General features: G+C 42.8%; 2 protein-coding genes across 2 annotated transcripts; one reads left to right on the plus strand and one right to left on the minus strand.

The window, feature by feature from the left end:
- Positions 1–3,566: 3,566 nt before the first annotated feature.
- On the minus strand, positions 3,567–67,427 carry LOC308316131 (metabotropic glutamate receptor 4-like; the record flags this gene model as incomplete). The annotated part of the gene is made up of 12 exons (XM_080764536.1): positions 3,567–3,616; positions 8,514–8,760; positions 10,862–11,030; positions 11,555–11,777; positions 12,372–12,681; positions 13,779–14,012; positions 14,830–14,966; positions 27,359–27,559; positions 28,591–28,731; positions 30,799–30,953; positions 40,949–41,084; positions 67,316–67,427. 12 exons carry the CDS (start codon positions 67,425–67,427, stop codon positions 3,567–3,569), a joined length of 2,115 nt encoding a protein of 704 aa, XP_080620662.1.
- Positions 67,428–76,116: 8,689 nt separating this feature from the next.
- LOC308314982 (ubiquitin carboxyl-terminal hydrolase 48-like) lies at positions 76,117–79,278 on the plus strand (the record flags this gene model as incomplete). Its single annotated transcript, XM_080762806.1, has 2 exons — positions 76,117–78,873; positions 78,961–79,278. 2 exons carry the CDS (start codon positions 76,117–76,119, stop codon positions 79,276–79,278), a joined length of 3,075 nt encoding a protein of 1,024 aa, XP_080618932.1.
- Between the last annotated feature and the right edge of the window lie 64,901 nt (positions 79,279–144,179).

Below are 144,179 nucleotides of genomic sequence, written 5' to 3' on the forward strand. Positions count from 1 at the left end.
AAAAATTGTCTGAGGTGAACACAAAAGCCTGAGTAGACGTTAAAATGACTTTTGAAGTGAGAAAGCCCTTTAAAAACAGAACGGACAGGGGAGGAGAAAGCAGGAAATCATCAAATTTTACAAACACAAACAATCTCACAAAATACTTTATCAAAACATGGAGGAAAAACAACGTTAGCGGGCGGCAACACCTCGGAGCGCAAGATAATTATATTCATTCAATCAAAATGTTATTTTGTGTTGTTTTGTCATTTGTATTTTTGTTAAATTGTTTCCTCGTGACTCGTGGATATGGCAGCGGTCTCTCAAATTCTTCACGACATCATCAGTATGAGACTGACATCATTAGCACGCGACAGACACAACATCGTTTCCGATGATAGCAAGGTTGAAATTAAATGTAAATAAAATATAATGAAATGTGAATTGATCCACTATATTAAAATATCATAATGAAATGTGAACGGATCCACTATTAATGCATTAATGGATCCACTGGTCTCTGCAAATCAAACCCTAGAAACAGTAACGTGTGATTACGGGCCGACTCTGAATGAGTCCTTCACTCAAAATCAACGTTTGGAAGAGCAGAGTGGGAAGACAACAGCAAAATGACCTTGATGTCTCAAATAAATCCTAACTTTATTCCACAAACTTAAAATACGGAACAAAGTGTACGTGTCCCGTATCAGTTAATTACGGCACACGTCTTTTTGAGTGGTGCAACCACTCCTACAACCAGCAATGTCCGTGTACCTGTTTGTGTACCCGTTTGTTTGTGTACCTGTATGAGCACGAGTATGTGACTTATTAATAGCAGTAGGGGGCGCCAGAAACAGAGAGAGGGGTAGTGCTGTGTCTCTAATATGAGAGAGAGAGAGAGAGAGAGAGAGAGGGGGGGGGGGGGGGGGATTGCACCACTCAGTTCACACGTGTGTGATTTTTTTGTTTCCAAGTAGCAATGGTTGGTAATGTACACTCAGGTAACATGTATTCAATTATGGACGATTAATTTAACACTTATAATAAAATGTCGGTCACGTCGGCTGGCCAGGAAAATGCCACCCTGATGTATGTGTGTGCATGTGTGCGTACGTGCATGTATGTATGAACTGTTAAATACTGTATAGTGTATAGAGAGTATACACATATATATATTCCAGGTTTTGACTTTCAAAATATCATTGTAACCCTCCCCAGCAGGGGTCAGTAATGAGAACCATTATGACAAAATGTTGCATTCCAAAGACAGACGGACGTTGACATCGTAAACACAGCACACAGTTAAACACGTGATGCAATGCCCACAGCATGCTCTAGATGGCACTGTTTACACAACAAGGTTCTCTGAGAGGAAGGCTTCATAATCATCACCATCACCAACATCATCATCATCATCATCATCAAACACATTTTTTCACTTCATCTTTATGTAATTGGTCCTCACTAAAGCCAAATTCCAATACTCAATTTTCGTCTACCTCCTCGCTTCCCCCGTCATCTGTCCTCCAGCATAGCAGTGTTATGGTGAAGTCAGTGACCTGCCGAGATATGTGACCATCTTGTGGACTTCGCATCACTTACACAAAGGTCTTTAACCACAGAGTGCCTGTGAGGACTTTCTGACCCATTTTGAGATTTTGAAGTTACTTATCTTTGCCCGTGAATCTCTGAGAAGGTTCGATTAAAATTATTTGTTTTTGGTCATAATGACCGCTGCCTATTTCATCAGGTCACCAATTTCACTGCAAGAAAGAAAATTTGAGTACTGGAATTCAGCTTTAGGCTCTTTTAAGGCGGAAGCGGGCTGTAGAGAAAACAGCTAAATCAAATACCGTTTAGACGGTGCATTTTTGGGGGTTGAAAACGCAACAAAGTGAAAACCCCTTCCGGAGTGGAAATCCTTGACAACACTCAACGGGGGAATCCGCAATACAAGTGACATCAAGGCTCACGTCGACTGGCGTCAGGTATGCTTATTACATTGGTGCAGAGCCGAAGGCGATATTTTTCAATATTTAAAGTATAACATAATGTTTAAAACAGCAAAAGGGGTTCCCGTCCTGAATGGGTTAAGTCACTGTTGCGCCTCAGTCTAAACACAGAATAAAAAAGAGAGAAAACAATGGGAATTTGTTGTTTTGTCTAGAGACCGTTGTTGTCTAAACATGGCCTAATGTTCATTATGAGATGGCACCATGTCTGTCTACTCACTCTGTGTCTCATTGGAGGGCTGTGGACAGTTCAGAAACCAGTGATATCATCGATTGGGGAATTTGAGCTAATAGAGTCTGCAAGCTTTCTATTCCTGGGATAGGTAGCATGCTACAATAGAAGCCATTGTTCTCTCATTAATAAAACAAATACAAATATTGTTTACTTTGAAATGACCCAACATGACTTATGTCATCACTGGTAGGCAGGTTACTGAACTGTCCACAGCCCTCCTCTGAGACAGAGTGAGTAGACATGCAGGTTTCTGAACTGTCCACAGCTCTCCTCTTAGACACAGTGAGTAGACATGTTTCTGAACTGTCCACAGCCCACCTCTTAGACGCAGAGTGATTAGACAGGTTTCTGAACTACCAACAGCCCACCTCTTAGACACAGGGTGAGTAGTCAGGTTTCTGAACTGTCCACAGCCCTCCTCTGAGAAACAGTGAGTTTCTGAACTGTCCACATCCCTCGTCTGAGACACAGAGTGAGTAGACAGAAATGATGGCATATTACGATAAAGAGCATTATTGAGGACCAATTATGTGCAGATAGGTTGAAAATGAGTGAAGTGTCTAACTAATCAATGATGATGATGATGGGTGTTGCACAGCTCCAAGTTGTTTGACTGCATTCAACTTATTTTCTTAAATATAATAATAATTATTCTTCATAGATTTTTTTCCTGTTAACATAACAACACAAACGACTCTGAGACAAACTGAAAATGTTGTGCTATTAGAACACTTCAGAAGGACAAGATAACAGACTGTAGGGGGCGCCACGTGGCCACTTCAAACCTGCGGCAGGAAAAGTCAAGACAAAACCCTCGACACGTCGCGTCACCGCCACATCGTCGTCACGGAGAGGGTGAAGAGGGACAAAAACACCTCCCCGCCCGCCTGGCCGCTCATCCAAATCAAACACCTTTTCTGTTTCTTTTATAGTTGGCGTTCCAATTATTTGCCCAAAGATCCTCTAACGAGGGGAAAACAAAACCAAACAACATCCATTCTTTTTTTTCTTCTTTATTTGCTTGTGTTTTATGAAGTGAGAATCCCTTCTTTTTCCCCCGCTATCCCGGTATTTCCCAGTTCTGCGGAGGCAGCTGAGGAACCCGTTGGTATGTATGGTTTGGTGGTTCTCCCCCGCGGTGCGGTGGTTAGGTGTTTTCTCCCCCATGGTGCGGTGGTCAGGTGTTTCCCCCCCCATGGTGCGGTGGTCAGGTGTTTTCCCCCCCGCGGTGCGGTGGTCAGGTGGTCCCTCCTCGGCAGGCAGACAGGCAGGCAGGCGGGCAGGCGGTTCCGTTCAGCTCGGCAGTGTGTTCCGACATGTCGACGTCTCCCAGGTGTTTAGATGGCGTGGTTACTGTAGCTGATGTACGTCTGCTTAGAGGCTAGCGCTGGAGGAAGTGACAAAGTACATTAAATTGATTACTGCATTGTAAAGTTTTAGCTTTACTTATTTTTTGGGGGGGAGGGGGGGGGGGTAGTTATGGGTTTCCATTTAACCACTTATTTCAACCATATTTCAAATATAATGGAAGTAGCAGTTCTACAAGCTCTGCTAATTTCATTATTAGGCTATTGATGTGTTTTTAAGAAAGAAGGAACCATGACAATTAACCTCGTTTCCTATGGCCTGTAGGCTATTCAATTCGTCACTGTCGTGGGCAAAAAAGAAAAGAGCAGCGGGTGTGGTCGACTGCCACCAACAGCACCAACATTTATGCTGTCATTCAGAAACTGTGTGTGCATATTTAAAGGGTAAGACCACTTTTTTTGAGGTTTGGGTTGTGTAGTTACTTTGCCATGATGCAACTCCAAATGTGGACAAGAAATAAAAAAATACAGCTCCAGTGATTAGAAATTGATAATTCAAAATATGCTCCTCATTGACTTACATTGTAGCTAAAACAGCTCTCAAAGTCACTCTTTTAGTACGTAAACAAACACAAACAATGTTGATTCAGACAATATAGAGCATCACCAAAACTCATGTAGTTTTATTTTTTCATAAAAATGTTATCTTCCTGTTGATTTGTCCATTTTATTGGGAAGAAAACCCGGACTGGATCCGTGGATCCGGATCCAGATCTTCAAATAGTAAAATCAACAGGAATCTAACATTTTTAAGAAAAAATAAAACTAGATGAGTTTTGGTGATGCTCTATCTTGTCTGAATCAACATTGTTTGTGTTTGTTTACGTACTAAAATAGTGACTTTGAGAGCTGTTTTAGCTACAATGTAAGTCAATGAGGAGCATATTTTGAATTATCAATTTCTAATCACTGGAGCAGTATTTTTTTATTTCTTGTCCACAATTTGAGTTGCATCATGGCAAAGTAACTACACAACCCAAACCTCAAAAAAAGTGGTCTTACCCTTTAACTATTATTAATATTAATACTCAATTAAATTAGCTCATAGTCACTGTTCATTGATTCACTCGTATAGCAAAAATCCACTTGAAAAAAAAGCTTCACTGTTCTATGCGATTAAAATGCAATTAATGTTGATCAATTCATTACAAAGCCTCCATTTATTTTGATTGTTTTAATCAAGTCTAATTATACCTGCATTGGATCCATTGGTCTTTGGGACTTACAAGGTTTACACCCGTCCGCCCCAGATACATCCAAATTCAAACAATGTCAGACGAAAAGTGTGAAGAGAGACGAATGTAAATAAATAACGTGTAAATTGATTTATGTTGGAAAAGTTCACTCCTTGCTAATAACCATCTGTTCTAAAATCCATAGACTTGGAAATTACATTATTGCAAAACAGTGATGCAAAAGGTGAACTATCATGTGCCAATGCTTATAATAGTTCTATTTAGAGGGTGAAAATCTGACGTAACAACACTTTGCGAAAGTAGTGGGTATAGTCCATTTACAAGATTTTGGGCTGGAAAGCAGTGTACATTTACTACCACTAGTACTGTACTTAAGTCCAATTGTGAGTTATTTGTACTTATTTGTACTACTGGTAATTTCCAATTACCAGTAAGTTTACTCCACTACCTCGTGAATCCAAATATTGTACTTTTACTCCACTTTTTTTACTATTTGAAAACTTTGGTTACTAGTTACTTTGTAGTTTTTCATTATTATTACAAAATATATATATATTATTACAACACGTCAGCCTAATTTCAGCCATTTGAAAATAGCTGATCTACAAGCTTGCATGGTGAGCTTGTAGATCTGCTATTTTCAAAATATTATTTTAGCATTTGAAATATTGAAATGGGAGATTCTGCACAATGAGTATTTTTACTTTTGGTATGTTAAATACATTGATGCCAATACTTTTGTGCTTGTACTCAAGTAAATGTTGAATTCCCAACCTTTAGCCTACTTGTAACAGAGTATTTCTATATTGCAATATTGATACTGTTAGCCTACTTAAGTAAAACATGAGTATTTCTTTGCACAGAGGCAATTCACTGGGGATATACATAACAGTAATTAGAAAAAGTGTCCCTCGGGACCAGGCCAGGTCAGATTATCGTGGCCTCCTGGTGGCGCTCATAGGTCAATGTGAAAAGGTTGACATTTCTTCTCACGCTTTTGGTAATTGGAAGCATGTTGTTCCAAAAATGCGTTTAGCAAAAATCCACCTGTTGGTTGTGCTATTATTATAACAGCCAATGTGGAAAGGGTGGGATATATTCCTCTGTCTAGTAGGAAAGTGTGTGGAAAAAGTCACGTAAATTGCACACTGCGTTCATGATTTGAGGCTTTTTGTTCAAAACGGGCCAATCCTGCCAATTTTGGAAGCCAATGTTAGGCAATTAGGATGGAATATGAAATATCAGACAGATCCGGATTGAACAAATGACTATAGAGATAATGTGTAACTATTTGCGGGATTTTGGACAGAATCAATATAAAAAATGTGTTTTACAAAAGTTGGCTACCTGGTGGCGCTATAAAAGGCAGATGTGAAAAATGCAGGTCAAAGGTTTTTCCTTGGCGCTATAACAGGCCATTCTGGATTTTTTTGGGCAGAGGTTCGTCGTTGGCATCCAGGGAGTGTGTGTGTACATTTGGCATTGATGACGCATTAACGGTGCCGGAGATTAGCTGTACGCAGACGGACGGACGGACGGACGGACGGACGGACTCACACACAGACGGACAGAGTGCAAAACATACTCTCTCCCCACGCCTTCGGCCTGGTGGAGACAATAATAGGCCTTACAGGGTTTTGATTAAATATCTGCAACGTTCCTCTTCAAAGGAAAACTTCAACCGAAAAAAATAACCTTTTTCTTCTTCTAATTCCACACCTCAAATCACAACAAGCCTTGTTTCCCTCATAGCTGATTACAGAACAGGTGATTTGACGCACCGTATGGCGCCAACTACAGATGAAGTACACAGTAGTACTTTATTTATTAATTTATTAAATGAATCAATCCCATGGTTTTGTAACCCATTTACCACCCGGTGCCAATTGCCTAAAATGTAATCCTGGGCCCTACTCTCCCTCTGCCAACCTGGGAAGAGCCCCGAACTGAGCTCAGTGCATGAGGAGTGAGCAGGCCGATTCTTATCATCTTGACAGGGAGGGTTTCCCCGGATGGACGTAGTGCGTGGAAGGAACACGTTATTCCAACCCTCCATCAGGCTCCCCGGATGACCATGGGGAGGCAGTATAGATACCAGGATAATTTTTCTTTTGTTTCGTTTTTTGTGAGGGGACACGGGGCGAACATGCAAACTATACAGAAAGGCCCTTTCAGCCAACCCCACCTAGGTTATGGGCACTGATGACGCAGAGTAGAGAAAGCGCACACAGCGTCCCTGGCAGGAATCGAACACCGGACATTCTAGCTGTGAGGCTGTGACCCCCACATACCAGTTATTGTTATATATACTTTTTAGCCTGTGACCCAAAACAGAATTTAGACATTCTCCTGGGACCCAAACTAGTGAAAATATAGCAGATCTACAAGCAGATTGGCTATTTAGTACATTTAGGACATTTCTTAGATGTTTCTTTTATGAAGTTACAAAGTTTTTTTTATGTTTTGAAATAATAATTGAAAAATCAAATTTAGGAAATAATAAAGGGGTCCCATAACGATCTACAAATGGGTTCCGGCCCAGTGTTTGGGACCCAGTGCACTATAGCGTTAGAGTTAGTCAAACCGTTCAGATGCAAATTGTTCAACAAACATGCAGAGATCCAGCATGTCTCTGTGCACCAAGCAGCCATGCATGCGGTCAGCGTGATTGAACATAGTTTTCAACCGGAGGGACGTGGCGTCCTCAATGAACTGTATTGACAAATGATAAATATACACATAGTTTGTCCTCTTGCATTTCACCTTAATGTCTGCAATGGTCAGCCATATACAGTATATATACGGTCTCTCTATCTCTCTCTCTCTCTCTCTCTGTGCATGTCAGGCAGGAGTGAGCATGAGCAGAACAATAAAGGGGTGTACGTGTTTGTTTTTGTTTAAAGAGCTCTTCATTGTGACATAATTCATTGTTTAAAGAGCTCTTTATTGTGATATAATTCATTGTTTAAAGAGCTCTTTATTGTGATATAATTCATTGTTTAAGAGCTCTTTATTGTGGTAGAATTAATTGTTATTTGATGTATTTATCGTGTATCATGAAAGAGTTCTCTTTTGATCGGATGAAATTGGCACACTATAGCAAATTATAACTATCACAATATAGAGCTTTAAACAACACATCGTTTTGTTGAAACAAACAAACTTTCAGCACCTTTCAAGGGTTAAAAGTGTTCCATCATCATCCATTAAAGTGAGAAGGATGCAACAAGCTTAAAGGTTCTAGTTTTACCTTTGAGGGTCTACAGCCCTTCACTGGGCTCTGGTCCCTCTACAGAGTCTGAAAAAATACACCTTCAGTTTCACAGTGTTTCTACACGGTCTGAATGGCAGGGTAGAAAATACACCTTACAGTGTGTCCAAATTAATCTTCATTTTCAGAGTGTGTCAAAATGAACTTTCAGTTGCAGAGTATGTCAAAATAAACCTTCATTTTCAGTGTGTTTCAAAATAAACCTTCATTTTCAGTATGTTTCAAAATGGACCTTCATTTTCAGAGTATTCATTTGCATGTTTGAATGCAGCTCATCTCCCAAACGCTTGTGTAATGTGTTATGCTATGTTGATTAATTGAACACAATTAACAAAATGGTCAATTAGCGTTAATGACAATAACCTTGTGTCCCCAGACTCACTCACTCTTGACCTCTCTATTAGTAATAATAATTTGTATTAATTTGTATTCATTCGTTAATTGACCAACCTTGCGTCTCCAGGCTCTCACACAGTTCACTCTTGGCCTCTCCGTTGGGCCTCAGGCCTCCCTTGGGGTTGAACTTGTTGGACATGGTCGCCGCGGTAACGACGGCCTTCAGGCTGCGCTTGCGCTTGGGCACGTTCTGCTCGGGATGGACCAGGACCACGTAGACTTTGGGCATGTAGAGCATGCCCAGAGACACGCTGGCGCTGAGGCTGACTGAGATGGTCAGAGTGGTGGTCTGGATGTAGAGCTGTAAGGACATAGAGGGGGGAACACATGTCACTTTGAGCAGTAAAACATTGGGCATGTAGATCATGCCCAGAGAGACGCTGGCGCTGACACTGATGGTCAGGGTTTTTCAGGCAATTTTTTTCTACTCAGTCTATGTCTCATAGGAGGGCTGTGGGCAGTTCAGAAACCGTCCTCCAGTGACATCATCGATTGGGAATACAAGCTAATAGCAGTCCTGAAAAGTTGTAATGCGAAACGATGCCTAATGATGCTGTCACTAGAGGACGGTTTCTAAACTGCCCACAGCCCTCCTATGAGACAGAGTGTAGAAAAAGATCGTGCCATTTGATCATGATTATTAGTGAGGACCTATTATATGAAGATAGGTTGAAAAATGGTGAAGTGGTCCTTTATGTATAATAGACCTGATAGATAGTCTGGATGTGCAGCTGGAAATTATAGAGAGACAAAGTGAGTTATGTTTAACATCTCATCTGCACAGGCAAGGAGCGAACGAACGACAGCGCACCAATGGCGATATTGCACAGAGGAAGAAAAAGCCCTGATATGGAACGTCAGCAATTGCATTGCATTGCGACGTAGCCTGAACCAGTCAAATAACCAATACATAGTATAGCGTGTAGATCTCAACCAATATAAGTTTATGGGGCCCACGAAACCTCGCTCAAAATAAGAGACTGTGCTAGTGAATATAGGAAGGGTGGACGATGTCGCTATTCTAATGAGATTTCATCGTTCGCTCAATCGCATCCCTGGCAGTGCGGATGAGGTGTAATAGACTAGAGAGACGCTGGCGCTGTGACTGACAGAGATGGTCAGGGTGCTGGTCTGGGTGCAGCCGCTGTAAATTAAAGAGAGACATATTATGTCTCAAATTATGCGCGTGGCTGTCCTGTATACAGAAAATTCAGACAATATACAGAGATAATGTGTCTCAAAGATGCATGTGGCTTTCCTGCTACTGGGAAAGAAGTTCTGTTCAGTTTTGATAATCCAGTGCAGTTAGAAGGCTCGGACTGCACCCTGTTCCTTTGACTCACTGCAATAGAATGCATGAGGTAACAGATTGTATGCGTGCTTTTTGCAGTAAAAAAACTAAAACAAATGGTGACTCAGAGGTTAGAACAGCGGCATCTAGTGGCAAAAAGGGGAATTGCGTCATATTACGATCCTTGGCAGTCATGGGCTTAAAAAAATCACACCCGTGTGAACTGAGTGGTGCAACTCCCCCCCCCCCCCCCCCCACACCTCTCTCTCTCTCATTAGCAGGCAACAGTGCATCACTATCCCTCTCTCTGTTTCTGCACAACAGCGCCCCTACTGGTACTCATTATACTGGTGCTCATTTACCAACACATAGGTGAACACACACGGACATTGCTGTTCCTTGAAGTTGTGTCACGCATGCACACACACAAATAGAACTGGAGGTACATTCTTTCCCTCTCTGACAGTTTGACATGAACAACAACAACACTCTATTGTTATGATGCAACACAACAGCAATTGTCTCTCACACACGCGCGCACACACACACACACACACACACACACACACACACACACACACACACACACACACACACACACACACACACACACACACACACACACACATCAATGGGTCAATCATCATCATATGGACACAAGTGTAGTTTCGGTTGCCTTTTGGGTTATATTACGAGTTCACTGGCTGCAAAATGACACATTCTGGCTGCAAAATGACACATTCTGGCTGCAAAACATCGTGTTTGACCTTCTGCTTTTGTTTTCAGCAGCTGTGACCGTGTGGCTGCTGTTGTTTCTACCGTGTGAGTGTGTGTTTATGTAAGTCTGTGGACAGATATGAGAGTCTGATTGACTGGGGTTTGCGTCAAAAAATTCCTATTTATTACATGAGTAAAAGAGTTAAGGTAGAGTCAGAGGGTTTCCTGCCGGCCCGGGCCTCCCGTCAGGCTTTGCCTCAGTGCAGGGTAATGCAGAGAAAAGAATGAGAGCTTGTAGATCAGCTGTTTTCGGTGAGAGAGCCCACATTCTTTAGCTACTGAAGCCTACAAGATTTTTAAACAGGATAGTTCGGAAAAAAGCAATTCTGTAAACCTTCTCAGCAGACTGCGACGTTCCAAAGAAGATGGGGATGAAGGCGAGCCACACGATGCAGGTGGTGTACATGGTGAAGCCGATGGGTTTGGCCTCGTTGAATGTCTCCGGGACGCCTCGCGTCTTTATGGCATACACCGTACACGTCACCATCAACAGCATGCTGTACCTAGGGTTAATTATACATATACAACTATTATACAATATGCTGTATACAGTACCTTTATGCAGCAGTTAGGCATTTAGCAGACGCTCTTAATCCAGAGCCACTTACAGTAAGCAGGAACAGAACTACATGGTGATACATTGAATACATAAAAATAGTCATTATGAATCATATGTATGCTAAGAACCTAACAGTGGAATGAATAACTTTGTCTACATAAAATGCTATCTAAGTTGAGCTTTTGCGTATGCCTGTAAGGTTGTCGGGGCTAAGATGGAGACTGAAGAGGTGGGTTTTCAGACTACAGTACATATACTGTACGTATACAAATATAAATCTACTATACAGCATGCTGTACCTACGATTAATTATAGCAAAGGTTCTATAGTCACAAATCACCAGGATGACTTGATTCTAGGCTTAAAATAATTGAAAATCTGTAACGGAAAAATGAATGGACGATTTTTCAGTGGAACCAGAAAACCATACCCACTGCTATGCCCTATAGAGGCCCCTGCCGTACGTACCCCAGCAGGCAGATGAGCGACAGGTCAGATATGTCGCATTTGAGGACTCCGCGGGCGTTGTGGGGGTTGGACGTCCGCTGGTCCTCGTAGTCGATGATGGCCTGGGACGGGTCCACGCCGAACCACACGCACACGCCCAGCAGCTGCACCGAGATCAGGCTGAACGTGATGACCAGCTGGGAGGCCGGCGAGATGAAACGAGGCGCACTGACCGACAGCTTGCCTGAACACACACACACACACACACACACACATATATTCAACTCAACAGATGAAGCGAGGCGCACTGACACCGACAGCTTACCTGAGCACACACACACACACACTCACATTCAAGCGAGATGAAGGGAGGCACGCTGACTGACAGCTTACCTGAACGAGTGTACACATGCGTGCGCGCACACAAACGCACGCACGTGCACACGCACACAACTAGCTTCTGGCTAACTCTTGTCCATTTACATGGAATCAACATTGATTAAATTAATGAATTACCAGCTGCATTATTATAGTCTGCGGGGGTCTGCTATATAACTCCCTCTTTGTCCGTTTCAGCGCAGAATAGTTTAGGTATAGGAATCAAAACTCTCTAAGGCGGAACTATTGTGTTCTGAGTCGTTCGTTTCCGCCCTGACATATTTGCGGTGGGCACATACATCAGCCAGTGAGAAAACCAGCTGGGCCAGAGGACTAGAGGACTAGCTTGCACATCAATGATAGACTCAGGTTGCTATTGCATATAGCAGCTGGTAAAAAAACCCACTATCATAATCATCACTGGTTAAGAAGCAATACGCATCCTATCCTTTATCCTAACCTTGCTCGAAGATGCGGTAGATGCGGTTGGTCTTGGTGAACAGTGCGGCGTAGCTGATGCTCATGCCCAGGCCCAGGAATATGCGGCGCAGCGAGCAGATGCCCACGTCGGGCGTGCTGATCATCAGGAAGGTGGTGGCGTAGCACAGGAAGATGCCCGTCAGCAGCACATAGCTCAGCTCGCGGCCCGACGCCTTCACGATGGGCGTGTCATTGTAGCGCACGAACGTCAGCACCACGAACAGGGTGGCACCGATGCCCGCCACCGAGATCAGCACGGGGATGACGGCCCACGGAGAACTCCACTCCAGCTGGGAACGGATGATGCAAATGAATTCTTTTCAGATCTACAGTCTCACTTAAAGGTATAGGGTCAGTGATATTTTGGGGTTAAAACAAAACGTTTTTGTTAAAAGGTTAAATCACTATATTCTGACAGTAATCATTGCTAGTGTTTGTTCAGTAACAGATGCCTGCCTGTCTCTCCAGCTCTTTAATAAACATTTTTAGGTAGGTGACAACATTTCAGCCAATCAGGAGAAAGTAGCCATTAATCAGCTTAATGTTTATACTGTAGTGTTCCAGTTCCACTTTTGTCTGCTCATTTATTTGTGTCATCACCTACAATTCCACTTGTTTCATCTGTACCCTGATCCTCTATACTGATTGGATAAAATTTGTATTCCGACCTGAAAATGCATTTTCTGTTTAATAAAAAACTGGGGAGACATGGAGACACTTTTACTGAGCAAAATTTTTTTTGTACAATCACAATATAGAGCTTTTTATTACTTATTTCTTAGCCAAAGAAAAGCACTTATCCTACCTTTAACATGCTGTGGTGGAAAAAGTATCAACATTTATTTATATAGCACATTTCACAAGTGCTTCACTGGTTCACAGAGCCCTTACCTTAAAGGGACACTTCACCCTTTTTGCAAAAGAATATATGTTAATGACGTTTAGGAGCTTTAGATCACTTTCCTGGGGGTATTTATGTGTGTAATATGTGGTTTTAGATATTTTAGATTGTAGCAGTGAGCCTGTTGTCTCTGATGTCATGGACACTGGGCTCACTTCCTTCCTGGACTACATGTTGTCTCAGTAAGACAGCTCTCCCCCCTATCCACAAGGAGGAGGAGTGCGCCAAAGAATTATGGGAATTGTAGTCCAGGAAGGTAGTGAGACCAGTGTCCATGACATCAGAGACAACAGGCTCACTGCTACAATATAAAATATCTAAAACCACATATTACACACATAAAGACCCCCAGGAAAGTGATCTAAAGCTTCTAAACATCATTAACATATATTTTTTAGCAAAAAGGGTGAAGTGTCCCTTTAACGATGGGGGTGGAGTCACACATGCCTTACCTTAACGATGGGGGTGGAGTCACACATCCCTTACCTTAACGATGGGGATGGGGTCGCAGGCGGTGTGGTTGGCGTTCGGCCTCAGGTCGAAGCGACACATCTTGCAGGAGAAGGTGTCGGCCTGGTACTGGTAGCCGTCGCAGTTCTCGCAGTGCCAGCAGCACGGGATGCCCTTCACCGTCTTCTTCCTCTGGCCCGGAGTGCACGGCTGGCTGCAGATGGACGACGGGACCTCCAGGCTGCCGGACGGCCACTGCATCTGGTCGGTCTGACGGAGACAGAAACAGTACATCTCATTGGTCTGACAGGAGGAGAAACAGTACATCTCATTGGTCTGATGGGAGGAGAAACAGTACATCTCATTGGTCTGACTGGAGGAGAAACAGTACATCTAATTGGTCTGATGGGAGGAGAAACAGTACATCTAATTGGTCTGATGGGAGGAGAAACAGTACATCTCATTGGTCTGACGGGAGGAGAAACAGTACATCTAATTGGTCTGATGGGAGGAGAAACAGTATCTTGTTGGTCTAACGGATGGAGAGAAACGGCACGTCAGGTGGGTCTGGAATAACGCTCAACGTAAACCAAAGGGTATTGATCAAATTTATCTTTTGAAAATCCAAGATGGCAGTAATTTTTCAACAGTTGGCCTCCCAAAGTTTTTTTTTTTATTGAAATGTATGTAATTACCCAATTAGATTTTTTATTTTCAGAGGATCGGTGGGCGGATTGTTGTGGAGAAAAAAATCTATAGGTCTTCAATGGTTTGAAATTGCTGGCAAGGGCAGCTATAGACAAATTAACAATTTGGGTGCCGGGGATTGTTTTAGATGGCGGAGGAAATCATGCAAGTCACATTAGGGGTTCAGAGTCTTGCTCAAGGACACTTCAACACTAACTCTGGGGGAGCCCGGTATCGAACATCCGGCCGCTCTACCAGCCACTCTACCCCTGAGCCACTGCCGTTGTAGAGTCAAGCATACATTATTTAGAAATAACACACCCACCGCTGAATTCAACGATTGACCAATCAGAATCAAGCATTCAACCAAGCCACGTAAAAAACGGAGTTAACTACGTACGTCTAAGTGCAGCTGGTCGCTCCAGTGTCCGATGCTCTTGTACTCTGTGCTGTCGTTGTTCATCTGGTATTGGTAGATCTCGTAACGACCGGGAGCGTCTCCGTTCACGTTGAACACCACCGGAGTGCCTGCAATCCCTGAGAAAACAACAAGAACTCAGTATTGATTGCCAGCTGTCAGCAAGCTCTCGTTTACGAACATCTATAATCAGTTTGTGTGCCTCAGCATCTGTCTCGGCTCACGGCTTCACGTTGCGGCGTTCAGAGTATGCAGCCAATACGGCTCCACATTGCAGTGTTCAGAGTATGGGTTTTATCTGTTCAGACTATGGGTTCTATGGGTACGTCTCCCATTGGCTTAGAGGCAGCCAATGATGAGAAAGTTTCCACTAGGTCGCTACTACGGTCACTAGTAGAGGTAGGTAAACATGGGCCCTATTTTGCGTGTCTTAAGTACCAGGTTTTATGACGTAACTTAACTTAACTTAAGACATGGAGGTGTGGCCAGTGCTGTTTGGCTGTTTTGAGTGGCTAAACAGCATTGGTCAAGCCTCCAGGTCTGAAGTTAAGTCATACTTAAGTCCTACTTAAGACACGCAAAATAGGGCCCCATGTTGTCCAGCCGCTTTTGAAGCAGCTGGCAAAAAAAGGGAAAAAGAAAAGTAAATGAGACACCGTTTTTTGCTTACTGCAAACTGCAGACCTGCTGATACGGCAAAACGGCCCAAACTCTCGTGCACTTTGTTATTGTCTGCAAATTCATTCAACTTTGTGCTGAGCCAGTCCACTCTACAGTATAGTACTTGACACTGATGATGGAGCAATGTTCTGAAGTTAATAGAACAATATGTGGAAAAGTGTGTTGTCTCAAAGTCTTTCTGTAAGTCATTTCACTCTCTCTCTCTCTCTCTCTCTCTCTCTCACGTTGCGTTCACACGGGCAGACGCAACGACGCCAAGACGTGTTGTGAGTTAATTTGGAGCAGCTACATGCATCATTATTTTGCAACGTCATTTTGCTGGCTTCCATTGACAATGAACGGTAGACTGCATCTTTTTCATCTGCCTGTGTGAACAGCCCGTGTGAAAAAATAGCCGATTGATCTATAAGCTCGATATAAAAAAAAAGATTTTGATTATTACAAACCAGCCATTTGAAAATAGCTCACAATGTTCACAATGTGAGCTTGTATATCTGCTATTTTCAAAATATTTGTAGAAATGGTACATTCTGCATAATGAGTACTTTAAGTACATTTTGATGCCAATACTTTTGTACTTTTACTCAAGTACATTTTGAATTCCAGACTTTTACATGTATTTCTATACTACAGTATTGATACATTTACTTAAGTAAAACATTTGAGTACTTTTTCCACCACTGCCGTTAAGTCACAGAGGCAGAGAGAGGGTGGCTTCACGGACCAGCATGCTGTTTCTCCAAGCATTTCCTTCTAAAACAAAAGGAATAACGGAATAGAAATAGGGACACAAATTGCAGAGTTTCCGCGTAGCTTTTTAAAAGCGCTGAAAGCAGCAGAGACAGTAATTTATGGTTGGAGTGAAGCAGAGAGGCTGAACCTTCAGGACTATTATTCATTCTGTTGACTTAACCCATTCAAACCGGGAAATCAGTTTAGATTTGATCAAAATCAATTCTAAAAGTTTAATTTTAAATGTGGGCTGTCACTTTGATCCCTTTTCCACCGGTTGGTTCCCAATGGGAACCGGTTCAGTTCTTTTCCACCAGTTGGTTCCCAATGGGAACCGGTTCAGTTCTTTTCCACCAGTTGGTTCCCAATGGGAACCGGTTCAGTTCTTTTTGGTTAAGGATAAGGATAAGGGAAACTTCATTGTCCATTACATTTACATGAAATGGAAATTTGTCTTTGGCACACCGGCAGTCAGTTACAACAATAAAACATTACATAAAATACATGCACAGATGCATTAAAATACTATATAATATAGTATTTTCTTCTAGTTCTTAGTCCATGAGCCAGAGCGAAATATGAACATTTTAACGATATAATGTTTTAAAGCAAACAATTTTAACTGAAATCTTTGCTTCTGGGAGGTTCCTGGAACAACATATTTTCAGATGTGGGTCAGCGACAAAATCATACTAATTCAATCAATGTCTGAATGTCAGAAACAGTGCGTTATCTCATCATTGCCTGCACCAATCACTCCCACTTTTCACACATTGACCATATGAATATGGAGGTCTTAACGGAGCCCTTTTTTCGATTTGACACATTAATGATTAATAATGAATTTATTAGTGAATTAAAACGCACCTGGGCGCAGTACCCCCCGTGGCCACAAGTGGGGGGGGGGGGGGGGTAAATATCTCACAACGGGTAAGGGCTAGTACATATAATTCTGGGGGAGCCCCTTGAGCAGCAGTCCACTGATATAGAAACATACATTTTATAATAAAGCTGTTAACATTTTAGAATACGTTTGCACAAGCGGCCTCAGTTCTTAGTGGGTTAAAGGTTCAGTTAATTATTTGTTCTCTTTCTGGTAATACTGAGCTAGACAAAGCATCCCTTTGTCTAGGAGGTTGTATTTTACCCTATTGTGTTGGAGGTAGTATTTTACTCTCTCTCTCTCTGTGTGTGTGTGTGTGTGTGTGTGTGTGTGTGTGTGTGTGTGTGTGTGTGTGTGTGGTGTTTAGCTGTCTTTCTGCCTACTCAGGAATAAAGGGTGGGTTGTGTACGGACTCGTCAGGCCTGTAATTAAAGTTCCCAGAGCAGACGTTATGGCTCCGTATAGGAGCTAAACCAACAGTAAAACAGAATGTATGGAGCATGTTTATGCCTCCATGCAGGGATAAATAAAGCAGCCTTGTTGGCTGTAAAGTGGCCATAAGTTGTTTTACAACTAGACACCTCTTCCTCTCTTCCTGAAAGGTTGGAACTTTAGTTCTTCCACATTACTGTCCTGTGGATGTTCTAGCGACGCTAGGTTTGAAGCTTTACCTTTTTGCTCCTGATGTTGCAGTACTTTATAGGAGAACAAAGGAAATGCATGACCTAATAATGTTATATAGCTAATAAAGCTTCTGCTTCGTCGGATATTCAGCTGGAAGTTTTATTTTAAAGACCACACGACCGCGAGGCAGCGACGCTTTAACCCTTAAGGACTGAGGCTGAATAAAAAGAAAAATACTTCTAAATTCTAATTTTTGAAAAAAATCAAGCGTAGCGATAGTTCAATGAGGCACGGAAGGCAGAAGGTTATTATATGTATATATAGTTCCCCTCATTCATTCCCCCTATAGAAATTCATTCTGATTCTTTAAATCAGCTGCCTCTCCACAGTGCATTCAGGGCAGGCAGCCTACTTAAGCAGCCTCAGCTCATGCACTACTCATTCTCTATGCTGAGCATTTTTCATGTCAAGGGCCCCCAGAATTATCTGTATTTGGCCGCGGAACCCCATCTGAAAATATTATGCTGTTCCCCACAAAAGCAAAGATTTTAGTTAAAAAAACGTTCACTCTGAAATAATATATTCAAAGATTTTACAGCACATTTTCACGATTTTTCAAAATTTGCAGATCTACAAGCTCGTAACGTGGCACTCTGTGCCATATAGCTAAAGTATAACATAATGCTTAAAACACCAAAAGGGATCCCGTCCTGAATGGGTTAACTATGAGCCGTGAACAACGCACCATTTTGATCAATAAACCTACAAGCTAATCTACAAGCTCCGTCGGACCCACGGTTGTACAGAACCGCCACAAAAGGCCTCTGCCCAGGCTCTGGACAGGGCCCCTGCCCAGGCTCCATTATATAGAGCTGGCCTGTTCTGACATCACAACACTCCATATTTGGGCACGCCTGACACAACCCCATATATAGGAATAAAGGGACACAGAGAGACACATACAGAAATCTCCTTATATGGGCATAAAAGGGACACAGACATATGGGTGGAACGGGTACTCTGCATTTCCAGTTGTCCAGAACCAGCACAAAAGCCTAATTTGGCACGCCTGACAAAGGGACACATACATAATAACTGGGTGGACCTCGCCCTTCATTTGCCATTTGATCACACCTGATCACCCCCCTATACGGGCACTGTTCTAGTGACAAGAATGAACATAATCTCAGTAGATGTAAATGTGTTGCTGGTGCTCTGAAAACATATTAACATAATCTCAGTAGATATAGATGTAAGTGTGTTGCTGGTGCTCTGAAAACAAATTAACATAATCTCAGTAGATATAGATGTAAGTGTGTTGCTGGTGCTATGAAAACAAATTAACATAATCTCAGTAGATATAGATGTAAGTGTGTTGCTGGTGCTATGAAAACAAATTAACATAATCTCAGTAGATATAGATGTAAGTGTGTTGCTGATGCTCTGAAAACAAATTAACACAATCTCAGTAGATATAGATGTAAGTGTGTTGCTGGTGCTCTGAAAACAAATTAACATAATCTAGATGTAAGTTTGTTTGTTTGTTTGTCATGTTTATTTCGAATATGCCAATATACAGCAACAATTCCTTGCATTTTACCAGGAAAACTAAAAATTTGTAACAAAAAACAAAAAATAGCAAGAAAAATTAATAAAAGGAAAATAAATAATAAATAAATAAATCTAAGCATATCCGAAAAGGAGTGAGAAGAAGTAAAAACTTATAAACTCCCACCCCTCTATAACTGAAATTACTCGCTGGATTCTGTGCCATTTAAGCTGCTCTTCAAGAGCAATACTAGTATACATATATACATATAAACATATATACACCCATATTTATACTTATATACATACATCCATAATATACATATCCGAAGATTGTCTATTTTAATATATAGACAATTAAAGACCAATATAACATAACATTCTACATAAAAATAATATAATATATAATATACATAAATATAATATATTTTGAGTACTCGTTAAATCAAATTTCTTCCTCCCTGTATCTTGAAAATATCATGTTTTTGTACATTGCTTTAAATTGTTTGATGCTTTGACATTGCTTTTGTTCCTTGTTCAGGCTGTTCCAAAGTGTTACACCAGAAATGGAAATGCAGAAACTTTTCAATGTGGTATTTCGATTTAAAGTTTTAAAGTTGAGTTCACCCCTCAGATTATATCCCCCCTCCCGCTCATGAAACAGATTTTGAATATTTGCTGGTAATTTGTGGTTCTTGGCTTTGTACATTGTTATTGCTGTCTGGTACGTTACAATGTCTGTGAATTTGAGCAATTTTGACTGTAAAAAAAGTGGATTTGTGTGTTCCAGATAACCAACCTTGTGAATAGTCCTTATTGCTCTCTTTTGTAAAATGACAAGTGAATGGATTGATGTTTTATAGTTGTTACCCCAAACCTCAGCACAGTAATGGAAATATGGCAAGACTAAGGAACAGTAGAGGGTGTGAAGTGACTTAAGATTTAGAACCTGTTTTGCTTTATTTATGACTGCTATGCTTCTGGCTACTTTATATTTTACATTTGTGATGTGTGTTTTCCAGCTAAGCCCATCGTCAATTGTCACACCTAGAAATTTGTTTTCGTGCACCCGTTCAATAGCAACCCCATCTATTTGTATATGTACCTGAGTGTTAGTCCTGCATTTACCAAATAGCATGAACTTAGTCTTGCTCACATTTAAAGATAATTTATTCTGATCAAACCATAATTTTAATTTCCGTAATTCATCATTGATGTCACCCTGTAATTTGGTCAAATTATCCCCAGAGCAGAAAACATTTGTGTCGTCTGCAAAAAGTACCAATGATAGCAAATGTGATACTTTGCAAATATCATTGATATATAAAATAAAGAGTTTGGGCCCCAATACTGACCCCTGGGGGACGCCACAAGTAATGTCCAAGCAATTTGAACTGTGCAAACCCAACTTCACAAACTGTTGCCTTCTGTCCAAGTAGCTTTTAATCCAGTCTATTGCCCGTCCTCTGATACCAATTTTCTCTAATTTGTTTAATAATATAGTGTGATGGATAGTGTCAAAAGCCTTCTTAAGGTCAATGAATATTCCGACTGCATATTGATGATTGTCAATTGCGTCTGTTATTCTTTCTATGGATTCTGTTAAAGCCTGAGATGTTGATCTGTTTGTTCTAAAACCGTATTGACTCTCTGAGAGTACATTGAATTTATCTAAGAATGAATCTAATCTGCTATTAAAAAGTTTCTCCAGTATCTTGGAAAATTGAGGCAACAATGAGACAGGTCTGTAGTTTGTGAAGTGGTGTTTGCTTCCATTTTTGTACAGCGGAATTACTTTTGCTATTTTCATTTGGTTTGGGAATGAACCGGTTTGGAATGATAAATTGCATATGTGTGTAAATGGTTTGGAAATCCCCACGATGATCTGTTTGACCAATGTCATGTCAATATCATTAAAATCTGTGGATGTTTTGTTTTTACAATTTGCAACTAAATCAAAAATTTCATTTTCATCCACTTCAGTCAGGAACATTGAGTAGGGATTTCTGTCAACCAATTCCTCCATATGCTTTCCATCTGATCCTCGATTGGGAATTTTGCTACCTAGATCAGGACCCACGTTGACAAAAAACGTATTGAAGCGATCTGCTACCTCCTCCAAATTGTAGTTTTCAATATCATTTTCAATGAAATATTTAGGTAAACTGTTTTGTTTGGCACCTTCTCTTATAATACTGTTTAATATGTTCCATATCCCTTTAATATTGTTTTTATTCTTATCTAATTTATTCGTATAATATTCTTTCTTACTTACCCTTATTATGCTAACTAGCTTATTTTTATATTTTTTGTATTTATCTTCTGCCTTTTTAGTTCTCTGTCTAATAAAATCCCTGTATAATGCATTCTTCTTTTTACATGCATTCTGCAGGCCTTTAGTTAACCATGGACACTTGTTGTATTTACATTTTTTGCTGAATTCCTTGATTGGACAATGCTTGTTGTATAATGACGTAAATATTGAAATGAATGTGTTGTAAGCACTGTCCACATCTGTTTCATTGTATATATTATCCCAGTTGTGTGTCATTAATTCATTTTTTAACTGTCTAATTGATTCATCATTCCTTACTCGTCTGTATAGTTTTTGTTTATCGATCTTGTTCTTATAATTGCAATCAAATACTGTAAATACAGGCAGGTGGTCTGTAATGTCGCTAATTATTAACCCACTTGTTTTATTGTCAATTACATTGGTAAATATATTGTCAATGAGAGTGGCACTTTGAGCTGTAATTCTAGTGGGTCTTGTGATTGAAGGAAGTAGACTCATGCTGTGGATTGCATTAATGAAATCCTCAGTACTTTTGTGGTTGTTATATTGTAATAGATTAATGTTGGTATCACCACAGATAAATATATTCCTATTTCCTATTCCTGAAAACATATCTTCCATCCACTCCCTAAAATTATCAATACTAGAGTCCGGCATTCTGTATACACAACTAATCAATATATTTCTCTTATTTTCCATGAAGATCTCAATTGTTATGCATTCCAGAAGGTTACTAACCACCTGCGACATAGCTTCTACGATCTTAAAATTTAAGTTTGAGTCCACATATATTGCCACCCCTCCTCCATTCTTACCCCGTCTATTAATATAAGTAAGTTCATAGCCATCCATCTCAAAGTCTATTCCCCTTTCTTCATTGAACCAAGTTTCAGATACTGCTATGATATTGAAGGGTTGTGAGAATGATTGTAAAAAATCCTTAATGCATTTGAAGTTTGCATATAGGCTTCTACTGTTTATGTGAATAATTGATAGCTTTCCATCGGGTTTGATGCTGTGATTATATTGTTCCATAGTGTAATATTTGCACGTGTGATCAATGTTGTTAAAGAAGTTAATGTCCGGGTCAATATTTAGCTCCATGTCAATTATGCTGTGATTGACATGGAGTGTGTTGCTGGTTCTATGAAAACAAATTAACATAATCTCAGTAGATATAGATGTAAGTGTGTTGCTGGTGCTCTGAAAACAAATTAACATAATCTCAGTAGATATAGATGTAAGTGTGTTGCTGATGCTCTGGAAACAAATTAACATAATCTCAGTAGATATAGATGTAAGTGTGTTGCTGGTGCTCTGAAAACAAATTAACATAATCTCAGTAGATATAGATGTAAGTGTGTTGCTGATGCTCTGGAAACAAATTAACATAATCTCAGTAGATATAGATGTAAGTGTGTTGCTGGTGCTCTGAAAACAAATTAACATAATCTCAGTAGATAGAGATGTAAGTGTGTTGCTGATGCTCTGGAAACAAATTAACATAATCTCAGTAGATATAGATGTAAGTGTGTTGCTGGTGCTCTGAAAACAAATTAACATAATCTCAGTAGATATAGATGTAAGTGTGTTGCTGATGCTCTGGAAACAAATTAACATAATCTCAGTAGATATAGATGTAAGTGTGTTGCTGGTGCTATGAAAACAAATTAACATAATCTCAGTAGATAGATGTAAGTGTGTTGCTGGTGCTCTGAAAACAAATTAACATAATCTCAGTAGATATAGATGTAAGTGTGTTGCTGATGCTCTGACAACTCATTAACAGGTAGGATATAATTATTGCTTTAGCATCTGGCTCTGCTGCTTCATCTCCTCGTTAATTTGACTCAATCGTGAACACAGTCTGACGAGCGAACACCATAAAGCTCAGCAATGAGTCATACATATAGCTCTGTGTGGGAGTGGAGGGCGGGCGATAAAGCATTGCACTTGTTTACAACAGGGTCCACCATTTTCAATTCATCAGAACATCTAGAGACAAATATACACTTCTACTGTAGGCTATATAAAAAAACAGGAAATCATGTAAGGAGGTAGTAAAAAGGGAAAATAATACATATATACAGTATAGGGGGTGGGGGGGAGCCAACTTCGAATTGCGTCCCTTTGAGAGCAGTTTTAAAGGAGTCAAGGGATTTGCATGTCTTAATGGCTGGCTTTCCACATTTTGGTGGCATAGGAGCGTAATGAATTTAGTCCCTTGTTTGTGCCAAATGTGGGTTGCACATGGTTTGTTGAACTCCCTCTGGTGTTGTGGGTGTGAACTCCGTCGACATTAAGGGAGTATAGAGTTTAGACAGGTACATGGGTATCTTGGTGGTGTAGCGAATCTTGTGGACCAGACCCATTGCAAGATGCTGTACTCTGTCGTCAACCCTACGCCATTCCAGCCTGTCAAAGTGGGCAGTCTGACACACATGCCCCTCCCCCCTTGAGTAAACAATGCATAATAGCATAATACTTCTGTAACTTAAAGCATAAATAAAGTAACACAATCAATCAATCAAAATGTATTTATGTATACGATAAATAGACCGTGAGTGTGATCCAGTGCCCTCTACCATTTAAACCTGTTATACTTGGTTGACCAGGACCCTCTCCTTTTTTTAGACCCTCCAATGCATGGCTTTCTGAAATAACGTCATGTGCCAGCCAAGTCTATATGTACATTTTTTGATTTTTGTCTCTAGACCAAATCACTTTGTACAACTGGGGTCAGATCAACTAATCAAATGATTCCCGAGCATGGCACGGCTGCACTTTGACTTTGATCTACAAGTTACAACACAGAGGAAAACCAGCATGTCTTCCCGTCTATCATCGTCATTTGCTGAAATGCATGAAAAGAGCAACATCAAAATTACACAGCTCTCTCTTTCTCTTTCTCCCTCCCCCTGGGTTAGGTGTGTGTGTGTGTGTGTGTGTGTGTGTGTGTGTGTGTGTGCGTGTGTGTGCGTGTGCGTGCGTGCGTCTCTCTATCTCTCTCAGTCGAATGCATCAGTCATCTTCCCAGCATGTGCCTTGTTAATGTGCAAGTGAAAAAGACCATCTCTCTCTCTCTCTCTCTCTGGGGTCTGTAAATAATTAAATCCACCGTCTCGGGGCTCCGTAAAGGCCCTCCAGGGGGCGCCAGAGACATTGCGCTCCACATACTCTGTCCCTGCACTGCACTACAGGAGCATGCAGGCATCACGGTGTTAAGTACAGTTACAGTAAGCAGTAAAGTACATTAAAGTACCTACATCAATACTATGATCTCATTATCAACAGATTATTATCTGTAGTGGTTGGCGGCTCTCTTCTTTCATGTAGTCAGCATGTATGTATGACATACATGTACAGTAAGGCTGCCTGCTTGCATACGACACACTTCCAGGATATATGTGTATTTTTATGTACGTTTCCCGTTTTTCCTTACAGAAAAAAAGAAGAAGAAAAAACCCTTTTAAAAAGCGTCTCCATTGCACTGTCCACAGACTGCAGACTCCAGACAGACAGTAATGGCTTTGTAGAGCATTGATTTTAACTGCCTAAAGACACATAATATAACCACATGATGTGTAGTGTTGGGAGAAGAGTTCCCAATTAAGGTAAAGTAGGCCTATATAATGTCACAATGTAGAAATGCTGTGCTAAATATTGTACTCGACTTTAATGTTTTGTAAAAATAAATAATCAAATTGCAACAATATTTTCTTCATTTTGTTGAGGAAATTAATGCAGAGCCAGATCACTCATATCATCTCTGAGGATAGAATTCTGGATGAGCAGGACATGTGCAGCATTTTGTACAAAACGGGCTACTCCTGAAAACTTTGGAGGCAATCTTAGCTAATCAGTGTAGAATCTGATAAATCCAACAGGCTCGTCTTGATCACATGACTACAGAGATCATGTGTACCGATTTGCATGATATTTGGATGAAATCTGTGCGACTAACATAAACAATGTGTTTTGCAGAAATCGGCCTCATGGTGGCGCCACCGTGAGGCTGATTTGGGAAAGAAATAGTGGCATGTCGTCCTCGGCCTAGTGGAAATGTGCGTGTATAATTTCAAAAAGGCTATAGCGCTATTTCCATGCTCAGACGGACAGGCCCAGAGACAGACCCAGCCAGGGACACATATATGTTTAATGTTTGTCTCGCATTGACAATGAATGTGTCTCTCTGCTTCCACCTGTTTCTTTGCTTCCAGCTGTCTGTCTCTCTGCTTCCACCTGTCTGTCTGTCTCCTTCCACCTGTCTCACTCTACTGCCTGCCTGTCTGTCTGCATTGTGTTTATCTAAGTACGGAAAACAACACATGGCCAGAGATCAATAAAGTCACATGATAAATAATGCTTATACGATCCATACTCCTACGTCGGCTGTCAGCATCATCAGAAAATACAGTCATAACTGCATGTGAGTTTCCATGGTTTTATAGGAAACTGGGCTAATCCTTTATTGAAAGGTTCAATACTGTCTTTGTGGAATAATTACAGAGCAATTATCAAAACAAAGTTACCAGAGTGCTGAAGTGTGAAATAAAAAGTATGCCATCTCGACGTCTAAATTATGGAAGGGCCCTTCTACAAAAGAAACGTCTCAGAGCACTTTAGCAAATGTGAAACAATTAAGTGCACTCTGAAATAAAACTTTACGAGTATAAAATGATTAAACTAAATCTCCCTCTGATACAAGCGTAAAGGACAACTTCACTGCGACACTTTATGTGCACTTGTAGATCTCCTATTTTTAAATGGCCGAAATGAAGTGGGTAATGCAGGCTATGTATAATAATCAAAATCTACAAAGTACTGTAATTAGTAACTCAAGTTTTCAAATACATGTAATTGAGTAAAAGTGCAATTACTGGATCCAATATGTAGGCTAGTGGAGTAGAAGTAGAAGCATTGGAAATCGGAAATACTCCAGCAAAGTAAAAGTACCTCAACATCTTACTGTTAAGTTACTGTTACTTGAGTAAACGTACTTTACGCCACCATTACCAGTGAAGTTGACTTGACAGATGAATTCATGTCGGATGTATTTACCAGAATAGCTCATCAGTGAGGTTGACTTGTTGGGTCTACTCATGTCGGATGCATTCATGTTGGATGGATGTATTTAAAGGAACTACAACATGCATTGTTTTATTTTATTTTAATATCATATTGTTTATGTTCCTGAAACATATTTCGAATGGTTTGAGCTCTTTCAGGCTTCTGAAGCAGTTTTAGCTGCAGTACCACAGTGTCCTGAGGTGGTGGGGGCACTGATATGCATTTTTTGTTTTTATCTTTGAGTCATTATAATACTCATGATAGATAAACCCAGGCTTGTTTCCATTCCATGCCAGCTTGGGGGGAAAAATGCTGGACATCGTAAACAAAGTGGAAATGCAAATTTGGAACTAAAGACTGAAGGAGGGGCAGGAATTATACAAAGTAGGCCGGGCGTACAGAAGACATCTGTTGTTCTCCATGCGCTCCATGTCAACTGATTTGGTCATGTAGACCAAATCAGTTGAGCTGTTCCTGAGATACATTTCCATAAAAGCCCCTATATGAGAAAGCCTGATTGTTCAAAAGCGGAGCGTCTGATGACACCGCCTAAAACTGGGGAGCAGGAAAGATGCACAACGGAGACAGCGTTTGTTTCACCTGACAAATATGACAATGTAATATTTCTTGTTTTAAGTATAATTTCATGTTCTAGGACCTTTAACAGATAAACTCACCGGTGAAGTTGACCTGTCGGATGTACTTGAGCAGCAGGCTGCCGTTGATGGCATCCATCTTGGGGCAGAGACCCACCTTCCCGGGGCAGAGGTCACGGTGCATGGCATGTAGGGCGTGGGCCATGGAGTACACGGCGTCGATCACAAACTGGACCTTCCCTTCCTGCTCGTACTGGGAGTCCTTCCCGATGCGCTCCATGTCTGGAAGGAAACAAACAGAATAACTCGTATTGAGAGTCCTTATCTCCATGTCTGGAAACAAACACACAGAATAACTCGTATTGAGAGTCCTTATCTCCATGTCTGGAAACAAACACACAGAATAACTCGTATTGAGAGTCCTTATCTCCATGTCTGGAAGGAAGAAAACAGAATAACTCGTATTGAGAGTCCTCATCTCCATGTCTGGAAGGAAGAAAACAGAATAACTCGTATTGAGAGTCCTTATCTCCATGTCTGGAAGGAAACAAACAGAATAACTCGTATTGAGAGTCCTTATCTCCATGTCTGGAAGGAAGAAAACAGAATAACTCGTATTGAGAGTCCTTATCTCCATGTCTGGAAGGAAACAAACAGAATAACTCGCACTGAAAGTCCTTAATTATCTCTATGTCTGGAAGGAAGAAAACAGCCCAAGTGTTAAACGACCACTTTTCAACTTATCTTCATATAATTGGTCCTCACTAAAATACCAAAAACTAATTCTACTCAGTCTGTGTCTCATAGGAGGGCTGCGGGCAGTTAAGAAACCTCTTCCTGGCTTCCTTCTCTGCATTACTTTTTAACAAGTTAAATTAAAAGTCACAGATCGCCAAGATCGTCATTGGATGACTTATTAGGTTATTATTAATCCAGAATTGCGGTTTTAACTTTCCCTTCACGGACCTGGGGTAATTACATGACGCCTTTTGACGCCTCCCCCTGGTGGCCAAGATTGCCAATGGTGCCTTTGGACGCCTTTTTGAAAGATTTCATTTTTTTACATTCAGATTTTGAAAATTCCTCTAATCTGGTGTTCAGGTGATGATATGCACATTACATGCACAATAGAATTACAAATTCTTTCTTTTATTTATAATGTGCTTCGGTGGCAACGAGGACCAAAACTGGTGTCCACCAGGTGACACTGGATGAGTTTATGTGGCAATCGGTGCCCTCCGGAGCCTGAAGATCCCGGAGCTTAGCCCCTGAAGACCCCCATGTAATAATATTGACTGAACAGTGTTACTCACTGGTGCATTTCTTGACCCCAGAGCCTTTCTTCAGAGCGTGGCGACTCAGCTTGCACTGGAAGTTGTTCTCCCAGAACTCAGCAAACCAGATGTTCCGTCTGTTGTTCTCCAGAGTTCTGCTGATGAAGTAGCGATCAAACCCTACGGGAACATAAAGTACACTTTAACATTCTGCTGATGAAGTAGCGATGAAACTCTAAGAGAACGTGAAGAAAACATTTACCCTTAATTTATTATTGTCTGTCTGTCCCCATCTTTCCGGGTTTGTGTGAACACAAACATTGGTTTGTGACTGATCACCCTACTAGCGATGATTTGATTGGCTGAGAAAAGTACATATTGAAGAAAAAAGTGAGGGCAGAAAAATTAAGACGCCAAAAGTGATTGGCCGGAATTACTTTTGTGATTAATTAATTGGCTGAGCACAGACTGTGATGTATGATGATAAGACTAAGAGTGCCACTCACTTCACATGAGTGTGATTTTTATTTATTTATATAAATAATAGTTTGTAGATCGCCTATTTGTGCCACTTTTGTGTGACACTGGAGTATAAGGAAGTAGGGCGTTACTTTACGGGAAAAAAATACAACTCATAGGAATCTCAATCTGTTACAGCAATGTTTTGGCAAAGAGGTTTGGTGTAGTAGAGGAAAACAAAAGAGCAAGTACAGAGCCAAAAGCCTTTTTACTTAGTATAGAGAGTTTGCACATGCATCACTTTTCCATCATCTAGATCAGTGTTTTTTCAACCAGTGGTCCTTGAGGGGGCTCCAGGTGGTCCACAGAAAAATGATGGGAGAGTTGGTGAGTGTAAAATGAAACCAGAATGGACCCGTAAGGGTCCATGAGGTTTGACACTCTCAAGCGTTAAATTATTGTTAAAAATATTACTTAATTTACAAGAAGTCTACACAGTTAGAATAATGTAGAAGAATTAAGAATAACGTTTGCGTGTTACCGTTACTATCGTATGGTACCACATCAATACAGCATGGAATTAACTCAATGTCTGCCAAGGACTGAATTGACTGATTTTTTAGCAACTCCAGCAGCGCCAACGACGCCTTTATCGTGTTTTTCAGACGGGTATAACATTAGGCAAAAAAAAAATAAAAAATTAAGAGGTTAAATCTCATCAAATGGGTGGGTGAAAAAATAATGGTCCTTGATATGAAAGAGTAACATGTCTACGGTGGATTTTTATTAAACTAAAAATCACACCCATGTGAAGTGAGGGGCGCTCTTATCTTATGCATCATCCAATCACAATTTGTGTCCTCACCTTTGTTTTTAATTGTTTGTACACAAACACAATGTGTACATACACAATGTTTGTGTTTACACAACGACTCAAAGCTGGACATAGGAGGGGAGCCGCCCCTCAAAAAAATGCAGATAGAAAGAGGATAACTCAAGCTTTCAGTTGCAATGTACTGAGTTTAACGTCATTTAATAGAATCCGACTTTTCTGTTTGGATATAATAATAATAATAATATTAATAATAATACATTTTATTTATAATGCATTTTACATGCCACAGAATCTCAAAGTGCTACAGTAGGCAGAGCATACAATAAAACACGGTTAAAACATCAACACAATTGCAACTGGGCCGTGGCTCAGCGGTCCAGGCACCTTGGCCGGTAGCCCGAGTCTGGCAGTGTGCCGCAGGCTCGACTCCCGATCACGACGGGCGACGGCCCCTACTGCATGTCACTTCCCCATCTCTCTCCCCCATTTCCTGTCAGCCTACTGTCTGTCCCTCTATAAAAAATATAAAATAAAGGCGAAAGCCGCAAAAAAAAACCCATCAAGGGAGACAAAACGATTTGGAACTTGGGGGCATAGGTCAAGAGCATCAATGGATTCAGGGGAAAGCCTTGTGAAAGAGGTAAGTCTTTAGCCCTCTCTCTTTTAAGTCGCTTGACTTACTGAATTACTGTTCCACAGTTTGGGGCCAACTGCGCAGAAGGCTCGGTCACCCATGGTGCGTACTGTAGGTTGACCTTGACAGGGTTGAGGCAGTATGTATTTGAGGAGCAGAGCGTGCGCTTATATGGGATGTCAATGTCAGACATTATATGGGATGTCAAGGTCAGACATTAGTTGTGTTGCCACTCAGTCAGTTCCCACATACCTTCTACGATGATGTTTTGGGCAGGATGAGGACAGCCCCCTCAGCCATCTATTATTATTATTATTACCTCGTATGGACTGTCTTGTGGGCAGGATGGTCACCGCCCCCTCTGCCATCTCTTCCTGGTTAAGGATGGGTGTGATCTTTGACCCCCAGCTGTCCGAGCCCACCCAGATGAAATGGCCTGTCTGATTGGCCCTCTTGGCTGCTTCCAGGAGACGCCTGATTGGTCGACACAGTAGAGAGAGAGAGAGAGAGAGAGAGAGAGAGAGAGAGAGATTACATACAAAGTCAATGCAAATACGAGAAGTTTTGCGAACGGGCGCAGCGCGACCTGACGCGGCACAAACGGGGTGAACTGAGCAAATATTCATGTCTGAACACAGCTTTAGGGTCAATTTGGTTCTATTTGTATACTCAGCGCAGAGTTACAGACCTGTAAGGGTCCATTTGGTTCCATTTGTAGATTGTGTACACTTTTAGAGTTACAAACCTGTAGGGCCCATTTGGTTCCATTTGTTACACTCAGAGTTACAGACATGTAAGGGTCCATTTGTGCACAGTGAGTTGTCAATCGAGTTGTCAATCGACTAAAAGACTAATACAACGCTAGAGCTATTTTAGAGCTGTGATATATTTGTACAAACCTATTAACCTTTACATAGCTCAAAAATATTCCTTTCCTACTATGGTTGAGGTTGTAATGATCAACATGGACATACGTTTGATTGATTCCTTCCGTAGGAAAAAAAAGACACAACTTTACATGTAAGCCCATGCAATGTGTGTCCTCCATGTGTGTTTTTGCTGCCCAGGCCAGGATCCAAACAGACCGGCACCAGTAGTCTGAACACACAACTTCCTGTTGGCTCCTCCAGAATAAAGCATCTGTTCAACCATTCATGCTATTTCAAAATAAAACTGTATTTGAAACCTTTTCAAAACCTAGCTACAAGCTCACAATGCGTCATTGTTGTGGATCTGGTATGTTTTGAGCAGTGGTGGAAGGTGGCGTATTTGAGGGTCCGCAAGTGACGCAGTGCGGGGGGGTGGGGGGTGGGGGGGCAGCAGGGTTGCCGAACTCGCCCAAAGCTCTTTTTCTTTCTTTCCTTTCTTTTTTTTTTCTTGACAAAATGGTATTATTTTGGTATTAAGAAAATATAAACCTTGAAATGTGGTATACAAAAAATAAAGATCTGAACGAGCTCCTGTTCTGTGACACAGACGTGGCTACTTCTCTCAAGCTGTTTTTACCTGTCACCGTGGTAAGTGCAGAGAGATCTTTTTCAAAACTGAAAATCATCAAGACATATCTGAGAAGCACTAATATCCCAGGAAAAACTGTCTGGATTGGCACTAGAATGGAGAAGGGAAGCACGCTTTGGATGTATATTGGTTAAAGTCCTATAGTACAGGAATACCTTGTACAAAGAACATAAACACTGCCAGTGCAGTTTGACAGTGGGGGAGCAGCCAGTTACAACGTGCATGGGCGGCAAAGCATCGTTACATACAGTACAGCTGACATGTCGGACACAGGGCAGCAGACATAAATCATGGATAAAGGAAACAACGCCTCCTCCAAATTGAGCGGCTTCCTATAATGGCTGAAACTGAGCAATACCTCGCTAACTGCTTGGCTCTCCTTTTGGAAAGGCCGGCCATTTGTAAGGCCCTCACAACCAACTTATGCACATGCCCTAGGCTGCCAAAGATAAAAACTTAAAGTTTACATCTGTGAGAGATTAAGTTTAGAAGGTAGGACCTGTAATCTCGCTTTCAAAGTAAAAACAACAATGCACTCATCAATGGCAACATTTTTTAACACAGAGTGAGAGACAGAATGGTCTGCAGCAGGAAGACTGTCTTTGCTTGTAATCTCAACTCAGTCCAATGTTGTCGCTGTCTTTGTTGTTGTGCCCATAGGAGAGCAGCCAGTGGCATTAGTCAGTGGAAGTTGATGCTCCGTTCCACACACACAGTCGCTCTGACAGAGATACTGGGGTCAGATATAACATTCTCTGAGTTAGACCCTACCCACTCCAGGGTAACGTCATCCCAGCAGCACATGTCATTTAGGTCTGGCCAGTCTGACCACACACCAAAGCCAGGAGAGCGACTGTCCAGCTTTCCATTGGGTTTCCTCTTGAAGCCTATAGGAAGCTAGAGTCCGAACCACTCGCCAGGGGGACCTTGCGTCTTTTTAGGTCCAAGAAAAGAGAAGAACGAGCAAGCCTTCTCACATACTGGTCATCACTGTTCAGCATATTCAACAGATGGGAGAGACACGAAGCAATATAAACCCATTCAAAATTGGGGACCCCCAGACCACCCTCACCTTTACTGTGGAATACAATGTCACGTGTTGTGTGTGTGTTTAGGCCAGTCCATTGTCTCACTAACTGTACAGTTTTGTCAGTCAAATCACGTAGTGACTTTCGTGGAACATGTACATTGGAGAATAACTGTTGAACTTTGGCTAATGCCATTACTCTGACTGCCTCCAGCTTCATGATGAGTGGTAGGGGCGATGCATGGATTTAATCAAGTCTGCTGGAGTACTCAGAAATGATCTCCTCGACCTTATCTTTCCACTCACATTAAACTTGTGACCCAGGTATGTGTATGTCTTGTGACGTGAATAGACTGTTAGGGGTTTATTGCCAATTGTGAATGCAGGTATTGTATCCATTTTGGAGTGATACCAGCGGTTTCCCTCGCTCCGCCTTTCATAGAGAACTGCACATTTTGAGTCTTTGACCTCTAATCCTGACCACTCCAAAAAGGAGTCGGTTCTGGAGAGCATGCTGTTTATTCAGCCCCATGATAGGAGGCAACCTGAACATCGTCTCCCTGCACAGGGTTAGGGGAAATGGTACAATGGTTACAATTTAGGCATTTAGCAGACGCTCTTAATCCAGAGAGACTTACATTAAGTAAGAACAAAAAAGCATGGGAATATATCACATAAAAAGCATTTATCATGAAACATGCGTAAGCTAAGAAAGTAACAGTGGAATATCTATATAATGAAACTATACATATAAACTATACATATATACTACTATGCTATACATATGTATGTACTATGACGTGCTATGACTACATACAATGCAATTATAGTGCTGTCTACATAACATGCTATAAGTCTGTATCAAATGCTATCTAAGTCTACAGAAATGCTATCTAAGGGGGTAGGGTAAGTGCTATGGGCCATGATGGAGTCTGAAAAGGTGGGTTTAACTTTTCAGACTACGGCGGAAGATTGGGAGTGATGCTGCAGTTCTGACTGCAATGGGAAGTGCATTCCACAGTTTTGGAGCCAGAAGGGAGAAGAGTTTGGGACGTGTGACACATACAGAGCCACTTCAACCACTGGTTTAGTGCTAGCACAAAATAATATAAACCTTTGGTAGATGGATTTCCTCAAGAGCAGCTATCGTCACGTTATCTGCTAGGGTTCCAAATGCATCACGGAAGTCCAGAAATACTGCAAGGAATTTACTAGACCCATGCTTAAAATCATCAATAACACATGTGCATTCATGCCTTGCCGATCGATGTAAGCCTTTTGCTTGGGATATAGTATGTTCTCATCCACAAGCCACGGGAGAATTCGGGCAAGAATGCATTTCATAAACACCTTGTAGATGGTGGGTAAGAGGGAAATGTATCTCCAGGTTGATGGATTGTCCGGTATATTGCCTTTTTTGGGGATCCTAGATTAAAGCACCCTTCCATGATTCAGGGACACTCCTGTTCACCAAGCAAATATTAAAGATAGACGTTAAAATATCTGGCTGCGTAGCCCTGAGATGCTCGTATGAGACACCGTCCACACACACACACACACACACACACACACACACACACACACACACACACACACACACACACACACACACACACGCGGCACATATAATTATGAGTGAATGGTGATACTGCACTCTCTATAATGTATGACGCTTTATATTGGCCGCCTCAATTATAATAATACACAGCCTCTCTTTATTTTATTTTTCTCTCACTGCAGAACTTCCTATCCTTTCGTTGTCAATAGGTGCTGAAGTTTCAAGGGACATTTATTTGTGTAAAATGGCTGCAAGTTTCAACGTCCTAACTGGACTGTGTTATATTGGCAACAGGGCAATTGTGACCGTTTCTGACCAAGGCTAAGTCATTGATTTATTTTTTCATGTCATATGAAAGCTTCAAATTGGTTGTTCAGTTAGACACACCAGTTTTGGAGATATGGCTTATAGAGTAATTTCTTGCAGAAAACAGTGAGTTGAGAAAACAGGCTGGAAAGGTTCACTTCTGTGGTCTCTAACATTACACACATGTTTAAGCATTCATTTCATATTTACAAGCTCTGACATTTATTTCAGACATGCTCTATAGTTAGTATATGTGAAGAGTCTGACTGCTATTACCCATTTTGGATATACTGTAGATATTTAGACTAACGATGTGTGTTATGGTGGACGCTACTACAGTATATACTTTCACTCAGAGAAGACATAGTTTTACAGCGATCGTCAGGTCTTTTGGCTGATGTGGGCCATTGAATAAATTAGATTTTGACCAGGGGCGCAACCTGGTAAAGGATTCCGAGATCTGGTAAACGATGTTTACAACAATGTGTGGAGCAATCCTCCTTACGGTACACAATCTGTTTACTTCATTGCCTAGCAACCCCAATGCTAATGTATGTAGCATTATGACGTTGTCGAGTGGTGTCGTGCGGTCCAGCTCAATGCCGTCACGTTGCTATTAGCCTCAAATGTCCTTTAGATTCACACTTTGTCTTGGATCAAAGGTGACCTTTCTCCGTCTCTCTCTGTGTGTAAACAGCTCTGTTCCCCCCCAGGTTAAATATCACCCACATTTACCAGAACAAAAAGCTTTTAATCACTGCATTAATTAATTACTGATCCTTTCCACACCAGAGGGGACATGACCGCACGAAAAGAAATGCCACACATTACACAGATTAAAGGTGTAAACACAATCCTACCCCCTCTAAAGTCCTACAAATTGACTGGAGGTTTAAACAATAAACATGTGTTTAAAAAGGCATTATGATGCGGGTTTCCAGCTCTTTAATGAACAAACACAATAATATGTTTGGGAAACTCACAACTCCCTGCCAATAAAAACATTGCGCTAAATACTGTTATCCATGACAGCAGCAGCCTGCTGCAGCCTCCTGCTACGGAACCACAACAAACAAACACACAACGTGGCAACAGGATTGCCACATTTGGTGGCAACCCTGTGAACAGTTCTACAAGCTCACAATATTAAATATAAGGTATTAATAGGCTAGTTGTATTGTTAATATCCATAATTAGGGCTCCTGGTCTATTGGGCCACCTGGCCTGATAAACCCGTTCTCAATGACTTATTTCTGGTCATTATTATCCCTTGGCAGATCTACAATATGCCCAGGATTCATCTTAACCAGACTAGACCAAAGGGATATCAATATGGACCAGGGGAGATATTAGACTTTTGAGGCCATCAGGCAGAGGCTCTGAGCCACTCTCCCCCCTTTTGACCTCCTCCAACGGGGAAACCTGATCCGGGTAACAGCACCATTGTAACGCCTGGGATTCGAACTCGGCTAGGAGCCACACCGCTACACAAGCTCACTCTGCGTTGCAAGCAGAATCGGTGTGAGCTTAATTGGCAAATGTTTTGGTGCGCGACGACACATAAAGTGGGGTACAGAACAGTGAGGGTTTTTTTCCTCCTGGTCAGATTGGGGCCTCTAGGTTTGGCCTCTGGGTAACTCTTCTCAGCCACACCCCTAGTCCAACCCCCAGATTATTAGACACACCCCTAGATTTATTTAATGTGCAGTGTGGCCATTAAACCACAGGGAGGTGTTTTCAAACTAGTGAGCGTATTATTCGCGTATTATATGCGTATTCGTGTATTATTCGCATATTATTCGTGTATTAAGGCTAAACCCCACCCATCAGAGGTGTGGCTCCCAAAGGTAGCTTTCAGCAAAGATACCTATCAAAACCTCAGTGGAGTAGACGGAGTGGTAGGGACTGTACATGACATTTGAAAGTGATGGCGCACACAAAATAACACAAAGCCACTCAACAGCTCGCTCGATAAAACCGCCCCCGGCTCGATAAGCCTGCTCGATAAGGTGCTCCTTATCAATGAAAATTAACAAGCTCCATCCCCAGTCAGGATACCAATTTCATGCAATCAGGAGAGAGAGAGAACACACAGGATAATCGGAGGTATGAAACAAAGGCTTGACCTGTGACCTCCGTCAGCTCAGGTTGGAGCACATGATACAGTGAGAGGATCATCAGGGGTCACAGAGGTCACAAAGGTTCAAGGATAGAGCTGATCTCCCTCCCTCCGTTCACTTAATTCAACCTTTGATCCACACCCATTTTAATCAATGAGTCATTTGGGACGAGAGACACAGAGAGAGAGAGAGAGAGAGAGAGAGAGAGAGAGAGAGAGAGAGAGAGAGAGAAAGAGAGAGAGAGCTACATTGTATACTTCTACCGTAAACCAAGAATGTGTCATCAGTATAACTGTAGAATATCAATAATCAGTACAATGAAATTATAAACAGTATAGGATGCCAAGTAAAAAAAAACTATAGCATCTGTCTGCATAACATGCTATGTAATTTCCATTTTAGTCTTTGTATAAGCCTAGTTCGAGGCCGGGCTCCCCCTGAGTTAGTGTCAAAGTGTCCTTGAGCAAGACACTGAGCCCCAAATTGCTCCCGATATGCTAGTTGGTGCCTTGCATGGTTTCCTCTGCCATCGGTGTGTGAACATGTGTGTGTGAATGGGTGAATGTAATGCACAATCTATGTAAAGCGCTTTTGATAAAGGCGCTATCTAAATGCCCCATTTACCATTCATTTCCTAAGGTCGTAGCAAGTGCTATGGGTTAAGGTGGGGTCTGAAAAATATATAATCCCCCGATCTGGTCCTTGGTCTGCCACGTGGTCTCTTTCCAGTGGGACGACCAGTGAGGAACTCCCTAGGGAGACGCTCAGGAGGCATCCGTATTCCATACTAGATGCCCGAACCACTGGCTGGCTCCTTTGCAAGTCAATGAGCATTTCAGCCGCATGTATCCGCAATCCTATTCTTTGGGTCATGACCCACACTTCATGACCATAGGTGAGAGTAGGAACGAATATTGCTCAGTAGACAGAGAGCTTTTCCTTCTGGCTCAGCTATCTTGTCACGTGGTACAGCGATTGCAATACCGCTCCTCGTGCTCCGTCCTCCCATGGAGTTTCTAGACAATATATTGTAGCAAAAAGAACTGCAGCAACTGAGATAAATTGAAGCCTTTTTATATTCCAAGTGTAAAAGTCCAACAGACTTTGATGTGAACAGTACATCTTGTTCAGGTCGTGACCCGTTTAACCCCATAATGACCCGACCAACATGTCCTCTTCACATAAAGAGAAAATGTCATGTCTTGTACTTCTGCACTTGATTCATCCGATTCATCCGAGTTGCTCAAAGTGCCTTCTTGGTTCTCTGTCAGGCTCAAACCTCGTAGCTCCATGATTCAACTAAACTGTGGAATGAAGTCCCCATTGCAGTTAGAGCTGCAACTGCACACTCACTTCCGATCTTCCGCCGTAATCTGAAGACTCACCTCTGCCCGTAGCAGTTGTGTGCAAACGTCAACATCATTTACATTACATGTTATGTAGACATCCTATATAGTGTTTATAGTTTCAATGTACAAATTATAGATTTTCTTTGGATCTTCAACTACTGTTAGACTGATGACAGGTTCTTGCTTTACTTATTACCTTGTGTTTTCACCTACTTTTAGTGTTGCACAAGAGTAGTGAAAATAGCCGATCTACAAATTGACACGCAGTGTTGTAGATTGGATATTTTCACTATTGTATATATATTTTTGAGTGGTGCAACCACTCCAAGGAACAGCAATGTCCGTGTTCACCTATGAGTTGTTCACCTATTTGTTTGTTAATGAGCACCAGTATGAGTACCAGTAGGTGCGCTGTTGTGCCAGAAACAGAAACAGAGAGAGAGAGATAGTATTAGTGCTGCACTGTTGCCTGCTAATGAGAGAGGAGAGGAGGGGGGTGGGGAGGGGGGGGGGGGGGGCAGAGGGAGAGAGGGGAGTTGCACCACTCAGTTCACACAGGTGTGATTTAAAAAATAATAATGAACGGTATTGGACATACAAGGTCAAGTGTTGAAGTGAAACTGAAGTTCAAATTGAGTGTCAGTCTACAGTCCTTTAGTAAGACGAACGCTGAATGTTTTACCTTCGCAAACATATTCACCTTTCGTCTTTCTGCTGAATAATACGCTTCTCAGTAAGGAATAAATCAATTTCTTGGATTTATATAGAGACAAGATCGTGACCTCTTCCTCCAATTAGAGGAGCTCTGCATTTCAACAGGGGTAATTCAGATTCAGTATTTCAGTGAAAGCCGGAATATGACATTGTAGAGGAGGTTAGGGTGCGGTCACACCGAACTTTGGTTTGTTGCCATTTGTGGATTTCTGCTAAATGAAAAGAAAACAAAATGCTCATGCTCCGTAACACAGGTGCAATTTCAGAACCACTTACCGGTAAGCCTCAACTGAGCTTTAATTCCGAGATAAACTCTGCTAAAGATCGCGGCCATTATGGGACTCTATGAAGACCGTTTTTCAACAGTTTTTTGTTTTCTCTCGTCCGTTTCAAGATGGATGCCGTTTCAGGCAATACACGCTATGCCGTAAGAGGCCTGCCGTAAACGGACGTCGTAAAACGTGATTGGCAGACCAGTGATAAGGTTTGTAAAACGATTATGGCGCGAAACGGGCCCAAAAAATATTTAACTGGGACCCTAACTGGGTCGGCCCGAAGCTCGGCCCGACCCTAAAAATTACCATAATGTTAGGCCTGAAGTCCGATAAAGCCAGACAAAAAAAAAGAAGAACGCCACTTTAATGGCCAGCGCAGCGGCGCGTGCCGTGGTTCAGTGTGTGTCTGTGTGAGAGTGAGAACGGAGTTCAATGGAGTTCAATGGTCGAAATAAAGGATTTATGTAGCTCACGTTAGACTGTTAATGTTCCATTTCCATATCATTCTAATGGATTTCCAGGGGTTGGTGAGTAGCTCACCTTTAGTTTCCTCTGAACTGAAGCAGCTATGTCCAAGACTCCAAGTATCGTCCCCGTTCGGTGTCCAAAAGAACAAACATAGCCTAGCCTACAAAGTTTACAAACCATCCACGCACCGCTCATGGCGTGTCTCGACAGCTTAGAGATCTGTTATTTTAAATTGGGCACACATAACGAGGTGCGCCGCCGCACCGAGGGATGGCGGTTATAATACTAATCATTTTGGAAATCAAATGTACCCTGCAGTGGACTGTAACAATGCTTGGTCATCACATAATTATATAATTTATATCGATCGGTTGGTGACTATATGACGTTGATTAGGCCTAATGATTAGGTTATTCATCCCAGCCAGCTGGGTTTAACGAGATAGCTCAGTGCAACTGCATGCAACATGACGGAAACCTGACACTTCAGCTATGATGAGCGATCGTGTGATAATCCGATTGATTTTATAAAACATTTAGCATATGAACTGAAGCTCATTTGGTGCACCGCAAACCAGAGGCCAGCCAGTGGTATAAACAACCACCCCACCGTTCACTTCGCTCTGCTCATGCCTATGCGTAGTCAGTATATGCGTGCTGGCCCTCCGAGTCTGAAATGCCAGCACGCTGCGCCAAGCCCCCCGCCTCCACTCCTACGTCGATAGCGCAGCTCTCTTCATAATATACATACTTGTAGGCTATAGCCTACACATTACACAAATAACAGAATTGCTATTTTTATTATAATAACATTCTTAGAAAAAAGGAGAAAAAGAGAAAGAACAAATCACGGAAAATCACTGAGCCCGAGGCTCGGCCCGGCCCGACTAATTTGCATAATATCTTGGGCCCGGCCTGAAAATGTCGGGTCGGGTAGAGTTTGAGAACTTTAGTCCCCATAGACAGTTTTCTTTTCTTCAACATACTGCTACCGGAGTGTTACTGTATGAGTGCATACAGGACACAATTGATTATCGTAATTGAACTCAATTTTCCAAGGGCCTTTGGAAAACAGATGTCAAAAGGAGATTTCGGCGATAAATGAGTTCAACATGGAATGGACTGGGTGCCTCACCTGATGTCGTCCTCGTTAGCAAAGATGATGACCACCCTGGCGTTGGGATTCTCACTCAGACGTCGGACGATCTTATCGAACTCTCCGGACCGAGGTTCACGAGGGATCTTCACCGACTGGGAGATGCACAGACCTCCTGTTAAAGAGACAGTACACATCACGTTTTAGATAGATCTGACAGAATTCCTGTTAACAATATGAAAGCCCAGCGTCAGTTGGAACCAGTAAATCGGTGTGCCCAGCTATTTGAAGATCCAGAGGCCATTGTAGATCCAGATCACATGGACTCCATCTTGATTGTGGTGATAGCATAGCATCTAAACCTATACACCCGAGGCATGATTTCTTCTAACGCGACCATCGACGGCAACGCGATGGGCTGTCATAAACACAATCTTTGGTTAGAATTGGAATCATTGATTTAGATTCACTAATATCGTCAGAATGTTTTAGGGTGGAAATAATCACGGCACTTCATCTTTAAGTTAAAGTACAGAATCAAAATGTCAGCATCAAAATGTCCTTAAAGTACCAAGAGTATAGTCATTGTGCAGAATGTCCAGTTTCAAAATGTCAAATGTATAATATGCAAATAGCAGATCTATACAAGCTCACAATATACATTATGAGCTTGTAGATCGGCTACTTTCAAATGGCCAAACCGTATATAGGGCTGAAGTGATTCATGTGTGTTGGTATGTTTTGTAATAATAATCAAAATCTACAAAGTAACAACAAACATTTTCATGAAATTGTAGTGGAGTAAAAGTACAATATCGATTTGAGATGTAGTGGAGTAGAAGTAAAAGTATTGGAATTTGGAAATACTGAAGTAAAGTATACCTCAAAAGTGTACTCAAGTACAGTACTTGAGTATACATGAATTGTTACTTCCCACGACTAATTGGAACACAGTTACACATGGTTATTTTTATTTCCATGTCCTGGAAAGCTTTTTTTCCCCTACCGTGCAAGGTCTCCACCTGTCAGTGCAGATATTCTCATTAATGCAAAGATTAAATAATGTCTATTTAGGTATCTCTAAGGTGGCAAAGTCAAGAAAAAACAAAAATTAAAAACAATAGGATATTGTATTTCTTTGAAGCCACCGAAAACTGAAGAAGAAGCTATAGGGGAAAAGGAAAATCTAATTTAATCTTGTGCAGTTTTTATGACGTCTGGAAACAAGATGAAATGTTTGAAGGTTCCATATTTCACAGTGGGAGGGTATGAAATGCTCCACTAGGGTCCACTTTGCACCCACACAGAGCCATCAATCAGCTTTATGCTTCTGCCAATGACAGCGTGCCGGGGAGAACCGTTCCGTTTTGGGAATTTTATTTCCTAATTGAAAAAAAAAAGAAAAAAAGTATGAAACTGATTCTATTCGGTCCAACTGTTGCTCATTTTCCTCACGTTCAGCTCAATATATTATTTTATGTATTCTTCACGGTCACCGCACTAAGATAATGATGTACGTCATCTTCTGCAATGTACTTATGTTGTCGAAATCATCTCTTCATGACACAAACGTATATATAGATGTGTACAACCAGGTAGATGCATACATGTTTTATACATGCATGTGTAACACTTGGGAATATATAGAGGTCTCCCGCATGAAAGCCACCATCTTAACCACTAAGCCAAAAGGGATATGTACTCAGGGGAGATATTAGACCTTTATGCCATCAGGCTGAGGTTGTGAGCCACTCTGCTACACACACACACGCATGTACGCATGCACTCGCACGTAACACACACACACACACACACACACACACACACACACACACACACACACACACACACACACACACACACACACACACACACACACACACACACCTTTGAGGAGCTTTGAATTGAGCGGTCCTGTACTCTGTAGGTTTGTTTGTGTTTAGACAGAAGGTCCATCGATGTCGAGTCTGATTGCTTTTCAGAGCCTGATGTGAGTGGAAGTTAAACTTAATCAATAGCGTGTTATTTAACCGCGTGCTCCAATAACATTGATCCAACCCGTCTCATGTGGGATGCTGAGCATCACTGCACACATTAAACATTTCCCTGTGGAGGCGTTGACAAAGGTTGGAGTGATCCTGGTCTAAAAGGTTGTTTTAAGGTCTAAAGGACTCCTTTAGCTGGGGGCGCATACGTTGGTCCGACGTACTAACAGTCTGACATGTGTGGCCATGCGTGGTTAAGACTCACCCGTGGCTTCCACGTGCAGTTAGGGTTAGGTTATGGTTTGGGGCAGCGTGTCGGACCAAAGATATACAGTAGAGGGTAGGTACCCTCACAAAAAACATGCAGTAATCCTGGTCTCTAAACTGCCTCCCCCTGGCTACCCGGGGCGCCTGATGGAGGGGAAAGGAACTGGTTGGAATAACGTGTTCCTTCCACGCGCTGCGTCCAACCAGGGAAACTCCCCCCTGTCAGGTGTGAAGGAGAAACTTGGACACTCAGGCATGAAGGAAGCATGAGTTCAAGTCCGTTGCTCTCCCCATGTCCCCCATATATGGGGACTAGGTTGGCAGAGGGTGTGTAGAGCCCAGGATCACATTAGATAATTGACACAGGGGTGAAAAATGGGTTACAAAAGATATACAAAGATATACAGTATATACGCCTTTAGCTGAGAGAGAGATGAAGAAGGGTTTAGGCCCGGTTAATAGGGCAACGGACTCTAGAGAAAACGACAAAATAAAATGTCAGATGTGCCGTCCAAAATAAACTATCAGATTATTATTATCAGTTTATCGGGGGTTGAAAACATTAACAAAGTGAAAACAACGCTCCGCCAGGTGTCTCCATGAAACTGGGCGGATTCACACAGTTGAATCCGCAAAATGCGCGGCGCCATCGTGGCTCACGGCGCCGCACATATGCCGTCACATCGTCCTAAACAAAGAGTAGTGACAGGAACTAGAACAGAAGAGGTCACTGATCATGACAACGCGTCACGCCGCAGTGCATCACCACCACCTTGCCACACGGCATGCAAACTATGGCGTTTTCAATCACTTCAGTGTCAGCGTGTGAACGCAGAGTAAAACGTCAGAACGCCACAGAACAGATGGTTGCCATTTAAATGTGGCATTTAATTAGGATATGGGGTTAGAGTTAGGGTTAAAAAGGTCAAAGCACAACGCTGAGAAAAATGGATGAGGAAAAATAGCAATGCTGAAATCTCAAGTATATAGGAATATTGTACCGTGTGTGTGTGTGTGTGTGTGTGTGTGTGTGTGTGTGTGTGTGTGTGTGTGTGTGTGTGTGTGTGAGTGTGTGTGTGTGTGTGTGTATGTGTGTGTTACGGTGTGTGTGTGTTCTGTGTGTGTTCTGCAGACGCAGACACACACACACACACACACACACACACACACACACACACACACACACACACACACACACACACACACACACAAACACTGTGGTTAATGGATTAATACTATAGGTTTACTTGGTTGAGCTCCTTTATGTCTGCTTTTATCCCCCTCACACGCGCGCGCGCACACACACACACACACGCGAAAACCATGTATCTCCACATTTCAACTTTGTCGGAACATTTACACACAAAAGTATCAAACAAACGATAACAAAAGCTAAATGGAAACCCCGAATGGCTACGATGCATAATAACAGCTTTACAAGTGAGTGTGCAGATGCATCCTCACAACTCACATATACACGGTATAAGCAACACAGCATTTTTAGTCCATGCATGAGCCGGACAAGTTTTCATTACGTGATGAGTGGGCAAAACAATACCTATATTAAATTGTTTGTAGGGTCAATATAAGTAAATTTATATATGATAACCCTTCCACATCAGCAGCTTTTTCATATTCATCACACATTTTCTTATCTTCACCTATATACATGACGGTATGATGATGTATAATGTAAGATATAGTGCTCACCATGAAACTTCCCTAGTGGATTAATTTCATGAAGACAATGATTTATTTTATTACAAATTTTCTGAAATTGTATATTTAAATATGCAAATTAGGCATTATATAGGAAAATATGACCAATAAAGCCAGAGTCAACATTGTTATTTTATTTTGTAAACATTTTAAAGTCAAAGGTTTTAAACGAGGGGATATTCAATGTCCATACAGGATCCAGATGTATCATTGCATAAATAAGAAAATGCTGTGAGCAGCCATAAAATAAACACTTTTTTGTGGCCAAATGCTATTATTATTATTTATTTTTTCTATGTATACACCTCAAGTCAAAATGAATTGATGGTTTGCTTCATATATGACACAAAGAGTTTGAAGGACCAAATGATCCGTTTATCAAGTAAGATGAGTTACGTAGTTATGTGGAAAGGCAGACGGAGCCTGTTTTATTGGTGAACATTTCATTTTTACTTTCCAAAAACATATAGAGACAAATACAAAAGAGGAATGGATGACATGGCCAAGGAGGGGTGTGCTGGCAGGGAGAGGCTTCAGGGGGTTCTGGGACATAACAGGGGTAATGCATAGCAAATGCAGTCCTCTATTTCCGAGTCAGTCAGGTCTGCCTCTGATAATCAGGTCCTCTTCTTGGGGCTGGTTATTGCATGTTTGTAATTTGCACATTTGCGCAATGGTTATCATACAAAAATGTGAAGTAGAGATGTACAGCTAGTTAAAAATTCAAACAAGAATTTGCCCACCCATTTCGTAATTAACGTGCACGCACATCAGGGGGGTCTGGCTCATGGACTATTTGGCTTCAGTATAGGGCTGCTGCCAGTGTCCTACCTGCACGTCCCCAGGCCCTATAGGATAGGTACACTCACAACAACAAAAAAATAAATGCAGTAATGCTGGTCTCTAAACTGCCTCCCCCTGGTCAGCCTGATGGAGAGGAAAGGAACTGGTTGGAATAACGTGTTCCTTCCAGGCACTACGTCCTATACCGGGAAAACAAAAATCGTGGGATATATATATTTTTTTAAATAAAACTGCCTCAGCCATACCATCGAAGCCGAAGTGGGTATATACTCGCTTAAAGCAAACTTTTAGTTTAAGCTCCTATAATTAGAACAATAATTTGTCAAAATGTAATTTCCTATATGCAAACATGTTTCCTACTACTATTTATACACCTGCAAACTGTGTTTATTTAATGTATGTGTGGGTCTTATAATTATGCAACCAATGAAAAGCATGGATTCATTGGAACAAATAATATTTTTCCTCGTTTCCTGAAAAGTAACAATTTTGGACATACTAGGTTTCTATAGCCAACAGAGACAAAACATTACACCCCTTGGGCTCTAGTCAAGCATGACTCACTCTCACTATCCCCCCTCCCCTCTCTCTCTCTCTTTCTCTGTGTCCTGTGGATTGCAGCCTCCCTCATAATCATCCTCTCTTCATTCCATTTCTTTTTCACTCCTCACCTCCCCCCCACCCCACACCCCCCATGCATCAATCTGACACCCCCCCAACCCCCACCCCCCCCCCCCCCCCCCCCCCCACGGAGACCCGAGTGTCTGAACAAGGATTTCAATTTGCGACGGAAACGCAGCTCCCAGGGGAGGTGTGGATGGAAGTGCGTGAGAAAGACATGTCACCACCGCCATGCATTTGGAATATGAGTCAGACAAACCACATGCTCCAATAATAATAATCATAATAATAATAATAATAATAGCTCGAGTTTACATAGCACCCACAGCACTTTAGAAAAACAACAACACACTTTATTCAAGAAAAAAATAAGCAAAACGAATAAAATATCACTGCTAGGTTAAAACATAAAAGGCAGACCTCAGTTGGGGAAAGCTATTTTGAAGAGGTGGGTTTTGAGCGAGGTTTTGAAGGAGAGGAGGGAGGGGGCAACTCTGAGATGATTGGGGAGAGCATTCCAGAGGTTGGGGGGGCAGAAACATTATGACCTCCTCTACCTATATACCTTTTAGTTAAATAGATCTATTTCAATAAAAGGATATCACACAAATATGGAATAAGCAAATGTTTATTGGAAATATTATTTCTGCAGCAATTTAGCAAGCAAAATGGCAAATGATTATAGAGGAAGATTATTTTGGTGATTAGACTCCAATTGCATTTATTGAATAAGATTAGCTTTTAACACCACGAACACCAGGGGGTATTTAGGACCATTAAGTCAGAGCACCCACCCAGCGATTTACAGCAACAGAGCACATTTAGCGACGCACTAGGCGCCATCTGCGATGTAGCTGCTGAAGTAGCTTGATGTAGCCGAAACACTCCCGAGGCGACAACAACATGATTAATTCAGTAAAACAGATTAAAACAGTATGATTCATTCTAACGCTACTAGCGACGGGACCGCGATGGGCCGTCTAAAACATAATCTTTGCTTGGAATTGGACGGAATGATTTAGATCAAGAGTTATTTTAATATTTTGATTAATATCCGTCCTGAGTGCTGAGCGTTACTATTTGATAGGATGGAGAACTCCGTTTGTGCCGCTCTGGGTGTTAATAGGGAGAACCCCCCATTGGAGCATTGGAGTCTAGACGCTGGTGGTGGCAGAGAAGATGGGTTGCTTGTTGCAAACTGGAAAGAGAATGGCAAGTGTCAGAGGCAGCCTTCAACAGCTTCTGACAGACATACTAGGGATTGGAACATGCAACCACCAAGCCAAACCCAATAGTGACTTTGAGTGGCACTACACAAAGCCACAAACGGACCCCACACCAACCTTAATTTGGTTGTTTTCCCACTATTACCAAACCCAAACACCAAACCTAAACATAACTGCAAGCACGTCGCAACACATGTCGGACCAAAGCAAACTTCACTTCATGCACAAAAATAAAGTTGTTTTCAGACACAAAAATGATATGAGCAGGATTCGAATCCACTCAACACATGATGGATTGAAAGTCTATTGCCTAACGAGGCATGCTACGAGCTCGCTGCTGGAATGCTTTTCTAGAGTCTACTTCATTATAACACGCCCAAGTCACGTAAAAGAAAAGGAAAACCCCCGCCCAGTAAGGAAAAACCCCACCCAGTAGGGGAGGGGAAGCCTCACCCCTATGGGGCAAGGCTTCCCTCCCCAAGCCGTTGAGGGTTGATTTCACCCAACACCCAGAGGCAACGGATATTTAAAGGTGGAGTCAAATCACCTGATTGGCTGCTGCAAAGTGCTCGTGCTTGGATATGGTTAAGATCTTCCTTATTGAACCTTCGCTAAAAGCTACATATAGATCCTGCTGGCAGGAGTCAACAAGCTGCCGTCGCTTGCCGTCGATATTGCCGTGCCGACAGGACCCCGAAACCCTCGATGGAGAGCTGAGCCGACCATGAGTCATTGCCAACGTCTTCGGTAGCCGTCGATATCCGTGTGGCAGTTAGAGTTGCTCCGATCGATCCGCCGCCAATTTAAATCGTCCGATTTTCCCTCCAATTGGCATTTTACCCAATCTGGAGAAACGGATCTTTCATACCATTCTATAGTGGTATAAAAGTAAATCAGGTAAATATCGCTTTTCATCTTTGTGACGGTCCTAACATTATTCTCCCCTTCCTCCCGACACACACAGGAACAGTTTTGACATATAATAATTTTGGAAATATTCAAATGTTTCCCTTGCGCACAAGATTGGTATCAGCCATGATACGGGGGAAAAAAATATCTGTAATCGGGATCGGTCCCAAAAAACCTGATCGGAGCACCCCTAGTGGTAGTGATGAGGGGGCTAGAGTGGACTTCTAAGTGTAGAAGAAGAAGAAGCAGGCCGAAATAAGCCAGAGACATTTGAACTGAGCAGAGAGTGAATCATATTACATTCATAAAACATAATTAACAGTATATAAGAGCAGAGAGTGAGTCATATGTATAGATATATAAAACATAATATTAACAGTATAGAGCCTATGAGCAGCAGAGAGTGAATCCATCTTCTCTCCCAGCAGTGATTCACACTCCCTCGAAACCCAGACTGTATATTTCAACATCCTCTTGTGTTCAAATACCCAGACTCCATCAATCACTGTGTTCTGTGCATGCACACACGCACACACACACACACATGCACGCGCACACACAGCCTCACTGGTCCCACGTTCCCACGACAGATGCTGCCTTCCCTCACATCTGAGACTAACAGCCAGCCACACGGCTCACTGTGCGCGCACGCACACACACTCTCTCTCACACACACACTCTCTCTCTCTCTCTCTCACACACCAGCCACACGGCTCACTGTGCGCGCACACACACACACACACACACACACACACACACACATTCCCTTCCTCTGGGAACTGTGCCAGTCGATCAGCAGAACAGAACTTCTGGGCTCCGAGACTCACTAAACTGAAACTGGACACCGGTGGAAGAGGCTGCTGCTGCATCTTTCTACCCCCAGGAGGTGCTGCTGAGACACAATTATGTGAGACTGGACCACCAGCTGCTGCACCTCCCCCCCCCCCCCCCCCCCAGAGAAGACAACAGCCTTCATGTGGGTGTGTCCTCTGCATGCTGAGATCAGCTAGAGCAGCGGTACTCGCCCAGTGGCCCTTGAGGGCGTTCCAGGTGGTCCTCAGGTAAATGACGGAGAGTTAAACTCTCCATGTATTGTTTAACGAGATTTAAATTGTTGTTAAAGGAGAATTCCATACTAGAAGGCTTTCTTACCTTTATTTGTAGTCACACATCCCCACCAAAGAAGGTCCAGGTGTAAGTTTGTGCAAAAGTGCATTATATTTCCCCTACCATAAGTGTTTGTGCTAATTCGCTTATTTCCATCAAAATAAGTAGTAAAGTGCACCGCTTGGGATACTATTTACATTATGAAGAGAGGATATACCAAAATAAAAGATTTTTGAGCGATGTAAATAAGCAAATTAGCACCCATATAGCCCCATTCAATTCAATGCAATTCATTGAGAGCTTATGGTAGGTGAAATAGCCAATAATGCGCTTTTGCACAAAATAACACCTGGACCTCTTTGGTGGGGACGTAACAACTACAAATAAAGGTAAGAAAGCCTTCTAGTATGGAATTCTCCTTTAAACATCAGCATTACCTCATTTACAATAAGTCTATACGATTAGAGAATGTAGAATAATTGTTATTTTGATCAACGTTTGCCTGTTATCTCTTCTAATTGTGCCAACATCAATGCATAGTGTTGTGGACAAAATATTATCTAACAACAACAAAATATTATTCTTTAGTTTTGGGTCTGAGAGGCTAAATCTCATCAAACGGTGGTCCTTGGCTCGAATGCAGAAAAAAATATGGACCTTGATATGAAAAGGGTTGAAAACGACGTAGCTAGACAGCTTGCGAAGCAGATGTCGTAAACCAATCATCATCAAGCCGTGGTCAACCAATCACCACCAGGCAGACATGTACTTTGTTATCATCATCACACAACCTTTTTTTCGCTCTGTGTTAAGGATCTAATGTAATCCTGGGAGCTATACACTCCCCCTGCCAACCTGGGGAGAGCAACAGACCTACATCATGCTTCCTTCAATGCATGAGGAGTCCAAGCCACTTCTTATCACCTGACGGCAGGAGTTTCCCTGGTTGCTTGTGGGTCCTTTTTTTTTTTTTATAAAGTATATTTATTGGGGTTTTTTTTTTTTTGCTTGTGGGTCCTTTAATAACAGAAATGAACTATGCAATCTTGAAAACGTGACAGAATCTCAACTGAGCTAATCAGGTTATTTATGAAACATAGTTCTTCTTATACAACGCTATTCTAAGATTTCTCTATGGGACGTTCACTAGAAAAAATACCTCAGTGACTCAGGAGTATAATGAAGTGACATCAGGACTTCTATACTTTGTACATTTAATATCCTCACGTGTAAATTAATATCTTAACAGCCTAACGTGTTTTTAATATCCTCATATGTAAATTAATATCTTAACAGCCAATAACGTGTATTTAATATCCTCATATGTAAATGTATTAATATCTCAATATGTAAATCGATATCCAATTTGGATATCTATGGATATCTTAATATGCGTGGCAGCCTCGCAATGAAAACCACTTAACAACTGCATCTCCCCCAGGGAAACCACGCATAGCTAATTAACTGTTGATTAATTATGTGGTTACGTATCTATATCAATCTCACCTTGTGATGATGTCAACAGCTTAACAAGCTTAACGAGCCGGGGGCTCAATGACACAACACACACACACACACACACACACACACACACACACACACACAGACGCAGAGAGAACAGAGAGCATCCTGGGAAAAAAATATGTGAACATGAAACGTATGTTGGCTGGCGACACGTTGCAAGCGTGTATTGTATTCTATTCTTTATAATTCATCCAGAGTACAGAGACCTATAATAGGTTATGAATGCTTCGGGTCAGGGAGGAGGCCGTCATAAATCATGCATCATAATTCATAATTGATCATAAACGGTGACCTCGTCGTGGAACTGTAGCCGTCGTCGATGGTTGAGCTGTCACACCTCAGCAGGGCATCCATATGTTTATAGCCTCAGGCTTCAAGCTTTTATATTCTCCTTTCATCTTAAAACTGATGCAGTCCATGTCCTTCATTCTACTTTCATCTGAACTCTGTACCTGCCAAGGACGACTTGGGGCGAGATTTTAGGTTCTTATATAGCCTCGGTAGCAGGCTTTTATTTTTGTTCGTATTCGGCTCAAAAATGAAAGCCTTGCGGAACGAGACACATTTCCTGGTCTAGGAGTGGGAGTGAACTACTGTATATACAGTGTAGAGGGGCGTCGCTCGAAATGTAGTGACGTCAGTTTTCTCCACTGTTTTCTACCAGGGAGGGGGGCAGATCGGTGAACCAATATTATCCAGCGCATTGCTCCATGCAACATTGTATATTCCAAGATTGCGTTTTCGATCAAGACAAGCTTCATCCACGGCTCATATCACAGAAGGATTCAACCTAAAGAAGTGCTCAGGTTTTATCACTTTAGTAAAAGTGGCAAATACTGACAATATAAAATGTTCTGTTAGAAGTAAAAGACCGTCATTAACATTTTACTGGAGGAAAGTATAGGGCAAATAAGCCTTGGAAAGGTCTAGCGCCGACAGCTTGCAATAACATACTGTATCTTCTTTGTCTTCGTCATGCAGGCCGAAAGGCATGATGGGCGAGACTATGTTTAGCACCCTGTGTACATTATCACATGTACATATACATTTCGGCCATTTGAAAATATATAGCAGATCTACAAGCTCAATATTTAAAACCTGAAATTAATCTCATTCTGCAGAGTTAGGCCTACTTTCTACTTTTGGTACAGTAAGTGCACTTTTATACCAATTATTTTGTACTGTAAAAGTACAATATATATTCCTACATTGCAATATTGTTGCCCAGCACTGCTGTTCAAGGGAGACATTTCGTTTCATAATACACAGCAGTCTTATTAATAATTTAGCCTGAGAAAGAAAATGTCATCCAGTCATTTTTAAATCGTGTAATCAAATAATTCATGATTTTTCCAGCTCCCTATTGTCATGTAGCTGTTATTTATTCAAAGCCCTATAACTGTAGAGACTGTACACTCAGGAGAGAATGCATGGGGATTTATTAATAAAATACATTATATAAGATTACTATTATTGAAACTCATTGACCGCCAATTTATTTCGCCCCCTGTTCTCCCCTTGACAGGCTTTTTCTTTATCTTACCTTTTCAAGACATGCTTTTAATCAGCTTGCAGAGCTGCTCAATTATCAGACTTTCTAGCACGTGGTCAAGTAGTCATGTGGTCTAGTAAATGGTAAATGGTGCATTTATAGCGCCTTTATCCAAGGCGCTTTACATAGTGCATTACATTCCCCCATTCACATGCACGCACATTCATACTGCGATTGCGGCGGAAGCCATGCAAGGTACCAACCAGCACATCGGGAGCAATTTGGGGTTCAGTGTCTTGCCCAAGGACACCTCGACATGTAGACAGGAGGAGCCGGGATTCGAACCGCCGACCAATGGATCATTGGTCTACCTCCTGAGCCACAGTCGCCCCACTTCTGGTCCATTACAACAATGTACTGCAGGCCGGCCCATAGAAGTGCATTGAAATTCAACTGTAGTTAGCCTACTTTTAAAAGAATATGAAATTAACTGAAGACTATATTGATTTGAATAAAAATATGTTTCCAAATGTATGAAGTGTCTTTGTCAACATATATTGTTGTTTTCTCAATAGAGGATGTATTTCACATTTAATTTACCACTTGAATGAGTTACCCATAATGTTAACAGCAGAGGGGAAACGACAGACAGAGAACCTGTCACTTTTAAGGGACGTCACTGCCTTTACGAGGCTACGAGCGCTGACATTGAAGAGTGGAATTCTCAATATTACATCTCGATCCCGACTGTCTATATTTTGAACATGTATGTCATGGACTTGTATGCTCTACCCACCGCGGAGCTCCGACGGGGTGTTTTACCGTTGTCAACTTGTTGTATAATTAACTTGGCTGAATAGTTGAGAGAAAAACCCAGCTAATTGGAGGAGTGACATATATCCTGACATTTTCAACTACCTAGTGAAAAGTATTAATAATTATTCTTACAAGATGCTGTTTAGATAATTTTCCACAAATAACTACACATGTACATTTGTACGCTCTCAAATTAACATTGATTTTACAATATCAATTGGGGTCTCAGAGATAGAAATGCCCTTAAATGGGGGTCCGTAGACGAATGCATGTCAAACTGGGGGTTCTGGAAATTAAACGAGTTGAGAATCTCTGCTAGAGCCGTACAAATCTTCTCTTATGGGGGTCCCTGACATGTAATTTCAAATGGGGGTCCATGGGGCTAATTAGTGTCAATTTGGGGGTCCTTGACATGAAAAAGTTTGGGAACCACTGCACTATGGTACAACATATTCCACACTGGCCTGGGAACGCCTCGGGGTCCCCCCAGGAGGGGAAAAGGTTGATATTTACTGTCTATGAACACATTTTCAGAACAGTCACTATATATTTATTAAAGTGTCTTAATGATCAACGCTGAGGGCAAGCAGTGGCCACGCATGTCATGTGTCATTAGAGTGACTTCACAGACATGCATCCACTCTGCCAGAAACATGTTGTGTGTGATGCGTCTCAAATGAATGGAAACATACATTTAATGTCGCTGCTGCTCAGCCTCAGTCCAGGAGAACACATTCGTTCACACATCACTGATCTGGAACAATTGTTGTGAAATAGTGACATCATACTGGGATCCTGTGCTGGACAGTATGTACATTATGCTTAACTATCTATACTTAAAAGGGGAATAGAGGGTATGCACGTGACATCATCAAACCCGCATTGCATTAAACAACAATAAATAATGTTAAACTTACTTTGCCTCTCACTTTGCCACTCAATTTGCTATTCACTGTAGGCCTATGCATGCGCATACCCACTATACCACTCATTTTCAACATTGACATCATGTAATTACTATGTCGGCTCTAAAGATCATTTAATAACAGTGTGGACAGTAGATCTTACAGATCAGATTTGAGAAACAAATAACACATTTGCCTGCCAACTCTGAATGTGTTAAATAAATAACTTACTTGGTCTCACTCTCTTTAAGAACACACTGTGTGCCACAGGGATAAAACAATAAACAAATAAATAACATTTCATCTCAGTGAATTGATCCTCAGGGACTTCCATACTGGCTTTGAGCTGGAACCATAGACTAATAATAATTATCCCAGACTGGCTTTGAGCTGGAATGGAACCACAGACTAATAATAATGATTCCAGACTGGCTCCGAGATGGAAGCACAGACTAATAGCCGTATTGCTGACAGATGTGGAACTCTGTTATGTGAACCGGTTCTCATTCAGCGTTAGAAAAAACAGACAATGTGCCAGCAACGCTCTACAGTTGATCAATCAACATTACGGAAGTGTAACTGCACGTACAGTGCTGCTGCCTGAGCACACACATGTTCAGACTATTGTTTGTGAGCTTGTAGATCTCTCATTTTCAGCTTGCAACTAAGCATGAAATTACTTGTCTTTTAATATTTTAGTAGGCCTTGATGGCATTGTAATGGCTGATTTTAGACTTGGTTGCATGCTGACAATAGTGTTCTTCCATCCCCAGATCACAGCTATCCTCTGCACATCACCAGTGTTCACATTGATGTTAAACGTTTTACTTCAGAGACGTGGTCACATGCAGGCAGCTTATTGTTCTAATTCAGAGAGACGTGATTAGCCTGACACTCATTCTCATGAATTTTCATTTAATTTCACTTAATTATTCAGGCTGAGCAGTTTCTGGGATGGGCGTTGCCAAAGCGGCAGTCTTTGGTCGATTGGTTCACACCAACTAATCAAAATAGTAGTAAAGCAGATGACGTCATTGTCGATGTGGCTAACCCGGTTGTTGCTAACCAAACAAACGGGACCAACGAGCGCTACTAGCATGCAAACAAACACGGTAAAATATGTCGGATGATGATGTTTCTAAAACCTGTTGTTTCTGTAAAGAAAAAAATCACACCTGTGTGAAGTAATATATTTAAGTCAAACTCATGTTGATTAGTGTGTCAAACATTAAACGCCATTAACAATAAAGAGACAATATGATGTAATGAGGCACATGATGACGTAAATTCTCCCTGCCATTGTCTCACATGTTCTCAGCAGTGCAGCATGCAATTATCCCGACAACAACACCACAGTGCAATAAGCTGCCTGTGTGTTATCACATCTTAGCCTGGCTCCAGACCCTGACAAAAATAATCACACGGGAGGGGCGCTCTTATCATTATACATCATCATACATCATCTCATGAACAACTGAATTTATGTGATTGGTTTGTTAAATTGATGTCATATTTGGCGGACATTTGACCTAATTTCTCCTTTCATTGTCAATGGCAAATATTGAGACGTGTGGGGAGGGCAAAATCACACCTGTGTGAAGTGAGGGGTGCTCTTATCATTATACATCATCATACATCATCTCATGAACAACTGAATTTATGTGATTGGTTCAGGATTGGTTGGATAAATTTACGTCATATTTGGTGGACATTTGACCTAATTTCTCCTTTCATTGTCAATGGTAAATATTGAGACGTGTGGGGCCAAAAGCTGTATATAAATCCCAGTGGCTGGTAACCGCAAGGTTGCCAGGTCGAATCTGGAGTTATTGTCGAAGTGTCCTTGAGCAAGACACTGAACCCCTAATTGCTCCTGATGTGCTGGTTTGGACAAAATGCCATTGTCAATGGAATTTACAAAACAAACATTGAACTAAAGACAAACATTAAAACTGTATATAGAGGGGGCTGGCGCCCCTCAAAGATTATCATAAGGCGATTTAACAGCCAGAACGATACAGTCGCAAGTTACCACAATGGGGGCAGCCATGTTTGTTGTTTGACGTCATCGAGTTGAAATGCTGCTGATTGGCCGTAGCCGCGGTATCAGATTTTCAACCAAGGCTGCCATAGAGTCACCAGTCCTGAATCGCCAGGACTTATTGAGGGGCTCCTATATATGTCCAGCTTTGAGGGTTGAACACAAACATTGAAGTCAATGGTGAGGACGCAAATTCTGATTGGCTGGAATGAGATGATGTATGATGATGTAAATGATAAATGGTGCATTTATATAGCGCCTTTATCCGAGGCGCTTTACTTAGATTGTGCATTACATTCACCCACCGATGGCGGAGGAAACCAGCACATCAGGAGCAATTAGGGGTTCAGTGTCTTGCTCAAGGACACTTCGACAATAACTCCAGATTCGACCTGGCAACCTTGCGGTCCCCCTAAGAGCGGCCCTCACTTCACATGGCTGTGATTTATATACAGCTTTTGGCCCCACACGTCTCAATATTTACCATTGACAATGAAAGGAGAAATTAGGTCAAATGTCCACCAAATATGACATCAATTTAACAAACCAATGAAATAAATTCAGTTGTTCATGAGATGATGTATGATGATGTATAATGATAAGAGCGCCCCTCCCGTGTGATTATTTTTGTCAGGGTCTGGAGCCAGGCTAAGATGTGATAACACACAGGCAGCTTATTGCACTGTGGTGTTGTTGTCGGGATAATTGCATGCTGCACTGCTGAGAACATGTTTGTCCATCAGTGTGTTCAAGGCCGGGTCAACATGCGTGGGGGCCTGCATGTGCATCGCTTTCTGCTCCCCCGGTTATTGTGTGGGTGAAATAGCTTTCTGTCTGTCCGTCCGACTCTCTCTCTCTGTATCCATCTCTCTCTCTCTCTCTCTCTCTCTGTCTGTCTGTCAGAAGAAACCTCCTATAAAAACCTCCAATAAAAAAAACGACAAAACATTGTACCACTCTATACTGTTTACCAAACTGTTAATACCAGTAAGACGCCTAAGGGCAAGAAGTGACCTTGCCATAAAGGGCGAGGTTGCGTGCACGCATCCGCCTCGTTGGCGGCAGACTGCTGGGCGAGCACTGGTGCTTTGGCATGGGGGGTCAGATCAACATGGAATGAATTATGTACTGGCCATATAAGGAGCATGTCTTGAGTGTACACAGGGTGGGGAAGGTCCGTCTAGCGTTTCAATGGACAGGTATCAGTCAAAAGGGAGACATCGAAGAGGAAGGATGGATGGGGAAGGATCAACATATGGAACAGGTTCTGACATATATCCATATATGGAGATCTAAGAGTTTCACGTTTGAGGTCAGATGTAGAGTTGCTGGCCAATATTGATGACAACTACAGGGCAGCGCTCTGTGGATTCTCCAGCTCAGCAAACCGGCCGGCAGGAAACCCTCTGTGCCAATTAAGCTATAGCTCCGTTGGCGGCTTGCCAACCGTCATCATTAAATATTATTGGCTATTCATGAAACAAAAAATAATGCTACCATTCTCCACCAATCAAGAGGATGTCCCACATTAACATAATGTGGATGTACTCAAGTAAGATGCAGGAGCACAACGTACCAACAAGCTGGCCAGGTGTATGGAGAACCGGGATGACTGGAAACAACGATGGAGGGCTCGTATGAGGACGACCTAGAGAGAGATTTTACAAGTAGCAGTTGCGCTCGTGAGACTTTCAAAGTGACTCTGCAGTTATGGATTGGATTTAACACAAATTGGATTTACTTTTCGGGCAAGTGGGCATGACCTTTGAGCACGTAGATCTCGATCTGTACTTCCAGACAGACCTCAGCGTCAGCCCCAGGTTTGATTAGTGCAGATTAGTCTGGCCTCGCTCGGTTGTGATCGGATCAGATGCAAATATGGGCCGGGTTTATCACGAGCAATGTTCCCCCTAACGTGCGCCCGTGCGAAAAAAGACCATGGATATAATTAAACACATGGTTCCCCTGTGCACAGCAGGGATAACGCACTTACTCCTCCAGGTACGAACAAAAAAATTGACTGAAGCTGAACTTTCACAATTCACATTGTTGTGTTGACATATAGCCTTAAAACCTATATTTATGTCATTCAATATATTAGTGCAATATATAGGCTTTTCTAAACCAAGCCCTGCTATAGTCTACACTCTACAGTTTCTCAGCCATTTTAATTTCAAGGTCCCCAAAATTAAATTGATATAAATTAGCCTAGGCCATTTCATTATGATTTTAATCTCTGGACTGGGACCCTGGTGAACCCTATTGTAAACAAGTGTAATGCTTAATGGTGTCATCCACAGAACACCACGAACGCCCGGGGGTATTTAGGCTCAACAGATGCTCCCAGCCTGTGGAGCGATGCGATCGGTTTTGATATTAAAAAAATAAATTATTCCTCCTTTTATTAATCTCCGTCCTAAGCGCTGGGCGTTACTATTGGATAGGACGGAGAACTCCGTTTACGCGGCTCTGGGTGTTTACTTGAAATGTTCGAATCCATTGCGGTATAACCAACTTTGTCGAGTGTCTATGTGAATTGTGAACAATTCGACGGGGGAAAGGAAGCTGGGCGGGGCTGGGGAGGAGGGTGATTGGTCACTGCACATACTCCTACAGGCTGGTGGGAGGAGCCTCTCAACAGGGAGTGCCGGGCGGGGAGAGTAGGACGATGAAGGCTCTGCGTTCTCCCGGTGGGGCCTCCTCACTGGCAGGTGAGTCAGTAGGATACAACAGTATGTTCTATAGACAGATGGCATTTTTTTTTGTATTTGCTCTTTGCTTTATGATGGCCATGTGCCTGCTGTTTGCATTAGATTGCATTTTAGTTTTTTGTTTACTTTGTTAATTAATTGTAATATAATTGTATTGTATTTTTCCTCGTGATGTTTTCTTTGGTCTAAGTGGACACTAGTGTCTTATTGGGTGTCTTGTGGTTCACTGAGAACTACAACTCCCATGAGCTATCATTCTAATTGAAATGTTTGACACAGGTGTGAACATTCATTCAATCAAGTGATGAACATATATTCTGTCCTATGTCACTTTTTTGATGCCTGAAGAAGGTCATGTAGACCGAAAGCTTGCAAAATAAATGTGCGGAGATTCCCTTAATTTTTTTCAAACATGACACAGAAAGACCAGAACACCGAGCTCACGCGGTTTGACCTTTCAATTAAAAAAAAATTCCGGCGCATCGTCGTTTGTTGATAATAGTTTCGGGTGTAATTGTAAAAGTCTCACAGCCTGAGGCGGTGTCTGGTAATTGGTTGTTGGGATTGGGAAGGAAAAGGAACAAAGTGGATATGCTGCATCAGCACTTTGAGTCTCTCGTGTCTGTGTCAGTCTCGACGTTGCGTAACACGGACTATATTATTAAGCTGCGGCAGTCGGGCAGAAAGCTCATGTCACCATATTTCAACTCGTTATGTTTTTTCACCACTGGAAGAAACTGCAGTCACTCAATGTTAATAGTATTTGTAGTGGATAACAGCACAGTTTGAAATTCGCACCATATGGCCATGAAGAATTAAGAATGAAGTCTGTGTGTCTCACTAGGGTTTGACTGGATTGCTGAATTCCTACAATTCCCACAATGCTTTAGTGCACTTCCCCTCCTTGTTGAGAGGGGGAGGCTGCATGGAGGTGTGACTTTGTAGCCCAGGAAGGAAGTGAGACCACATTTTCATGACTTCATTACTAAAAAAAACATATTACACATGAACATAAACAATCCCAGTAAAGTATGTATTGTGTCCTAAACATCATTAAAATAAGCTCTGGTTGCAAAAGGGGTGAAGTGGCCCTTTAAGGCCCGACTTCATCATGTAAGAGTGTCACACAAGATTCGTGAATATAGACGATCTACAAGCTCGTGAGCTTGTAGATCGTAGATCGTCTATTTTCACGGTGTGAGGCATGGTGATAATAATAATCATAATCCCATCCCTAGTGGAGATGCGAGGTTTTCGACAGACAGGATGTAAGCAGACTGGGTGCAGAGCATAGACTGGAAAAAATAAATGGACAAAGTGACGCCATTGGTTTCTAGAGAATAAATAAATTAAGCCTATATTTTTGCAGCAGTGGTGGGCCAATGGGTGAGCCTGCAGTATGGGCGGCAGTGGATCAGGGGTAGAGTGGCCGTACGGTTCCCGGTTCAATCCCGGGCTCCCCCAGTGGTAGTGTGTCCTTGACCAAAGCTTATCACACGTTAAAGCTTTAAAGGGGCATTTCACAGCTGGACGAAACTGCAATGTTAATAGTATTTGTAGTAGATGACAGTAGCACAATTAGACATTTGCACCCTATGGCTAGAAAAAAAGTCTGTGCGACACAATAGTGAGCTTGTAGATCAGTCTATTTTCAAATGGCCAAAATGTATCCGAGATGTAGTGGAGGTGAAGTAAAGTACTGGAAACCATGGAAATCCTCAAGTAAAGTACAGATACCTCAAAATTGTACCTAATTACAGTACTTAAGTAAATGCACTTTTACTTTCCACCACTGGCTGTTTGCAGACATCCAGCGTTTAGGACTCAGACCAATATTACGTTTCAGAGAAGCTCTGAGTTTCTTTTTTTACTGCAACGAGATAAACTTAATGGAGTTGAATTTATGAACCTCAAGGCATATATACTTGTCACGTTCACACACTCATTATCTGCTCTTCTATGGGAACAGGTTGAAAGAGCAGATACATTTATGCTAATTCGATCAGCCGCACACATCGGCATTAGCTCCGGAAGTCTTGCGGAAATGAGCAGTAAATTAATTTGCTCTCTGTCATGATTATGACGGATGGTTTTGGGTATTTACACTTTATGGTCTTCCAATACAGTTAATGCCCTATGGTGCAGTTATTTGTAATACTGTATCTTGTAGAACAGTTATTCATTGTATAAGATGCGGAAGGGATTGTCTACGCTTCAGCTGAGCTGCAAAAAGAGCAACATTTTGACAACAGGTGTTTTCATCAGATTAGAGTGGTTTTCAACCCTTTTCACATCAAGGTCCATTATTTATTTAGCATTTGAGCCACGGACCATCACTTGATGACATTTAGCCTCTCTGACTCAAAACGTAGAATATACGGCATCACCTCCAACTGCCGATAGTAGCCGCGGCAGTGTTTCTGCAATAGTCTGACACCCTATACCCCAAACCCTATAACCTCAAAGGGAAGCCACAAGTGACAACGCATGTTGGGAGCCACAAGTGAGTTTTAACCAGCCACACGTGTCTTACCGGCAACGCATGTCGGGAGCCACAAGTGAGATTTAACCAGCCACACGTGTCTTACCGGCAACGCATGTCGGGAGCCACAAGTGAGTTTTAACCAGCCACACGTGTCTTACCGACAACGCATAACGGGAGCCACAAGTGAGTTTTAACCAGCCATGCATGTTGTTACGAAGGATATGAGATGTCACTCTGACATTACAACAATGACATCAGAGGCGACATCTTCAGTCTATAAATACAAGGCCTAGGCTGGACAGGAATTATGCATTCCCTTCCCATAGACATTTCTAAAGGTATTTATTTAAAAACTGTTACGCTGCGGACAAAGCCAACTCGAGTCGTGACAACTCATGACAACAAATATATTTTGGACCAAACAAATAATTACAAAGAAGAAAAACAACAAAATAAGTGTTGTAACCTGCCGTTTTTTTCTTCTGTTCGGCCCAATAAATTGTGTTTGTTGTCATGATTTGTCACGAGTTGGCTTTGTCCACGGCGTAAACGTCTTTAAATACATACTTTTTGAAATGTCTATGAGGGAAATGAACGGAGAATCATTTCCTGGGCCCTGGTAGGGGGCGGGACTGTGACGCTCTATTGGCATTACGAACCAATGGGACACAAGAGATTGTCGTCCTTGAGAGCCGAGTCATATAGCAGACATATAACACAATGAAAACTCCTCCAAAGGGACACATTTTGGAGGAGTAACTATTGATTTCAGGACTAGATGGTTTTTACCCTGATAATGGTCCCCGTGGGACTCGCCTGTCTGCCTGTCTGCCTGCCTGCCTGTCTGCCTGCATGCCTGCCTGCCTGTCATTGGAAGTTGCTAGTTTGGCGTCACGCCAAACTTCTATAAGAGGTGGAGAGAGGACAAGAACATTTTAGATAACTTTAAAGGCCATCTGTGTCTCCAGAACTAAACGATGTTCTGTTCCTGTCATCCTACTGCAGACTGAGCTAACATTTGAAGCGCCAGGGTTAGGTTTAACGCCAATGCCAGAAGATTATGGGGGACAAAAAATGTTTTGTTAAAGGCGCTTTTGTTGTGGCATATTTCATTTGTCAAGCTTGGAAGAGAAAACAGAACACTGTATACCTCTGGGCTGTAATCGTATGTGAATATAATGTAAACATGCTGTGCAGGTCACAAACAAAATGAGAAAATCAATCAAATCACAACAGCTAACATTTAAAGGCCAATATTTCAGTGTTTGACTACACCAATGTTTGTTTAACTGCTGTAAACAAACATTAAAAGTCCATAGACTTTAAGAAAAAGCTAAACGGCAATAACCAAACAGGCCTTCAGAAGACAAACGGAGCAGAGGGAAACCCAAAAACACCTGGAGAAGGAGCACAGACAGAGCTAGATGTTAAACAAAGAATCACACCCGTGGGAAGTAAATGGTGCAACTCCATGTGGGGTCCCCGGAAGTTCCAGACCCACAGGAACGCACCCAGGGTGCCGGCCCGGTTCTGGCGAGCCGGCACACGTCCGAAACGGTCGATAAATGACAGAGTTACCGTGTGGGGGTCCCCAGGGGGTCCCTGAACTGTACTGTCACACCCAAAATCATCATATATACAGTTAATGTGTGTGCGTGCGTGCGTGCTAGAGTACTGCAGAGCTAGATGTTAAACAGAAGGGACTGACGTGGAAACAGCTGGAGAGGGTGGCTCAAGACATGATTCATCAATGTCCCAAAATGAATATAAAGACCGCCTATGTAAGTAAGACTTGGCTGCCACATGACATCACGTTTAGTGCTCTAAACAAACATGTCTGCCACACTGTTTGTTAAACGTGCTAAAAAGTGCTTAAAAGAGGAAAATGCCGTTCCAGTGGTGGTGTGTTCTGGTTGACGTCTCATTGTTTTTGGTGCTCAACGCAAATCAATTAGTTTAGTCTCGCTACAAGATAGAATAAAAGATGAACATACCAAACTATAATTATAACGAAAGAAACAAAACAACAATGATTACACCAAACTAAACGAAGCGAGCACGAGAGCGAGACAAGAGCGAGACAAGAGCGAGACAAGAGCGAGACAAGAGCGAGACAAGAGCGAGACAAGAGCGAGACAAGAGCGAGACAAGAGCGAGACGGACGGACGGACGGACGGACGGACAGACAGACAGACAGACAGACAGACAGACAGACAGACAGACAGACAGACAGACAGACAGACAGACAGACAGACAGACAGACAGACAGACAGACAGACAGACAGACAGACAGACAGACATACTCATATTCATATTCTCTTCACGTCCTCACAGACAGTAGGTACTCATTATCCTCCACCTGTGCCAGGGGTCATAGGTCAGATACAGCGCAGGTGGGCAGAATTCCCAGCATGCCTTGTGCAAGGCTCCAGGGCTGTTTCTGATTCTCTCTCACATACTCATAAAACCTGGAGAGAAGACTCGAGGGAACAGATTCTGAGAGTGTAAACTAGGAGTGAACTATAATGGCTCAAGCCTGTGTGCGTGCGTGCGTGCATGCGTGCGTGTTTGTGTGCGCGCGTCTACTAGAAGTGAACTGCTCAGCATTGCCTCCACCTACACAAAAACACACACACACACACACACACACACACACACACACACACACACACGCACACACCTCGGTTCAGCAGAATGATACACATTTCACCACTAATCACAAAAAAGAGTATGTCCTTATTATTGTCACGTTAACCTTGTATCGTGTACAATTTGTAATTTACAATGAAGGCATTAATCAGTATAAGCAAGGACAACACAAGGTAACATCAAATGGGTTGTCGAGGCTAATGCAAGTGCTACGCGCAGAGGTGGAGTCTGAAGAGGTAAGTTGTCAGACTATGGCGGAAGATTGGGAGTGAGTCTGCAGTTCAACTTCTGACTGGAATGGGAAGTTAATTCCATAGTTTGGAATTAAGAGAGTCTAGGACGCGTTGTCCAGGGTGTTTTAGGGAAGGAGGAAGAGTCTAGGACGTGTGGAGCGCTGTCCAGTGTGTTTTAGGGAAGGGAAATTGGACGTGTGGAGCATTGTACAGGGTGCTTTAGGGAAGGGAGAACTGTCTGGGACGACAGTGGGACGTGTGCAGCGTTGTCCAGGGTGTTTATAGGGAAGGGAGAAGAGTCTGGGACGAGGGTGTTTTAGTGAGGTTTCTGCCAGCTTCCCTGATGTAGAGCAGTGGTTCCCAAACTGGGCCAAATTATTTTCAGATGATTAGCTTAATGTGCTTGTTTGTACGTCTATTTTCACGATATGTATCTGTGGAAACGAGTCAAACTAATCCCAGAGAGATACAGAACTGTAGTAGTGGGAACTGACTAAGTATACAGCCTGTCTTTTTTTGACAATCTTTATTTGAGGGGAGCTCCAACGTCTGGCTTTCAGACATGACATCACATGGCAGCCAAGTCTATGGAACTTTAATGTTTGCTTTAAGCAGTGACGTCATGTGGCAGCTACAGTGGGCGCCCCTCACTTCACACGACACGAGTGTGATTTTGTTGTCCTTTGTGTAATTTCATTACATAAAATGTACACATATTACACATAAAATCGGTATCTTCTTATTCAGCAAACGCATCCATCATTATATTTCGAGTAAGTCGAGTAAAAATCTGAGATGAATGAATGGCCTCGAGATCTATACGCCAACAAGTAAGACGAACCAGAATCCATCATTTCTCGCTCTGCCTCTGTATCCCAGAATATCTCATGATATCCCAGAGGGACACAGAGCTGCAGAAACCAAGTACATGTACTCATTTGCTTGTTCTATATCCCACAGGGAGAATGAGCTGGGCTCCATCTTGCGGCAGGGACCCTTTTGATTTATTATTGTGTGAGAGGTGTGGCCCTGTAAAATTTGTTATCTTGTGCCTAAAGTCCCTAAAACACCTCCATTACCCCTTACATTATAGGCATAGGTGTGGTTTGAGCGTTACAATGATTAAACCAATCACCGTCTCAGAGTCAGGAGTGCATTCCATTATCCTAAACCTGTGTGCATATAGGGAAAGCGCATCAACACGCCTACAGACACCCGCAAATATAGGGTGGGTTGAATAGTGGGTTGTGTGGCCGCAAGATAACGTTTACGCATAGTGGAAGCTCCTATAAATGCGTAATTCACGGAAAATGTTTATTTCTTGAGGATAAAGCATGGCATAAGATGGAGCCCTGAATCTCAACACACAGAAAGATAAAGGTGCCAGAAGAACTGTTATCTGGTTCCAGAAAGAACCTTCCATGCAGTTCTTTGAAGCACAGGTTATCCAAACACATGGGTCGGGAGTCGGGACTCAGAACCCATTTGTGGGTCACGGACCCATTTTTTATGGGTCACGACTCGAGCAATAATTACACTCACTCCAGAGGGCCACTATATTTCCACACTCACTCCAGAGGGCCACTATATTTCCACACCAGAAGGCTATAATCATGTACTAATACCACAATATAGAAATACTTTGTTACAGCAAACACATTTTACTTGAGTAAAAAAAGGGGAAGTACTCATTATGCAGAAAGTCCCATTTCAGGGTTAAAATGTATAAAAATCTTTTTGATAATAGCAGATCTAGGCTTCTATTTTTGCATCGCTCTGCAACACGTTGTCAGATTGTAGATTTGCTATTTTCAAATAGCTGAAGTAGGCTACACAATAGAGCTTAGTTGGTTAATCTATGTTTTGTGATAATAATCCAAATCTGCAAAGTAACTAAAGCTGTCAAATACTTTACAGTGGAGTAAAGTAAAAAGTGTAATATTTACCTTTGAGGTGTAGAAGTAAAATTATTGGAAATACTCAATATACCCCAAAACTGTACTTAAGTGCAGAACTTGAGTAAATGTACTTAGGTACCACTGCAACGCCACGCACAGCCCCCCACACACACACACGCACGTGCGCACACACATACTAGGAGAGAGAGAGAGAGAGAGAGAGAGAGAGAAACGCAGTGACATAAATCTGTGTCTCTCTGCCTCACGGGAGGCGAGACACAAACACTAGCTTTAGATCCCATCCATCCCATGGCCCGAGGGGACAGGACTCTCAGCTGAAACCGTGATTGGCTGGAGCCACTACGTGCCTCCGTTTCACAGCAGCAAACATCACTGCAGCAGCTGGTCTTTAAAGGAGTAGTTTAATTGATAACAAATTACTCATTTGTTATCAATTACACACACCCCATAGGCTTGCACCGCCAGCATAGCGGTACGGGAGCCTGACGGTGCATCGTGGGTTTGAGTCCACAATACCTGTCAACCAACTATCCTATCAATAAAGGCATAAAGAGGCCCAAAAATAAATCTTTAAATGAACAAATTATTACCCCATGAAGCCTTGAATTAATTTTTTTATATATAAATTTGTTGACCACGTCAGTAGGAGACTCAATGAGTCTCAGGCTCCGCTGGTCATCAAATGATTGGCTCAGGAATAAATCAAAACAATCTCCATGAATTGAAGGCTGCATGGGGTGTGTAATGATAAGAAAAACAAAATATATATATATTTATATCAGCCAGATGACGTCTTACGTTGTCATTTACTGCCCTAAACAAACATTAAAGTCCATATACTCATGGCTGCCACTTGACATCATTTCCGAAAGCCACGCTCAGAAAAGGCAAGTTTTGGGTGAACATCCCCTTTAAGGCTGTGTGATTCATAAAGACCCCTGGGAGACGTATAGTCTATGTAGAGACGACGTGACGCTGTCGTGTGGGACTCACCGTCCTCCCGGCTCTTCTGGATGAAGGCGTCCACTCCGCTCTCGCCGTAGTTCCCCTCGGACGCCACGGTGGACACGTAGTTCCAGCGCATGGCCTTCACGATGTCCACCATGGCCTGGGCCTGGTAGGTGTCCGGAGGCACCACGCGAGAGAAGTAGTCGTAGCGACTGTTGTCGCTCAGTTCCGGAGCTGTGGAGGCGTAGCTCACCTGAGGAATCTGTGGGGAAAAGAGAGAGAGAGAGAGCGAGAAGGTAAGACCACAGATATAAAAAACGAGATACCTCATTGGCCGCTGCGATTCACTGGAGCGGCCCAATCCCCGGCCGGGTCATACCAAAGACTCTAAACAATGGGACCCAGTGCTTCCCTGCTTGACACTCAGCATCAAGGGTTGGATTGGGGGTAAGTCCCTGCGACATACTAGCATCATGTCCAGGGGGTGTACTTGTACATCAAGCTGCCTCACTCAGAAACAGGGCCTCATGGCTCGGCAAGGCTACTTACATGGTCACTGAACTAAATATTGGTATCGATATTGCAATGTAGAAAAATTGAGTAAAAGTACAGAAGTATTGGTAACAACGTCTAGAAAGTTTAGTCATATTATGCAGAAATGTCCCTGAAAATAAATAGTATTGTGCATTCAGTTGAATTCAGTTCACACTCAATGACTGCAGGCATTTAGCTAAAGCAGGGATCACAGCCCGAGGCTATGGAACACTTACAACCCGATGCTTATTCAGTGTATTGTATTGTCCCACTGCACAATGACAGAGGCCATGAGTCACACTAGACTGTTTCATAATGTGAATCATTCCTTTTATCAAGTGAAAAAAGAATATAGTTTAGTCTCTCTCCAAACCGTGTCTTCCCACACACACCACTATAGTGGAAGAGAAAACTCTTATCTCCACATTCTAACTTTTTGTGTTAACTTTCCTACATTAACGTCCTACTTGATCACACTACACTGCAGCATCGTACAAATAGCACTTTTGAATTTGAATCCTGAGAAGTTAACAGTTGTGGATGTATGAAGTTTGCACCTGACAAGAGGCGATGGTGTGGTGGCGCGCGTGCACACACACACACACACACACACACACACACACACACACACACACACACACACACACACACACACAGTATTGCAGAATAGCATCACGAGTACAGCAAGTCAATAACAATGTCTTGTGTTTTTCCACAGATTGACCAGCTCATTATATCAGATCTATAAAAGCCATTCCAGTGCAGACAGAACAGACAGAAGCTGTTTTGCTCGAAAAAGCTCCACTTTAACTTCAAACTATACAAACAAAGAGAATATCATTGTGAAAACCTTTGTACGTCCAAAACCATCAGACAATGCATCTATCAGGAAATGATGTACTGTATAGTGTATAATGCGATATAATAGATCACACTGATTGGGAGGGATTTGTTAACGGATGATCTTGGGAAGTTGGGTTGAACTTGGGAACAAAATTAATGTTATTAGCTAAGATAGATAGATAGATAAGTTATTGTTTTTGACGAAAATGAATTAAATTATGATTGTTAAAATGTTTGGTGTTTGTATGCACAGAAAACTGTGACCCATACATTAACCTGTGTCCCTCCCAACATGCATTTCACTGGTGACACGTGATCTGCGGAGAAGATGAGTTGTTTTTGACGAAAATGAATTAAATTAAGATGATTGTTAAAATGTTTGGTGTTTGTAAGCAGGGCACATTGAGCCCGGAGGACAGGGCTGTGCAGCGCTAGGTTCCTTGAGGCTGTCCGTGTGTCGTGGCGTTTTGAGATGGCCACCTAAGTGAGCAGCAGTCTTGCTCTGTGCTAAGGAAGCGTACAGAGTAGACAGACAGCTTTTCTTAAATTTAGAATAGATGTTAGACATTGAGGGAGATTAAGGTTCTCAGATTTATATATATATTTTTTAATGTTGTTTTTTTGTGGCTTTCGCCTTAATTTTATATGTTTTATGGAGGGACAGACAGTAGGCTGTCAGGAAATGGGGAGAGAGATGGGGGGAAGACATGCAGTTAAGGCCGTCGAGTCAAACCCGCGGCACACTGCCAGACTGGATTACCAGCCAAGATGATTATCAATTCATTATTAATCCTACCTTTTTTAATGGGATGAATCTAGGGTTGCAATACCCTCCACTGACAGCCCATTGATCCAAATCTAATTTCCGATCTGCTTGTAACAACGTTAAATTCGCCAACATTGCAGCTGTAGGGCAAACTTGAATTATCCTCTTTTGTTGCGTTTGTTTCATACAAATCCACCGTAGACATGTTATGAGCTACTTTGTGCTAAGACATTCTGTGTCGTGATAGTCTTTTTTAAGTGTTGGAGTTTGGGAGCACTTGTTTTTATTAACAAGCAGTTATGCTGCTGCCTCCTGCATTATGTGCAAATTCAAAACAGGTGATATATGCAGGGCTGTTCAGTGACTTTGACGTGCACTTCCAAACTCCAACACAGAAAGTGAGTTTAACATTATTTATACAAGCAGATCGGAAATTCGATTTGGATCAATGGGCTGTCAATGGAGGGTATTGCAACTCTAGATTCATCCCAGTATAAAAAGACAAACTATATTGTTGCAAATTGCAGCTAAATTAATCCATAATTCACATCGCTACTTTCCGTACACCTGCAATGTTGTTTAATACAATCAGATAGGACTTTTCTGTTCAAACTCAAACACTTCCTAATCCTAACTCTACATACACATCAAATTCAATCTTATTAAAAATATAATCTAGGGTTGCTAGCAAAGAGATGTGGTGTAGAGGGGGGGGGGGGTGGCAAGTGTCAAACATACGGACCCCATGGGGTACTCAGCTGTTTTCAGTGAATAAACTTTGGTGTGGAGGGAAAAAAGGAATAACCGATGACTGAGCGCTGGTATTTCATTGAGCTCCACAGAATGTCCATTGAGAAGAACACTAAGTGACTTCCGGTCAAAGTGAAAGTGTCCAATTAAATTTCAACAACTAGGTTGGTCACACGTTTAGATCATAATCCATGGTCATAGTGAGGCTGTTATTAACATGCTGCCTGCCTGTCTAGGTACCTATTAGCTACAGGCTATACAAACATTTGCCTGCTCTGCAGGTGACAGTGAGACAGGTGACAGTGAGACAGGAAGAGGAAACAAAAGAAGATATGAAACACAATGACATCACTACAATAAGACATAATGTCCTTATTGTTAACGTGAAGTTAGAGATGAAAAAGTGGAACACAGTTTTAGCGCATCTGATGATTAGAGGACGATGTGTCGACCCTGGAGGAGGGGCACACACCACCTGAGGGCCGGCCTGTCAGCGATCCGATTGGCCCGCTGTTACAGCCAGCTGTTTGACTGACAGCATGCGATGACCCATTAAAGTCCCCGGAGCTGAAGAGGGGAGGAGTGGGGGTGCGGTGGGGCATTGAGCACAAGCCACAAGATATACTGTCATGGCCTGTGTGCGTGCATGCGTGTACGTGCGTGCGCGCATGTTCATGTGTACAGTTACATTACACCCCGCTCCATGTCAGATGTAGTGAAGCATAAATGCAGGATTCTCATGTAATCATGTGAAGATCTGATAAGACGGAGAGAGAAAGACTGATCTAACATTCTGAAGAGCAGTGTTGCACAGCCAAAACCTCTGCTCTACAAGACCACAACATTCTGAAGGGCACAGTGTTGCACAGCCAAAACCTCTGCTCTACAAGACCACAGCATTCTGAAGAGCATGGTGTTGCACAGCCAAAACCTCTGCTCTACAAGACCACAGCATTCTGAAGAGCATGGTGTTGCACAGCCAAAACCTCTGCTCTACAAGACCACAACATTCTGAAGGGCACAGTGTTGCACAGCCAAAACCTCTGCTCTACAAGACCACAGCATTCTGAAGAGCATGGTGTTGCACAGCCAAAACCTCTGCTCTACAAGACCACAACATTCTGAAGGGCACAGTGTTGCACAGCCAAAACCTCTGCTCTACAAGACCACAACATTCTGAAGGGCACAGTGTTGCACAGCCAAAACCTCTGCTCTACAAGACCACAACATTCTGAAGGGCAGAGCTCGTGTGCCAGTGTTGCATTTCATACATATTTAATTAGAATCCAAGAAATCTCACGAATTAGAAAACGTAATGTTTAAAGAGGTAGTGAAAATCGCCGATCTACAAGCTCACAATGCGCGTTGTGAGCTTGTAGATCGTCTATTTTCACGAGTTTGGGTCCCAGGCGAATTTCTCTTTCGGGACACGGTCTAAAAGGTTTGGGAACCACTGTATTAAGGAGCTGAAGAGACGGGGAGACCAAACGCATGCACACACACACACACACACACACACACACACACACACACACACACGCGCGCGCGCGTTGGAAGAATGCCCTTGTTGCTGGAAGGTTGCCAGTTCCATTACGATAAAACTACCCAATTTTTATGAATTGTTTGAAGGTGAAATATCCATTTAACAGTAGACTACATCCTCCTTACAGCAAATTCTTTACACTGAAAAAAGCCGTCCTACAAGCTCGAACAAAATTGCAGCTTGTAGAGCGGCAAATTTTCAATCGAGGATATTATGAATCATGCAAGCATGATTGACTTTGCACACATCATATGGCTGGTTGTCAAATAGAGTCCAATGTTCTTTTAGCAGCTCTGGGATTTTTAACACGGAATCGAACAAACATAAATTGACTCTCCACTCGACATGTATGCAGCATGGGTAGTTAGTACAGATTAAAATCAGCCCTTCTGTGATGTATGTCTTACATGTAGACATGGCGCGCTTCCTAATGGGCCGTTGAGCAGTTGTCAGAAAACAGCCTGATCTACAAGCCCACAACGTGTCACAGGGCGACACTTTGTGGGCTTGCAGATCGACTAGCGCAGTGTGCGACCGAGTATGAAGTGGACGGAATGAAACGTACTCTGCACACATCGTGGCCAGTCGCCACACATGCAGGATGGAGTCTTGTGCATGGGATTCATTTCATGACGGAAATGAACAAAGAGAAGTGACATGAGTACAACATGTTTCGCAGCATGGCTAGTTGTTACACATTAACACGTTAAGTACGGGAAAGCATTATTTTATTTATTTTTACTAAAATATTCGCTTCTGGGGGGGTCCCTGGAACAACATATTTTGTTGTTCAAAATATTTTGTTGTTCAACACACACACACACACACACACACACACACACACACACACACACACACACACACACACACACACACACACACACACACATTTAACATCTTTATTTGCATTGACATTTTACAAGGAATTTCTTGAACACAAACAATAGCAAGCTTGAAATAAACTCTACAACAAGTGCTTCAGGATACAGATCACGGGTACAGAAAGCATCGCCTTCTCCATATATGGCGACTGCCAATTATTGCAGACACTGAACTGAATTTTGCCGATGGCTTAGCTCTCGGCTTGGGCATGCCTGCAATCCCCTCACGACTGATTTATGGACATTACTTCCAAATATGAACACAAGTAGTTTACATTTGTAGCCAAGCTGTATAATAGCATCCTTAAGACGCTGGTACTTAAGCACCTTGGTAACACACACACACACACACACACACACACACACACACACACACACACACACACACACGCACACACACACATACACACACACACACACACACACACACACACAAAGACGGGGGTCTTAACACATGAAAGCACCACTGATAAAAACATAAGTTTTTCTGAAAACTGTTTGTTGATTTGTAGGATAGGACATCTGTAGAATCGGCCTCAGGTCTTAACGTGTTAAAATCAGCCCTTCTGCAATTCTCTATATCTTCACAGCACAGCAGACATGGCTGCTTTCTGAAGCTAATTATCTCTATCTTTACGGCAGACATGGCGATGTGTGCTTTCTGAATTTAATTATCTCTATCTTTACGGCAGACATGGCGATGTGTGCTTTCTGAAGTAGTTATCTTGAATATTGAAAAGAGACGCGCCAGGCATACATACATCGCTGTAATGACACATGGCAGGGTTACAGTTATAGCCAAGATTAAATCTTTCATCGCATCAAGTTTTCTTGCACTCGTCGGGTGAAATACAGTATGACACCCCTCCCCCCATGCGCGCACACACACACACACACACACACACACACACACACACAGGGTTTGTGTGCCTGGTTTAATCAGAGGATCTCGTCCCGGTGCCAGGAGGGATGAGATGCCTAAAGATTGCATGAGGCAACAGCCCGTCTGGGCATATAGAAGGGATGTGCACGCGTGCGTGTGTGCATGCGTGCGTGAACGTGTGTGCGTGTGATCTGATGGATAAAACTCGCTGCAGCAGAGAAACATCAAAGGCCGAAACAGTGAAAGACTGGAGGCTGGATATACATAATATAGCTGCACTCTTTCATGTCACCCGGGATTTGAACCCAAGCCCCCCAGAAACCGAGAACTGAAGCGCACTGGACGTGGTGGCCGATCTGCGGTACTGCAGCAGATTACAGCTGCATGGGTCCAGACACATGAACGAGCGAAAAAACGGTTTCGATGCGCGGCGCGTGGAGTCGGGGTGGGAAGCGAGCGCCGCTTCAGTTGGATTTTTCCACCCGGGGCGGAGACGCCAGGCGGTCATTGGATTTGCTCACGCCGCGCCTGTTTGCGTCGCACCCGTTTGCAACTTCTCGTCTTTCCATTGACTTTGTATGTAATCACGCCGCTCTAGAATCAAAGAAATCCCATAAATAATTTATGGGATTCTAATTATTAGAAAACAAATGCCTAGTGAAAATAGCCGATCTACAAGCTCACAATGTGGTGGTGCGAAGTGACGCGCTGTGAGCTTGCAGATCTGCTATTTTCACTAGTTTGGGTACCAGGCGGAATTCTCTCTTGGGTTCAAGGCTAAAGGTTTGGAGTTTACAGCTTACTGTTTACAGCTGTTTACTGTTTTAAAGGGTAAATGGTGCATTTATATAGTGCTTTGATCCAAAGCGCTTTACATAGATTGTGCATTACATTCACACACACACACACACACACAGGGGAAGAAACCATGCAAGGCACCAACCTGGGGGCCACTGTACCCCTGAGCCACTGCCGCACCGACCCGTTTTAAAGGTTCAAATTGTTTCTGCTACAATGCCTAAAGTTCACCTCATGGATCAATAAAGGTGTTATATCAGATCTTATTTTATCTACCTTGAAGCCACAGTGCTTTTTTCTGTTTTCTTGCCTGTTGATGCCACAAGCAGTGATCTGATTACTTTATTGTTATACGTTGGACCACAAGTTCATGGGTTCGATCCCGGGCACCGTCAACCGTGCTACGGCTTGGTGCAGCAAGTCGCACGGGAAGTACTGGGAGCTGATGGTAGGTGTGGCGCTCCACCTCAGCCTCTCCCAGAGGTCTAGCACATTGTAATGGGGACCTCCTGCGTCTATACCAGCTGCTCTCCACCTCTCTTCCACCCTGCCTGCCCTCTCCTCCTCGCCTCTCTTCCACCCTGCCTGTCCTCTCCTCCTCACCTCTCTTCCACCCTGCCTGCCCTCTCCTCCTCGCCTCTCTTCCACCCTGCCTGTCCTCTCCTCCTCACCTCTCTTCCACCCTGCCTGCCCTCTCCTCCTCGCCTCTCTTCCACCCTGCCTGCCCTCTCCTCCTCACCTCTCTTCCACCCTGCCTGTCCTCTCCTCCTCGCCTCTCTTCCACCCTGCCTGTCCTCTCCTCCTCGCCTCTCTTCCACCCTGCCTGCCCTCTCCTCCTCGCCTCTCTTCCACCATGCCTGCCCTCTCCTCCTCGCCTCTCTTCCACCCTGCCTGTCCTCTCCTCCTCACCTCTCTTCCACCCTGCCTGTCCTCTGGGGTTGGGGGGGTGGAGGGGGAGGGGCATTAAACACGGACAAGACACCACACAGACACAAGACAGGTGTCTGATATGTGACCAGGTCTAGAAAAATGGTCCTCATCTCGCCTATAATGAAAAGGAATATGTGTGAGTGCAGGCTCACAAATCGTTCCACACTCCTCTGTCTGTCTGTCGTTGTCTCTCAAACACAGCTCCACTGTCCTCTGTCTGTCTCTCGTTGACACACATTGTGTCGTTCCGGTATAACGGACATCCAACCATATTTGGGGGGAAAAGAACAAAACTGACCTGACATCAGAGCAACCCAGGTTCAGAATACCACCGCTTATAAAACCAGACTTGTGATATGATGCCGACTTAATTGATTATTTGAGGTTTACGTCTATACGATGCATACATTCTGAATTGACCACATAATAACATCCCTAATAACATCCAGTTGGTTGGGCCGCAGTGCGTCTGCGTTAAACATTGACGTCACAGTGACATCATAGTGCAAAGGGAGCAGTGGAGAAACTTATCTTTAAAGCCAGGCCTGTGAAACGTTATTGATCACTTAAGGCTTATAGGCCTACACTGGAAAGACAGAGGACGCGTAGTGGATACATCCATCCATAGATTGTACATCGGTACATGCCCGGTTTCACCTCGTTGAAGCAGTCGGTAATCGCATGCATTTGATTACAATTACTATAGCAATCCAGGCATTTTAGCAGACGCTTGATTTACAAGTGCAAGCTCGGACATAAAGGCAGATCGGGACTGCGGTACGTTCTTGATAATTTTGTTTGTTTGTTTGTTCATCGCTAGCCTGTTGGCAAAGGGTGAAAGCAATACGTCAGAAAAAAACAACCGTAACCGTTAACGACCACACCATATTTAGGGTTGTTTCGCCTCAAGGGGAATCCATGGCGCCGAAGGTACAACTGCAGGACAGAGCGGCGTGGAGCTGGGCCGAGAACGTCTGCCCGGAGGATGTCGGAGAGGAAGAATTGGCGCTGGCATACCGCGTCCACACGCCGGCCTGCCGCAGGGGAGTCTGCCGAAGAAACTGCTGGGGGAACCCCAACTGCCTGGTGGGCATCGGTGAGAAGCTGTGGCTGGGAGACATCAACGACGTCGCCGACGACCCGGACTGGGAGCGGCGCGAGAAGGACGCCTTTGTGGGCCTGACCAACCTGGGTGCCACGTGCTACGTCAACGCCTTCCTGCAGGTGTGGTTCAACAACATGGAGCTGCGCCGGAGCCTCTACCTCTGCCACATCGCACCGCAAGATGGCGATGGCGACGTGGCGGCTTACGAGCCCCGATCCATCTGGGAACACCTCCAGTATCTGTTCGCCCTGCTGCAGAACAGCAAGCGGCGCTATGTCGACCCGTCAGGCCTGGTCAAGGCGCTGGGGCTGGATACGCGGCTGCAGCAGGACGCCCAGGAGTTCTCCAAGCTCTTCCTGACGCTGCTGGAGGACTCGCTGGCCAAGCAGACGGACCCCGGCCTGCAGAAGGTCATCCAGAGGCAGTTCTGCGGAGAGTTCTCCTACGTGACCGTGTGCGACCGCTGCAGCCGCGTGTCGCCGCTGCCGTCCACCTTCTACGAGCTAGAGCTGCACATCCAGGGCCTGCGGAGCCTCGGCGAGTGCCTCGTCGAGTTCCTCCGCGAGGAGAAGCTGGACGACGACAACCGCTACTTCTGCGAGAGCTGCCAGGGCAAGCAGAAGGCGGCGCGGCGCATCCGGCTGCACAGCCTGCCGCCCGTGCTCAACCTGCAGCTCATGCGCTTCGTCTTCGACCGGCAGACGGGTCACAAGAAGAAGCTCAACTCGTACATCAACTTCCCGGAGCTGCTAGACATGGGGCCGTTCCTGGAGGGCCGAGAAGGGGAAGAAGACCGGGGGTGTCTGTACGAGCTGAGCACCGTGCTCGTACACATCGGCGTAACTGCATACTCCGGACACTACATCGCCCACGTGAAGGACGCGCGCACCGGCGACTGGTACATGTTCAACGACGAGGATATCGAGCAGAGCAGATCACTCCACCTGGGCGCGGAGGAGGACCTGACAGCGTCACAGTACTCCCAGCAGCCACGGAAGCCGCGGTACACCAAAGGCCAACACAGCTCCAGGAACGCCTACATGCTAGTCTACAAGAAGGTCCTGGAGGAGCGTGATGCCGCCATCTCCGAGGCCAAGGTGCCGGCGTTCCTGCAGCAGCTGGTGGACCGGGACAACCACGCCTTCGAGGAGCAGTGCGCCAAGATGGCCGTCAAGAGGAATAAGAACATGGAACAGTGGAAGGAGGTCAAAGATATCTACGAGATGATGCCTGCCGGTTCCGAAGACCAGCCCTATGAGTTCCTGCCACTGGAGTGGCTGAAGGCGTGGCTCGATGAGTCCGCCAAGAAACCAGAGATCGACAACTCACCATTCCTGTGCCATCACAAGAAGCTGCACCCCGACAGGGTGTGTGACACCAAGAGGGTCTCACTGCCGGCAGCCCAGTCCCTCTACAAACTCTACGGCGGAGGGCCGCGGCTGAACGCAGCCTCTGCCCTGTGCCGGGACTGCGTGGCGGAGCGCTGCCGCGTGCACCGGCTGAAGAGCCAGCTGCAGGGCGACTTCAAGATAGTGTCCACCCTGGTCAAGTCCCCCGCCGGCCAAGAAGGCTTCTGGGTAGGCAAAGCATCGCTGAAGGTCTGGTACAGGCTGGCTCTGAAGCAGATGGAAAAGGACGAGCAGGAGACGAAGCATAACGGCAATGGAGCCAAAGGGTATGGCCCGCACCTCCCGGAAGTCTACAACAACAACAACGAGGAAGAGATGAGGTCGTTCAACGAAGACATCCAGTGCCACCACGGGACCCTGAGCACCCTAGCCAACGAGCGGAAGCAGGTGTCGGCCGAGGCCTGGGGCATGCTGAGGGCCTACTTCCCCAGGGCTCCGGAGTTCGGCCAGGGGCAGCAGCCCTGCCTGGAGTGTCGGCGGGTGGATCAGGAGGATAAGGCGAAGGCCAACATGCAGAAAAACCAACTGTTCAACCTGTTCAAGGAGAAGGATCGTCCCCGGCTCGTTCCATGGCCGCGCAACATGGACGTGCTCTACATTGTCCCGCTGCAATTTGTGGACGAGTGGCGCAAATCCGTCCAGAAGCCCACCAAGTCCCCGCTGGTGTCGGCCCTGGACAACAGCCTCCTGCTGTGTCCCCACGGAGGCTTCATGTTCACCTACGAGTCCCTGGTGGGCGGCGAGGCACAGCACATCGCCCTGCTGTGGCCCGATGAGTGGGACGTGGTCAAGCGGCTGTTCACGATCGACCAGACCGTCTCCATCCACCGCTCGCGGCCCGCCGACAATTACAGCACGGCGCAGTATAGTACGCAGCCCGAGCTGTGCCGGGAGTGTCGCGCCGGCTTCCTGGTGCAGCGGCAGAGGGACCTGAGGGAGTACGTCTCCGCCACCATCATCATCCGCAAGGAAAAGATGATCCGGCAGGAGGAGGAGCTCAGCGTCGCCGAGCTCAATGGCAGCAGCTCCGACGTGGAAGAGGACATGGAGGAGTTGCCCAAGAGGGACACAGAGTCCCCGATGCAGGTCAATGGTGAAGCCCAAGACTTCAGCCAATCGGTGGACATGAAACAGCTAAAACTTAACGGCGTTACCGGCATCGTGCCGACCGGTCCCACCCCCCACGTTGCAGTCAAGAACAACAACAATAACAAAAACAACAACAAAAACAACAACAATGCCGTCAAGACGACGAGAAGGAACACGAGGAACAGGAAACGCCCCGAGGAGAAATCGCTCACCGTCTCGGCCGGTCAGACACTGCGAGAGCTCAAGATCCAGATCTTGAGGGAGTTCACGGTGGCGCCGATGGACCAGAACCTGACGGTGGGCGGACGGCCCCTGTCGGACGACCAGGCCACGCTGGGCAGCCTGGGGGTGACGCCCAACAGCGTCGTCGTCCTGAAGGCCGACGAGCCCGTCGCAGACTTCGCAGCCATGTATGATGTCTATCAGGTGGGGATGCCCGAGGCAGGCTTTAAAGGGACTGGCCTTCTGGGATATTGAGGAAAAAACACAACTGGCCTTCTTGGATATTGAAGAAAAAACAAACATTTACCTCTGATTGGCCTACTGAACGTCACCTTCTGTGACGCACATGGAAGCTTGGTGAGCCTTCCGCTCATGCTTCCACTATGCTTCACAAGGAATCTCAGGAAAGTTTGCCTCCATGTTGCCTGCAACAGAGATAGCTGAGCTGAAAGAGGCGTCTGTCTACCTTTTTATGAGGAAAAACAACTGACCTTCTGGAATATTGTATACAACTCTTTAAGACACACACACACACACACACACACACCATTGGATTTGCATTACAGAATGTACATGTTGCTTGCATTTCATGGGTTTCTATGGGTTACGCATGGTGAAGAGTTGTAGTGCAGGTGATTGCAACAACCTCAGTCCGATCTTGTGTAAAATGAATACGGCACCGCAAAATATTCTAAACTTTCCGCGATCCTTCCAATAATGAGTTTCTTTGAGCCACACGTCCAGGTTATTGCGGGGTCAAACAAATAATCGTGCACGTGACAATGACCCCTTTCCCCTGTTGGCTCATTCATTCATAGGACATGACGCATGTGTATGGCAGAACAGATGTTACCATGTGACGATTTCACTTCAGTGGAAAGTTAAACTCTTGTCATGGAGAGAGAGAGGGACTTTTGCCAGGTGTGAAATGGCAAATTCTTACCCCTTATCCCAGGATATAGCCCTTAAAGAGTTGAACAAGGCATGAAATTGAAGGGGGAAAATGCCTGGCTTTGTGTGTTTTGAGCAGCGCTAGCTTGCGCCACTCGAAACACACAACGCAAGGCATTGGAGGAGGGGCTAGCGCAGCTCAGAAACACACAAAAGCAGGCGCTGAAGGAGGGGCTAGCGCAGCTCAGAAACACACAGTCAAGCGTTGGCGGGTGCCAGTCAGAATACAGGTGTTTTTCTGAGCGCCGGTAGCCCCTTCAAAGTTTATGGACATTTTATGGAATAATTTATTCTGTGAAAAACTTTCAGGCCAAGTCGATGGAAATGACATACTGTAAGTGGCGATCCTCATGATCCCCTCACTTCACACAAATGTTTTTTTTTTGGTTGTTTTTTTCCTTTTTTGTTCTTTTTTTGTCAAGGATTCACTGAAATCACTGACGTTGTAGACACGAAGGGTAGTTTCTGCTGTAGTAGGAAGGGCTGCGACGGCAAGCAGGTTTATCTACTGTATGGAGCACTGATCCATTTCCGGTTACCAGAGCGGACTGCCGTAGCCGTCGTTGCTTAAAGTCCCTATTGTATTTGGCCGAGGACTCCCATCTGGAAATGTTTTGTTCCAGGGACCACCACGAGAGAAGATTTATGTTAAATGAAAATGCATAAATTGCACAAAACATTGTTGCAGACGGGTATCATTGTACAGAGTGACGCGATGTGAGCTTGTACGTCTGCTATTTGAATACAAAGGTTTTTCAGAAATCTTACATTAGGACGTTAGAAGACATTTTTTAACGCAAAATCACTTTTTCCACGCTATAATTTAATGTAATAATGTGTTCGCCCTGTGATGGCTCAATACAATTAAGGAGAAGGTTTTACTAACTCTAAAGGAATGACAACGAATAATTCAAAAAGTAGGATATACATAGATAAGATAAGATAAGATCTATCCATCTTCAACTGCTTATCCATAGTTGGGTCGCGGGGGCAACAGCTCCACCAGAGTGCTCCAGACTTCCCTCTCCAGAGCAACATTAGTGACTTCCTCCTAGGGGATTCCGAGACGTTCCAAGGCCTGCAGTGAGTCGATGTGTTTCCTCCAAGATAACATAAGATAAGATAAGATAAGGACCATTTGACGTAAGTCCATGTCATTGGCGCTTAAGCTGGCTTACACTTGACACTTGTACATGCCGATGTACAGTATTTGTATGCACATTGTGTATTTGTATTTTGTGTCATGTATACTTGTGTGTATTAGGACCCCCTCTAAAACGAGATGCTGCATCTCAAGGGGCCATACTCTCAATACAATTCTGACAAATTCTGGAACTACAACATAGAGCCTGCATGGAACTACAATGTAGAGTTTGGAAATACAGCCTCAGAGTGCTACAGCACGGGTCTGGAAGACTTCCTTTTCTCCCTGAAAGTTTCCCACCACCTGGCAACACACATTATAAAGCTATGTGGTCTTCATGAAAGATGGACGAGCTCTGCTTTATAGTGACCTCCCTACTTAACTCCATGACCTCCACATCAGTCTTCTTTTATTACTGAGGAATAAATCAACACCAGACCGCATAGGACAGCAGCACGATGTCTGATAAATATTACTGGAGATCAACATGGGTCAAATGGACTCATAAAATACCACCACAGCGATCGATGATCAGTAGCTTAACTCATTTACTGCCATAGTAAATATATTTACATTTTAGAGTTTAGGCATTTAGCAGACGCTCTTAATAAAGAGTGACTTGCCATATGCAAGAACAACACATGGTAATGCATCAAGTATATAAATAGTCATCAAGGATCATACTGTAAGAAAACCAATATCCCATCAAGTCTAAAAGTAGAATAATCTGTACATTGTACAACACTATAGAATGCTATATACTGTAGGATAAATAATGACCTGGCATCCGTCTACAATTACCATGCTATCTAAATTACATTGTTGTATAAAGCCTTAATTATATGAGCCTGCAAGGGCGTCAAGGCTAGGGCAAGTACTACAGCAAGTGCTACGGGCTGAGGTGGAGTCTGAAGAGGTGAGTCATCAGACTATACGGCATGAGATTGAATGAGATTGCTAATGCTATTAAATAAGCATTCCTATTCCGGGGGGGAACATTCACCAAAAATAGCTGATTTACAAGCTCACAATGCGTCCCAACATGGCACATTGTGAGCTTGCAGATCTGGTGAAGAGACATGGTGTACTGTAGGTTGAAAAAATAATATACAGTGTGATATTGATGAAGTGATAGTGATATTGATGAATTCTAAATATAATATTCTGAGGCACCCTGGACATCCATTAAGGATGGGGAGCCTGTGACGCAGACATTGTTGCCTGGATCAACGACAGGTTTGCTCACGAGGGGCGTGACTCCCGTTGAGTAAAAAAAATAAAACAGAAAAAAGCTCAACACAATCCAGGTCTAGTCAGTTACGAGCATGTGCATGGAACGAGCAATGTCTATACAGACGAGCAACGGCTATATAGAGGGTCTATAAATAGATAAAAATGTGATCTGTCTATAAGCTAAGCCTAGCCCGTTATAGTAGTTATAACCCATTTTTAGACCCACGTGTAATCGCTCACTGTCTGGGAGGTTAAAACTAACCCGTTGCTCCCGACAACATGCATGGCAGGTTGAAACTAACATGTGGCAAGTTAAAACTATAACCCGTGGCTCGATCCATGTGTGGCAGGTTGAAACTAACATGTGGAAAGTTAAAACTATAACCCGTGGCTCGATCCATGTGTGGCAGGTTGAAACTAACATGTGGAAAGTTAAAACAAACCCGTGACTTCCTGTGAGGTTAGATTTAGGGTTTGGGTTTTGGGTATAGGGTCGGAATGATACCTGTAGGACAATTAGTACGTCGGACACATGCACCCGAATCAAACAACAAATTATAAAATGTTCTGTAATTCATTGCAATAAGAATGTTTTCCTGTTTTCCTGTCAGACAGTGCAGAAGTGATAATGCCTTTCTCTGTATTAATTAATTAATTAATTCATTCATTAATCACCAAAACTGTCATTTAGTTCAAATCTCAAAACATCCTCCAAGCCTTTTATTGGAGATAATTTGCATCTTCTCAACATAAGTAATAATTCAACCGTTAATGAGATAATTAATCACAGCTGGCAGTGGCAACAAATTAACGATTGTCAACGGCTTTAACAAATGGTGTCTGGCGGGCAGAAACATAGGAGGCTATCTCCATGTTTAAGCTTTTTTATGTGTTTGCATCCCGTACTGCTTTACTTTGTTGGGGCAACAGTGGCTCAGGGGTATAGTGGCCTCTTTGTGTGTGTGTGTGTGTGTGTGTGTGTGTGTGTGTGTGTGTGTGTGTGTGTGTGTGTCTGTGTGTGTGTGTGTGTGTGTGTGAGAGAGAGACTGGGTGAATGTAATGCACAATCTCTGTAAAGCGCCTTGGATAAAGGTCCTATATGATATGAATGGCAATGCACTATTTACCATTGACTGTACCCTGTGCATATTCATTCACACACACACACACACACACACACACACACACACACACACACACACACACACACACACACTAAACAAAACTGAAGGCTAGTTCCCACACTATTCGACAGTCCCTTGGCCTACTGGCAGCAAATGTCAAATCAACAGCCAAAAACCTGGGTGTACTTTTTGACAGTAGGATGACACTTGAGTCCCATGTCAAAAAAGTTACCCAGGCATGCTTTTATCACTTACGCAACATTTCTAAAATAAAATCTATTCTCACTCCCACTGACCTAGAAAGAATTATGCACGCATTTGTTTCATCCCGCCACGGACTCTATAGTACCACTCTAAGCAGCTCCTCATTATCCAAACTTAAACTTGTACAGAACACAGCAGCCAGAATTCTCACCAACACCAACCGTTGAGCACATAATATCACCCCGGTGTTAGCCACACTCTATTGGCATCAAGGCTAGAATAGATTTTAAAATCCTTGTAACTACTTTTAAAGCCCTACATGGACTGGTCCCACCTTACATTTGTGATCTTCTGCCCCCCAAGGTCAATGTGAGATCCCTGTGATCCTCTGACAAAGGCCTCCTAATGGTTCCTGGGACTAAGCGAAAGACAAAGGGTGACCGTGATTTTGCAGTAGTTGCACCTTATGGAACGCCCTGCCTTGCACTTTAAAAAACGCTGAGTCCGTCAATATTTTTAAGAGTTTGTTTTTTATTTCGGAAACATTTTCCCTATGTTATTTGACCTTGACAATGTTGTTCTTATTTGCTTGTTGTACTCTATTTTTCCTTGTATCATTACACTGTCCTGTTTTAATTGAGTTTATTGTGTTCATTGTACAGCACTTTGTAACCTTGTTAAGAAAGGTGCTTTATAAATACAATTTACTTATTTACTTACTAAGCATTATGCACCGTCCATTTACCAGTTGCAAGAGTCACTATTGTCACTATTAGTGAAAATAAATGCAAGCTAAACGGGTATAGTTTTCAATATCACATGGTATTGACTAGTAGAGCATATCCAAGCACACTATGACAATCTCTCTGGCATTGGCACCTTTAAGACGCGACCCCCCACAATAATCATATTTGAACTGGAGACCCCCCACAATAATCATATTTGAACTGGGGACCCCTCAAACTAATCATATTTGAACTGGGGACCCCTCAAACTAATCATAGTTGAACTGGGGACCCCCCCCCCATTTAACTACATTGGTGACCCCCCCCCCCCCCCCTTTTTATCATATTTGAATGGGAGCCCCCCCACCCCATCCACACATTGTGAAAATAGCAGATCTACAAGCTTAAAAACTGCAGATTGGCTATTTTCATATATGTTTTGTTTTGTGTCTATCTTATATTATTTGTCAATTTGGCAATATTTGACCAGTTTGACCAGTTTTTACAGTATAGTCTGTTGATTACTTTTGATGCAGTAATGCTATTTTTCTTTCCTCTCTTTTCTTTTTCTTCTTAGGTATTAAAAATGTCACTTTACTGTCATCTGGGGATCCCCCAAAAATATGTTGGGACCACAGGTTTAGAACCATTGGCAGCCATAGGGGATATCCAAGCACATTATGCAAATCTAGGGAATCCTAAAACAAATGATCACGCAAATCTGTAAAAACTGTATATGTGCTATGAGTTCATCACCATCCCCACCAGCTTCTTGTAGAGACGCTGCTGTACTTGCCCCAATATACGTAGTAGCCCACATTACAAACATATCCATCAGTCAGTGTCACCTCCCACAAGAATTCAAGCTGGCGAGAGTAATAACAAGTTCGTACCTGGCAACTATACACCGCCCTGTTTCCATCATTTGTTCTCAGAGGTTATAGAGAGAGATTAATACACACACACAGATCAATAGAGCACAAATTGCTGTTTGAATTCCAATCAGGCTTCAGAACATGCCGCTCCACTGAAATATTGTATTACCCCTGGAAATAATATTTTTTGACCAATCACAACACTTGTTTCATTCACGGAGAATGTAAACAGATTTGGAAAGCGTCAACGTAATGTCCTTGGGCGGTTACTTCCGCCAAATTCCTGTACTTCCGTTTCCACACTCAACCGGCGAGGTGTTGCCTAGTGTGCATCAAACGGTATAGGCTCGGATAAATAGTAAATACTGTGGCACAGTCATGCTGGAGCTTCACAATGGCTTGACACCATCAACCATTCAAGTAAGCTGAAGGCGATCAGTTTTGATAACACATCTGTGTAGCCTGCAGCCATGGACTTCGGTGTGGAAGATTTATTTCCAAGTTACAAACAGATTCAAAGGTCACAGCAAAAAAAGTCTCACTTGAATAGCGGGCTCTGATTGGTCACCCACAGCTCTGGGGTGAGCTACATCCTACCCAATAGGGATCCTATATACTAGGGCCGTTACCAATCTCACAAAGCTTGTTGATCGGCTTTGTTTGCCGTCTATGAACGAAAGGTTTCCACCCGACAGCGACCAAATAGAACAAGAAGCAGCAGGAAGCCAGAAACAATGAGTGCTTTCCACAATAGAACATAAACAGTGAGAGCCAACGCCTCTCACATACTTCATTCATCTGCACGTTTGTTTCTCTGTCGGAGTAAAGCATGAAAAATGAGCCAGCTGTTTGTGACACAGAACGGGAAATGAGATGGAATGAAAACGGAGAAGATATGGCCCACCCAGACGGAACGGTCCACCCAACCAGGAACGCAGGGGGAAATCCATCCTGATCTGGGATTGGCTGTCAGCTTCATCGCCAAGAAAACACTGATTTATGTAAAGCTGAAACGTGTGTGCGGACACACATACACATGCATGTGTGCGCGCGTGTGTGTGTGTGTGTGTGTGTGTGTGTGCGCGCGTGCATGCGTGCGTGTGTGTGCGACTGTGCGTGTCTGTGTCCGTGTGTGCGCGCCAACAAGGCAATAAGCAGTGTGATTGCCTTGGCTAATCTACAAATCACCCTCCACTTTAACGTCTAATTGGTCAGTCAGTATTGGTCTTATAAGTGAAAAAAATAAATCAGGCGTGATTTATAACGATCTGTGCAGATTTACAAGCTCATAAGGTGTCGCACGCACGCACACACACACACACACACACACACAAACACACACTTCAACTCAAGGAAGCGTGTGTGTGAAGCAGTTTTGGAGCAGACAATGTATCTAGTTTAGTCATTATATTATATCTGCAGTCATTTAATTATCAGACGCTCTTAGCTCTTATGATTAGATTCGTATCAGTCTTATCAGATCCTAGATAATGACATGAACTCTGTCAACAAACAACCGTTGCATAAATAGAACGCAGAGAAAACAATGTAGTGCTCCTGTAACTAGGATACACACTGTGAATGTATTGAATACAGGCCCTTTACTAGTACGTACTGAAGCGGAGGTTTTCCATTTTCATTATTTATTCTGCATTTGAGTCACAGACCACCATGAGGTTTAGCCTCTCAGACACAAGGATTTGAGAACTCTCGTTTAATTTGTGTGGTTCATCCATTTGATGACAGCTCTGTGTCTCTCTCTGCTATGATGTTATTAGCACCCCACATTCTGCAGAGATGATAACATATTTGTTCTTTATGTTATTAACATCCCATTGCCTGTAGAGATGATTGATATCATATTGTTATTTATGTAAACATGGCATTGTGTTTACAGATTCATCTGTCCTCCGACAGCACTGTCGCTGCGGGAACCACGGTTACTGATGCGAGCGCTGATAAACGTCGAAAGAAAACAACACAAACAGATATTTAATGAAGACGTTGTCACGCCGTTGGGTGGAAACCTTGTATGTCCTAAACGTTGACTGACACACAGACCGAGATCCCTAGAATCATATGAAAGGAAAGTAAGGGATATTTCAGAGTGGGAAATCTACTTTTGAATCACAACTCATAAGAAAATTATGGCTACAAACACAGTTCAGTTCAGACATTAACATTATGCCTGCATATTATCTCCTTTGGAAATTATTTGCTATTATATAAATAAAACTATACTCCATCTGCCAACCTGGGGAGAGCAACGGACAGACCTAACGCTTCCTTCAATGCATGAGGAGTCCAAGCCACTTCTTATCACATGACAGGTGGGAGTTTCCCCGGTTGGATGTAGCACGTGTAAGGAACAGGTTATTCCAACCAGTTCCTTTCCCCTCCATCAGGCGCCCCGGCTGTCCAGGGGGAGGCAGTATAGATACCAGGGTATACCTACCCTGGGGGACACCGGGAGAAAATGCAAACTCCACACATGAAGAAAGGCCCTTTTGCCAAACCCACCTAGGGTATGGGTGCTGATGCTGCGGAGGAGAGAGCGCGCCACCAGCGCCCACAGTGTCCCCAGCGGGAATCGAACCCAGGAACTTCTAGCTGTGAGGTGGCAGCACTAGACTGTGCCGCCGTGCCCCTTTATGTCCACAACTATTGACTGACACACTATTCCTATAGAATTACAGTTAAGGACAGTATAAGGGATATTTGAGCGTGGAAATTTCTACTTCTGAATTATACTTTAAATTATGGCTACAGACACTGTTCAGTTCAGAGTTCAGACATTAGCAGAATGCCTGCATATAATATCGTCTGGTCAAAGGGAATTATTTAGTATTGGACACTTTTGAAATGTAATTGTATGTAATTAGACTTGCATCAAGGTCATGATTATTATTGACTTTAATGACTTGATTTGCATCCACCCTCTGACATGGTGCTTGAAATAAATGGACTACATGAAGAGATTAAAATGTGAATGAGTGTGAATGCTGGCTGACATCTGGAGAGAGGTGTGTGTGACCTGTTGTTTTATGTAATTACACACAGTCGACATACTGTATAGGCATATAAACCAGTACAGTCATTTTCATGAATACCAGAACGCCCGCCTCAAAACACAGTCACCTTGGCCTTATCCTCAGTAAACTATGCCTGGGCGGCGGTGGCTCAGGAGTAGAGTGGCTGGATGGTAACCGCAAGGTTGCCAGTTTGTGCTATATAAATGCACCATTTACCATTTAAACGGTTAAACCTAACCTTATTCCTAACCTCAACCTCAGTAAAAACGTGTCACCACAATCATTTTACCACATTATCTATATTGGTATCTTCTATTGTGGCTGTACATCTGCTATTTGTGATTGTTTTAATAGCATATATGTTTGGAAACCTTTGAATAATTTAGCTTGTTCTTCCACAAAGCCTGTGTCTATAACAACAAGCTGAACCAGGAGGGGAAGGGTTAAGTGGTTGACTGGCCTCGTCACATGTCTCATGGTCATAACTACCCTTTGACACACATGCGCGCGCACACACACACACACACACACACACACACACACACACACACACACACACTGACCTTCAGCTCAGAAGATGCATCGTTAAATTGAATAAATTATCAAACTAATTTGTATCTGCGGTGGGATACGTACTCACATGTCTTTTTACTTCGGTAAAAGTATCAATACCACAATGTAGAAATACTCTGTTACAAGTTAAAGTCATGTGTTCAATATTAGTAGTACAAGTATGACATTGTTTTAGTTTTAGTCAGTCTTTTGAATGAAATGCAATTAAGCTTTAGTCCTTTTCAGTATTAGTTCTAGTAGCCTAAATATTATAAGATTATAGTCGACTAGATATACGGTTTATTTTGGTGACAAAAATGTGTTTGGGCGGTGCCTTGATGGTGTTGCAATGCGACACATTGTGAGCTTGTAGATCTGTTTTATTATTAAATGCCCAAAATAATGTGGTTAATGCATGTTCTGTAATAATACTCAAAATCTAAAACATAAACTAGTAACTACATTTTTCAAATAAATGTAGAGGAGAAAAAGTACATCATTTTGATCAGAGACGTGTTCCTAAACGTATTTGTCACTTGAGTACTGCAGCACTTGAGCAGATGCACTTATAGTTATTTACACCACTGAACATGACAAACAACACATCAAAACTAACTAACTACAGCAGGTATTATCAATGCTGTGGTGTCTACGGGGATGTTTAGCCAATGTTATCCGTCTAGATATATCCTTGATAAATAAGCAACAACATCAGACATCAAAGAGCTTGAGTGTTGTTTCAATATTTATCAAGGAAGTATACCGTTGCTGTATAGGGCAGAAACCTCTTATCTCCCAATTCTAACTCCTTGTGGGGGGGAGCCCTTGAGGGGGTCAAGTGTCCTTGAACAAGATGCTGAACCCTTAATTACTCCCGATGTGCAGGTTGGTGCCTTGCATGGTTTCCCCCGTCATGTGTGTGTGAATGGTTGAATGTGATTCACTATCTATGTATTGTGCCTATATAAATGCACCATTTATTTTATGTCTTTATTTAAATTAACGTCCTACACTTCACGCTACAGCAGTGCTCGAGAATCAACAGAGAAATGCCTCCCCGGGACCCAAACTAGCTCACAAAACATCGCACGATGTGAAGTCGTTTCCCTCAGATTTCCCTCTAATTAATGCATTTATTGTTTATTCACCTGGATTTCTTTTGAAAAATGTCTGCTTTTGTTTTAAACTTGTGAAAAATGAGTTTTGATGGATATTTTGGAAAATCTTTTGAAATAATAATAATTACAAACAAAATGTAGGAAACAAAAAAGTAAAGGGGTATTTTCTCACGAAACATAAGAATTGGCCCATGATGACCCACATGGGTCCCGGGTTGGGAAACCGTGTACAGCAGTGTCACTAAAAGCATCAAAAGTAGCAGATCTACACGCTCAAAACGTGCTTGCAGATCTGCTATGTAACTGTAACTGATGCTTTTGAATTAGAATAGTAACCGTTTTGGACGTATGAGGTTTCCACCCGATATATTTTCTGCTTTTGTTTATGATTAAAAAACAAAAACACAATTAACATCCAAAGACAGAATAATACAACATCTAATCAAAGCTCTCACCTATTGAAATCTGAGGTTAAACTTTAATTATCATGGAGGGTTTTTAGGATAATTAAACTAAATAACAGCAACCTAATTACTGTCAAATCTCAAGAGAGAGAGAATAAATAGACAACCCCCTGAGCTGTCATTTAGGAACATACCTTCTAATGGCTCACATGAGACTGTTATGTACTTATGTAATTGTGTCAAAAATATAATCTTTTCAGGAAAAATAATAAGAATTTTAGTACAACACAATACTGCCTCATGCTACGACTCCGGTTTTTCCAGATTCTGTGAGTGAAACAAGCGGCCAAGTCTATGAGAACAAGCCCAAAAGAAGGGACCGGTTTCACCACTTGCGCCCTATAGCTATTTTCAGAAAACAGAATCTTGACAGCAAGCCCAAATAAGCAACTACATTTCAGAAATAAGCCCAAACAAAAGCAACCCAGAAGTAAATATGAATAACAAGCGACTTTACAGGAAAACAAGCCCAATATGTGGCTTAGAATAAGCAGACGTGGCGCAGAGGCCACTTTCGCCTCCTGGTGTGGTGTGGAGGTGACACGACAATAGGATCTGTTCGTGACAATAAAAGGGCATTTCTGCGGTGTGTCTGAAGGCTGACATGCAGGTGCATCCTGAATACAAAGCAGAGAGTGTGGTTATATCCTTCAGGTCAGACACTCATCTGCACTCTCTCAGAGGGATGTAAGTACCTCTGTAGCTCTCTCTGATCAACCACCTTTATCCACATTTACACCTTTGAACCTCTTAAACCCCAGGGGGGTAAAGGGGGTAAATCCGCAACATCGGAGTTGGAACCGGAGACCAACTGGGTCTCCATTGACCCGCTGAGCGCTGTTCTTCTTTTAAAGGGATAGTTCATTTTCAAATAAAATAAATCTTAAAAATAAATGAAAAGGGAAGGGATGTTTGATATATAATCGGCCGATAATAGCATAAAAATGTCAGAAAAATATCGGTATCAGTTTTTGAGGGGGATACGTATATTCAACTATTAGTGTAGATTTTTGTCAAACAGTAAATTCCCATTGACAATGAATGGATAATTTACGTCATAATGTGAACGAGCAAATGATGTACGATGATATGAGCACCCCTCACCGCGTTGCCCAACTATTTCCACTATTTTAGAACAGGGGCTTACGTGACAACCCATTCCCTGCCACCCCCCATTTCCTTCTGAAATGACGCCTCTGCCTGTAGGCAACGAGAGCAGTCTGAAAGGAGGTGATTGCAATGAAAAGGAGGGTGATTTATTTGGAGGTGATGTTTCGGTGTGAAAGGAAAATGAAGGCGATGAGAATCTAATCTTGGCAGAAAGAGGAGGGGGGGGGGGGGGGGGGTGTCCCTCAGGGTCTCCTGAAGGGACCACTTATCTGAAGTCCCAATCCGTTTTGAAGATGTGGAGGGCTGAGTGTTCGGACCCATCCCCCAGATAAAGAGCATCCCTGGTGGTCTTTTCTTCTCCCAGGTGATCTTTCTGCAGTATGTTAATTATAAGACACGTGCTTTGGTGGAAGATATTGACTTGTGAAAGTCGACCGCTTTCTCCTTGACCTTATTATCGGTCTCTATACAGTAGGCCCATATCCTGCTACCCTAATAGACAGGGGGTACATAAGCACATGGCCGTTTATCCAAAATCTTTCTCCGACCGAACCACACTTTTACCACACATCTCTATATGCAAAATAAATTCGGCACGCTCCCAGAATACATATAGGCTACATTTAATTGAAAGAAATGTCTTAATTACTGTATAAATATTGTTTCACATCACCACACGATCCCATGGAACAACTTTCTGTGACGTCAAAATCGTCATGTTTGCCAAACTCTCCACCAGCACAGAGCCTCCTCCCCCTTTCACTGCTCCTGTGTGCTGTGTGTGACCTACTCTCTGACTGCGCTGTACTACTAAACGGACTAGCCCACTCTACAAACAACAAAGTGAACAACAAAGTGAACAAACAAGACTCATGCTTGCCACCGCCAACAAACGTCATGCCACGAAGAAAACGCACCGCACTTTCTCAATACACGCGTGCCTCCAAACATTTGCGAGCCAGTCGCGCCGGTGTGTGTGTGTGTGTGTGTGTGCATGTCAGCTTCTCCAAACATTTGCCTGTGCGTGCTTAATCGTTTGCACGCCCGTGCATCGTTGGTGTGTGTGTGTGCGTGTGTGTGTGTGTGTGTGTCGCGTCGCCCTCCAGCTGCAATTGCGAGTGTGCGCTGTGTGCAGGGCACACTACTGAGTTTAAAAACACAGCTGAAACATGAAGTGGAGTCTGTCAACTCCCGCAATTTCCTTCTTCCCATATTGCGCTGCAACGTAACTAGGATGTCGCCGCCCGAAGGGCGGCGATGTTCTAGTGTATATATATGTATAGGCCTAGACCTTAATATTTGTGTTATGGCATGCAATATAGTAGTGGTCTTCTTCTTTTTTCTTTCTTTTTTTCCTTCAGGCCTAGGACCCATTAGCTGAAAGACAGATTAAGCAGAGACCCCTTAGCTGAGAGAGATGAAGCAGGGACCCATTAGCTGAAAGACAGATTAAGCAGAGACCCCTTAGCTGAGAGAGATGAAGCAGGGACCCCTTAGCTGAGAGAGAGATGAAGCAGGGACCCCTTAGCTGAGAGACAGATGAAGCAGGGACCCCTTAGCTGAGAGACAGATGAAGCAGGGACCCCTTAGCTGAGAGACAGATGAAGCAGGGACCCCTTAGCTGAGAGCGATGAAGCAGGTACCCCTTAGCTGAGAGAGATGAAGCAGGGACCACTTAGCTGAGAGACAGATGAAGCAGGGACCACTTAGCTGAGAGACAGATGAAGCAGGGACCACTTAGCTGAGAGACAGATGAAGCAGGGACCCCTTAGCTGAGAGACAGATGAAGCAGGGACCCCTTAGCTGAGAGAGATGAAGCAGGGACCCCTTAGCTGAGAGACAGATGAAGCAGGGACCCCTTAGCTGAGAGAGATGAAGCAGGGACCCCTTAGCTGAGACAGATGAAGCAGGGACCCCTTAGCTGAGAGACAGATGAAGCAGGGACCCCTTAGCTGAGAGACAGATGAAGCAGGAACGCATATTACGGTAAACCCTTTTCATATATTTCATAGATAGCTTCAGACTTGTTAGCAACTATCGTCAGTGTTGGACTCATGTTGACATGTGTAAGTTAAGCATTAAACCCTCAATACTGGAAAAACCCTGTACTTGGTCTGCTCTTTTTCACCCTCTACACCAAACCTCCTAGCCAAAAATAGTCAATCTACAAGCGCACAATGTTCCGCGCTCCAAATATTCTACAACTACAATAATAGATAAACATTTGGCAAAGGTGCACATATAGGTGCATGACCAACACGGACATTGCTGGTTGTAGGAGTGGTTGCACCACTCAAAAATATAGATGCCTCACTGGCCGCTGCAGTTCATTGGAGCGACGTGTCTCCATTGAAGGCAGGAAGTCAAGTGGAAGTGTCATAGGGAAGTGCTGAAGGCACGCTGCGTTGCTGCCCAAGTGATGTCACTCACGCGACTACCCTATGTCTCTCGCTGTCACTCAAATGACTACTGGCCAATCACAGTGCGTCTTTTCCGGGACTTTCATTGCTTCCGCTCATGCTTCCGCTATGCTTCGCAAGGACTCTCAGGAAAATTGTGCCTTCAATTTTGACACGCACCTCAGCGCCGGAAGAGGCATCTAAGTTGCTGTCTTCTACCCTGAGCTATCCGTAATTAAATGAGCATCGGTTAAGTGGATTCTATGGAAGTCCAATAGCCTTGTTTTTTAAGGCCTTTGTGATGCTATAGGTACCATGAGGCGATGTCTTTACACAGTGGTATAAAGAACCACAGCAGCTGTATTTATTTATGCAGAGGTATAAAGAACAAATATTTCATCATAATGAGTCAGACAGAAAGGCCGATATAAGACACTATTATAAAGCAGACGACTCAGCAGAAGTGTCTCGCTGTCAACGCATCTCATCTGGACACTTCAACGACAGCAGGTACGTCCTCATCCAGACTCTATCTGACACGGTCTAACGTCTAGCAGAGTGACATGGATGGAGTCATTCAATCAGTCACCATCAGGGCTAAAGTGCCTCACAGATAAACAGACGCACTCCATCAAACCATACATAACGTGCTTAGCATCCGTCTCCTGAGAAACAACACAGCAGCTAACCTAGCATCTACCGTCCTAAATCAAGTCTGTGTCTGCATGGTGCTTTAAGGTATAGTGATAGTCAGAGTTTAAAACATTATGCGGCACACAACATCAGAATCCTAAACATTCCTAAGTGGTTGCTTTCATCAAGGGCTGACACAAACAGTGTGAATATTCAAAGCTTCACACGATGGCACACTATTTTTATTTTCAATTATTTAAAAAACCTGACAAGATCTACAAGCCCACAACGCATCACAGCATGACATGTTGAGAGCTTGTAGATCTGCTACCCTTCAAAGCCATGTGCTTGAGCTCCACGATTCGTGAATCAGATTCACTGACTCATTATTTAGTGACACTAGTATTTAACTAAAAATCACAAGAAGTTGGACTGTGGAGATAAGAGGTGTCTGCCTAACAGTGTTGATATTTTCTTGTTATTTCTTTGGGTGAATAAATTCCCATTTAGATACAAAGCTCTGTGTGTTTAGGAAGCAGCAGAACTCCACTCCCACACAGAACATCTTTGTTTATTTCATTACTCTGCTACAGCGAGGAGGTTATCCGAGGAGACGGTAGCATATTCTACCTCCCTCTGTCTCCTATAGATCCGCCTCAATGACTGAAGGCATTATCAGCTTACTGTGTGTGTGTGTGTGTGTGTGTGTGTGTGTGTGTGTGTGTGTGTGTGTGTGTGTGTGTGTGTGTGTGACAATTTGTATAGCTTTATACTCGTATCTGAGTTTGAATCAAAGCTAATATATATTTCAAAGTTTGTTTGTTTCCAGTGGGACCTATGTCTGGAATCAGGCCCGTCAGGACTCTGATTTTATATTAATAAAATATTTCCTTTGAACCATTGAGTATCCTGGACAACGTGAACTGTTACTCAGGAAACTGTAGAAATAAATAAATTAGTATTTAACACCATTGCCGGAGATCTTCGGCAATTAATAAATACTACGCTTATATGTGCCATTGCCGGAGATCTTCGGCAATTGGTCTTTTATAGTGCTTTTGATTTATCAAGTTTGTTTGTTTACAGTGTGTTTGGACAGGTCTCTATCCGGAATGTATAAATATATAAAAAAATTGTAATCGATATTTCCTCTGATATCCTCCTGGACAACGTGAACTGTTGCCCTTTAAGATAACATAAGTCAGGACAGTGAGGACACTGTAGAAATAAATAAACTAGTAGGTCTTAAATAAAATGTCAGTGTTTAATAGAGATGGAATATTATTCTATGGTCGCTATAGCGTGAATCATGGCCAGGTTAATAATAACGTTTCTGACTCCAAAAACGATGGGAAATCACATCTGGGCTGAAAATATAAATGCATATTAGCGATACAATCCTCATCTCGATATGCAGGGGACGATGCAATACATGGACAATATTTGTTTGCGATCTCCAAAAACATATTTGATACATTTGCAAATGCCAAAAGGCAGGAGAAGTTTTTATGCCTTCTTTATTCAACTTACACAACAGCGCAGTAACTTCATAACAGGGTCTGCTTCTTAACACGCATTTATATAACATTGGCAGAGGTAGGAACTAACATTATTAAGCAGGGAGACCTGAAATATAGCCTGATTGTCACTAGTATAAGAAATACCAAGAGAGTTTATTTAAAATGATGTTACTGTACCTGAACCCATGCTCTAGAGCTAATGGTAATAATGTTCCTGAATGTAATTAGCGCACAAATAGATCGTTGTCTTTCATGTAAATTCTAGGTTTCTGCCCTGTGTTCACGTCCTGCAGTAGTTCTCAACCAGTGGTCCGGGGACCACCAGTGGTCCTTGAGGGGGTTCTAGCTAAATGAGTGGATTGAAGATCTAGAGTTGGTAACCTAATGGAACCTTATTAGATCTTTAACTTGACAGTGTCAAATTAAACCAAATGGATGGTATCATTTTACGCTCTCAAGATTAAAATTATTGTTGAACATATGAGCTGTCATAGACAGGCGCAGAGCATGTTCAGCCAGGAAACTCAATGCCAGCCCTTTAATTGGGCCGCCTCAGCATCACGTTCATTAACTTCATCCAATCTTCACTCACTTCACTCATCCCATTTTCATACTGGCTATTTAAACTGGAAGTTTGCACCGCTCAATCTGCTTGCTTACTTGCTGCCGCACACTGATACTGCAGCGCTGCTGCCTGCTTAAACTTTTGCTGCTTATCCTCCTCCACCCCAGCTACCACCTGTCGTTTTGGATCTGCTGTTAGGTACGGGGGATTCAGAGTCCCTATGGTTGGGAGTCGGGACTGATGCGCTTGATCTCAGTACCTAAAAGCAGATCCAATTCATTGCCAAACCATAATAAATACATTGCTCATTTGTATTCAATAAATATATTTCCATTCATTCTTGAGTTGTCCTGGTGGTCCGTGGCTCAAATGCTCAAAAAATAATGGACCTTGACATGAAAAACCACTGATGTACTGTGTTCCTCACTTGTAGATGATGTATCTCCATGCAAGCGCTCACACACACACACACACACACACACACACACACACACACGGCGACGTTTCCATTTGAGGTGAAAACAGCAGGTCAGCACAAAGCAGCTGAGATACTGTATGTCTGTAAATAAGAGGGTGTGTGTGTGTGTGTGTGTGTGTGTGTGTGTGTGTGTGTGCGCGCCAGGATGAAAGGCTGAGGTCATGGAGGTCAACACGGAATGAAGGTGTAGCGATAAGCGCTGACACAGCGAGCTGCACACACGCACACACACCAGATGATGATACCGTATCTATCTACAAACTGCTTTATCGCCATGACAACAGCAAACAGCACCTCTCATCCTCCATCCTAAAGGAGGAGATGCGCGCACACACACACACACACACACACACACACACACGCCATAGGCGGCGGGTGCGTTTTACCTTTGGGTAGGCTATAGAATTGCGTTGGGGGGGGACTCTCGCGGCCGAGCGGAGCGAGGCCGCCGCCGCGGATTTATTTATTTATTTATTTCCCAGATGGTCTAAAAATGAGTTATTTAGCATACTTTTACCAATGAATTAGCCTATACACAGACAACGACTTTTGGACGTCTTTTTTTCAAGTCTCGAGTCAGTCAGTGTAGATTACCCGGCGGTGTTGCTGCCCCTCCGGGAGTCGCGGCTCATGGCTCTTAGACGGCACAGAGACAGCAGTCACTCCGCTGAACGTGTCAGTGTTGCTGCAGTGGTGTGAACTGTGAACCGTGCAGGCACTGAGTTCTGACAGCCGACTCACAGCTTCTTCTTCTGAATTAGGCTACTTTATCTTTGCCTTGAAAAAGACATTTTGCGTTTTGCTGTTTCCCAAAACAAACCAGCGCGCGCTACTCTTTGCTGCCTACAAAGCGACTGGAAGGACGAGGTTTACAGACATACCAATAGTAGGCTAGTCAATCATATGCTGATTAGGCCAGTTGCTGTATAGTGTATAGCCTATATCCGATCAGCGATCACCAGGGGGCAGCGACAACACACACACACAAACACAATAGCCTTCTATAATGCTGCGCACATATATTATATATATTTAAAAAAATACCCAGCATAATTTTTGGGAAGGCTAAGCCTTCCCTAGCCTTATGCACCCGCCGCCTATGACACACGCACACACACACAAATGACCAGAGGGGGGTATCAAAAGCAGATGCAACACAACAATATGCATTAAAGGCATTTGAAACAATTAATGCTATGACTTCACTGTTCAGCCTATAGGAATTAGGTACAGGCTATATGTTTTACTGGCAGCAGAGCATTTCAGAATGCAACACGTCGTGTTAAAACGGCCCGCTGTCCGGCTTCCATTTTCTTCTGAATTAATTATGACAAGAAGTCAATGGTTAGGTCTGCGTGGAAACATTAATAATAATAATAATAAAATAAAAACATTACACGAGAGACAGAATCTGAGAGAGACAGGTCAACATTTAGCTAAGCTATTGGCTATAGGACAGTGGCTCTCAACACCATTTATTATTATTATACTGGAGATACATATTCTGTGACTACTTGAAAGGAAAAATGAAACATTGCTGGCAATTATTTATGTATTTACTCTGGCAGTGATGGGTTAAGTTTGAATAAAACAAAACAAAAAACACTTGCCATCGAACTTGTCCTACAGTCTCTACAGTCGTATGCTAATGCTAAAATTATGTAATTTAGATGATGTAGACATAGCATTCTAGTGTATACGTACACGTACAGTTTCATTGTATTGTATTCTACGTGTTAGATGGATGTTAGGTTCTTTTCTTAGCTTGCTTATAATCCTTGATGACCATTTCTATGCATTTTCACTGCAAATCACTCTGGATTAAGAGTGTCTTCTAAATGCCTAAATTATAAATCGTAACACAGGTTTCCATTTCACACAAGCATCAAATAATGTTTTATAGTTTTATTTTGGTTGGAATTAGCATGGGCTGTAATGTAGAGCTGTAAAGTATGGTATGCCATACTCTTCACAGCTCGACATAAGCATAAGAGACAGATACTTTTTTGAGGAGCTAGTGTCAGAGTAGTTGTCAGAGGAATTCAATTAATGAGCTCACTGGAGGCTGGGAGAGCTGTGTGTGGGGGAAGCTTTTAAATAGAGCACCGAGGTGTGTGTGGGGGAAGCTTTTAAATAGAGCACCGGTATGTGTGTGGGGGAAGCTTTAAAATGGAGCACCGGTGTGTGTGTGTGGGGGAAGCTTTTAAATAGAGCACCGGTATGTGTGGGTGAGGCAAGCCCTCAGAACGGCTGGGCAACGTTGAAGGTAGTGGTCAAAACTGGTACTGCAGGTGGGCAACATACAAGCAAGAGAGTGTGCAGCTGGGCCCAGGTTAAATTCACGAATGGATGTTGTGACGTAGGACGTGACGTAGAGGTACCACAAGAACAGTGCGAGGGGCTGTCGCTCCTCATCCGCTCTCTAGCTATATTATAACTCTATGCTTCTAAATTGAGCACTGGGATGAAGTGGTTAATGTGATGAAAGCTTTTAAATAGAGCACTCAGATAAAGAGGTTAATGTGAGGAAAGCTTCTACAGTGAGCTTGTAGACTCGGTTGGTTTGACAATTGATGGCGTCTGACTATGTGGCACGTCTGCAGCAGGTCATATATAGCAGCTGTTCTAGTAAGTGCTGGAGACCCATTTTGAGCCGAAAGTGGTCGTCCTCATATAATTATCAGGGAACCACTGTCTGTCTGTCTGAACACGGTTTTCTTCCTCAGTGGCTTCAGCCATTGATCTTGAAAACGTTATTGTGCATTACAATTACATAAAATGGAAATTTGTCTTTGGTACCAAGCCGTATACCCTCTCCACCATGATGAGATCCTGTCCATGAAAATCGCAAACAGGATAGGTGACAATGAGCAGCCCTGGCGGAGGCCAACCCCCACCGGAAAAACAAATCCGACTTACTCCAGAGCACACGGACACAGCTCTCGCTTTGGGTGTACAGACTCAGAGATTGGATGGCCCTCAACAAGGTCCTCATCACTCCATACTCCCGCAGCACATCCCACAGAACCACCCGGGGGACCCGGTCAAATGCCTTCTCCAAATCCATAAAACACATGTAGACCGTATATGCATACTCCCAGGCCTCCCAGGATCCCTGCAAGAGTATAAATCTTGTCAGTTGTTCCACGGTCACATTGCTCTTCCTGAATCTAAGGTTCGACTATCGGCCGGAGCCTCCTTTCCAGTACCTTAAACTTTCCAAGGGAGGCTGAGTAATGTGATACCTCTGAAATTGGCACACACTTTTTAAACAGTGGGACCACCACCCCGGTCTGCCACTCCCTCGGCACTGCCCCAGACTGCCACACAATATTGAAAAGGCTTATCAACCAAGACAGCCCCTCAACACCCATGCAGGGCCTTCAGCATTTCTCGAATCTCATCAACCCCTGGAGCTTTGCCGCTGCTTTAATTGCATCAAATGAATGCATATTAGAGAGAGAGATAGAGAGAGCGCTTGCATCTAATATCTCTCTCCCCTAGAGTCTGGGTCTGCTCAACATTTGTTCCAGTTATTGTTCATCAAAGTCTTGAGTCTTGCTCAAGGACTCTGTATAGTTCGGAATCGAACTGGGAACCTAACCCAAACAGCCACTGAGTCCCATTCCTCCAACCCTTGATGCTGAGTGCCAAGCAGGGAGGCACTGGGTCCCATTCCTCCATGTTTCAGTCTTTGGTATGACCCTGCCGGCCGCCGGGGATCTAACCCCAACCTCCCAGTCTCAAGGCGGACACTCTTAACCACAACGCCACTGAGCTGGATCCTAACTCAGTCAAAATGTTACTATACACCACTGCTCTGCTCTATGTACATGTAAAGTGTATTCTTGAGAGACAACTTGTTGTGACACTTTGATAAAATGGAATTGTATAATGGAACAATGTGTTTTAGCTACAGCTGTATTCTACAGAAACCCCCTGGGTGACAATACAACTGTGTTCTCTCTTGTATTGAAGTGCGTCTGAGAGGAGAGTGGGACACAAATGTCTGCCTCCTCCTTGTCAAATCAATGTTCTACCCCCCCAAAAAACATCAATAGCCTATGTCTGTTTTCTCCCGTGGTGGAAAGAGTAAAAATATTGATAATGCAATAATATAGCAGCAATATAGTTACAAGTAAAAGTCTGGAATTCAACATTCACTTGAGAAAAAGTACAAAAGTATTGGCTTAAAAAAAGTGCTATTTGTCCAAAATGTTAATTTAATGTAGTGAAGTATGTCTGTCTGTCTGTCTGTCTGGCCACACACATAGTCTGACACCATCTGCCCGTCTGTCTGTCTGCATTCTGACAAATCAATACACTTGTAGAACTCAGGAGAGCCTGCAGAATCCAGACAGACAAGCAAGCTGGCACTATGTTGTTGGTGAAACAGAAAGTGTCTGTTTTTAAGCACGTCTCTCTCCACAGCCAGGAAGCAACAACAAACAGGAACCAAAGTGTTCCCCAAAGTCAACTTATCACGCCAGGTCATTGTTAAACTGTCGCGTCAACAGTGGCCCGCCGGAGCTAAAGAGCTTGTTTTTTGTTTTATAACAGAGCTCTCAGTGGCAGAAGGCACAGTCGTTAACGTTGTTTGCTAATCACCCAGAAAACGCCACAAATGCCCAGCCATGTGGAGACTGCAGTGGAAAGCTGTCAACTTAAAAAAGAACTAGTGGCACAATAACTACAACTCCAGGAAAGTGAGAAGAAAATAACTCTAAATTGTACAGTACTCTACAGTACTTAGTTCATAATTTACCTCTAGTGCTAGAGAAAAAGCCCAGCCTGAAGCCATGGAAGATCTGAAGATCCCTTGTTGTATCCCGAGGAGCCCCCACAGGGAGGATGCACTGTTGTATACCTTATACTGGCTCACATACTGAGGACCCCTCACCTGAAGCCTCTTCATCCTCCCCCCCCCCCCCTCCTTTGGTTTCATTGGACGCTCTCAAGTTAAAGTATTGTTAAACAATTAGGCAATGTAGATTAATTGCTATTTTTATCAACAACTTCCTGCTATCTCTCTTATGTTACCAACATCAATAACAGCATATAAGTGTGGACAAAATTAGCCAAAGACAACAAAATATCCTTTAGTTTTGGGTCTATCAAATGGTGGTCCGTGGTAACCTGCCTCCGCCAGATGGAAGACACACTTTCTTCTCAATCCTATTTTGTTTCACAGCATACTTCCATCTGGGATTGCATCACTAAAGAAAGCCGTCCTATTTTTCAAGTTACTTGGCAGGTGATTGGATGCGACCATCTGTCAATCATCTCGACGTGTGTATGACGTAAGAGGTTAAACAACCCACGTGAACGACAAAAAGTGTTAACGAACGCCTAATGATAGCATCACGTTAAACACTTTTTAGAAACACCTATATGGTGTCGGATGTGTAGGTCATGTCTTTGCTTGCATTCAAGAATAGAAGATGTTTCTTTTTCAATTTTAAGATATGAAATGCAATTGCAATAGGCGCTGGTTGGACGCGTGGAAGGAACACATTATTCCAACCAGTTCCTTTCTCCTCCATCAGGCTGGTCAGGGGGAGGCAGTTTAGAGACCAGGATTACTGCATATTTTTTTGTTTCCTCGAACAGTTTTGCACATATGGGGCTATATCTCGCTGAAACCCTTAACCTTTATCCCTAAACTTATTTGCCATGTTTTACTATTTAAAAAAAAAACATTTAAAATAGTTCAAATAGCTGATCTACAAGCTACCTTACCTGTGCGTGTGTGTGTGTGTGTGTGTGTGTGTGTGTGTGTGTGTGTGTGACGTGATCCTATTATCCGAGCCTCTGCACCTCTCCCTGGTTGTTGCAGAATAATAACTCTCTCTTTTTCACGGCCCGATATTTATCTGAGCTGCACAACATGTTGTGGAAAATATTCTATTAATATTTGAGTGCATGCGGTTGGAGATAAACCTCACACACACACACACACACACACACACACACAGCTGTACAGTACACGCGTTGGTTTTTACACTTTGATGCGATATTCAAAGACTTCACTCGCAGCACAAGCATACAGTGGTGGAAAAAAGTACTCCCATGTTTTACTTAAAGGGACAATTCACCCTTTTTGCAAAAAAAGAAATATGTAAATGACATTTAGAAGATTTAGAACACTTTCCTGGGGTCTTTATGTGTTTAATATGTGGTTTTAGATATTTGAGATTTTAGCAGTGTTCATGATGTCACAGTCTCACTTCCTTCCTGGACTACATGTTTGTAGTCTCAATAAGCCCACCCCTTATCCACAAGGAGGAGCAGTGCACCAAAGAATTATGGGAATTGTAGTCCAGGAAGGAACTCAAAGAAGTTAAATATCTAAAAACACATATTGCACATAAAGACCCCAGGAAAGTTTTCTAAATCTTCTAAGCGTCTTCTAACATTTTTTTTTGCAAAAAGGGTGAAGTGTCCCTTTTACTTAAGAAAAAGTATCAATACTGCAACTTAGTAATACTCTGTTGCAAGTGATAATTCGATATTTAAAATGTACTTGAGCTAAAGTACAAAAGTATTGGTATCAAAATGTACTGTAGCCTACTGTGTGCTTTCAAATACATAAAACAATATTTTGACAATAGCAGATCTGCAAGCTCACCATGTGTCACATTGCAACAGCTTGTAGATCTGCTATTTTTAAATAGCCAGAGTATTTGCCTATGAGATGTATCGGACTAAGTAAAAGTAGGTATATTGGAAATTGGAAACACCCAAGTAAAGTACAAATACCTCAAAATTGTACTTAAGTGCAGTACTTGAGTCAGAGTTACTCTCCCTCACTGCTAAACCATGAACACAGGCCCAATGTGTACCTTACTACCTTGTTGGTTCTCATTAGATGGTGTAGGGTTGGATATTACATAGCCCTGTGTGCTCTGTTTGGAATAGATAAGGATTGGCATGAAGCTCTTAAAATATAACAGACATGGTTCCTTTTCTTAAACAGTAAAGCCAATGTCCCTCAGAGGCACTGCCTCGCCTTGGGGTCTATCAGGATTCTAATAAAAATAATGGTGTCATTGCTTTTTTGTGTGATCCAGAAAGCCTGCCTGGTTATTACTACGGAGCAAAAAGAAGAAAAAGTAATTTAATGCATTTTACTGTCGCACGGCCCTCTCTGGATGAGTAGCCTAGATTTGATTATTATTTAGAGGAAACTAAATGGTATGCAATGTGCTGTTAGGAGGAAAACAAGGAAAGCACTAATAAAGACCGTATTTAAAAAGGGGGCACGTAACAGTCGCGCAGTCGGTAGTGCTGTCGCTTCACAGCTCTAGGTCCCGGGTTTGATTACTGTCAGGGACGCTGTGGGTGTGGTCTCTCCTCCGCGTCATCAGCTCCCATACCCTATAGTGGGGTTGGCGAAAGGGCCTTTAAAAAAAAGAAGCCATAATCCTGGTCTCTAAACTGGCCAGCCGGGGCGCCTGATGGAACTGGTTGGAGTAACCAGTTCCCCTGTCAGGCAATAGGAAGTGGCCTGTTCACTCCTCATGCATTGAAGGAAGCATGAGTTCAGTTTGGGGCTCTCCCCAGGTTGGCAGAGGGAAAGTATAGTGCCCAGCATTACAGCTTAGGCAATTGGCACCAGGTGAAAAATTACAAAAATAAATAAATGTTTAATGTTGGCAAAGGCGGTTACAAGCATGAATCCCGAGGTAAATTAAGCCTATAATCCTACATTAATATTTCTATGTATTACCTTTCCAGGGGGTCATCAACATGTGACCATACATGGTCAGATGTGTCCGTGTCAAAAAAATTATTTTCTATTTTACACTTACCTTATACATTTCTTATTTTGATCATAATACCCAATTACTGAATGTAAAGTCTTCAGGATTTCTTCAGAATATGTATGACACTTATGTACTATACGACACTATGGCACGTTATGAGTCCACCACTAGTACTAGTGGTGCTCAAATGTTTCATTTTCAAGGACCCTTTAACTCTGAGAGCGGGTACCATTTGTTACCATTTGGTTCCATTTGTACACTCACACAGTTGCAGACCTGTAAAGGTCATTTAGGGCTATCTCTTTATGTTTCTGTCTACACCTTTTTTATGTAAAAAAAATGTGGACAAAAATGTCCACGACAAGCCAGCACGGCGATGACCTGCGAGTACCTGGTGTTGTCTTTGCTTACTGTAAAGAGTGTCCACTAAATGTCTGAATTGTAAATTATAATTGTAATTTGTCGACAGCAGAAGCTTTCTCTAGCCTACAGTATAGGCAACTATAGTCTAGTAGTGTGTGAACCCACCCATAAGATTTTTCATTCTTTTACTTTCATTACTTCTCTCCTTATAGTTTTCTTTAAAAGCTTTTTTTAATGTGGTATTGTAAAGCACTTTGATGCGGCTGGCATTTCCAGGGAGCAGAATCACATAGACAGTTCACCATTAATGTTGCAGGAAGAGGATTAAGGAGCACACGGAAAGCTGCTGCTGGGAATTATCATCCTTTCTGTTTCGAATTAAACACATTCATGATCGATGATGAAGCATGTGGCATGTATCTGTGTTCGGAGCCCCTCGAAAACGAGATGGTACATCTCAAGGGGTATTTTTCCTAAATACTATTTTCAATGTTTTTTTATTTTTATTTTTTTGGGAGGGTGTTATTATTAAGAAGTAGTGAAAATAGCCACAAGCTCACAACGTGGCACTTTGTGCCACGTTGTGAGCTTGTAGATTGTCACTATTTGAGTCTAATTTCTCTTTTGGGTCTTAAGCAAGATTAGGGAACCACTGTGCTACAGCATTTACCAAGCTAGTCGAATGGTCGAATCGTGGTCATTGCCCTTGGATTGCAGCAAGGTTTTCATACGTTTTCCATATGAAGATATGGTGGTCATTGTACTTGGATTGCTGCAAGGTTCAAGGTTTTCATATGTTTTCCATATAGCAAACTGTCCAGTATCGGTCAGGGGATTTAAGATACCGCACATTACAATCCTTAGAGCCTTTTTACAAGCCTTTGATCGTTATATGCAACAGACCTTCACATGAACCTAACGAGCCGCCCAACATCATAGAACCGACACTCCTGCCATGAGCTATTCTCCCCTCGTACCATTGGCTGCTGTGCCAAACACTACATTACATTACAGTGGGTGTCAGGCGGCCATACAGGGAATGTCTCTTAACAAGATGAGGTTAACTATGGCTGTAGGCTGTATGAAACACGGATGGCCGTGGGCTGTATTTTACAGAGCAATATGATATGAAATATATTATATATTATAATATAATATAAAAAAGTGCCTCGATCTATAAGCTCTAAAAAGCTTTACAGTTGAGGGCCTCTCTCCAATGCATGTCTTTCCAGAATTACTTCATAGGCCAGCCAAGTCTATGGACATTGAATGCCTATGTTTAGAGCCTAATTATAGAATTCCCATCTCAGTAAAAGTGTATGGACTTTAAAGTTTGTTTAGGATAACTTATGATGTAATTTGTAATATGTAATTTATGATGTCATGTGGGGTGGGGTGGTATAGTCTGGGGTCAGACTGATGCGTACTCGCCGGGTGCAGAACAATGCAATGTGAAGGCGTATGCAAAAGAAGGAAAAGGACTGCTGATAATCATATAGCCTATCATTTATATATTTTTATAATTCTCTCGCTCTCTTCTCCCCCCCCCCCCCCCCCCCCCCCCCCCCCCCCCAAAGAGGTGAGGCGTAAATAGAACGAGCTTAACTGAATAACAATCATTGTTTTGGGATTTATTAGCGATTATGAAGAGGCCGCGGTTATAATAATAATAAAAATAATACTACTTGTGATTACATGCGGGAAAGAAACTGATTGAATTACTTCAAACAAATTGTGTTTTGAGACAAAACTCAATATTGATCCCTGTGGGGAAATTCACTCTGGATGGATGAGATTATAATGTGTTCACACAACTGTGACGAGAAAATTACTTTTACTGTTTAAAACCCATTAACTGCCAAGTTTGTTTTTAGCTTCTGCCACGTTCTTTTATATTGTTGTTGTTTGTCTTACCTATTCAGTATCAGACCTAACCTTAATTGTTAACCCATTTTGACAGGGGAACGCATCTGTGTCACCTTAGCTTTTAACCACTTTAACCATTGTTTCATCTTGGAGTATATATTATTTCACAGTGAACATTTTTAACTCAAATATTTGCTTCTGGGGTGTCCCTGGAACAACATATTTCCAGATGGGTGCAGGCTTTAGTTCCGACATACTATTGATCCGAAACCTCAATCCTAACCTAACCCTAAACGCAAGCACGGGAGCAGCGCATGTCGGACCATCGCTTTTTCGCATCACATCGCATGTCCCCCCGCTTCGGATCTTCGGTGTGTCGGAAAAGTGTGCGCACCCCTTTCCGGGTGGGGGTCGGCGGCCAAATACATACAGCTCCATCTCAATGAATTAGAATATTTTGTAAAAGTAAATTTTCTTTTGTAATATAATTCAAAAAGTGAAACTGTCATATATTCTCAATTCAAATATTTAAATGCAGTCAATACTTGGTCTGGGGGCCCAGGCGGTGGCGTAACCGTCTGGGCACCCGACTGGTAATCCAGTCGCAGTGTGCCGCGGGCTCGACACAGCCTTTACTGCATGTCTTCCCCCATCTCTCTCCCGTTTCCTGTCAGCCTACTGTCTGTCCCTTCAAAAAACCAATAAAAGAAAAATGGAAAAATATCTTAAAAAAGAATAATATATATACTTGGTCTGGGCTACTTTTGAACAAATTATCTCATCAATGGGGCGTGGCATGGAGGTGATCAGCCTGTGGCACTATTGATAATGGAAGCCCAGGTTTGTTAGCCGTAAATTAATTTGAATTGTTCAATCTTTATGGCTCACACCTTCCTCTTGACAATACAACCTAGATTATCTGTGGGGTTCAGGGCAGGCCAGTTGGCTGGTCAGTTAAGCACAGTAATACCATGGTCAGTGCACCAATTCCTAGTAGTTATGGCACTGTGGGCAGGTACCAAATCGAGCTGGAAAGGAAAATTAGCATCCCCATGAAGCTTGTCATCATACTGAAGCACAATGTACTCTGAAAAGATGGCTGTGTTGAAACCATTGTTAAGTTTTCACTGTCAGTGGACCAACACCATGCAGATAACATTGCCTAAATCATGGGGGCAGGTGCCAAGTGTTGCTGGAAGAGGAAAATCAGCATCAACATAAAGCTTGTCAATGTACGGAGGCACACAGTGTTGTAAAATATGATAATAGACTGTTGTGTTGAGCCTCTGGACATGACAAAACACAGTGATGATTTAGGCGATGTTATGGCGTTATCAATCCACTGACAGTGAAAACTTAATCATTTCAACACAGCCATCTTTTTGTGCTTCAGTATGTTGACAAGCTTCATGGAGATGCAAATTTTCCTTTCCAGCTCGATTTGGCACCTGCCCACAGTGCCAAAAATATATATATATATATATCTTCATAACATGCTATAAGTCTGTGTCAAATGCTATCTAAGTCTACAGAAATGCTATCTAAGGGGGTGGGGTAAGTGCTATGGGCCATGATGGAGTCTGAAAAGGTGGGTTTTCAGACTACGGCGGAAAATTGGGAGTAATGCTGCAGTTCTGACTGCAATGGGAAGTGCATTCCACATTTTTGGAGCCAGAAGGGAGAAGAGTTTGGGACGTGTGGAGCGTTGTCCCGACGTTTTTAGAGAAGGTACTTCCAACCTCCCTGCGTTGGCTGATCTGAGTGCGCGAGAGGGTTTGTAGGGTTCGATCATACTTGCAAGATATGGAGGAGCCATACCTTTGGTTGCTTTGAATGCCAGCATCAGAGTTTTGTATTCTGTGCGGGCAGCGACCGGGAGCCAGTGGAGGGAGCGGAGCAGGGGGGAGACATGTGAGAATTTTGGCTGGTTGAAGCCCAAGCGAGCTACGGTATTACTGTGCTTAACTGACCAGCCAACTGGCCTGAACTGAACCCCACAGATAATCTAGGTTGCATTGTCAAGAGGAAGGTGTGAGAAATGAGACTGAACAATACAGTTGTTATAAAAGCAAACCTGGGCTTCCATAACACCTCAACAGTGCCACAGGCTTATCACCTCCATGCCACGCCCCATTGATGAAATTATTTGTTCAAAAGTAGCCCAGACCAAGTATTAACTGCATACATTAATATACTTTTCAGATGGTCGACATTTCTCGTTTAAAGAGGGAGTGCCACAATGTTTGTATTTTTCCAGTTTTGCATGTGTCTATAGTATTCAGACACCCTGGAGTTGTTTTTATGTGCAATGGTGTATTAACTTTGTATTTAGGGTTTCTTCCTGGATGCTGAACCCTTGACAGTCAAACGGGCCAATGAAATAAACAGTAATATAATGACATCACACTATCAACCCCTCTCCTAACCCCTCCCCCTTCAACATACAACTATGGGCTGTGGGTGCGGCTTCAGTTCAGGTGGATCACCACCCATCACCACCCACCAGCCAAACCAGGCATACTTAATGAACTGGTGGGCGTGCCCACATAAAAAAAACATTTTAACAAATACTGTACACTTTTTTGAAAATATTATACCTCCTTATATAACAATAAGACCTGATGATCATGTTTTAGGGTGGAAAAGAAATCACAGCAAAAAACCTTTTTATTTGTGGTCTCGTAAAATATTCTAATTCATTGAGATAGGATTTTCATGAGCTGTACGCCATAATCATCAAGATTAAAACAAAAAAAAGGTTTTAAATACTTCACTTTATGCACAAAGATTTTTTACAAAATATTCTAATTCATTGAGATTTTGGAGTCCTTGACATGAAACAGTTTGAGAACCACTGATTTAGAAGCCATTTGTAGAATCTGGTCTTAGGTCTTTGGGTTTAAAAAAAAAAAAGGAACAGAGCTCATGAATAAACATGGAGTTAGATGAAACATGTTATTGCAGCAGACACAGCCGTACATACAGGCTAATCTGCATGCCATAGTCCCTGAGCAGGTGTTTAAAAGCATAAAAGCAGCATGCGTTACACACAGACAAATTAGTTAAACAACGGTGCACACATTAATGAGATGCACAGATTAACAAGGCGCATTAAGGAGGAGCAGCATGAACGCCGTACCACAGGCATACGGCCATTAGGCCATTTGGAGTGTAAAACTACTGGAACGGAGCTGTATAGCATTACCTGACGTGGTGTGGCTTAGTGGCGATATCGTCGCGGCAGACCTCTGACTCAAATGTTTTACTTAAGTAAAAGCATCAATACTATATATACTGCAACGTAGAAAGTAAAAGTCTGGGTAATAAAATTTTAATACACTAAATACGCAAAAACATATTGTATGTGAAATTACATATTTCTTTTGGCTGTGTACGATAGGTTTCTTTCAAATACGATAATTGTAAGCCACCGGCATGATGATGTAACATTTCCCATCTTGTAACACTGGACAGATGGATGTATTTCTGTTTCCAAATTCGCAACCTAACACCTTATTTCAAGGTACCTTATACGGCTGTCAACCATTACTACTAGTAGAAGTAGGTCGGTAGTGGCTTATTGTTTGTATCAGCCAGTAACACACGTGAGTCTGTCCCCGTCACAATGCGCTAGACCCCTGGGACATGGATTGCTGAGGTGGAGCGCCACACCTACCACCAGCTCCCAGTAGTAGGCACAACTTGCTGCACACAAGCTGTGCTACTAATACAGTATACGCTGAGTTGGCGCTGCCCGGGATCGAACCCATGACCTTGTGGTCCAAAGGCGATAGCTCTACCGACTGAGCTACCTGGACACAGAGTAGTAGACCTAGTAGACTTAGGAGACCCAAAAGAAACCACTGAGAAGCTCTAGAACACACACCATATCACATCATACAAAAAAACTGCTGCCATACTTCTGAGAGCATTTGTCACCTTCCTATGAGCCAAACATATGCTGGCAAAGTGTTGGTTATTAAAATATATTAGGAAACATAAATGTTATGTTAGCCTCAACATGATTCCACCTCATTAGCGTGCAATTTGTCCAGATGGAACCAACGGACCCATACGGATCATATTCAACAACAAGAAGCCATTTGTAAACGTGTAAACGTCATGTTTTTTTATGCTCCACATAATCTGGAACAGATTGTCAGAAAGTGTACAAAGCTCTGGTGCTTTAGTCTTACAGTGTTTGTTCTGTCAAATCAAAGTCAACAACTCTTTTTCTTTTTGCAGTTTGCTTCCTTTGTTTTGTAATCTTCCCCACAATCCCTCCAGAAGAGTGTTCAATGGACAGACAGTAGATACCGTAACCAGCTATAAATATCTAGTCAAAATAATTGATGACAAGTTGAAATTTGACCATGACAACAACGCCTATAATGTTTAAGGAAACTGGTTCAATGTCGACAAGATGAAACAGTTTTACAGTGCCTACATCAAGTCTGTCATTTCCTTTTGTTATTTGTTAGTATTGTGGGATCTCAGTAGGAAACCACCGACAAAGTGAGTGCGTTGCCATGGTGACCAGCGACGCTGTCTGCCACAAAGCACACATGAACTTGAGACACGCCCTCTGGAAAGTGATAGGCCAAGTTTACATCCCGAACTTCAAAAAGGGCTAACAGAGGCACGACTCACAGAGACACAACTCACAGAGGCACGACTCACAGAGACACGTTGGGTGCTAAGGATATTCCTTTCCCAGGATAAAACGCAATCATAGTTACATGTTGAAATGTTTGGATCCTCATTGCTGCTCTCTCTACTAGTGTCGGATCTGGACACGGAGGGGCTAGGTGGAGGAGAGGCGGAGGAAACCACGCATCTCCACACACCCTGCAGCCTTGTGTGAGAGAGAGAGAGAGAGAGAGAGAGAGGGCGCAGGGAAACCCTGTATCTCCCGAGAGCCACATCCGCATCTAAGGTCGTAAGAGAAAACCTCTATTATTAATGAGCACCTTACAAGTTCAGAAGACACCCTGGAGGTAGGACCCAGGCTGGAGGCGCTGTCCGCAGTACTTTGACGCTGCCGCCACGTGAGAGTGGTCCCGGGTTATACTCACAGACTGTTTTGTGTGTTTGACCAAAGACTAACAGACCTCTCTCACCTGCAGAACCCATCCTGGGGGATCAAGAAAACACTGCACATCATTTTCAAGTTCTCCATTTTAATGCATTAATTTGGCCTGCCTTTCACAAGAAAATAAAAGAGACAGCGCGTCTCAATCTGCGCGTCTCAACCTGCTTGATTGTTTCAGACATTCACAGTACATATGGTAATCTTTGTATCAGATACAAGAACTCCCTTGGGAGAATTGTAAAAGTGGCCTCTAAGGTAATTGGCTCACAGATGAACAGCCTAGAACATATCTTTAAGAGGCAGGTGCTCGACAAAGCTCTGTGTATTTGCTCTGATGCTACTCACCCACTAAGTACAAACTAACTCCCCCTATCTGACATTCGCTTGCGGGCCCCCTGTGCCACAAAAAAACAGGCACAAATATTCCTTTGTCCCTATCTCTATTTGCACATTGAATGCTGCTGTGAGTAGGTCAAGGATATAACCTTATGAGCACTTTATTGGTCTCGTGCCTATATGTACACGCACTTTCTATGGCCAACGTGCACTTATAGCACTTTAATGGTCAACGTGCCCTTTACTGCACTTTTGGTATCTGCTATGTGTACTGTTTATGTTTTTATTTGTATTGTTTCATTTGTTTGATGTACTGATGTCTATGCTGCAACCTAATTTGCCCTTCGGGGACACTAAATAAACTTGATCCTTGAACCTTGATTACAAATAACAGTTTTATGGGGAAAAAGTTTCTATAATGAAGTGGTGCTCAAACTTTTTTCAATAAGGACCCCCAAAATAATATGTATTTGGCCTCCGACCCTCATCTCAAAATATGTTGTTCCAGGGACCTACAGAGTACAGAAGCAATGATTTCAGTTAAAAATACACTATTTTTGCACTAGTTTTCAAGATTTGTTTAACATTGTGACACACATGAAGCTTGTGAAATGGCATGGTGAAATACAGTAACACTCGTCGCATTCACACCTCTAATTCGGTAGACTTGATGACTTGATTCGTGCATATTTAATTTGCTGCGTTTGCCTTCATCCACAATTGGGAACGCAGCAGGGAACTTTATCAATGACATGTGTTCAATTAATAAACTACACAGTGAAATCTATGGTGTTATAGAATTATACTTTGAGTAATAGGAGTCAGGACGTAAAATTTGAGTAACGTGTGACAAGACGTCTCTGTCTCTCTCTCGCTCTCACACAGTGACAGCAGTGTGGGGACACTGAAGACTCAATGTTTACGCACAGACGGACTGAATATTCTGTTCACTACAATATTTTTTATGTGTTTCCTTAAGCAATTGATTAATGTACTTGTCCTCATATTTCGATGAGGGCGTCAGTCTCCTAATTTGCCCACGGTAACAGGGCATCTTAGCGCTGCGTAAAATAAATACCGGTATCCCTTCTTCGTCTCCAACTTTGTTTACTCCTCATTCATCCGCCATGCACATAGTTAGCTTAATTTCCTTTATTTGCCCTGGATAGTATTCACACCTGCAGTGAATCGAAGTCAGGTGCGCTTGGAAGTGAAGTGAAACCCCCCTTTTTGGCGAAGTAGAATGTGGTTCTTTGTTGCGGATCAGGATTCAAATGAGCCTTCACACCTGCCTCCACAATTTTGTAACCCTTTTCTTTTTACTTGCAGAGCACCATTGTCTAACAGTTGGACAGGCACAGACATGCATCCACTCCAAAATGTATAGGCCTATCTAACGCACTAATACATAAATAAATACCGGTACATAAATCACACCCGTATGAAGTGAGGGGCGCTCTTATCATTGTAAAGCATGCATCATCTCAAACTGGCCAATCAGAATGCCTGTTGCCACAACTTTACATCATATTTGGCGGACATTTTACCTAATTTCTCCTTTTATTTCATTGTTAATGGCATTGAGACTTGTGGGGTCAAAAACTGTATATAGGAGGGGCTAGTGCCCCTCAAAAATCCCTGTGAAAATATGACGTTTTATAAAGGCAAGCATGGACATGCACGCCTATTTTATATTTCCAAGTGACAATGACAACAAGCAGATATGTGTTCAGCCCTACGAGCCTGTTGAGTCTAGAATGTAAAAGTCCCAACAACTTTGACCATCCCCTCCTATACATGTTTAATGTTTGTTTTCCCTTAAACGCAATATTAAATGCCATTGACAATAAATATCATTTATCGTTTGTTTTGTCCATTGTTTGTTTATATGGTTTAGATGGCCACCCCATCTGCTTTGATTGTCACTATGGGCTGATCTAGGAGCGTGGCAACAATCATGGACATTCGTAAGGAAAGGTGTATATTTCAGGAATGTCCCCGTGAGGACTGCAAGGACAAGATTGTTGACTTTAAGAATGGAAATTACCACTGTGAGGAATGTAGAAGAGAATTTATTGAGTTCGAATATAGACTCAATATAGCAGACTTTCGTGGCGAGAAATTGGTGTCATGCTCCCAGGAAATAGTTGAAGTCCTCCTGGCACAACAGTACTTGCAGGCTCTGCTTGCGCATTATAGGCCATTTATGGCCTACTTGCGCAAGTAGGCACTCGACAGAGTACAGTTCTAGTTATGTCTGTCTCATGGAGTTCTTTGTCAGGCATGCCCAAATATGGAGTCTATGCAGATGTCAGAACACATTATGACGCAGATGTCAGAACAACGTTGTGATGTCAGAACAGGCCAGCTCCATATATGGAGATGTAGGGGTGATCATAGGTGTGAACAATTGGCTAATTTGGGCCCTGTCCAGAGCCTGGGCAGAGGCGCTGTCCACAACCGTGGGTCCGACCGACTCAAGGCCAGGCACTGCACCCCCTGTGGTGGTGTAGAACGCGTGTGAAGTAAGTGGTTGATTGATCAATCAATCAATCAACCAGATGTAATACAACATTGTTGATTGTTGCCAACATGTAGGACGCTATAGGGTCATTTAATGGCGTCCAGGCATCCAGTTATTAAAACCATGGGTTGGGGTTCCATTCATCGGTCCCACTCATTTCATCAGCGGTGGTTTTTCGCCTCAGTGTGAGTCCACCAATAAAAAACAACCTGATTTATGACTGTCTGAGGAAATCTACCGGATTACTTCTGGGCGCACAAATGGTGCATGCACACACACGCACACACACACGCACACACGCACACACACACACACGCACACACGCACACACACACACACACACACACACACACACACACACACACACACACACACACACACACACACACCTTGACCCCGTTCCATCTCAGGAGGGGGGGGGGGGGGAGAGAGAGAGAGAGAGAGAGAGTGAGAGCTAGCTCTCGGTCTCCGGGCAGCCACAAAGAGTGATGACATGTGTGATTATATTTCTGTGTGATTGAGTTTATTTCTCCCCGAGTCTCGCCCGGAGCAAAATGAGATTTCCTCCCAAAAATATGAGTGCACCCCATCGGCCGTATAGCGAGCCATGTGGGAGCCTTACAGCCAAACACATCTATACACCTTTATACAAGCCATATGGCTGTCTGATCACCCCACACACATCACTAGCTGCACCACAATCTCACTGCAGACATTGATATAAAAAAACCCATCCGTGTGAAGCGAGGGGCGCTCTTATCACCGTACGTCTAATAAACACTGTCTATTTGCTCAGACACTATATGACGTAAAATTGTCCATTCATTGTCAATGGGCATTTAATGTTTGTGTAGGACAAGTGTGTGCACACACACACCAAAAGCTAGCGCTATAGCGCCCCTCAAAAATAGATGCCTCATTGGCCGCTGCAGTTGGCTGGAGCCATGCGTGTCCAGCGTAAGGACGTCAAGAGGGAGTGCATGCGGAAGGCATGCTGCGTCACTGTCACTCAAGTGACCACTGGCCAATCACAGCTGGACTTATTAATTTAATCCAAATGAGCTTGATTGGCATGAGAAAACAAACGTTTACATTGCCTCTGATAAAGGCCTATACCAAACACGTCCCCTTCGGAGAAGCTTGGCAAGCTTCCGCTACTCTTCCGCAAAAGCTTGCCTCCATGTTGCCCATGTTGCCCAGAGCGACTACATTTGTATGTCTATGACTGCAGACATAGCCAACAGAAAGCCGATCTCACTGATCTCACTGCAGACATAGGTCACATTCTCACCTAATACTTCGGTAGACTCATGCGTATGGGCGGAGATTTTGGGATTCTTGCATATTTAATTTGCTGCAGTTTGCCTTCACACTGTCATCCGTAGCAATTGGAAACGCAGCAGGGGGGACCTTTATCAATGTGTTCCATTCATAAACCTAGCCTACAACACAGCCTACAACACAGTGAACTCTATGGTGATAAAATTATACTCATAACGTGCATGTGTCGTGCCGTCTGGGACTGGACCCCCCCCCCCCCCCCCCGAGCACACCGATATAACAGACAGCAGCGCAAAATGTTTACAAGTTTACAAGTCGAGATGAAAGTCCCTGCTCCCCAGTCCCCACACAGTGACAGCTCCATGTTTACGGCACAGACAGACAGACAGAATATTCTGTAGGCTATAATACACTGCAGTGTTTTTATGTGTTTTCTTAAGCAATTGATTAATGTACTCCGACCACGTCTATCCAAGGTAACGGGACATCTTTGCGCTGCGTAAAATATGCCTTCTCCGTCTCCAACTGTGTTCAGCTCCTCACCCGCCACATTGTTTGCTTAATTTCCTTTATTTACTGTGGATTGCATTCACACCTGCACCAAATCGTAATCAAGTGCGATTGGAAGCGAAGCGAAACCCCTGTTTTTGCTCGGAGTAAAATGCGGTTCTTTGATACGCATTAGGATTCGAATGAGCCTTCACACCTGTCAAACGAAGTGCACTTTCTGAAAATGCGCAGCAGGATTCGTTTTAATCGCAGTAAAGCTCACTGGTGAGATTGTGACCATAACCAACATAATGCCCATCTCACTTTCTTACTTTATTTTCTCTCTCGCTTTGTATGTCCGTGTGAAAAAAATCTTTAGAAATGTCCACCACAAGCCAGCGTGGTGATGACCTCTAATTCTGCCCCATTCTGGAGCTCATAAGACACAGAGGATTCACTGCATTTCTATTTCTGGAAGCAGTGATGAAATAAGTATTACAATTAGCTAATGGGTGGGCCGGTCGGTGGGTCGGTCTGCGTGAAAAGAGGAGTTGACGGGCAATTATGGGCACTAGATTTGCCCGTAAACCTCAAGTTTAACAGGCATTTACAGTAATATACGGTAATATGCAGGTGTGATGGTACAATTAGGGAGTGTACTGGAGTCTGTCAGACATAAACCAGCACTGCGATCCGGGGCTCCCCGTCAGAATGCACATATGTGGAGACTTTCAACATGAAACATGATAAGATCATAACATACGTACTGTAACTGTATGCAAATGTCTATTATTGGAAGGAAGGCAGGATGAAGCTTTCAGATGTTTGTGAGGAGGACAACATCTGTCGTAAACACTGATGCAATGCCTGGAAATACCGCGCGCACGCACACGCACACGCACACACACACACTTCAATAGAACACAGATGGACATCAGAAGAGATGACATCATATCATCTGTCTGGCAGAAACCTGCCATCTCCATATTAGAACGCTTTGTGTCGTTTCAGCAATAAATGGCGTTCGTCCTAAAGAAGCAACATTTGTGAAACTTTTGACGATCCTATAAATATGTAGGGTTGTCAATTATTATTGGTTCAATTATAATACTATGGACCCAATGGTGTAACTAACATCAGCAGCACTTGTCCAGGGAACAGCGGGTCCAAATCCAGGGTAGAAGTGGAAAGTTACATAGCGAAGCTTTAAGTCCGATTTTGACTGCAGCATGTTTACATAGCCTACTTAAAGCCATTTTAGTGTCACGCTAAGCCCCGGTAAGGCCACTTCATCTGGGGTCAGTCAACTCGTCAAGCTATAACATCATCTGACATCCATGACCAATAAGTTACTGTACATCTACTTTAATCCCTACTTCTGATGAGTTCACGCATTCACAGCTTTGACGACTGCAACAAAAATGTCGTGGTGCACAGTAACAAAATAATTTCCTTAGTTTTGTGTGCATGTGTACTTTCCTAGTATTTTTCGATACTTTTTGTGACAAACATTACACTAGACTATGTCTAGGCATAGACAAAAACTACATTATAAATTAAAACTGTTCATTTATAATAATATAAAATCTTTGTATTTTTGGGGGGGAAATGTCTACATGTCATGCGACCATGCAATGCATCAATATGAATAATAAACTGTACTTTGAAAAAACAAGTACTCCAGTATTTAAACAAAATCTTTACTCAAACTTACTTGTAGTTGAGTATTATTTAACCGGGAGTGCACTGTTGGACTTGAGTAACCTACTTTTAAGTACTTTCTGCAAAACAAGCAATGTACCACAAAAAAGAAAAAGAAAAACAAGACCTATTTGTGTGCCAGCAGACGAGAAGAAATAGCAGAAACAAAGAAAAACGTATGGATTTGTAACCATCAACGTTACCGCTATGATCCGTACAATTCGTCTTATCGGGCGGCTCGTCGTGTCCTGCCGGGGGAAGTGGAAACGTTGAAATGTCACAGAGAGTCTGGGTAAACAAATGACCGTAATTAACACATCCATCACTGCACGCACGCACGCACGCACGCACGCACGCACGCACGCACGCACGCAGAATACCAGCGCTGTCAGACGTGAAATGGAAGCCATTCGTTTACTTTACACTGATCACACATACTGTATAGTCTGAATTATCAGGCACGCACACACGCACGCACATGCCGCACACGTGTACGTGTTGCGCCGCATTGTCAGCTTGTAGATCTGCTATTTTAATCAAAGACAATGGAAAAATGTGGAACGTTTTGGATTTTTTTTTTATATGGGCAAAAACATATTGTCAACCCGTGACTACCACTATTTACAGACAACTCAACTAGACAACAGTGTGTGAGTAAACACTAACTACACGGGGTCCATTGGAACATAGATATTTACTTTCTTCCATTTCCTGTGGAAGGTTTGGACAAATGATGCATCCTGCATCTTTATGCAGCAGAGCATATATATCGCTTATTTAACCACATGCCGACTGGACAAAGATACAGAGCGTTGCCATGGAAAAAGGTCCGTTTTAGTTTTGTTCCCTCAGCCATTAGCCTCTGAAATACAGACGTTTTTATTTCCAGGGAGAAGAAAAAAAAGTCTGGGGCCGAGTCCACTTCAATTCGGCATACAGTAGCGCAAACGTCGCTCACTCTCTGCTGATTTCTGATCGTCTGCACCTTTGTTAAATTGATGCACACACACACACACACACTCCTCTCTCTCTCTCTCTCTCTCTCTCTCTGTCGCTCTAATGAATTAGTCTCATGTCCAGCAGCTGCACCAAGTTTCTCCCGGCGGATCCTGCTGGGAGCTGCCTATGCCATAAAAAGCATAGGTGAGTTCCAGTCTATTGCGGCATTAAACAAACTGCCCCGCCGATAGGATGGTTCTGTATACTGAGGGGACCTCGTTTTTGTATTGTCTTGGTGTTATGTGCTCTGTTGCTTTTGATGTGGGTGTTTGAACAGACTGTGAAGACAAATATCCTTCGGGACAATAAAGATTATTATAACGTTTTCCAGCTTGCTGTAAAGATGCAGTGAGGAAGCTTCAGGCTTCGGAAGGATTCTTAATCTGACGGAAGAACCATGGCCCTGTGTTGTTCCACCTGTATCCCAGTCTGTGACTAATAGAAATTACACTGGACTGGAGCCAGAACAATGTACCTGCAGTGTCTTTACTTGATTCTGATCTGCTCTGCTCTGCTCTGCTCCACATATGATGACTCCACAGCTCTCACTTCACAGGGCTCGAAATAGCGACCATTTTGGTCGCAAATGCGACTGAATTTGAACCTAAAAATATATTTGGGAGCACGAGTGCCACTACAAATAATTACTGTGGTGCGCCTGGCTACAACGATCGATTGTACAAAAACGGGCGCTCTGAGCCGCTCTCTGACATCCACTGCACTGCTCCTGTCTGCTAGCTGCACTAGCACTTGATGCTAACAAACCAACGTGTGTAGTTAACTACTCTTTGACACAACAGTACGGGACAACGTTGAGCGCTGCATCGCTCACATTCCAGAGCGCCTCGGCTCGCAACTTCACTATGTGTCAGAAAGTACATTATTTCAAGGCAGCGATTCAGAAAAGACCGGAGCCTCTAGCCAGCTAGTGGCGGACCGGCATGTGTGTGTGTGTGTGTGTGTGTGTGTGTGTGTGTGTGTGTGTGTGTGTGTGTGTGTGCGCTAGCGCGCTTGCAAGAGAGAGAGAGGGAATGAGAGAGAGGGAGGGAATGAGAGAGAGGGAGGGAGAGAGAATAGCAGACCTGTAAGTGTTTCTACCTGGTTTCTACATAGCAGCAGTATTGCTACTTTTACTTAAGTATAACATTAGAGTAATTTTCCAGCACTGAAGTGGTAGGCATAGTGAGTAGGCATAGCTATAAATACCATGTTTTACATAGAAATTATTTTATATTAGAAATTCTAATTATATGATCTAAATAGGCTATGAAGGTGAAAAACACAAAACAAAGAAAAAGAAAACGGGTGATGTGACTGGCCGGAATCAGTGTAGACTAGAGGGTCCTCAACTGGATATGTTTGATGCCTTGGCCTCTTTGAAGAGATGGATGGATGAGGGACAGAAAGTCTGGACACTACATTTTAAATTCTGGCATGTATTTTTATACTTTAGTCATTTTATGTTATTTGTAAACCACACGTTATATTATTGTTTTTATGAATGTAAAAAATCGATTACATATTGGTGCTCCTTAGATTTTGGTGGGTGCTCCTAATTTTTTTCTGGTGCTCCTTCATTTTGAAATTGGGAGCACCAGTGCTACCAAGTAAAAAAGTTAATTTCGAGCCCTGCTTCAGTTCCGTTAGTTAAGTTAACGCATTCAGCATGGGAACCCCTTTTGGTGTTTTAAGCATTATGCAATACTTTTGCTATTGAAAAATCGTGAAAATGTGGCACAAAACTTTGAGTATATATTCTTTCACAGCGGATGTTTTTAACTCAAATCCTTGCTTCTGGGGGGGCACCTCCCACACCTTGATGAGACTGAGAGAGCAACTGCAGTTGCTGGACATAGACTATAGACAAAAGACAACAGCCAGAATGGTCATTGCAGCGAGAGGCAAGCACGCAGCGCTGTTTGGGAAAAATAAATACACAAATAGACCAATCATCCCCCAAAAGTGCGGGAACATTCAGACCCTTCCTAATGAAAGAAGAGTAGCCTAACACACATAACGGCAACACTTTGAGCCACTACCTCTGGGTCCGTTAGGCTAAATGAAAGAGCAGCATCACGGTTTAACGGCAACACTTTGGGCCACTACACCTCTGGGTCCGTTAGGCTAAATGAAAGAGAAGAGCGTCACATTTTATCTGCAACACTTTGAGCCAGAACCTTTTATTTGGGTCCATTACGCTAAATGAAAGAAGGGCATCACATATTAACGGCAACACTTTGAGCCTGTACCTCTGGGTCCATTAGGCTAAATGAAAGACAAGTGGAGCATCATGATGACACCTTTGACCTACGTCCTACAGTATATCCAAATCAGTTTCTAGACCATGCAGGGTTTTCCTAACCCTATAGGGTGCCATGATGCAGGTCCAGGGGCTGTCAGACAATACTTTGATAATATATGGAACTCATCAGTATCACTTCAGTTTAACCCTGACTTAGGACAACACACCTGTGTTGCACTGTACTTTTCTTTTTCCATCCAAACCAAATGAAATCTGCTAAATAAAATAGCAGATCTACAAGCTCAGATTGTAGATCGGCTATGTTCCCCCCAGAATAGGGATGCTGGGGTACAAGTGGTTATCAATGAAGGAAATGGAATACACCCGCACACTGTGTATTTGCTTGTTACATGAGTATTTTCTTTTTAATAATTGCAACGCGTGCGTGCGTGCGCGATGTACATATGCATTATTTATTGTTTTTTTTTACTTGTGAAGCAGTTTGTGACGAAGGTGCTCTATAAATACATACACTGGTGTGAAGCATAAACACATTTAAATGTGTTTCTATTGCAACGTTCTACACATCACAATGTGTGGAACAGATTTTGGAGGGTCCTGTAGACTAGACACCCAGAAGGGTAGAGACACCTCACAATGTGTGGAACAGATTTAGCAGGGTCCCGTAGCTCCCCCAGAAAAGGGGACACACATCACAATGTGTGGAACAGATTTAGCAGGGTCCCGTAACTCCCCCAGAAGAGTAGACACACATCACAATGTGTGGAACAGATTTAGCAGGGTCCCGTGCCCACCCCTGTTTGTTGCACAGCAGAGCACACACGTGCTGTGCCCACCTTCTATATACAGAGCCTCTCGAGAGTCGTAGGATGGCACAGCGTTAAGGTTGGCACAGCTTAGACACATGCAGCGTTGGTTGGCAGCAGTGGTGGAAAAGGTACTCACATTTTGTACTTAAGAAAAAGTATCAATACAGCAATATAGAAGTACTCTGTTACAAGTTTTAAAAAAAAGTCCAGAATTGTAATTTAATTGAGAACAAAAATTACTCGTTGTGCAGAATGTCCCATTTCAAGTTTTCAAATGTATAGAAATCATTTTGAAAATAGCAGAACTACAAGCTCACATTGCTTTGCGACGCATTATGGTTACCTGGACTACAAGTTGTCTCAGTAAGACAGCCCTCTCCCTCTCCACAAGGTGGGGTGAGTGCAGCAAAGCATTATGGCCATTGTCCAACAGTGAGACCTGCAGTGTCCATGACATCACTGGCACTTTGAGATAGGGCTACAAAAATATCTAAAAACACAAATTACCAACATTAAAAACCCAGGAAAGTGTTTCTTGTCTCCCAAGCATCATTAAAATAAGATCTGGTTGCAAAAGGGCCCTTTAAGTACAGTACTTAGTAAGTGTATACTTAGTTACTTTCCACCACTGGTTGGCACATGCAGCATTGGCACAGCGTTGGCACATGCTGTGTTGGCACGGTGTGTTCAGTGTTTATGTGTTTTATCAGTGATCCACAGATCCTCTCGTTGCTGCGTGGGCGTCAGGGGAGGATTAGAGAGAGAGAGAGAGAGAGAGAGAGGAAGCTGCTGCCATTGATAGCACTGCTTTAGAAAAGGAGACATGAGTATTGTCTATGGCAGGAAGAAACCTCTTATGTCTTAAACATTATACTTGTCGTGAAATGGACAAAAAACTGAAGCTGTGTTCCAGTGAATCCAGTGGTAAAGCAGTGGTTTTCAACCCTTTTCAAATCAATGTTCCATTATTCACCAGTTGAGCCGCATGGGACCACCATCTGATGAGATATCCTCTCTAGACCCCACACCCCACTTTTAAGAATATTTTTTAGTGGTGCAACCACTCCAAGGAACAGCAATGTCCGTGTTCACCTGTTGGTTCACCTATGTGTCCGCCTACCTATGTGTCCGCCTATGTGACTTTAATGAGCACCAGTATGACTATTAGTACCAGTAGGGGCGCTGTTGTGCCAGAAACCGAGAGAGAGATAGTGCTGCACATGCTGCACTGTTGCCTGCTAATATATGAGAGAGAGAGAGATAGAGAGAGAGATACATAGAGAGAGATACATAGAGAGAGAGAGAGAGAGAGGAGGGGGGAGTGGGGGGGAGAGGAGAGTTGCACCACTCAGTTCACACGGGTGTGATTTGTTGTCATTGGATAAGATTGTGTCCACAATTACATGCTGTATTCATTGTGATACCATATAGGAGACATAAAAGGAAAATGTTGAACAAAATAGCATTTCCTCTACAATTGTGTAGACGTCTTATAAACCTGTAATGCAGCTGTTTAACAACTTTAACTTTAACTCGTAAACATGTGTGTGTGCGTGTGTGTGCGTGCATGCGTGTGTGCGTTCGTGCGTCAGAGTACGAGGCCTTGTTGTGCTGTATTTCACTGCTGGAATATGTGCCCCTTGGCAAGGCACCGACATGCACATAAACCACCTTCAGCAGAAAGGCCTGGCAAGCCGTCAGGGCTGTGGGAGCGATGGTGCAATAACAACACCCAGCCAAGCAAGGCACGATTTATAGACAGTAAAGATCTCTAGTGGTAATTAGACTCAGCCAGCTTAGCCAACGGAACCAAATGGACCCCATAAGGGTCCGTTTGGTAAGCTTTCTGAGTTTACGTTGACACCAAGTATTTTATTTAGCGACGTTATTCCGTGTGGGGATAGTGGCTTTACAGTTACAGTAAGCATTATCTTTCATACAAAGCTGCGTTTGGGGCGTATACAGTGAATACAGTAATAGGATTTGAGCAGAATCATATGGGAGGACATACAGCATGTTTATGATGTGGGATGGTGCTTTTTGTCATGTGCTGTACAATAATGACCACATGGTCACAGAGTCATGGAGGCAGGAGCCATTGTTCAGTAACGCTGGAAAAATTCGGGTGTTTGACAAATCTAACGCGGTTAAAATGGAGTTTGAAAAAGTTACAATGGGTTTGTATAGTGAAGTATATGAGCTAACAAAGATAAGAGACTGTTTTCTCAACTCTATACATCCCATAAACAGAAATAAAGACTTGACTTAAATACTTAGGCAAAAATACGGAGAATGAAGTCGGAGAATAAACTCGGAGGCAGACGGGCAAATGAAAGTTGTTCCGGAGTTCCATTTAGTTCAGAATACAGCATCACAGCCATAGGGCCTGAGCCCCATGGATCCTTCAGCCTCACGGCGTCCGGAGACTAACACAGTTACAAACATTTTCAGTAGGCTTTATTCAATTCAAGACAAAGACATCAAAGGAAATGAAAGGTTGTCTCAACCCCCCTGTACCAAATTGTCAAACATGTCCATATAAGGTATTGGTCACCAGGAAGCACAGAGGAGACCTGGCTATTTTCTCACTATCAGCAGGCCAGATCTATTTAGCATAGAGCATATATGTCAAACTCAAGGCCCGGGGGCCAAATCAGGCCCGTGAATGAATTATCTTTGGCCCGAGGGATGATATTTAATTAGTATTAGAACTGGCCCTCTGGTATATTGCACCGACCACCATAATACTACAAGTCCTGCTTTGTGAGGATCATAGAACAGGAAACTGAGCTTAATAATAATGCATTTTCAGTTTTAAATGCATTTACTTTTTTGCTATTTGTGTGTTGAAACACAGTCCGGCCCTTGACTTCTACCAATTTCTTTATTTTGGCCCGTGTATTTGAGTTTGACATCCCTGGCATAGAGGGACACCATAGGGCCTGCAGCTGTGGGTCTGTCCGAACTGGATCTTTGTCTCACCCAGGGGTGACAAAGATCCAGGTTTACACTTTAGTTTATGTTATATTAATGTGAAATGTGGTTCCATCAGATTCCACAATAGGAAGGGGGCGTGTCTGATAAAAATGAATATCAAATATCTAGATACTGAATCGAGCAGCGACATGCAGAGAATGCTTGAGAGGCAGGGGCTGAAATTCTCTGACAGGGCAAAAACACAAACAAAAAACTATGGGATCTACAAGCGGATTGTACAAGCTCAACGCGTCGCGCTACAACGTGTTGAGAGCTTGTAGATCAGCTATTTTCAGGGTGTGATCCTGCACTCTTTAGCTACTGAAGACAAGGATTTTTTTGCCAAATTATTTCAAGATAAAATGCTGTGTTCATGGGCTCAAGCCCCCTTTGATGTCTACAGTATGTGTGCACATGCCTTGAAGGGTTTCTGTGAAACCTGAAAGTTTGGATTTCTTCTGATGTTGTACTCTGCTCGAGGGAGAACATTTTCTGTAAAAATGTTTTACCGATGCTGGTATGTTGACATGCTGTCGTCCTGTGTTTGTTCTCAACACAGAGTCCACGCCACCTCCATCACAGCAACATTATACATTTAGTTGTATACAAACCTCTACAGCAACATTATATATTTAGTTGTATCCAACCTCTACAGCAACATTACACATTTAGTTCTATCCAACCTCTACAGAAACAATACATATTTAGTTGTATTCAAACTTGTTTCAACCTCTACAGAAATAATACATATTTAGTTGTGTTCAACCTCTACAGAAGAAGCAATACATATTGAGTTGTATTCAAGCAGCGTCCTAGTTCAGTGTCCATGCTTTGATTTGAATATTGTTTTGTTTCTAACCTCCATTCTCCATACCCTTTTCCCCAGTAGTGTAAAGTAACCAAGTATATTTGCTCAAATGCTGTACTTAAGTAGGCCTACATTTTTTAGGTACTTTTACTTTACATTCAGAGGCAAATGTTGTCCTTTTTACTCCACGAGAATCATTTGACCACAGTTACTTTTTAGATTTTAATTATTACAAAACATATACTGCTACATTAACCACTTCAGCCCTGTATACATTTCCAGCCATTGGAAAATAGCAGATCTGCAAGCTTACAATGTGTCGGAATGTAAGCTGTAGATCTGCTATTTGAAAAAAAAAAAGGATGTGTAGACATTTTACACAAATTTGAGAAATTCATTCTGCATAATGTATAAATCTAGAATTCTGGACTTTTACTTGTAACAGTACTTATAACATTGCAGTATTGCTATTTTTACTATAGGTAAAAAAAATCACACCCGTGTGAAGTGAAGGGCGCTCTTATCATTATACATGATTTATCATACATCATCGCATGAACAACTGAATTTATGTGATTGGTTAGCCGATTTGCTCGTCTACATATGACGTAAATTGTCCCTTCATTGTCAATGGCATTTCATGTTTGTCGCAAATTTACGTATTCATTACGTATATCATATTTTAGGCACATGACCTGATTTCTCCTTTCATTGTCAATTGCAAATGACGTGTGGGGACAAAAGTTATAGGAGGGGCTAGCACCCCTCAAATACATTTACTATACTCCCCCCCCCCCCCCCCCCCTATTATTAATGTGTGACCACGTCCCAGAATAACTCTAGAAGTCTGCAGCAGCACGAGGTGCACATTGGAATTCACATCAGGAGAATTATTATGAACGTTGACAGAGTCTTCACGACACGCTTGGAGAGGAAAGCTTCATTTGTCTTCAAATGACTTGGATTCAATGAATACAGAACGTGTGACGGTATTATTTATGTTACGTCTGCCGTTCTCTCTTAATATTATTATTATTATTATTATGCTTTACTGTTTTCATGCTTGGGCACATTATACATTACACGTACATATACATTTTAACTATAGGGGATTAGGGCGATAATGTTGTTTGGGTTTAGTAATTAGATGTGATGTTTATGGGTGAAGGGCACGGTGGCACAGTCGGTAGTGCTGTCGCCTCACAGGAAGGTCCTGCATGGGTTCGATTCCCGCTGGTGTGGGCACTGGGGGCGAGTTCTCTCCACCGCATCATCAGTGCCCATACCCGAGGTGGGGTTGGCGAAAGGGCCTTTCTGCGTGGAGCTAGTTTTCATGTTCTCCCCATTCTCCCCATGTCCCCTAGGGTAAGTACCCTCACAAAAAACATGCAGTAATCCTGGTCTCTAAACTACCTCCACCTGGCCAACCGGGGTAACTCTCCCCTGTCAGGTGAAAAGAAGCAGCTTGGACTCCTCATGCATAGAAGGGATCATGAGGTCAGTCCGCTGACTGACCTCATGATAAAAGGGGTGAGGGTGATAGCATTTTCCCAGCCATGTCTCACACCGAAAATAGCTGATCAACAAGCTTGTACATCTGCAATATGTTCAGCTGTTTCCAACGGTGCCTAAAACATTGATGTCCTCACAAGTACAGTAATACAAACTTGTGCATGCACGCGCACAGGCACACGCAGACACGCACACAAACCTTTAGCCTTAGACACAAACATGCTGAGTCTAAACAGTATGAGTAGCAGTGTGTGTGGTTATCTGTATTCTGTAGTGAGAGTGATAATATTTATATCCCTGTGAGCGTGACTCAGTGAGAGGCTCAGAGCGTATAGCTTCTCATATCATTCAACTGCTTTGCTTTGGTCCGCTTCTGTCTCTCTCTGCACCAGTCTCTCTGTCCGTCCGTCCGTGTTTCCGTCTCACTGTGAACAACTAGAATCTCCGGCACCGCTGGACCGATCGGCCTGACACTTCTGAGGTGAAGCGCTGGATTAGACGATGACGGTTGTGATAAATGCTCCCCAGGGCAAGAAGAAATGAATGCTCATGAGGGGCGGGATGTGTAGCGTTGGGAAATAAAAGCTCACCACAATACAGGTCTAGTCGCGCGCGGGCGTGTGCACGAAACTAGCAGGCGCGCAACAATTTGAGGGGACCACGCCCGTGAAAATACGCTTCCGTAAATCGCCTTCTCCGCGCGGCCAAAATAAAAGCACGCCTCTCCTTGCAAATGAAATCAGTCGCTGCCTGTGTGAAAAGGCCTTAACATGGCGCTGACATTTCTATCTGAAGGAGAGAGAGAGAGACAGTCAGTATTAATCCGTCAGCTCGGGGCGTGCATGACTGCACATTCATTTTCAGCCATAACTCGCCATGCCGGCTGCTTTACATTGTATTAAACATCGGCTCTTCATCTCTAATGCTAAAGGAAACATTAGCTTATGCAAATGAGCTGCTCATCAGTCAGGATCGTTGAACCGCTTCACCTCAGAGGAGGAAAAGATCCCCATCCATTAGCTGCTGCCACGAGTGAGGCGGTGTTCAGAATGCTTTGGAATGCATTGTCTTCGGCCTGTTGTGTTCAGAATGCATTGTCTGTGGTCTGTTGTGTTCAGAATGCATTGTATGTGGTCTGTTGTGTTCAGAATGCATTGTCTGTGGTCTGTTGTGTTCAGAATGCATTGTATGTGGTCTGTTGTGTTCAGAATGCTTTGTCTGTGGTCTGTTGTGTTCAGAATGCTTTGTCTGTGGTCTGTTGTGTTCAGAATGCATTGTATGTGGTCTGTTGTGTTCAGAATGCTTTGTCTGTGGTCTGTTGTGTTCAGAATGCATTGTCTGTGGTCTGTTGTGTTCAGAATGCATTGTATGTGGTCTGTTGTGTTCAGAATGCATTGTCTGTGGTCTGTGGTGTTCAGAATGCATTGTCTGTGGTCTGTTGTGTTCAGAATGCATTGTCTGTGGTCTGTTGTGTTCAGAATGCTTTGTCTGTGGTCTGTTGTGTTCAGAATGCATTGTCTGTGGTCTGTTGTGTTCAGAATGCATTGTATGTGGTCTGTTGTGTTCAGAATGCTTTGTCTGTGGTCTGTTGTGTTCAGAATGCATTGTCTGTGGTCTGTTGTGTTCAGAATGCTTTGTATGTGGTCTGTTGTGTTCAGAATGCATTGTATGTGGTCTGTTGTGTTCAGAATGCATTGTATGTGGTCTGTTGTGTTCAGAATGCATTGTATGTGGTCTGTTGTGTTCAGAATGCATTGTATGTGGTCTGTTGTGTTCAGAATGCATTGTCTGTGGTCTGTTGTGTTCAGAATGCATTGTCTGTGGTCTGTTGTGTTCAGAATGCATTGTCTGTGGTCTGTTGTGTTCAGAATGCATTGTCTGTGGTCTGTTGTGTTCAGAATGCTTTGTCTGTGGTCTGTTGTGTTCAGAATGCATTGTCTGTGGTCTGTTGTGTTCAGAATGCATTGTATGTGGTCTGTTGTGTTCAGAATGCATTGTCTGTGGTCTGTTGTGTTCAGAATGCATTGTCTGTGGTCTGTTGTGTTCAGAATGCATTGTCTGTGGTCTGTTGTGTTCAGAATGCTTTGTCTGTGGTCTGTTGTGTTCAGAATGCATTGTCTGTGGTCTGTTGTGTTCAGAATGCATTGTCTGTGGTCTGTTGTGTTCAGAATGCATTGTCTGTGGTCTGTTGTGTTCAGAATGCTTTGTCTGTGGTCTGTTGTGTTCAGAATGCATTGTCTGTGGTCTGTTGTGTTCAGAATGCATTGTCTGTGGTCTGTTGTGTTCAGAATGCTTTGTCTGTGGTCTGTTGTGTTCAGAATGCATTGTCTGTGGTCTGTTGTGTTCAGAATGCATTGTCTGTGGTCTGTTGTGTTCAGAATGCATTGTCTGTGGTCTGTTGTGTTCAGAATGCATTGTCTGTGGTCTGTTGTGTTCAGAATGCATTGTCTGTGGTCTGTTGTGTTCAGAATGCATTGTATGTGGTCTGTTGTGTTCAGAATGCTTTGTCTGTGGTCTGTTGTGTTCAGAATGCATTGTATGTGGTCTGTTGTGTTCAGAATGCATTGTATGTGGTCTGTTGTGTTCAGAATGCATTGTCTGTGGTCTGTTGTGTTCAGAATGCATTGTCTGTGGTCTGTTGTGTTCAGAATGCATTGTCTGTGGTCTGTTGTGTTCAGAATGCATTGTCTGTGGTCTGTTGTGTTCAGAATGCTTTGTCTGTGGTCTGTTGTGTTCAGAATGCATTGTCTGTGGTCTGTTGTGTTCAGAATGCTTTGTCTGTGGTCTGTTGTGTTCAGAATGCATTGTATGTGGTCTGTTGTGTTCAGAATGCTTTGTCTGTGGTCTGTTGTGTTCAGAATGCATTGTATGTGGTCTGTTGTGTTCAGAATGCTTTGTCTGTGGTCTGTTGTGTTCAGAATGCATTGTATGTGGTCTGTTGTGTTCAGAATGCATTGTATGTGGTCTGTTGTGTTCAGAATGCATTGTCTGTGGTCTGTTGTGTTCAGAATGCATTGTATGTGGTCTGTTGTGTTCAGAATGCTTTGTCTGTGGTCTGTTGTGTTCAGAATGCATTGTATGTGGTCTGTTGTGTTCAGAATGCATTGTATGTGGTCTGTTGTGTTCAGAATGCATTGTCTGTGGTCTGTTGTGTTCAGAATGCATTGTATGTGGTCTGTTGTGTTCAGAATGCTTTGTCTGTGGTCTGTTGTGTTCAGAATGCATTGTATGTGGTCTGTTGTGTTCAGAATGCATTGTATGTGGTCTGTTGTGTTCAGAATGCATTGTATGTGGTCTGTTGTGTTCAGAATGCATTGTCTGTGGTCTGTTGTGTTCAGAATGCTTTGTCTGTGGTCTGTTGTGTTCAGAATGCATTGTATGTGGTCTGTTGTGTTCAGAATGCTTTGTCTGTGGTCTGTTGTGTTCAGAATGCTTTGTCTGTGGTCTGTTGTGTTCAGAATGCATTGTCTGTGGTCTGTTGTGTTCAGAATGCTTTGTCTGTGGTCTGTTGTGTTCAGAATGCTTTGTCTGTGGTCTGTGGTGTTCAGAATGCTTTGTCTGTGGTCTGTTGTGTTCAGAATGCTTTGTCTGTGGTCTGTTGTGTTCAGAATGCTTTGTCTGTGGTCTGTTGTGTTCAGAATGCTTTGTCTGTGGTCTGTTGTGTTCAGAATGCATTGTCTGTGGTCTGTTGTGTTCAGAATGCATTGTATGTGGTCTGTTGTGTTCAGAATGCTTTGTCTGTGGTCTGTTGTGTTCAGAATGCATTGTATGTGGTCTGTTGTGTTCAGAATGCTTTGTCTGTGGTCTGTTGTGTTCAGAATGCTTTGTCTGTGGTCTGTTGTGTTCAGAATGCATTGTATGTGGTCTGTTGTGTTCAGAATGCTTTGTCTGTGGTCTGTTGTGTTCAGAATGCTTTGTCTGTGGTCTGTTGTGTTCAGAATGCATTGTATGTGGTCTGTTGTGTTCAGAATGCTTTGTCTGTGGTCTGTTGTGTTCAGAATGCTTTGTCTGTGGTCTGTTGTGTTCAGAATGCATTGTCTGTGGTCTGTTGTGTTCAGAATGCATTGTCTGTGGTCTGTTGTGTTCAGAATGCATTGTCTGTGGTCTGTTGTGTTCAGAATGCATTGTCTGTGGTCTGTTGTGTTCAGAATGCTTTGTCTGTGGTCTGTTGTGTTCAGAATGCTTTGTCTGTGGTCTGTGGTGTTCAGAATGCTTTGTCTGTGGTCTGTTGTGTTCAGAATGCTTTGTCTGTGGTCTGTTGTGTTCAGAATGCTTTGTCTGTGGTCTGTTGTGTTCAGAATGCTTTGTCTGTGGTCTGTTGTGTTCAGAATGCATTGTCTGTGGTCTGTTGTGTTCAGAATGCATTGTATGTGGTCTGTTGTGTTCAGAATGCTTTGTCTGTGGTCTGTTGTGTTCAGAATGCATTGTATGTGGTCTGTTGTGTTCAGAATGCTTTGTCTGTGGTCTGTTGTGTTCAGAATGCTTTGTCTGTGGTCTGTTGTGTTCAGAATGCATTGTATGTGGTCTGTTGTGTTCAGAATGCTTTGTCTGTGGTCTGTTGTGTTCAGAATGCTTTGTCTGTGGTCTGTTGTGTTCAGAATGCATTGTATGTGGTCTGTTGTGTTCAGAATGCTTTGTCTGTGGTCTGTTGTGTTCAGAATGCTTTGTCTGTGGTCTGTTGTGTTCAGAATGCATTGTCTGTGGTCTGTTGTGTTCAGAATGCATTGTCTGTGGTCTGTTGTGTTCAGAATGCATTGTCTGTGGTCTGTTGTGTTCAGAATGCTTTGTCTGTGGTCTGTTGTGTTCAGAATGCATTGTCTGTGGTCTGTTGTGTTCAGAATGCATTGTCTGTGGTCTGTTGTGTTCAGAATGCTTTGTCTGTGGTCTGTTGTGTTCAGAATGCTTTGTCTGTGGTCTGTTGTGTTCAGAATGCTTTGTCTGTGGTCTGTTGTGTTCAGAATGCTTTGTCTGTGGTCTGTTGTGTTCAGAATGCTTTGTCTGTGGTCTGTTGTGTTCAGAATGCTTTGTCTGTGGTCTGTTGTGTTCAGAATGCTTTGTCTGTGGTCTGTTGTGTTCAGAATGCATTGTCTGTGGTCTGTTGTGTTCAGAATGCTTTGTCTGTGGTCTGTTGTGTTCAGAATGCTTTGTCTGTGGTCTGTTGTGTTCAGAATGCATTGTCTGTGGTCTGTTGTGTTCAGAATGCTTTGTCTGTGGTCTGTTGTGTTCAGAATGCTTTGTCTGTGGTCTGTTGTGTTCAGAATGCTTTGTCTGTGGTCTGTTGTGTTCAGAATGCTTTGTCTGTGGTCTGTTGTGTTCAGAATGCATTGTCTGTGGTCTGTTGTGTTCAGAATGCTTTGTCTGTGGTCTGTTGTGTTCAGAATGCATTGTCTGTGGTCTGTTGTGTTCAGAATGCATTGTATGTGGTCTGTTGTATTCAGAATGCTTTGTCTGTGGTCTGTTGTGTTCAGAATGCATTGTATGTGGTCTGTTGTGTTCAGAATGCTTTGTCTGTGGTCTGTTGTGTTCAGAATGCATTGTATGTGGTCTGTTGTGTTCAGAATGCTTTGTCTGTGGTCTGTTGTGTTCAGAATGCATTGTATGTGGTCTGTGGTGTTCAGAATGCTTTGTCTGTGGTCTGTGGTGTTCAGAATGCTTTGTCTGTGGTCTGTTGTGTTCAGAATGCATTGTATGTGGTCTGTTGTGTTCAGAATGCTTTGTCTGTGGTCTGTTGTGTTCAGAATGCATTGTCTGTGGTCTGTTGTGTTCAGAATGCATTGTCTGTGGTCTGTTGTGTTCAGAATGCATTGTCTGTGGTCTGTTGTGTTCAGAATGCTTTGTCTGTGGTCTGTTGTGTTCAGAATGCATTGTCCGTGGTCTGTTGTGTTCAGAATGCATTGTCTGTGGTCTGTTGTGTTCAGAATGCATTGTCTGTGGTCTGTTGTGTTCAGAATGCATTGTCTGTGGTCTGTTGTGTTCAGAATGCATTGTCTGTGGTCTGTTGTGTTCAGAATGCATTGTCTGTGGTCTGTTGTGTTCAGAATGCATTGTCTGTGGTCTGTTGTGTTCAGAATGCATTGTCTGTGGTCTGTTGTGTTCAGAATGCATTGTCTGTGGTCTGTTGTGTTCAGAATGCATTGTCTGTGGTCTGTTGTGTTCAGAATGCATTGTCTGTGGTCTGTTGTGTTCAGAATGCATACTACAGCACCAAACAAAAGCATCAATAGCAGAGCTCTCAAAATGCAGCACAAAGACCGGCTATTTTTTAATGCCCTGTAAGTACAGTATATATAGGGCTTTATGTATTGTGGTTCAATTCTAAATCCACAAAGTGACGAGTCACCAAAGCTGTCAAATAACTGTAGTGGAGTAAAGTATGTGAAGTAAAAGTACTTGAGTAAATGTACTTCACTAAGCCATAGATATAACCTGAGAAAAGGTAATAATTAAAAAACTGAAAGGGAAAAAAATTCCACTGCAATGGATGTTAAGCCAATGATGTGTGAGAGATACAATGGGAACGTGTGCACACGCGCACACACACACACACACACGAAACTGTGTGCGTGTGTGTGTGCGCCTGTGTCATTAGCTGACACAGGTGCAGCATGTCTGTTCATCAGTGTCACTCACGCTGTGCTGTAATGGAACATAATTAATATTCAGACCAACAGCTGATGAGCAGCGAGACGTGATTAAATCAAACCAATCCACTGTCCATACTTCCCCACATAATTATACACGTCTGAAATGGATGGTTAAGATCCTGTGTTCCAAATCTATAGGCCTGCAATATGTTCCGATAGCTGATAGTTAGTTGTAAAAGTGATTTTACAGGTTCGAAGATGCATTTGAATGTTTGTGTGTGAAGTTGTCTGGTTTGAGAGACTATTATCAGTCAGTCCGTCTGTCCGTCCGTCCGTCCGTCCGTCCATCCAACACAACAGCAAAACTCTGATCTTCAAAGATGTTTTCACAGAAAGAACACAACAATGGAAGAAGATATAAAGCCAAAAAGGAATTGATAGTCAGACGGAGCATTCTGATTTTTTTTTGATTTTTTTACACAACGTGCCCGTTTGGCCTTACGGTGGATTAAACATGATGAAATAGTTTGAGCAGTGAACAACTGAAAGGCAGCTGAAAGTTTTCTGAACTGGGACTTATTTCAACGAATAACATTGCATAGTATACATCTGTATGGTAGAGTATGTTAATACATGTAGTAAAATACGATTATGCTAGAGGGTCTAAGTGGTTAAACTGAAGTGATTGATTGATTGATTGATTGATTGATTGATTGATAATTTTATTAGACAAATTTGATGCAAACAGTACAGGGTACAGTCAAGCACAGCATTGGTCCAAAAGGATGGTACCGAAGAAAGACCTTGCGGTCTTGTTTCCATTCGGGTCCCAACATTCATTCACAATGACAACAGTGACAACAAACAATACGTTTCTCTACAGGTTGGACATTGATGAATTCCAAATATCGTCACAGTATTGTCCAGACTGGACTTGAACCATGACACCCTATAGGGTGTCACGGCACCCACTTTGAGAAAGCCTGCGTTGAGAGTCGTGTGTCTGCTGCTTGTCGCCTGTGTCCTCTGTGTCGGAGTGCTCGCAATTCATTTTCAATGGGAGTTAGGTGGTTTTGACGAGACAGCCCTGTTGGGTGGGGGTGAGAGTAGGTCAGAACACAGCCATCGGACAAGGTTGTCTCGTCAAAACAACGTGGCTCCCATTGAAAATGTGTGAGCGGAGCCTTAGAAAGCAATCCAAACCTTACTAAACTCTTCTGCAGCACAGATTTTATGCCAATTATTTTTTATCTATCCCAATAGTTCCACCCCCCACCCCCCCACCCCTTATTATGTTTTGATGAGTTCAGTTGTATTATTGTAGTTGAGATGGTGCAACAGAATAGTGGTCTGGTAGTCTAGAAGTCTTTGATCATTATTGTATTTCATTTTACATTCTGTGGATTTGGGAGAAGAACCGTGTTTGTTTCGTTCCCCCTCGTCTAAAGGTTCAAGTTTGTTCGTTATCCTTGCATCCTTTGAACAAAGAATAAAACTTGTTTTTGTTCAATTCCGTGCACATGGAAGTATATGAGAATATAGTAGATATGTACGGAACTGCAATTCCGTACGACTAGAAAACACAAAAATCACTATATACAGTATGTTGCTACTACTGTTTTACTGTACTGTTGGTACATGAGAATATAACAAACATGTCTTTGCTCGTCTTCCCTCAGACATTGTGACAGCAGCATATACTGTCCGGTCCTAATAATAGTCACGAGAAATGAGAGAGAAACAAAAGCAACATCATGTTTTGTTCTTTTTTCCTGTGATCTCCTGCCCGGCTTGTCTGTGCGCGTGCATGCGTGTGTGCGTGCGTTCATGCACGTTACAAAATATTTAACTTTATATAATGTTCTGTCGGCATGAAACAACTCGTTTGGAACCTGTCCATTTGGTTCTATTTGTACACTCTCAGAGTTACAGACCCTGTAAGAGTACATTTGGTTCCATTTGTACACTCTTAGAGTTACAGACCCTGTAAGAGTACATTTGGTTCCATTTGTACACTCTTAGAGTTACAGACCTGTATAAGGGTCCATTTGTTTCCATTGGTACACCCTTAGAGTTAAAGACCCTGTAAGGGTCCATTTGGTTCCATTGCTACACCCTCAGAGTTACAGGGTCCATTTGTTACCCCAGTGGTCTCTTTTCTTGGAACCATACATACAGTTGGTTTCGATGATTCAATCTTCATCAAATGAAGACGCAGCCAAAACACTTTCGATCAATACGTCCAGTCAGACGCTTCTAAAGCAGCCCGATGGATGGTTTGTGCGTGTGCATATGCATGCGTTCGTTTGTGCGTGTGGTGTTGAATTATTCTGCAGGACAGTATATTTGTCTTGGTCTGTTTTTTTTTTGCGCTGACGATGGTCCATGATCCAGCCTAGAGGATTAACAGAGATGACGAAGGTGTTTACATATTAGACTGCCTTGCTCTATATACGTCAAACTCAACAACTAAAATATAGAATTAAATATGAGACTGCCTGCTCCATACGTCACCCTCAACGACTTAAAGACTCAATTAAATATTAGGCCGGCTGTGCTATACATCAACCTCAACAACTCAAAGATTAAATTTGAAGTTAAATATTATTAGGCTGCCTGTCAGTGCTATGTGTCACGCACAATAACTTAAATATTGAATTAATGATCAGGCTGCCTGCTCCTATATATGTCAGATCCAGCAACTTAATCACTTCTCTTGTCAATTCTAGTGGATTACAACGTAGCGTGTGGAGCGTGTTCTGTGCCTCTAGATTAGTGCTTTTCAAAGGGGGCTCCTGGGACCCCCAGGGGTCCTTGAGGTGGGCTCAAGAGGTCCCCAGAAAACTGACGAACAGTTAAATGGCATCTATTCCCCTGGCTGGACAAGGACATGGAGGCTACACATAAGGGTCTGCATCCACCATGGTGTTTTTGTTTCCCCTGAGTGCAGAGTATGTTACAGAATAGTTTTTTGTTAGGCGTGCTAGTTTACTGACACTACACTGTAGGTCTAAGCATTATATGTGTACTTGTACTAGTTTCGACCATGCGTCGCATAGAGCTTGTAGATTGTCTTTTTTCGATCTCCGAGCAGCACAGAGCTGTGCCGTTTGTCATGCGTGGCTTCACACCGCCACAGAGACAGCTCAGGGTTCTGTTTTTAACCCATTTATGACTGAGACCAGATTCTAAAGATGTCTTCTAAATCATGACAGTTTTCAGAAATAATAAATAATAAAAATAAGTTTCTATATCAGTGGTTTTCAAACACATTTCATGTCAAGGACACCAAAGAGGGTATGTAATTGGCCACCGATCCCCATCTGAAAATATGTTGTTCCTCCAGGGACCCCCCAGAAGAAAATATTTGAGTTAAAAACGTTCACTGTATAAGAATATATATTCAATGATTTGCGCCACAAATTATTTTTCATAAAATAACTAAAGTATAAAACTACAAAAGGGGTTCCCATCCTGAATGGGTAAACATTGGAAATGCTCCAGTATATACAGCACTTGAGTAAATGTTATACTTTACAGTTTACACCACTGCAAGTTGCGTGCCAAAAATAGCAAAGCAGCACAGAGATGTGCTGTTTGTCATGCATCACTTCATACCACCACAGATCTCCAAGCAGCGTGCATGGAGCTGTGCCGTTTGTCATGCATGGCTTCACAACACCACAGAGACAGCTCAGGGTTCAGTTTTTAAGACCAGACTCTCTAAGCGCCTTCAGGGATCGGTCGGGACCTTTCCACTGATCCTAGGCCTGCATGTTGCAACAGCCTCAACATCTTCCCTAGCTGTTTAAGAATGCACCGTCTGTTACGTGTCCGTCTTCCATTCGTCTCAGAGGCAAATTAAAAGTCTCCACATGGCTTCCTAGGCCTCGCTCACTCACATGGAAGACAATTGTCTCATGATAATTGTCCTGGAGGGAGAGGTTGGGGGGGGGGGGGGCAGCCTCAATTAATTTCCTATGGAAGTCACATGCTTTTGAAGAGACAACCTTGTCTCATGGGGTGCGTAGCGTTAGTCCGACATCCCTAAACCTCATTGCATCACTCATGCATACACCAACGGCAGAGGAAAACATGCAAGGCACCAACCTGCTCATCGGGAGCAATTAGGGGTTCAGAGTCTTGCTCAAGGACACTTCGACACTAACTCTGGGGAAGGCCGGGATACAACTGGTAATCTCGTGGTTCCCATCGGGCTGCTTTAACGGCCACTGCCGCCCCTACTAACACATGACCTCATGGCTCATGGGTGGAACGCAGCCTTGAGCCAAGGCTGTCTCTTAAATGACCTCATGCCTGTCTCTTCAAAACCATGTGACTTAATTCCATTGGAAATTAATTTAAGCCGTCTTGTCTCGTCGTCGTTCCCCCCCTCCGGAAAACCGTAGAAAATTTGTGGGAATAAAGGAGCTTTCTGTGTGTCAAACGACAGAACAGAGCGAGGGTCTCTCTCTCATCACACAACAGCCTGACGCTATAGTGGAGAAGTGGTCACGACACACACCCCCCCCCCCCCCCCATCTAATTCCTCCCGGTGTGGAGGAGGAAGAAGAAGGCTTAAAGGGTGTTTACTGTGATCTCGCTTTCCTTTAAATATGTCATATACTCCTCCTTGGTTTCTAGTGTGTGCGTGTGTGCGCATGTGTACGTGCCTGCCTGCGTGCGTGTGTAAAGCAATTCCCAAACCAGTTGACCCCAATCCCCGGCCCGCCTCCAGTCACTGTGATTGGACGTGAGTAACAGGATGTTAGGTGCATATAAAGAGCCTTATTCACAGGATGTTAGGAGCACAGATATAAAAACCTTAATGCCTCATTGGCCGCTGCAGTTGATTGGAGCGACCTCATTGGCCGCTGCAGTTCATTGGAGCGACCTGTATCGACGTGACGGTGGAAGTGTGGAAGCCACGCTGCCACTCAAGACTACTGGTCAATCACAGCACGTCTTCTCTGGGACTTGTCAGACGTGAGCGTCCTCTCTGTGATGCACGCGGAAGCTTGCATCAGGGACATTTGCCCTCACTTGAGTACAGACGCCCCAGAGCCGAAGGAGGCGCCTACCTTTCAATGTCCATGATGTTAGGAGCATATCGAGAGTCTATAGAGCCGTATACACAGGATGTTAGCCCCTAAAGAGCCTTATAGACAGGATGATGACCGGCGCTCGTTAACATTCCAATAGTTGTTCCCCAGGCATTGTGTATGCATCACTACCTCAGCGCTAGCTGTGGTTGTATGCGTTTGTCTCATTCAGACTGCCGTAGTCTGGAGAGAGAGAGAGAGAGGGAGAGGCGAGAGAGAGAGAGAGAGAGGTCATTGTGTTTGTTTATCCGTGGAGGTCATCATATAATTATGACACAGCAGAGCTTTAAAAGTTCTCTTTATGTTCTCTGAACACAGGCAGACAAACCTTATTTATTACAAATCTCTGCCATTATCTTGTACCTCGTGTCTCTTATTACACTAATAAATTATGTCTAGGAACAGCTGCTATGCTCATGCACAGAGGTCATCAATATGACCTACAGGGGTCAGAGGTCATCAATATGTCCTACAGGGGTCAGAGGTCTTGGTGTGTGCGACCCATCACCCAATGTTGATTTGAACGGCTAACGCACCATAAGGCAGAGCACGGTGGTCACAAGACAAATGACACTATGGCACATTAGGAGTACAACAAATACTAATGGTTCTCAAATGTTCTATTTGAAAGGACCCCCATCCCAGGACCTGGACAAATCAGTGACGTCTTGATTGGGGCCAGATCAAGTCAAATCAAGACTAGTCTGATCTGGCCCAGAATATCACCTGATTTCAACCAACATAAATTCTGCCCACTAAGACGGACGTCCCTGGTTGAATCAGAGAGAGTCTGAACGAGGCCAGATCAACTTACATCATGTCATAACTAGATCTCACCCAGAATAAGGTACTGTATGAAGACGTCCCATCCCCTGTGATGGGCTGTGATCTGGCCTAGTCCTAAATGTCACCAGAGGACGTCGGCATAACGTCACCATGACATGCTGGGAAAACTCAGAGTGTACAACACTCTCAGAGTCACTGACCAGTAAAGGTCATTCAGGGCTAGTTCTGTATGTCCGTGGCAAAAATGTAATGTTGGCATGGCAATGACCCCCTGAGTCATGCACCAATCGTCGTGTACATAAATATTATATTATGAACAGTATCAGCTGCTAGAGATATACTCATGGACCTTATCTGAAACTCATGTACAGTATACAGAATAACAAGAAAACGCTTGCACACACACTGGGGCTCCATTAATGCGACAGATGCTTCTTTTTAATCATTGCACCACAATGACGTGTTGCGACGTTTAGAGCACAAGGCTCTTCTTCAGACTCAAGAACTGTAAAACTCATGTACAGTAGGCTACATAAACGTTTGGATATTCTACGTGTAAATGGTTCTTTCCTTCCCAGATTGTGTCTAAACATTTATTGGATGTGCATCGCTACACATCATCTCTAAATGGCCTCCGGCCATGCAGGGGCACACGACGAGCAGACATTATTGTTATTGGAGCCGATGCATAAATACTGTCTCCCGATTGGCTGGAATTGAAAAGGTTTAATTTGGTTAATTTCTACTCCTCCCTCACGGTGTTAAAAGTCCTTTATGCTTAATTAATATTTATCCTCCCTCTAAATTAAAATCAGTCAGAGCTGCTATAAACAATGTCTGAACTAATTAATTATCCTGCCATCGTTGCCGTTTCTCTCTCCCCTCCACGGCACTGCTTCACTGGTACAATATATCAATTATATTTTTAATAGCGAAGATAGCATATCTGAAAGTTTAATAATAATAATAACTAGAAAAGTTGCACTTTTGAAAGATTAGGCTCCTCCCACTAATATTGTCAGCCAGTTACAATGTCACGTTTTGTTATAGACCAAAGGGCCATTAAAAATACATTTTAGGCAGGTGTATTTAATACCTTTTCATACAAGGTTATTGATCCCAAGCCACTGATTGCATTGTATGGTGTAGTCCTACAGGAGTCAGCAATAACAACTCAACTGATCACATTACGTACTACACACTACGTAACCTTTATTAATCCCACGGGGTAAATTCTGTGTCATTCACGAGATATCTCGTGTTTAGATCTTTACCACAATGCGCCAAAGATGAGAAACACGATATTCTATTATAATTGTTTTATTGTATGTCTTTTTATGTCTTTATAGACGATTGTAAAACATAGATTGGTTACGTAACCAAAAACAGCCAATTAGCTGCTACAAACGTTATGCAAAGATCAGCCAATCACAGCGGAAGTTCGATTACTCCGGAAAAAGAAGAAAGTGTCACAATAATTGTATATTCTTGTTACCAGACCAATAATAAAGGTGAATTCAGGGGCTGTTACGGACCATGGTCCTTCTGAGTATTTGTTACTTGCGCAAGCAGAGCGCGCAAGTAATCGTTTCGCTTGGTCTCTTCGAAGTGAAGACAAGTTTTCTTCAACGGTGAATCTGTGCCTGGTTTGCTGGGACTAGTTACAACATTACGTCATCCTTGAGAGAGTACATGGTGTGTATATGACGTAATGTTGTAACTTGTAACTTGTAACTTGTAACATTACGTCATATACACACCATGTACTCTCTCAAGGATGACGTAATGTTGTAACCACAGTATACTGCTAATCAAATTACAACTACATACTCTGTATGTAGTTGTAACTAGAACAACTACATACAGTCTGTGCCTGGTTTGCTGGGACTAGTTACAAGTTACAAGTTACAACATTACGTCATATACACACCATGTACTCTATCAAGGATGACGTAATGTTGTAACTAGTCCCAGCAAACCAGGCACAGATTTACCGTTGAAGAAAACTTGTCTTCACTTTTTGGAACCAAGTAACCACAGTATACTGCTAATCAAATTACAACTACATACTCTGTATGTAGTTGTAACTAGAACAACTACATACAGTCTGTGCCTGGTTTGCTGGGACTAGTTACAAGTTACAAGTTACAACATTACGTCATATACACACCATGTACTCTCTCAAGGATGACGTAATGTTGTAACTAGTCCCAGCAAACCAGGCACAGATTTACCGTTGAAGAAAACTTGTCTTCACTTTTTGGAACCAAGTAACCACAGTATACTGCTAATCAAATTACAACTACATACTCTGTATGTAGTTGTAACTAGAACAACTACATACAGTCTGTGCCTGGTTTGCTGGGACTAGTTACAAGTTACAAGTTACAACATTACGTCATATACACACCATGTACTCTCTCAAGGATGACGTAATGTTGTAACTAGTCCCAGCAAACCAGGCACAGATTTACCGTTGAAGAAAACTTGTCTTCACTTTTTGGAACCAAGTAACCACAGTATACTGCTAATCAAATTACAACTACATACTCTGTAACAACACTCAGTATAGCAATTGGTGCACAAGTGATGTTGACTACTAATGTAATGGTATCTGATGGATTAGTCAACGGTATCAGAGGACTTGTTGAGTATATTGACTTTGAGAAAAACGACACCTATGTTACAGTAATACTTGTTAAATTCCAAGACAAAGATGTTGGTCTTAATGCGAAGTCTAATAGTAAATCTAAAAATTACCCAGAAGCAGTTCCAATATACAGACATGAAGCTATAATTTTCCATGGAGGCAGAAGAACAGGATCAACAAATAGGTTTCAATTCCCGTTGACATTAGCTTGGGGATTAACTATTCATAAGGTTCAAGGTTTAACTATACAAGAGATTGTCGTATCTATGAAGGGCTCACGTTTTAACCCGGGACAAGCCTATGTAGCATTCAGTCGAGTGAAAAGGATAAGAGATCTATATATACTTGATTTTAGTCCTAAAAAGATCAAAGTAGATAAGAATGTAGAAAGAGAAATGATACGATTACGACAATCACCTCTAGAAAATCCAAATATACGGAAGATAACTCAATTACCATTAAAACATTCATTAAAAATTGGATTGTTGAACATCAGAGGTTATCTAACACATTTACAAGATATAAACTCAGATTCCCAACTCGAAATGTTGGATCTAATAGCTTTTACTGAAACACACTTAAAGAAAAATAATAACATTACTTTTAAATTAAAAACAATGAACACCAATTACAAAACAATCAGGAATGACAGAGAATATGATATAGGTGGGGGAGTTATGTTTGCTATAAAAGAAGATATTGCCATTGAAATAATTCAAAAAGAAATCGAGATATTAGAAAAAGTAGAACACGTATGTATACATGTAAAAAATAAAGATCTATATATCATTCTTATGTACAGATCACCTAAAACAAACCTTACGGAATTAAACACATTTCTCAAGAAAATGGTAAAGTATCTATCATCTCCGACTTCCACAATTATGATAATAGGAGATTTCAATGAAGACCATTATACTGAAAAAGATATAAATATAAAGACCTTCATGTCAAGATTAGGCTTTAAACAATTAAATACAAATCCAACTACAGATTTCGGAAGTATTTTAGATCATGTATATTTCAACAAATTTGAAAGTATTATTACAGAAAGTGATACTTTCCAGCGGTCGAAAGTACTTGCGCGCTCTGCTTGCGCACTAGTAGGCCATTTATGGCCTA

Source organism: Protomyctophum bolini, assembly GCF_963924005.1.
Source record: "Protomyctophum bolini genome assembly, chromosome: 5".
NCBI classification, from domain to species: Eukaryota; Metazoa; Chordata; class Actinopteri; order Myctophiformes; family Myctophidae; genus Protomyctophum; species Protomyctophum bolini.